Here is a 133,775-nt window from a genome sequence, read left to right on the forward strand (position 1 = left end):
GAGGAAGAGACATGAGCAACTGGTTTTGCACAAGAGTTTCCCATGAATGTGATGAAAGGGTATTATTAGACCAGACCAGCAAAACTCAATGAAATGGAAAACAAAAAGGGTATGGAGAAGTCTCCAAGGTGGAATGGAAGTGTTTATCTGAGTTTAGCAAGAAGAAAATGTACCTACTGCATAGCCAACTAGCAATAATTAGCTTGAAATTTAATTAGCTCAATAATTAGCCACAACTTGGTCTTTTTTAAGTTGAACCAGAAAACATACTATATTAAAAAAATTGCTTTCGAGTCTTTGAGAAACTTCAAGGAACAAGTTGCAAGGTAGGTCATTGTTGTCAAGTTATGGAGAGAGTCAGATATTGACTTCTTGCCTGTATCTAACGTGCTGACGAGGAACTGTGGAAGTTAATTTGAACTTTCAAGTTGAACTTTTGGTTTAGGATTGATGGAGAGTTTTGTTGGGATAGTTATAATTTAATTAGTATATAAATATAATTACAGAAAAGGGATTTTAGGTAAAATTTCTAATTGATCTTTCTTTTTTTTTTAATTTATTCTATTTTTTTAATTTATGATGTGTAAAGACGATAGTGAGAATAAATTAAATACTTGCATAAATAATTTTTTTTTTATAAACCACCTAGTATTCAGTCGTCACGGACCGTCTATTTTGGATTCTTCAACCCTTCTTTAAGTGTGCTATGAACAGATTAAACTCGAGCGTTATTCTTCTACGTTCAATTTTTATTGTTAATTGAGTTACTTCTTATATTACTTATGTAAATATATAATTATTGTGATCGAATAATATTATCATATCACTTATTTATAACTGGAGTGAAGATATAATTGATATAAATTATCATAAAAATAGAATGAACTGGCAGCATGAAAAGAAAACTGTGTTCTATAAAAAATGTTTTTGATAAGATGAGGATTGGATTTTGACATTACATGCAACTGAACCAATGAAGCAGGTGGATAGCATACAGAGTTAATGATAAACTAATTGCAGTCGCAGGCGGCGGCATTTTTATATCTTGTCCCAACTTTCCAATAATCAACATTGTCTTCTATTGACCGGAACTTAGCAATACAATGACCAAATTGTCCACACCAAAAAGGTTATTTATTGTTTCCATTCCCTCCGATTCATCTTCAGAAATTTGGGCACGTGGTTAAATTCTGAAAATATAAAAAATTAGCATGACAATTGTAGAATAAGAGAGGAGTGAAGTACTATAATTTAAGAAAAGTTTAGTATATGGGTGTAATTGGGTATGGTTGACTTGAGAACTGATCAACTCGACCTGAATTAAACATATTTTTTGTGGATTGAGTTAGGTAATTGGATCAGTTCAAATTTTTTTATTACATTCGATCATCATCGCTTCACGTATTGAGTTTGAGGATTGAATATTCGAAGAACCCGAATCAATCCAATGTTACATAATTGAGAATATTTTGACCTATATTAAGTTTGGTGAGAGTATTTAGCCCAAGATGAGAAGCTCATTACGTTTAAGTTTTAAAATTAGCTAACACATATCAGTGCTTTTATTTTTACCCTAGCAACCAAGAGAAGTCATTACTTTATTTCTCGGTCTCTCTATTACATAAACAAACCATTATGGCACCACACCTCTCTGCGAAGTCTCCTTCTAAGACGTCACTCCATTGCGTCATCTCAGTCTTCTTCGAACCCGACGAATGAATTGGGTTCCATTTTTCTTCATGCTTGACCTGTATGTGCATACAATGCTTGTGAAAACCTTGGTTGTGGAGGTGAGTTTTCGTTTGACTAAGAAATAAAATCATCTATTGAGAGGAAAGTGGAGCTTCCGCCCATGAAGACAGAGTTGAAGAACGAAGCATTGTTGTGTGCTCCATGATAGTAAACGAAATTGAGAAATGCATGAAAAAACAGAATAATTAAATTGAGAGAAAGAGGGTTGATGTGGTTGATTGACAAGAATGAAGATGGGTGAAGCATGAGATCACATAAGGGAAGGAAACTAATCCTTGTGGTTATACATATTAAATATGGTATGGTTCGTTAATAACACCCAATCACGCGATCCGAACGAACCCGTTAATTTTTTAGATAAAATTTATAATTTTTATTTGATGTTTGGGCCTATGATTGGATTAGAGGAGGCTCAGCCCAATGATTGGATCAATGTCTCTCACTCTGTTCTCTTGGTATTCCATTTCCACTCTTCCCCACCCACTCAGCACGCACCATAGGGATCTGTAGCCTCTACCGTTCTTCACTTTCCTCTCACACTCACTCACTCACTTGAATGGAAGATTGATTAACAATGGAAACCGAAGCATGAACCGTTCCTGATCCTCCTCTTCATCGTTCTCATCTCAACTTCCTCTTCTCCGACACCACCGCACTCACCGGAACCCACCCACCACCGAGGTAATTCCGCCGTTTCGTTCTGATTGTGCTTCTTTTGTGCTGGTTGAGACTCTAATTCTGTAATTGTTAGCTAATAGCTCTGTGTGTCTCTGATTGTATGCTTATTGAACTTACTATTGAGATTAATTGTTGCAGAAATTGATTTTGTTTGAATTTTATTGATTTTTTATTGTTTCACTAAGATTTGATCATACATTGATTCTTGGTTTCCTATTTATCATGTTGAATTGACTAGGAACTAAGCTGGTACTTACTTCAACTAGTTAGTTACTCACAGTAGTTAGTTTCTCTTTCAGTGTTAGATTCACAGGCAAGCTTGTTTTATGAAGATTCTAGGTGCTTCTATCAGAGAGCGAAGTCAATTGAGTGTAGTTTCAGAAGGTTGCAATTTGAGAGTTGTGAGCATTAGATTCATTTTGCCATGTGTACTCGATAAATTGGAATAATCATGTGGTAGTTATCAAAGAAAGTATGTTTAAGTATTGATCATTTTCGATATTTATCGCCTGAAATTTTTGAACTGTATTATATTCCTGAATAATCACGTGGAGTAATGTATGTTGGCCACGGTTTAAGTTGCGAGAATTGTTCGAGCATCGGATATGTGTTGGATTCTTTGAATGGCTTAATTCAATCACTTGAAATCATAAAGCATCATATATGTGAAGAATTTAGGCATACGTTGAGTCGTTTATGTCAAACAACCAATTATCCCAAAAGCTTAAGATTTTGGGTAGGGCTACTTGAATGGTTTTAGATTATTATCTCTAACAGTTCTACTGAAATGTTACTCCCGTGGAGGAATACAAAGATATGTTTACGTTGTTTCTGATTTTTTTTTTCATTGCTTGAGTGGATGTATGCGCGGGTATCCGCAAACCTATTGATGCGGGTAACCACGTGGGTATTGGGAGGACATGAGCATGGATATTTGCTCACAGTGCTGGTGGCGGGTACCTACTACCTGTGCCCGCCTCAGCCCCGTTGCCATCCCTAAAAATCAATCGCTCCATTCCTCTTGTTTTGCTTCTTATTTTCGTTTGGGGTTCACTTTTGTTACGACCAAGAATCAGAGAGGGAGAAAGAGGAAGAATATCATAGAGAATAGGGGGATAGAGAAGTGTTTCATTATCACAACTATCAACAACATAACTATTCTACAAGGCCTAAGCCTATTTATATAGGCACCCCTAATATATCATAACATATCCCTCCCCTTAAAATTTTCCTTGTCCTCAAGGAAACTCGAAAAATCCAATCAACAAAATGAACAACTAAACTAAATGATACAAGACTAAAAAAAAAAATTGACACGGGCTCCAAAACAAGGAAGAGAAAGCAAAAGTAGCAACAATTTCCCTTGTAGCCTAATAGCCTTCTAAATCTAAACCCATAAAGACATGCATCTCTAGGCCTTTGTTTTTGTGTTTCCTGCAAGAGCCACCACCAGCAGCAAGGCCCAACTCCTTTGAGCAGTTTGGGCTTGGCCCATTCCAATGGGAAAAAGGTTGTCCAACGTTTTCCCTCTCACTTGTTCCATGTCCCTATGCGAAGTCCTCTTCCAACGCTTGCACGGCTTGCACCATGCCGCAATATCAAGTTGCCCCCACCACGGAATCAGACCCACCGCCACATCTGGTGGCTTCGCCGGTGGCCTCCTCGCCATCACCATCTTGCAAGAGCCGCCGGTCAAGAAGCTTGGAACTCCACCGTGGACGAACACGTTTGGCGGCTTCGCTGGTGGCCGTGTGGCCAAGACTGGCGGAATGTCTCCGGTCAAGACGCATGGAACAAGGATCGCCGTAGCAAGGAGCGAATCTGGTGGTTTCTGCGGCGGTCTTCTCGCACCGTCGGATTCAGAATCCTCAACACGAGACCAAACGATGCCGAAGGACATGGAATCGCCGTCGTAATTGCCCAGAACGCCGCTGTGAAGCTCTGAATTCCCAATCTGTGACTCAATTGCGAACCCTAATTTTCCAATTTGGGAATGCACGAACTTGTGAATTTGGGGAAGAAAGAATCTTGATTCACGAGTTTGAAGCAGAACATCGTCAATTTGAGGAAGAACGGTGTCAGTTGGGGAAAGACTGCCGTCAAGAACCGTCGCCGGAACGATTTCGGGAAGTTCGCCGTCGATAATCATCGCCGGCTCGTCCTCCTCCTTCACCATCATCGCACATTCCGCCTCTGAGAGCGCCTCTGCGTCACGTTCTGCCTCCGCCGCGAGTCGCTCCGCCGCCGCTGCCGCTTTGGCTTCGTACCGCTCGTACGCCGCCATGTACTGCTCGTATTCGGCCATGTGCCGCTCATACGCCGCTGCCGCTTCTTCTCGCAGGCGAACTTCTTCACGTCGGCGAGCTGCTTCATGGGAACGCTTCAGGGATTCATCAAGCCTGTCGAGGGCTTTCCACCAATCTGCATCCATTTTTTCTTTTTTGATTTTCTGGTTCAGGTGCACCGGATCGGTGCTCTGATACCAATGTTACGACCAAGAATCAGAGAGGGAGAAAGAGGAAGAATATCAGAGAGAATAGGGGGATAGAGAAGTGTTTCATTATCACAACTATCAACAACATAACTATTCTACAAGGCCTAAGCCTATTTATATAGGCACCCCTAATATATCGTAACAACTTTATTGCGCTCAATTTCACTGTGCCAACAGTGTGCTACACTAACCCATAATAATCAATCCACACCATGAGATTTTACCTGGGTTTTCATTTTTCATCATAAACCAGAATCTCATCTTGGTGGATTGATGTTGCTACTTACTAGAGTAGATACACAAGTTGGAACCTTTGGTAGCAAAATATCCTGGTTGAGGGGCTTTCCTCGTTAAGTAAAATTTAGTATTGCATGGGATTAGGATTCCATTGAAATCCATTGTTTGTTTGTTTGTTTGTTTGTTTTTTCCCTTCTACTTGGTGCCCTTTTCCATGTCGGCAAATGTATTAGCATCTTGGGAAGGTGAAGTGTAAGGGGGTTTTCCCCTCAAGTTTTGAATCTAAAGTCAGTTTATTGGGGCTTTGATCATTTGATGCATTGGGTTTTTTCTGCATACATCATGGGTCCATTAGTAATCAGTTTTAGTTCTTCTTGTATGGTTGTTGGTTAGAACATTTGGAATTGGGCATGCTACTGTGTTTTTGTAGTTTCTTGTTTTTTGTCATCTCTTTTTGTCAATTATGCTCTATTGTTGATGATATTTACGTGGTTTTTTATTTGTAGGGAAATTTTAGCAGCTCAAGTATCTTTTTCTTGAGATTCATTTCCAGTTAAACTTTTGGGACTGCTGGTACTTGTTTGTTAGGACGTTTTGTCTACGATGGTTGGAAATCCTCTAGTGCATGTCTCAACACTGCCAAGTGCTTTATCTTCATCTGTGATTACTCTACGAGGAAGTTCTTTAAATTGCATACCCTGCCTTCCATTAAGGCCCCAGAGTAAAAGCAACCGAATCAGAGCTTCTTCTGCAGATGCAGGGCAGGTTGAACCTTCGTCTGCTTCAGGTTCAAAGAATCCTCTTGCAGTTGTTTTGGACATCCCTCGTACTGTCTGGAGACAAACATTACGTCCATTAAGTGATTTTGGGTTTGGTGGCAGGAGTATTTGGGAAGGTGGGGTTGGACTATTTTTAGTTTCTGGTGCAGTTTTGTTTGCACTTAGTTTGGCTTGGTTGAGGGGTTTTCAAATACGATCCAAGTTCAGGAAGTACACTACAACTTTTGAGTTTGATCAGGCTTGTGGTATATCCACTGGGACACCGGTGAGGATTAGAGGGGTAACTGTTGGCGATGTGATTCGTGTGAATCCTTCTTTGAGAAGTATTGAAGCAGTTGTTGAGGTGCCTCTTGAAAGCATTATCTTGTGATGCACATGAAACCTTGTTTCCCTTCTTATACCCTAACATTTCAGTGTTAAAATATTGCTTGGCTTTGGTATTTGTTACTTTAGATGGTGTGGTGTATTAGTAGTTTAAACTTTGGTTTTCTTCTAATTGTAGATTGAAGATGACAAAACCATCATACCACGGAATTCATTGGTTGAAGTTAACCAGTCAGGTCTTCTTATGGAAACTATAATTGACATTACTCCTCGAGATCCTATTCCAACGCCTTCAGCTGGACCTCTCGACCAAGAATGTATTAAAGAAGGTCTCATTGTGTGTGATAGAGAAAAGATTAAGGGTCAACAGGGCGTAAGTTTGGATGCATTGGTTGGGATATTTACCCGCATTGGGAGAGATGTAGAGAAAATTGGTGTTGCCAACACCTATTCGTTGGCTGAAAGAGCTGCTTCTGTTATTGAAGAAGCAAAACCACTTCTTACAAAGGTGTGATGTAATTTTCTTAAACTAGTGTGCTTGATTATGGTAATATATGCTCTACACTGAACTGTTGAATCAGGAAACTTTCTTGCCCATTCAAAATGGATGGTTAGCCAGCTTTGATTTTGTTATAGTATATCAAACTAGACCTGATTGTTTGTTAATGCCGTGTAATTCTCTGTTTGAAAGATTTGATTTGGGAAGTCTGTTTTATCATTTGCCTTTATTATCTTGATGGTAACCTATTATAGAACTTCATTGTTTTCAGCAGAGTTGTTAACCAAATAACTTAACAGATGGAACAGATGTCACCAGTTCTCTCTGGAAAGTTTAAATCCATGGTTTTGTACTTTTAAACTTTTATGGTCTGCAAGAGCATACTTTTTTTTACCATTCTCGTAAAGAATACTGGTAGTATCAAATTATTGTAAGAAACACAAATATCTTTTGAATAAATTCATATGAACTCATCCAAATTCTCTGGAACTGATTATGGATTTACACTAACTTATCACTCACCAGCGGCTAAATAATAGGGCTAGTCCATGATTGTGGACGAATAGTTAAATGATAAATAAGCTGATAATGAAATCTTGCTTAAACTCTGGTTCATCATATGTGTGTGCAAATTTATTGTTGTCATGTACTAAGTTGTATCGATTTGTTGTTTCCTTTTGCATTATTCTGTTATACATTTTCATATCCATATTTTCTCTTTTGATGTAGTGATTTTCAGATCCAAGCCATGGCTGAAGATGTTCAACCTTTGTTAGCTGAAGTCCGTGATAGTGGCCTTTTGAAGGAAGTTGAGAGTTTAACCCGAAGCCTTACACAGGCCTCTGAGGATTTGAGGTTAATTTGTAAAACTCTCATGCCCTCATTTATCTCTAGTTTGACATGCATTCATATACATAGCCTGGTAGCATTGTTAATATTAGTTTAGAGCATGGCATTAAGTTTGTCAGCATTTTTATCGACCGACTGATCGTGATTAACTGTTAACTTATCAATAATTCAGTTGTAACTTGTAGCAAAAATAATATATTTTTGAAAACACAAGTTATATGGAGAAAGAACGTTAGAAATGAGCAAAGTTATATGGAGAAAGAACGTTATCGACCGACTGATCGTGATTAACTGTTAACTTATCAATAATTCAGTTGTAACTTATAGCAAAAATAATATATTTTTGAAAACACAAGTTATATGGAGAAAGAACGTTAGAAATGAGCAAAGTGTATGAAATTTCATTCTCTGTGAGTTATTTCCTTTTTCTTAAAGTAATACAAGACATATTTATATTGAATTTCAAAATTATCATGGAAAGGTAAAGGTTGGAATTTTTGTGCTGATGCTGTTTTAGAATTGCTTGTCTTCAAAGATAATGCCATTCTTCTATTTCTATTTCTTATCCATAAGAATTTTGAAAATCAGAAGAATAATTTAAATTTCTTGAAAGATGAAATCTAATATAAATCATTCATGTTTATGCAGAGTTTTGAACTGATTTAAAAGTCCTTTTACTCTTTATTTTCACACTTAGAATATTCTTCAAGTATGATGACTAGTTTAACTCGCATATTTACACAACTAATAGAGCTCATCAAACACTGATGCAGAAGGGTGCATTCATCCGTTATGACCCCTGAGAACGCGGAACTGATCCAGAAGTCCATTTACAGTCTTATTTTTACCCTGAAGAATGTTGAGGTAGGACCCTAACTTTGATATTGCCTATAAATGAAATTAATAAGAAAAATATTCGCTAATCTATTTGATTGCTTTTGTTTTGCATTATTGCAGAATGTTAGCTCTGATATTTTGGGTTTCACCGGTGATGAAGCTACAAGAAAGAATTTGAAGTTACTTATCAAATCTCTCAGCCGGTTATTGTGAGGTCAAATTCCAATTTAATAGGATATAGTTCGATTAGGCTATTCCAATGTTTTTCAGCAACCACAACACTGAAGTGATAAAATAGCAATTTCTGACTGGTTGTTTCCAAGTGTGTTTTTCTTGGTTTTCACTGAGGTGCAGATCGTTTTTTGACTGGGGCAGCTGATTGCTATGTTCATATCCCTATTTTACTGTCGAACTTATGTGATTCATATGTGTAGCTTGGTGAATCTTGATAGTTGTCAGCTAAAATGCCCTAATAGAGTGAGTACAATACAAGCTTATAGTGTTCCTGGTGTTTCATCTATGAGGTTTCAGTTATGTGTGCAGTTTTCATGTTTCAAGTATAAAATTGATTGGAGCTGAACCATTTGGCTTTTTGATATCATAGGAAGTTGATGATCCATATTGCAGAACTTCCTTTTTTTTTACCCTTTGTTTCTTAAATGAAGTGGATAAATATAAAGCTTTGTTCCACTTGAAGTTTAGAAGGCAATAGACATTTGGAAGCCATGCGTCAGTCTTCTGTTGTGAAATGTCTTTCAGTCAATGCATGATTTCATCGAGTAATTTAGAAACGTTTTGCATTATGATTGCTAGAAATACTAGACCTTTTCATTGCTTTTGCAAAGTGCTTAATGTTTTTCCTATAAAGATGGATAATATTAGAATTGCAATTCCGGGGAGAAATCTTAGTAAACTATCAGCTTCCGCATGAAATTATATAGCTAAATTTTAAATACTAAAAAATAGAGTTGGTATTTTTGGCTTTTTTTTCTTTATGATTTCCATATGTCAACTTTTGTTTTAAAGGTATAATATTGTTTGACTTTTTTCCGTACGGACTAAATTTCATGTTAGCCACCTCTTACTAAAGCATAATACAATTAATTGAACAAATATATTATTATTTTGGTCAATGAACAAATATAATATGACAATCATTCAGCTGATAAGAGTTTTAGGTTAACGTTATGAAACTTGCACTGGTCATTGATAAGGTTAAGGAACTTGGTTATTGGCTAACTGCTACTCTGCTAGTGCTTGGACTAGAGTCATTGACATTTATGAAATTGGTATGTACTATAAATTTCCTAGTCCAAACTGAGGTTTATAAAAACTAAAAAGTATAGGGCACAAACAATATCAGAAGTCAGAACTATAAAAAATGATTTTTCGATTATACAATTTATTCTGAACATACTTTCGTATGATATAAATTAAATGCTTGGGGCGGAAAATGCTTTCTTCTGTAAGTGACGCAAAATGATTTAGATGAGGTGGGGGAAGCTGGCTTAACCCAATGCTTGGGCTTGACTTTTGGTTTTCTAAATTCTTTAGCTAAGTAGTAGTGGCGGTTGTTGAAGGTTGAGAACTCTTTGATGGCTGAGGCTATGGCCCTTGCTCTACGTTGGGCGACACCGGTCTTATTGGATCTTGGTTTCCATTATGTTGTTTTTGTGACCAATAGTTTAATTGTCCACAATGCTTGGAAGTTGGAAGTGTTCCTGTGGTCATCGCTTCTACTTGGGTTTGGTGGAGTACAAAGGCTATTTAGTTTATGATGTTATTTCGCTCAAGAATGAATTTCACATTTCCTTTTAAAAATTTTATTACTTGACTCAAATTATTTGGTGGCACCTAATGTAACATTTGCATATTGAGGATTTAAAAAGAAAATTACAGGTTAATTTAATTTTTTACACTGTAAATACATAGAAATTCAATATAAAATAAAATGAGCAGATTCCCTCCCGTTGCATATCTTAGGCTTAATTGCACATTTGCTCCCTTATCTTTCACCGTTGTGCGAAGTCCCTCCCCCATGTTTAAAATGAGCAGATTCCCTCCCCCATGTTTCAATTTGTGTTGTCGTTAGCTTTTCATCCAATTGCTAACGGAGTTGCTATTTTCACCTCTTCTTTTTACTAACTACACCCTCGATGAGAAATAAAAATAAAGGAAAAAAAGTTAAAAACAGAAAAAAAATATTTTTATAAAAGAAAAAAAAAAACTAAATTCATCTTCATCTCCTCCACCATGATCTTCATCTTCTTCTACATGGTAAAATAAAAAAACCCAGAAAAATAAAACTCAAAATCTCACGGAGCTTTTTTTCACACAAATCCAAGCTCTTCTTTTTTTCACACAAACACATGGGTTCCAGAAGCTTATGGATCGAAAGAGAGAGGGAAACAAAGAGAGGAGTGCAGATCGAAGAGGAGGAGGAATGAAGATGGTGAAAGCTCTGCAGCCATGGGCGAGACCTCGGCTCTACCTTCGTCGTGGACCTCCGCCTCATCTGCTGCCCACCGTTTTGCCGCATCACACTTCTATGGAAGCAAGGAGAGGAACAAGATTTTCGGTTTTGCTTGCTGAAGAAGATGAAATTTGGGGTGGGTAGATGGTGGTGGTGCGTGGGTTTTCTTCTTCCCCCTTTGTACTGAATCCCTTCATCATTTCTCACCTAATGTTCTTGACTTCTTGTAGAAATTGGATTTGCTTTTCAGTAGATTAAAAATATGGGTTTAAATGTCTACCATAAAAATGCAAATCTGGTGTTGGTGTGTGAGTTTGTATTCCTCACCTAACAGCGTTGATGTTGCTGTTTTGTTTTTGTTTTGATTATATATTATATCTTTTGTTTTTTTTAAGAAAAAACCGGGTTTAAATTGCTTTTATCAAGATTTAATTGGGTTTATGATTTGGGCATTTTTAGATGTTGTTGTTTGCTACTTCTTATGAAGATGAGAAGATGATAGAAGAATGATGAAGATTTTAAAGATAGAGCAAGAAGATGAGTAAATCTGGAAAAAAAAATTGTGGTTTAATTTTTTTGGGTTTGAAGAACTTTGATTTTCAGGATTTTTTTTTAAAGAAGATGAAAATGATGGAAGAAGATGAAGTTGTGTATGAATATTTCTGAATTTTCCAGAAATTGTTAATTTTTGAAGATAGAAATTAATTTTTTTTTAATTCAGTGTAGGTGGTGCAAATAGTAAAATTGAGGGGTGAAAATAGCAACCGTCGTTAGTAATTGGATAGAAAACTAACGGTGGGACCCAATTTGCACAAATTAAAACATGAGGGAGGGAATCTGTTCATTTTAAACATGAGGGAGAGACTTCGCACAACGGTGAAAGATAAGGGAGCAAATGTGCAATTAAGCCAAATAAAAATACTAGATATTTAATACTTCATCGTGTTATTTACGTGTCTCTTTGAGACAAGTACTTGCACGTTGAAAAATCAACATGTATTGATGGAAAAAGTATGAGTGCATAGTAATTCCGTTAGTTGTAGGAAACTGATGTTCTTCAGTCATCGCTCATCACTACTACATGAAGACCACGATACCAACATATGTACAAAAAAAAGAAGTTGTATTCTAGACTTCTACTATTCAAAACTCAACCAACGTGCATGAGACAATTAAGTTGTATTCTAGACATTAAATTCTAACAAATTGCATGAGACAATTTCCAGAAATTAAACATCAACTCTTAATACTTTTATTTATTCCTTTGGAGCAGCAAAATTGGTTTGTTTTCACTTATTTACATATGTTGTTAATGTAGGAAGAAAGATGTCAAGATGATATTGGACGCGAATTAACAAAAAAAAAAAAAATGAATCGCATATCAGTTTGGAAGAATTCATGAGAGCCGTATATTTCCTAGAAAGTAGGAGGAATGAAAAACAAACTCAAAAACAGTGTATGAAAGAAAATGTTTTTTTGCGTGTGAAAAGTTTTTCTTGTTTATTTCTCAACTGTAATCCCTATTTATACAAACATGTGTCAACTAACTCACTTTGCCTAATTACAATATTGACTTTTAGTCAACACAACTCACATTTTAACACCCTCCCTTAAACTGAACTTGCAACAAGCAATTCAGTTTACTCTTCTAATTTCACACACCCCCAGCTTTGTTCTCAACTTCTCAAATGACTCAATCTTCAGAGGTTTTGTCAAGATATCTGAGAGTTGCTCTTCAGTACTGCAGTGAACCAACTCAATTCTTCCATCACGAACCAAATCCCTTAGAAAATGATAGCGTACATCGATATGCTTGCTTCTACCATGCATGACAGGATTCTTTGAAAGTTTAATAGTTGAGCTATTGTCACAGTAAATGGTTGAGCATTTGCCCTGAACCTGACCAAGTGAGAAAAGAATTCTTCTAAGGCAGATACATTGACAAGCACATGAGACTGCAGCAATAAACTCAGCTTCAGTTGTTGAGAGACTAACAACTGCTTGTTTCTTTGAAGACCAAGCAATAGATCCTGAACCAAGCATGAAAACATATCATGAAGTACTCTTTCTATCATCAACATCACCAGCATAGTCACTATCAGTATAAGAGATCAATTTCATGCTACCACTTCTTCTATACTGTATTCCCATATCAACAGTTCCATTCAAATACCTCATCACCCTTTTAACAATTTGCAAATGAAGCTCTGTAGGTTTTTCCATATATCTGCTCACAAGACTAACAGAATACATCAGATCAGGTCTACTTACAGCCAAGTACATCAAGCTTCCAATCATTTGTTTGTACTGAGTAGCATCAACTTCAGAACCACCACCTCTCTTATTCAACTTGGTTTCAGGAACCACAGGATTTCTGACAGGATTGCTGTTCTTCATGCCAAATCTCTCCAGAACCTCCTTAGCATATTTACTTTGACACATGAAGATCCCTTCTGAATTCTGCAGAATCTCAACACCTAGGAAGTAACTCATCTTGCCCAAGTCACTCATATCAAATTCTCTTTCCATAGATGCCTTAAATTCACTGGTCAACAACTCACAATTTCCAGTATAGATCAGATCATCAACATACAAACTTACAATGATTTCCAGACCGTTTTCTCCTTGCTTCACATAGAGTGTATGATCTGAATCTGACCTCACAAAGCCTTGCTTCTGAAAATAGGAATCAATCCTACTATACCAGGCTCTAGGAGCTTGTCTCAGGCCATATAGAGCCTTGTGCAGTTTATAAACCTTGTGTTCAACACCTCTAACCTGGTACCCCTGAGGTTGGTCCACAAATACTGTCTCATCAATCTTCCCATGCAAAAATGCACTCTTAACATCAAGTTGAAACACATTCCAACCTCTGACAGTAGCTATAGCAAGGATAGTTCTTATGGTGTCCCACCTAGCAACTGGAGCAAACACTTCAGTGAAATCAATTCCTTGTTGCTGTGCATAACCCTTTGCTACCAATCTGGCCTTATGCTTCTCAATTTCGCCTTTTTCATTCAGTTTGGTCTTATAAACCCATTTGACACCAATGCTCTTGTCTCCCTTAGGAAGTTCAGCTAACTCCCAAGTATTGTTCCTTTCAATAGCCTGAATCTCTAACTCCATAGCCTTCCTCCAATGATCACTCTTGGCAGCTTCATCATAAGTCATTGGATCAGAATGAATTGACACGAAACTGTACTCTGCATCAGTACACACAAAATTACTGACCCCTTCATCACTCAAGTCTTCTCCAGAAACAAATTCCTTCATCCACACAGGTTGTTGAACATTTCTTCTTCCTCTTCTTTCCCTCTCCTCTTCAGTTACTCCAGGAAATGCACTCACTGAGGCTTCACCATTATCCTCTAACTCAGGGCTGATGTCATTTGTTTCTTAATGAACTTGATGCTCCACCTCATCTAGGATAGGAGCAGTAGAATCTTCATTTGTATCTACCATTTCTTCAAAAATCTCCATTTGTTCAGCTCCTGAACTCCAATCCCATCCACTAGATTCATCAAAGACGACATCTCTATTGATGATGATCTTCTTTGAAACTGGATCATAAAGTATGTAGGCCTTAGACTCCTCACTAATTCCCAGATGAATGCACTTGACACTTCTATTATCAAGCTTCCTCCTCTGACTATCAGGCACATGAGCATATGCCACACACCCAAAGACTCTAAAGAAGTTCACTGAAGGCTTCTTTCCACTCCAACACTCCTCTGGTGTTATATTCTTTACTGCTATAGTGGGGCTTCTATTCTGAATATAAACTGACCAATTTACTGCTTCTGGCCAGAATTCCCTGGGAACTTTCTTCTCAGTAAGCATGCACCTCACCATGTTCATGATAGTTCTATTCTTCCTCTCGGACACTCCATTTTGTTGTGGAGTATAGGAAGCTGTGAGTTGCCTTTTGATGCCATTCAATTCACAGAATTCAGTAAACTCTCTAGAGTTGAATTCTCCACCTCTGTCAGTCCTTAGACAACTCAGTTTTTCCCCACTTTCCTTCTCAGTCAGAAGCTTAAACTTTTTGAAACTTTCTAAAGCACCAGACTTCTCACTAAGAAGGTACACCCATGTTTTTCTACAGAAATCATCTATGAAAGTGATGAAGTACCTTTTCTGGCTATTGGAATCTGGCTTGATGGGTCCACATATATCTGAATGGATCAGTTGGAGTCTCCTTTCAGCTCTCTAGGTACTCTTCTGAGGGAATGGATCTCTGTGTTGTTTTCCCTTCAAGCATTCTTCACATGGCTTATCTAATTCTCCCAGCATGGGTAGTCCTTTAACCATAGCTTTCTGTGCCAAAATCTTCAATCCAGAGTACCCCAAATGTCCATACCTTTTGTGCCATAATTCTGACTCATCCTTGATGGTTGTGCTGAAACATGTTGGTGCTATCATAGTTGCAATCACAGCAAACATCCTATTAGATGACATTTTGGATTGTATGATAAGACCTTTATCCTTGTGATAGATTCTGCACTATCTCTTCTTAAAGGTGATGTTCAAATCCCTTTCCAGCAATTGCCCTATGCTCAAGAGATTGTTCTTCAGTTCAGGGATGAAATACACCTCTGTGAACACTTGGATTAACCCACCAATTTGAAGCTTTGCATCTCCCTTTCCTTTTACAGTCATTATGGAGTCGTCACCAAGCTTTACAGTGGTTATGAAGCTCTCATCTAAGTTGTGAAACCATTCTCTCGACCTACACATATGATTCCTGATGTTGGGCATGAACATCCTTCATGTGCTGTCTTTGCCATCAGTAGTGATTTCTTGTCAACTCCCTGAATCTTCAATGAGGCAGTATGCGATGTTTTCCCAGTTTCTGTTCTCGCCATAAGCAACAATTCCTCATGATTTTCATGTAATTCCGCATAGTTGGCACTCTCTTCCCATGTTGGACACTCGTATTGAAAATGCCCCAATTTGTGGCACTTATAGAATTCTACAGATTCTTTGTTGAAGGATCCTCTGCCTCTTCCACGACCTCGATTTCCAGTTCTTCCTCTACCCCTTTCAGATTTTCCTGAACTTGTTGCTCTCAGAGCCTGTTCTTCTTCTCTATAACCCTTCATTCGTTGTTCTTGGACCAAAAGACTGCTTTGAAGTTGATCTATGGTGATGGTGTCCACATCATTGGATTCCTCGATGGAGCACACTACATAATTGAACTTTTCAGTCAGTGATCTAAGAATCTTTTCGACAATTAGGGTTTCCTTGATCGATTCTCCTTGAATCTTCATCTTGTTCACAATGCTCAAAGTCCTTGCAAAGTAATTCACAACCGTTTCTCATTCCTTCATCCCCAAAACTTCAAATTCACGTCTTAGGGCTTGCAATTGCGCTCGCTTAACCTTGGTGGAACCTTGATTCTTCAACCGCATCGAATCCCAAATTTCCTTGGATGTATCCTTGTTCAGAATTGTCTCCAAGATGCTTCTCTCAATCGATTGGAAGAGATAGTTCTTGGCTTTGAGATCCTTCAGCTTTGCTTCCTCGTGAATCTTGATCTGTTCCGCGTTAGCATTCGGTGCCAATGCAGGAACTCCATCTGCAACGATTTGCCAATACTCCTTTGACCTGAGCAGGTTCTCCATCAAAAGCGCCCAGTGATCATAGTGACCATCAAACTTCGGCACTGTAGGCTGTGAGAAATTCGAGCTCTCTGCCATGGCTTATCTTCTTCGTTTCAAGAACTGCAGTTCTTTGGTTCAGCCCCGTGTGGAGCTCTGATACCAATTGTAAAACAAACTCAAAAACAGTGTATGAAAGAAAATGTTTTTCTGCGTGTGAAAAATTTTCCTTGTTTATTTCTCAACTATAATCCCTATTTATACAAACTTGTGTCAACTAACTCACTTTGCCTAATTACAATATTGATTTTTAGTCAACACAACTCACATTTTAACAAGGAAGGGTAACTTATTGATTCCCCCTCGTCTATATGGTGAGACAGACACCATACCCATCACTAACTAACTCGTAATGTAAATCAAGTGGGTTGGTGTAGTGGTTCAGCACTTCATCCTTTAAGCAAGTGGTTGGGGGTTCGAATCTCAACTCTTGCGAATAGAAAAAACTCTTTGGTCAGCCCCTACCGCTTAATGCGCTGACCGTGGGACAAGGGATTAGTCTCACGACTGTCGGCTGTGAGGATACCTTGGCCAAGAAAAAAAACTAGCAGGTAATGTTGATGGATGGCCGCCAACCGTATCTACATATATAATCACCCTAGAATTTATGAATGGTGCAACTTAATTGATTATAGTACTTGATGTTTAATTAATTTCTGGAAATTGTCTCATGCAATTTGATTATTGATTTGGCAACTGACAAACTGTTACTGAGTGGATTGTTATTTTTGGTTTTCACGTAGCATTGGCCGAAGAAAGGAAGCAGGGCCAGAAGTTCTTGGTAGATATAGAGGTTTGGACTGATCTCAATTCTCAAGCCACCTGGCAAATCTGACAACTTGTCTGATTCAGCTGATTATACAAAAATATAAGTCACCAACAAATTAATTTCACATTGGTTGAATTATGTGCATATTAAGATATACAATTGTGAAGATAAAATTATGGAAAGAAAAAAAACTAAGATAAGTACATATGTTCATCGTGTTTTGACTCATTGTGGTTTTCCAAGTCACTACCTTGTGGAGTCTGTAGCCCAAAAAATTGCAATCACTGTTCTCACAAATCATTCACGGATATCTGCTATTCGTGTGAAGGTTGCAAAGCCTCATGTTGCAGTTCATGGTCAACTTGATTACTTAATTAGGCATTGAGATCGTTAGACACAGAAGTGATTTGTCAGTGTAGAACTTTCAGATTTTACAGTTGCAACTTTTCTAAAAAGTGAAGGGTGAAATGAATAAACATATTACCTTGCAAGTGGGTGATTGGTTTCATTGTTAAAATCTAAGTCCAGCTAGAAAATCATCTTAAATCATAATTAAAATGCAATGTGTAATGTTTGAAATAACGTATTTTGAAGTGTGTATCATATGAACATTCATACATATTATTTTAATGAGAACTCAAACACACACTGTTACCAGATAGTTTAGTTGCTATTCTTGTTTTTACAAAATTCCACCATATGCAATTAAAGTCATTATTGATTATAATAAAAAAATTTAAATGAAAGTTGCATTAAGGCACAAAAGCGCGTAGCCAAACATGACTTATAAAATTAGGGTAGTCAAATTTTTATAACGGCAATACAACATAGCACCAGAAATTCACGGTATAGCACAGTCTCGCTTGCTCTCATTACAAGAAAGACTGTATGAGCATTTAAAGATAGTGTCGGCCCTAACGTCAAAGATAATTTTGGCTTGTTAACGACAACTCAAACGAAGCAAAGCGTAAAAAGAAAAAAAAAAACGACTTTTTTCTATAGACAAATGTTAGTTATTAGTAATGTTAGTAATTTATTCTCTCCTCAAGGTTCGGACCCTGAAGGCCTGAACCCTTCATCTTTCATTCCCCTCAACCCTTATGTCTCATAAATCTTACCACTTGAGCTAACCCTCGGAGCCCGCATGCCACCTCTCCACTAATTTTAGTGTCGGTGTGATCCACGTGCCACCTGATCTCCTCTACAGCGATGTCGCACTGCCGCCCCACTGTCGCGTCGCCACATTTCTGCGCCACCATTATCGCCCCTTGTCGTCAACCACTTTCACCCCACTTTCACCAACCGACTTAGATAGTATGCCGATTTTATTTGCGAATTTTATTTTGTTTAAGAAATTGTATGAGTTTTATTTTACTATTTTGTGATTGCCAATAAAAAATGTAATAACGGGGTATGATAAAAAAAGATGAAAATGTTTGATCAAGTGATGAAACAAAATAATAATTGTAATAAGGAAATTATATGATATGTCATAATTATTTTTACCACTACAGCACCAAATTCAAGTTGAGATCAACAATTATCCAATTCCATCGTTGTATGCTTTGAATTCGGTCATATGACTTTGTTATGTTATCACTATGATTTTCCTATTCTATGTTTCTCATTTCCCTATATGAGAAGCGGGAGATGAAGGCTGAGAATAGGAAAATCATATTAATCAAGTGGAAAAACTATATGACCAATTTTAATGGCGATCTATGATGCTTAGTGACTAATAGAAAACATTCATATATATATATATATTTTAAGGCTTAAATGTGTTTTTGGTCCCTCTAAAATTAGTTGGGTTCTTTGGTTTAGGCTCCCCTCTACATTATGTTTTTTGAAAAACACGCTTAAATGAAAAATAATACTGAGGTTTCAGACCCTGCCGTCACCTTTCATTCTTTAGAGGAATATAAACCTAAAAAACCATGATTTAGAGGGTCTAAACCAAATAATCATAATTTTAGAGGAACCTAAGACTATGATATAAATTGGTTTCAGGTCCCTTTAAAATCATGCTACGTCAGCTTCCATTAAGTGATTCAGCACTCAATGGATGAAAGGTGACGGCAGAGACCAAAAACTCAGTATTATTTTCTAAAAAGGAGTGTTTTCCAAAAAAAAAAAATTAAGGGGCCTAAGCCAAAGACCTCTGCTTTTTTTAGGGACCGAAAACATAGTGAAGCCATATTTTAATAATCAAACTACTTAAGCCAGACTTAACCACATTTCTCATCTTACTTCAGAAATATAATTTTTATACCATATTTCTCATCTTACTTCATAAATATAATTTTTATTATTTCGCTCTTCTTTTTATATTTTTCTATATTTTATTAAAATGCAATCCTAAAGTTAAACCTTTTTTTTGAAAGTAAAGTTAAACTTTATTATCAAGTGAAGCACTTAACTTTACTCAACTATTAAAAAAACCATTAGTATATATATTCCAAGTATTTTTTTTGAAAGTATATATATTCCAAGTATTTAATATAGAAAATGTCTTCTATATAAAAAAAGCAAAAAGTCGAATCCTTATGGAGTCTTGACCAGAGCACGAAGTGCCTTGATGATGGGGAAACGGTTGAGCATGGAGTATGATTGCTCAGATTCTGTTGCCCTCTCCCAAATTGCTTCTCAGATCATGGCGAGAAGGTCTTCTTAGGGTTAGAGTAGGGAAGATTTGCTTTTGGGTGTTGTTTGTCTTTGGGGGGTTTTGGGAGGTTTTTGTGAGGTTCTTTGGGCTTCCTTTCCTCTAATGGTGAGGTTTTTTTTTGCTTTGGTTGGTTAGTTGTGTTCTTATTTTTATTTTTTTGTGCCCTTTTAAGGAGGGTTTGTACATCTTTTAACTATTTCCTCATTAATATTATTTTGCTTTCGAAAAAAATAGAAAAGCAAAAAGTCTATTCTGGAGTGGCAGTAGACCCTCCCAATATAATATGTTAAAATTTTGTGGAAACTTTGGTGATTTCACCTTTCATTGGACCGAAAAATTAATCTGAACTCTACATATATAAAGATTATAATATTATATACATCAGCCTTCTGTTTTCATTAATGATTTAATTTTATATAGCTATACCCACAGTTCATGATTCATTTTAGAGTTGCTTTTCAGCCACGTATTGGGTTTAAACTTGATTCTTGGCCCCATAAAGAGGTAATTAATTTTTTGATTCAAGCCAATAGAGTAGATAAAAAAATAAATAAACATTATATAAAGAGCCAAGAGAGAGAACTAGATAAGTATTTAAATCAAAAGAAGTGTCATTTTGTGTATCCATTTTGTCTTCAATTGTCATTTGCACAAGAAGTGACATGGCTTCCTCAAAAACATCTGATTTGTACCTTGGTCTAGGGCTTTTTGTCATTCTCTTTTCTCAAGTTTTTGCCCATACACTGACCCAGGCTGATGAGGCTGCTGATCCTGGTAAGTCATTTAAATGTTAAATAATTTTATATTTTCAAAATTATTAATGTAATAATATTGTATTAAATAATTATTAATGATATATCACGTAAGAGGAGTGGTTTATGATGAGAGATAAGAGCATTAATTAGAAACTCTTAGATCAAATTTAACGGTCCAGATTTAATTTTAATTAAAAGAGTCACCACTCACCACACTGTTCCTGTTCTTCCCCTTTTCTATACCGCGCGTGTTTTCTTCTTGTTCCAGACCTTTTCCCCATGATTACCACATCGTGATTATATATATCAAAATCAAGTGATCAATTGAATCAACAATGCAGGAGAAAACGGAAATGAGTAGAGATGCTCATAGCATGAAAGCAATGATCAAAATCTTTCATTAAAAACAATTGAAATTCAAACTTCTTCTCTCAATGCTCTCACCTCTTACCATAAACCACTACTCCTACTTGATATGTCCCCTTAATGACATTAGAATAATTAACGAAAGTCAATTGTTACTTAAAAAAAATTATTATATTAATTTGACATTTAATGGTTTTTAGGACATTAGAATAATTAATAAAAGTCAATTATGATTTTTTACCATTAAAATGTATGCTGTCAAATTTTTTTTATAATGATTATAGTTATTTTTTATATAATAAAAAAAAATTGACTGTAGTATCTTACGCTCAAAATCATATCCAATATGCCACAAGAAAATTTATATCAAATAGTTGTATATAATTGATTTGGAATTTAACTCAAAAATTTTGTATTTATGTTTTCTATATACATCTGGAATATTAAAATGATTTTGGTATAGTGATTCAAAACATAACAAATTAAAAAAATAAATGAATTAAAATGTAACTATGATTATAAAAAAAAATTAAATAGATGAAATATACGTATTTAAAAAAGAAAAATGAGAGAGTAAATATGGAAATGTCTGATGTATGCCGACAAAGTACTCTAATTTCATTCGTGCATGACGCTAGATCAATACTAGTTATCTGTATATCTTAATTCAAAAAAAAATGTAGATCTTAATAACTCGTTATCATTAAGAAAATGATCTTTGTAAATTTTTTGTTCAATAACTTCATCGTTAAGAAAAATATTTTTTATAAATTTCTTGCTCATTTGAATTTTATCTTACTTTCAATTGATTAATGCAGATATTAGTCCTTATCTTTATAAAAATATTTTATATACTATTTAATAATTATAATGTTTATAATTTTTAAATGACTTTTTTTTGGATTGGGATAATTTCTCTAGCTTGGTAGTCATGGTAAAATACCTACAAATGCATTTTGGTGCTCAAATTAGTATGAGAGCACATAAAGAGAATGTCATAGTTTTAAAAGAATAATAAATTAGCAAAATCAATCATTCATGCGTAAATGAACAACCACGCATCTATTTATAGATATGGTGATCATTATACCTTGTGATCATCTTTGAATAACCTTGTGATGTCTTGTTATTCAAGCGGGTTGTGTCTGGTCGGCTATACTCGAGACAAACAAGTTGACCATCACCTTAGTCAACCCGACAAACAACTTGGTGTTCACTTAATTATGAGATACTTTAACGACTATTGGGTCATGTTGCTATTTGAGATGAGATGACATAAATATGACTAAAACTAAATATAAAATATAACATTGATAAATAGACAAAATTGTACATGTATTTATACCGCTGACAAACTAGATTTCAAAGATGCGAGATTCTTCTAAAAGATAAAATTTGACATTCTATTTATTAAATTTGATTAATGGATACGAACATCTTTTTTTTTTTTTATGGAAAGTTCAACTTCATTAGATAATAATAGAGAATACATCCACTAGAATCGCATAACTAAGTTGGGAAGGGAAATTATCCCACCAACATACATTTGGAAATTCAAATGCTAAGGAAGCTAACAAATGAGCTACTTTATTCCTGATCCTTTTAACATGAACTAGATCAAAGGAATGAAAAAAGAGAAGCAATGGCTCTGCAATCTTGCAAAATTGGCTCAATAAACTCATTCATTCTGCTGCATGAAACACGACACCACTAGCTGGGAATCCATTTCGACCACAAGTGCATCAATACCCAGCTCTTGCAACCTCAATAAAGTCCACCGAAGAGCCTTGGCCTCTGCCATAGTTGCCTCTACCTGAGCTGTAAAGTATTCAGTAGCAGCATACATGCACTCACCATGATGATCCCGGACAACCATCGCTGCTCCTTGTCCACGCCCCCCCGGACCACCCTGCATCTATGTTGACCTTCAGCATGCCCGCTACCGGAGGAGACCAACCATCCACACGATCATTGGAGTTCTCATTAACATCTGAGACGTTATCTCCCCTCTTCTCCGAAGCTGCCATGGATACGGAAATCATTGAATCCAATTGATTTGATAAAAAAAAATTACGCTATCCGTACATCAAAATTAAATTTTAAAAAATAATTATAAACCTAAAATCTAAATACATATAAATTAAAAGATGAAAATAATTTACAACAACATAATCTCACATCTTTCTTGAAATCATGAAAAAATAAAAATTAGCAAAGTGTAGAAGTGAGGGTTTTTTATTTTCCATTAAAAGAGAGAGAGAAAAAAAAAATGATAAGATTCTTCTCAGACCAATGCCCCAAGCACAGGGTGTATATATATGCCCCACTCGTCCTCTTTGATTTTCCTCACAATTCTCTCTCATAATTTTCCTTCCAGTTTCCTTCATTTTCTCGCTTCCCAAACGCCTCTCTCTCTCTCTCTCTCTCTCTTCACCTCCAATGGCTGACCAGCTCACCGACGACCAGATCGCCGAGTTCAAGGAAGCCTTCAGCCTCTTCGACAAGGATGGCGATGGTCTCTTTTCTCAGATCCCTTTTTCTCCTTTCAATTTCAATTCTCTCTTTCTCTGTATCTGTATCACTTTGTTTCTTAGATCTGTTTGGTTGTTGCAATTCGTTTGTTTTCGTTGCATGTTTCATGTTGTTGTTCCCTTTCCCCTCTATAATTTTGGTTAAGCAATGAAAATTTTGGAAGTTTTATGGGTGATCTAGGGTTTCCTTCATTGTTTGACTTTTGGAAATTTTGAAAAGTAGCTGGGATTGCTTTGATTCCTGTGGATTTTGTGATTCTTGATGAGGTTATATTTGGTGGGTGTTGTTGATTCTGGGTAAGGGTGGATCATGGATTTGGATCGTGAGATTGGAGATGAGCTTTTAAGCCTTTTGGATTTTGAGCTGGCGTTGTTTGATGCCCATGTAGGAATGGTTTTTGCTGATGTGAGATTTGTTGACGTGGATTGGGATTTACAAATGGTAGAATGTGGGATGGATCTTTGTTGAGTTTATGGTCCTGCATTTGGGTGGTAGTTTGTGTCTTTCCTGTAGAGGTTTCTATTTTTGTGACATCTGGGAATGGTTGGTAGGTTGTCGATCTGTTTGTTTCGTTCCTGTTGGGTTGATTAGTAACAAGCTTTTCGTATCTCGGATTAGAATGTTGGATTCAGGATTATTGACTTTATGTGATTCTGGTTGAAATTGAGATCAGGTTTCCAAACTGTCTTTTGTGGAGTCAGAGTTCTGCGAATTTGCCCCTTAGGACTCAGATTAGAAGTTTTAGTATTGGCAACAGAAATAGGGCAGCATTTTGTTTCTAATGAATCCTCGATGTGATTTGTATTGGACAATTTTTTGTTGTTGTGATGGACTTTGACATATAGATCTTTTGAGGGATTGGATTGTTTGGTTTTGGATTCGATTCATTCTAAATAGGGGAACTGTTAGGCTACGCGACAGAGCCGCGTGACGATACATGACGTCACAATAACGGCTGTTGGATGACGATTTCATTCTGTTTCCTTTTAATTTCAATTTCTACCGCATCTGCTTAGCTGTGTTGTCGTCGTGCGTTATCCTAGTCGTGTTTAATAGCGTAGCTCTTTCAAATATCTTTCCATTATAACATTTTGTGGTTCTGTTTCTACCATAAGCTTGTTCTGTTCTGATGACATTCCCACTACATAAATGAGCATTGCTGTGAAGAGTTCTATTGTGGAAATTATGTCTTATATGTGCTTCTAATACTATGATCCTTAATAATGTTTATCACTTCTGATGCTCTTACACTCATGCTGTCCCTGCTTTTCATTTTTCTTTGAAACTTTACTTTCTACAAGGATGTTGTGTTTAACTATTTGTCACATGTTATAGGTTGTATTACTACCAAGGAACTTGGGACTGTCATGCGGTCACTTGGGCAAAACCCAACTGAGGCTGAGCTGCAGGACATGATAAATGAGGTTGATGCTGATGGCAATGGAACCATTGATTTCCCAGAATTCCTCAACCTGATGGCCCGCAAGATGAAGGACACTGATTCAGAGGAGGAGCTTAAGGAAGCTTTCCGTGTGTTTGACAAGGATCAGAATGGTTTTATTTCTGCTGCTGAGCTCCGCCATGTCATGACAAATCTTGGTGAGAAGCTGACTGATGAAGAAGTTGATGAGATGATCCGTGAGGCTGATGTTGATGGTGATGGCCAGATCAACTACGAGGAGTTTGTCAAGGTTATGATGGCCAAGTGAGGACCATTCAACTATAACTATATTTTAAAAACATATAAAGAGAAGAGGGACAGGGCAGATAAGTTTTGATGAGAATTCTATTCCCTTTAGGACATGTTCATTTGGGGTTTCTAGTTTTTGTTGGCTGAGTGTCTATTTTCTTGTTTACTCTTTAATTGGTATTGCTCCTTAGTTTCCTACTTGTTTGTCTTGTCCCTTGTTTTAGTAGTTTGGGTTAGCTGTGTCTCACCATGCATTGTTACTTCACTTTTCATCTTTTTTGGTTATTATTATTATGAACCTAGAACAATTGGGATGCAATTTGTGTTTTCTTACATGTGGGTGACTAATGCTGTTAATATTTACTTCTTTTGCAATATTTCTGTTTCTATGATCATGTTGAACTTCTTAACTGCTTCAACGAGTGTGTAGTTAGAGATGCGATCGCAGAACTACTCTTTCTGAAATGTAATGGGCGTTTGTATGAACAATTTAATTGAGTGTTTATGCTTGGTCATCATATTAGCATTTATCACGGTTCGCGAGGTTTGCGAGTAAAGACGGTAGGTTTCTGAGTTAGTTTTAGCATATACAATGTAAATATTATGTCCGGTATGCCAGTTGTAAAAACTTGGTTGATCAGTTTTTAACGGGGTACATCATAAAGCGGCCATTATTTTTATAAGCTTAGTAAAAACTTGTTAATAAACTCTTTAAAGTCTTAAAAATGTATTCCAGATATATTACTTGCCATTGCAAATTTTTGAATTACAAAATCTAGACGATTACAAGTTCGAGCTGTATATGTAGTCTTCTGCCACTAGTGAGTGCATGTTTGGTTGTGATGTTGCAATCGCAATGGTGATTCAGATATACCTCAACGATAGTTAGAATTTGATATGTTGAGTGGATTAGAGAACTCAAATTTTATCATGTTGAGTTTAACGTTAATTCAAACACTGAATTTTGCAATGTTTGAATATCAATTTGTGTTGACGTAAATGGAATCCTTCTTAGTTGAATATCAATTGTTACCCACTTTGAGATAAAAAGTAAATGAAACTTTTCATACAGATTAGGATGAAAATCTGTTAACGTGTTTGAATGGTCTCAAAACACATTGATGATTCACCTAGTGTTTAAATGCACATTTTGGAGTTTGATTCTTTATCTAGGACGCAGGTCTCCGGAAACCTTGATCCCTTTGACAGTGCGTAATCCAAATTGTGATAAAGTTCACCTAGAGAATTTCTCGGACCGACATCTAAACACACATTTAGGGGTTTGATTGGGTTGCCGGTGTCGGTAACCTTGATCCCTTTGACGGTGCATAATGCAGTTCATGATGAAGTTCACCCAGCGTTCGTGATGAAGTTCACTCAGCGTTGGTTTGCCCAGATCTCTTGTTCACCATTCCTATCAGTGTTGGATTCTCAGATTTCTTCAAATCAATAGAACGCTCCCTGGTTTATGTGTATAGCTGTTACTTTTACCGTTCACTTTTCCTTGGTGATGAACCCGCATTCTTCAGTGTGTGGATTCGCGAGTGGACCCCCAATCTTTTTCTTTTGACACTTTTTTATTTTTATGTTCTCTTTGAATCAATGAATATATCGATTCATCCGAGTGCATATTATGGAATAGCTAACTTTTGTGTTGCTTAACATCGAAGCTTGAGTTGGAGACAGAACAGAGAGTTTGTCTATGGTGTCTGTCTATCTGTCTCTTGGCATTGTCCAGATAGAATAAAGCTGCCAATATTGATTTAAAGCATTTGGGTGGTTTAAAGTGGTCAAAAGAACATGGCTAAAAGAAAAAGATTAACGATAAAAACAGAAACTCCTGCCCAAAAATAATCAAGGAGAATAAAGTGGATAGCATCTTATATGGTCTTGTTACAAGTAAGGAAGCAAAAGGTGTAAGCATCTCATTGCTTATCATGGAGCATGGACCTACTACATGATATGAAGTGGAGCAGAAGGGATGTGATTCTTGTGTTGTGGCCACTGAGTACTAGCAAGTTGGATTCATAATGGTGAAAGGCAAATACTTAGAGATTCTTCAATTTATTAATGATGCATCTATAGTTATTAGTTACTAAGGCTTTAGCATATTATTTTGGTTTTCTCTATTTGGTTTCAAAGTATATTCCTTTTTTTGTCAACAGAAGGAGGAAGAAATCAAGTGATGAAGCTAGAAGATCCAAACTCAGCAGCAACTCTGGCGCTTCTCGAAGGTACAAGAAAGTTCCTCATGGTACGAGAGGTCGATGTTCCATCCTCTAACTGAAAATGGAGACTCATGATGTATATGAATGACTAGCTAGTAGCTAGTGAAGCTGTAGGCTTTGCATATAATAATAATAACAATAATTGCTTCACATGTTTACCCTTTTAAAATATTAAAGGCAAAATCAATAATGAGAAGAGGTTTATGCACCTCTATTGAAAGCAGGTCTTTGAGGGCGATGTACCTCCGCTCCAAGTTATACACTTTTTAGCTTTTTACTACAAAGTCCAATTAACACACATGTTTAAGAGCTTGGAGGGTTATGTACCTTCCGAATTATTACTAGTGATAACCCGATTGAGAAAAGGAGTCAAACCCAGGATGATCCGACCATAAAAGCTAATTAAGTAACCGGTGAAAGCCTAATGACCTAAGTGTCATAACTACATGTATAACCTCTTGTAACCCTCAAACCAATTGAGTTAATTCTCACCACACTTAATTCGTAATAAAACACATAATGATAGCAAGCCCCTAGAAACCCAAGAGATATGTAAAATACCTTTAAGAAGGTAAAGAAAAATTTTGGGAAAAATCATCTTCACTCTAACGCTAATCCAGGACCGGACTTTGTGTTTAAGAGTTGAGCTCGGGACCCACTGACTTAGGGAGAACAGTTTCTAACTATCATAATTATTTTTTGATCAACCAAATTTCCCTTTCTGGGATTGAATTTTGGACCTTCCTCAACTCATATGGTCCCAATTCTTACCACTTGAACTATCCTTCGAGATAACTATCAAAATTGATTTTGTAGAAAAATAAATTGTTCCAAACATGTTGTCACAGGTTAACTACTCTCAGCTCTTCGGTGATAACAAAAGCTACTACTTACTAAAATAAAAGAACAACAATGAAAAGTTCACACCTAAATTTCTCTTTCATTTCATTTCCACTAATTTTTTTCTTCATATGTTTCTCATCTTTCCTATTACATCACACATCATAACTCTCAATTCTTTCTCTTCTATTCCTATCTCTTTCCACTAGGGGGAGGATGGGTGTCACAACTACTCATTTTGCATAAAAGAAATGGGTCAACTTTTAATCTGCCTTAGTTTCAATGTTGATTTCTACTTAAAGACATTGTGCTCAAGATTGAAAATGTTGATTTTTAACGTTCATAATTGGCATATTATTTTTTTAAAACATAATCCATTAATGAAATCAATTGGCCAAATTCGCAATCACATCAGAATTAACCAAATCATCATACACTGGGGCTTGGGGGAACCTCTTCTATTCAAACATAGTTGGGAAACTTAGAAGAGTCCTTGGCTAACCGATCAGCCACAGAGTTCCCGGATCGACGAAATAGTTAATCACTATGTTTCTTTCTTTTTTTGGGTCAGCAATCAATCTGTTACATTAATTGGGCCTTGGCAAACACCCTTTTACTGGCCCAGTTAAAATAATGATTATTATATAATTAAAAAAATTAAATACACATTAAATTTATTGAAAATTACACACACTACCCTTATTGGGGAAAAGGCAAAAAAAAAAAAAAATCAAAACAGTGAGGGTTTGCTTTCACTGCAATTGGAGCTGGTTTGTTTGTGTACCGCCATTAGCGTTGAATCGAAGGTATCAACATGGCATGGTTGCAGAGAAGCTTCAACAGAGGCGCATTTCCTGTTTCAACTCAATCACCATTTTCTACCTGCTTCTCCCGATTCTTCTCCAAATCTTCATCACCGTATGTGGGTATGTCTTCCGTCCATTTGATCGATTATCGTTCTCCGTTTAATGAAATGGGAAAATGGGTTTTGATTTTCAACTGAATTGAATGGGAAATTTGAAAACTTTCAGTTTTTAGAGAATTGAAGCATGTTTAGTTGCGGATAAATAAAAAGAAGAGGAATGGGATGAATATAAGTTGCCATTTTTTGGGGAATGGTTCTGAAGTCACCTGAGCTTTATGTTCTCTCTATCTTCTAAGTTTGTTAAATTATGATTTGATGGGGAACTCTTAGATTGGGGAAAAAATTTGAATGTGATCAAATTGTAAAAGTAAGGAAATGATTAGTAGAGTAGAAAAAGTTGAAATAGGATTGTAAAAAACTGAATTAAGCACATATTGATGAGTTTTCTCTGTCCAGTACTCCAGTGTGGTTACAAATTATAGTTTTAGTATTTTTCATTCTTCAGTCACTTTAGCATGACTTTTGTCGAATTATTTGTTAGAAGTCCCACATTAACTAGAGATATGACCAAACAAGTGTTTATAAAGGGTAGAGGAACCCTAAACTCCTGAGCTAGCGTTTGGGTTGGGTTCTTGCGGCTGTGTTAAAAAGACTATTTTTAAGCTTCTAATGACTGAATCAAGTTTTCCAATGCCTCAAAATGTTTCCTCGTCTGTCTTTAGATTGCATTTTATCTTAGTCTGAAACTAATGAAGTTCTTTTTAATTGCTGCAGTGAAGGTTGGAATACCGGAGTTTCTTAATGGAATAGGCAAAGGGGTTGAATCCCATGTTGCTAAACTTGAGACTGAAATTGGTGATTTTCAGAGTCTTCTTGTCACCCGCACTCTCAAGCTCAAGAAACTTGGTATTCCTTGCAAACATGTAATGTCTACATCTTTACTAATTTATTTTGCATAAACACACTTGTAAGCAATTATGGTTCACATTCCCTTTATTTGCAGATTTCATGTTTCTTTTTCTATAGGATTAGTATAAGTATCTGTTGATTGTATGCATGGTTTTAGCTTTCACTGGAGTTTGTCTTGGTAGAAGCTTTTATATGTCATTTGCCTATTTGCCAGTTTTAATATAACATGATAATGTTGTCTTAAAAGACTTATCAACATGGGACACAACACGTTTACTATTTTTAAACGATGCTCTGCATTCTAATGGTTAGTATTTTTCAGCAGCATAATATTATTAAATTTCAAACATGCTCCACAGTCCACACACAGATGTTTTGAATTGAGGAATTAATACAGGGGAAGGGAAGCATGTTTGCAATATTAACAGTAAGAAATGAGAATAAAACAGGAGGAAGAAATTATATTTAGAGATTGTAGTGGTTTGGTGTAGTTAAAAGGTTGTGATAACATGATCCACCTACTAGCTATTATCATTTTATCTTATTTTCTCTTAAATACTAAGATAGGTTTGACAAAACTAGAACATTTAGGAAATAAAATCTCACAGGTTTACTGATACCTGAGTATATCTTTAGTGTCAAGTCCACTAGGCATTGAGAATTGGATCTTTATTGACTTTCAAGCTATCATACATTGTCATATAGGAGTGCTAAGTCAATTAACAAATCATGTAACTAAAGTAGCATACCTCATATGATGATATGATATTCATGTTTAACTCCATATATTGCTAACATGGGCAAGTAAGTTTGTCTAATACTGTAAAAAAGACTTTGTTAATGTTGTTGCCACTGACGTACTAGATTGAATTGAAGTTTGAACTAATAAAATTTGGTAACTTAATTGAACATTTTAGTAGAAAGTCTATGGACACGTAATTTTGACCCTAGTAACTCATAACTGTAAACAAGAAAAGGGGCATCATTAAAGCCGTAGTGACACAAGGTTGTATTTGTATGTTTTGTAGTTTTCTTTTGTGCTTGCTTACACTGTACACTAAATCTGCTTCTGACTCCTACAATATCTAGAGTAGACTAGAAGTGAGAGATGACTTCCTGTTTTAATCATCCTTTGCAACCAGTCCTGTCTCAGTTCTGAAACTATTTGAACTTGCTGATGGACAATGAAGTGCAAAGTGTAATTTTATTCTATTGGTGTGAATCTATCACGATGTCTCTACTGTCCTGTTATGAGATTCTAACATTTAGAAACTTCCCTACAGAGAAAGTTGATTCTAAAGCACACTCACAAGTACAGGCTAGGATTGTGGAGGCCACGTGCTGAAGCTATCAAATCCTGAGTAGTTTTCTGGAAGGCCTATTGTGGTGAGACGCGACCGCAGATGTTCAACTGCTTCAAATATTTTTCCATGGAAGTATCAATTTTTTTTGTCTCCTGATGCTGTTGACCTCTTCTCATCTCATCCAACTCAAACTAAGCTCATGTGATGCAAATGGAGTTTCATCGTTATCAGAGATTCTGGTGCATTATTTATCCCATACTAAACAAATTGTATGACTATGATAAACTAGTGGTTACTCTAATGTTCAAAAGAACTAGTTTTCTTGGTATGGTTGAGATAAAAACTGGTATTAATTATCAGTATTTGTTAGCGAGTTTTCTATTTTATGTTGTTTGAGAATTCATCTACCTGGATTAGAAATCCATTTGTACCTACCAGTGTTATTTTCTTCAGCAGTCAACATTCTGAAGAAGCTCATCAAAGTCCCCAAGTACTCTTAACTTCATCAAGGGTGAGACTATAACAAGAGGTTTGCCTAGAGAATGGAGAAGGGTGTAAATGAGACATTACCTTGAGAACCCATTGTTTGAATCCTCATTCAACACACCCTTGTCAATTATAACAAATACAATCCAGCACTGAACTTGAACATCATGCTATAGCAGTAAATTTCCAAATTTTATTTGTAAGTCAAAATGTCAAATATTGCAGCCTTTTTGGGTTCCTCAGAAAGACACCGGCAGGTGGCAGGGTTTAAATATCATCACAACAAGGCATTTGATAAAAAAAATCACTTAACATTGGTGAGATGAGAATGAGAATGAGAATTTTACAGAAGAACATATTAGTTAGTATTTAGTATTTAAAATATAAAATTAAACTATACACAATGAATGGATGAGTTAAATAATATTATATTTCAGTTTCAAAAAAAAAAGTAATATTATATTTATATACGTCTCAATGTAAATATTTCTATGTATATAATTAAATTTCTTCAATTATTTTATTGTTTAACTTTTACATTTATATATTTTAAATGATTTTTTCATTTCAATATTATGAATAAATTAATAAAACTAATATAATTATTTGTGATTTTTTTTTCTTTGATGAATGTCGCAACAAGTTCGAGAATGCTGCATGTCCCTTCCCACAACAGTTTTTCCTGAAATTCGAACTTATCCTCTCATCATTGCACGACTTAGCTTGCTTACCACTAGACCAACATCATGATAGTATTATTTGTAATTCTACCATGACTTGAAAAAAACATTTTTACATAAAAACCCTTTAAAAATTGAATTCTTAGATAAAGACGAATTACATTTTTTTGTTACCAAAAATTATACATTTTAATATAATTTTATAGGGGTTCTTAATTTTTTATAATTATTTGAAGATTAAATTTATATAATAAAGGTATACTAAATGAAAGTAATTTTTTACACTAACCTGTGAAACCCTTCCCTGAACAGTGAACACCAAAGCAAAGCAAAGTGTCCGAACCCTCCCGCTACTGTGTTGTTTCCAAAATCTGAAGAGAGAATCCAAAGCCCCACACTCAGTGTAGTTCGCAATGTCTACGCTCGAAATCGAAGCTCGAGAGTGAGTACTTTTCTTCCCACATCAACCCTGTATCTTCCCACAATCTTCAATCGCTAACAATCGTTATTGTTTTCCTCTTTTCTTCGCAGCGTAATCAAAATCGTGCTTCAATTCTGCAAAGAAAACTCCTTACACCAAACGTTTCAGACACTGCAGAGCGAGTGCCAGGTTTCTCTCAACACTGTTGACAGCATTGAAACCTTCGTTGCGGATATCAATAGTGGAAGATGGGATGCCATTTTGCCTCAAGTTTCGCAGCTCAAGCTTCCCCGGAATAAATTGGAGGATTTGTATGAGCAGGTAATGTTGTATTCGTATGTATATGTATATCGCATTCCGCTTCGTGTGATGCTTATGTTCATTGACATGGTTGCAGATTGTGTTGGAAATGATTGAGCTTCGAGAGCTGGATACCGCGCGTGCCATTTTGAGGCAGACGCAGGTGATGGGTGTCATGAAAAATGAGCAGCCGGAAAGATATTTGCGACTTGAGCATCTTTTAGTTAGGACTTATTTTGACCCAAATGAGGTTAGAATACTTTTTTGGACTTCTTTTTGTTTCTGCACTTTGCTTAAATTGTGTGACATTATTCTGCTATAGTTGCTTAAGATAAGTTTCTATATATTTGTTATTTGTAAGTGCAAAAAATTTAAATTTACTTGTTTTGGAATTAAAAGTATTTTGCCTTCAAGATACATGACATAGATGTCTGTTGTGTTCATGCTACGGTGAGAATGGTTCGAGTATAATTGACACTTTGGTAAAGCATTGTAATTTTAAATATGGGGATGGTAATCAATGCATTGCAAATGGCGTCTTTGTGAAGGTTTATCTATAATTTTTTTTATGAGGTACTTCTTATGCTTCTGCTCTGGGTGGTTGTCAAGTTTTACAGCTAATTGGATAATTTCCCTTTTTTTTAAGAGACTGATTCTTTGTTACACTGAGTAGAACAAATATGGTTTAGATAAGATTATAAGAATAAGTAGAATGCCAATCCCACAATTCTGCTCATCACACTTGTTTGTAGAAGTATATTGCCCATGTATATGTTTCCTTTTAGTCACTTGTTTCTTTTAGTTTTGGTGGTGGTAGTTGTGTTGAGTTTGCGATGGTCCAAATTTAAGAGCATCATAGCCCATCTTCGATATGATACTGGGTTCAAAATCCTACCTTCATTTTTTGTTTTTGGACCCCTAACTGCCTTCATTTCTGCCACCTACCTGCCACCCTGAATTTCTTCCTTCATTGAGGCCATCGTCTGATAGTCTCCTTCATTCTGACCACCCTAGGGCCTAAGCTGCTTTCATTGGAGCCATCAGTTCTACAAACTCCACATTCTAGATGACCAATTCTAGGTTTGGAGGCTGTCAAGATCACGCATCAACTAGAGGTGTGGACAAAATAGTCTGTACTCTGTATAAAGGATTTAACAATCCTCAGCTTACGACCTAACTTTTGGGGTTGAGTTAGGCCTAGCTTAGTCCTAACTTTAGAAAGCTTCTCCATTCAAACATACGTTTATGAGATTTAGACTTTCTTATTTTTTGAGGATTATATGCTCCTCATCCTTGCACACACACACATTTTTAGCTGCAATCACATGCCACATTTATATAAGTATAGTGTATTTTAATATTTGTTATATTTTGTTTGGAAGGATTTTAATCTGTTTCAGTCATTTTTCTTAAATTTCTTTAATAAGTACTCTTAATAGAAATAATTGGCAGCTGGCATGCTAAACCAAGAATTTGGTTTGTATTCCTTGTCCGTTCTTGGAAACATGAATATTACCGAATGAGTTATGAAACCTTACTACTAGCCATAGAACTGGGACTAATACGTGTTGAACTTCTTGTGTTTGTTCCTCTGCATGGGGTTTATGACTTGTGTCTATGTGACAGGCTTACCAAGACTCAACAAAAGAGAAGCGACGTGCATTAATAGCCCAAGGTTTTTGTCTATTACTTTTTTTGTAGTTATTATGCCTAGTGTTGATGTTGATTTTATGATTCTAGTGAGTATTTGTTTCTTGATTGGAAATGAAAAAAGTTTCTTCATTCATAATTAGAGATCCATTTTGTTATTTAAGTTTTATTTATTCTTTGTGTAAAAAAGCTGACATTTAGGCCCCGTTTGGAAAAACAGCTTAATTAAGCACTTATGGTCATAAGCGCTTATTCATAAGCTATTTTTAAAAATTTATTGAAATAAATTAAAAATAAGCTGTATATAAGCATAAGCTGTTTTTCATAAGCTATCCTGAGTAGCTTATGAAAATAAGCTGAAAATAGCTTATGACAGGTCATAAGCTGTTTGCATAAGCCCTCCCAAACACTGGCATAAGAGCTTATGCTGTCAGATAAGCTCAAATAAGCTCTTCCAAACTGGGCCTTAATAACCTACGACTTATTCTAGATCTTCTAGGAATAAATCATGGAACATCAAGCAGGCTATAGTTTCTGATAGAGAATGTGGATTTTAGATTACTATCTTACAGCATCCAATTTGTTTATGCTTGTGAGTTGTGAATGGTTTTTGATCGAGCTCAATGGTGTAGCATATGATCTATGTAGCCGACCTCACTTAGTGGGATGAGGCTTTTGTTGTTGTTGTTGTGAATGGTTCACCTTAATTTTGGCTTTGAGCTCATATTGGAGTCAACTTGTGATTTCACTGTGTTCACTGATTTGTGGATGTGCTTGATTTGATGTTTGTTGGGGGTGTTGATATAGGTCTTATTTGAGGTGTAACTGCAGGTCTGGAGGGGGGGATGTAGTTGCTGTTTGTGGCACAACCATATTTGTTGTAGAGTTTTTCGATAATTTTGTTGGAAGTTCTCTTCTATAATTTGATACTGTCCCTACATTCAGAATCAGTTTGCCCAAGGAACACGCAGAGTCTTTTATTTATTATTATTTTTTAATGTTCTAGATATTTTTTCTGGATGTTCTCTTATATAATTTGAGATTATATCCACTTTCAAAATCACTTTGCCAAAGGAACTTGCTAAGTCATTCTTATGACATTTTACTCATTTTGGAGATCCTTTGTGGATGATTTTCACATTTAGGATTGTTTCTTTATGGGATCCAGTAGTTTTCAAAATTTCTTATTTCTTCAATAAGTGGAAGGTTGCCTTTCTTTATTTGCCCCACTGTGCATCAAATGCATCCTATATGCGATCTGTTTTCCACCCAACAATGTGCCAAGGAGATGACCTTGTTTAAATAATTTGTGTCTAGGAAGTAGGAACTTTGGTGATACCAAATATTTTTTTCTTTTGTAAGTGTAGTATCCTAACAAGATTATATTTATACAATACTGTAACTACCTAAAATAACTTATTAAAATTCAGGACTCTTACTCACACTGGTTTGGAGATAAGGTATACAAAAGCGATGGTAACCTGATCACAGGCATTTAATGAACATTGATTTGCACTAAATCAAACTTGAGTCTCTAATTTCTGGTCACTAAATATGAAAAATTTAATATGCTTTACTTTTTTAACAAAACCATGACTGGAAACAGAATGACATTATTTATATACTAAATTACTAATATGATTCAAATTAATTAATTGAAAATCACATTTACCTAGTTCTAGAATACAAGTGAATGACCATAAGAAATACTAAAGTACATTAGAGTTAGACTTAACAATAACTGCCAATGGTACCTCTTAAGCGTGTGGATTTTTGTTCTCTTTTATTTTTGTATAAGTGTATGTTATTGTGCTGATCTTCGTGTTCAAACAAAAGAATGTCTGTGTTTGCATTTTCAGGTATTGCAGCTGAAGTGACTGTAGTGCCACCTTCCCGATTGATGGGTTTAATTGGTCAGGCTTTGAAGTGGCAGCAGCATCAAGGTGAGATGTTTTATCACTGTGATCATCTGCATATAGTGTCTTTGTTATTGTGTATTTTTGTACGAAAGTCATATAATTTTTTAATATTTTGGCTCATTTTTAATTTCTGCAACTTCTAGGTGCTCAGAATGTATTCAGTTTTTACATTTCAGTCATTGGGATGCATATTTCTTTCCTCTAATAATAAGCAGAGAAGAAACTTTTTTTTTCTATAGCATGGCTAAATTTGTGATGCCTGGAAATGATAAAATGCTTGGTTGCCACCATGCTACTTAGAAGAGAATTTATATCTTGATGGTGCAATGCTTTCCCTTGGGATATTTCAGGGTTACTTCCTCCTGGTACGCAGTTTGATTTGTTTCGTGGAACGGCTGCTATGAAACAAGACGTGGATGACATGTATCCAACAACTCTTTCTCACACTATAAAGGTATGCTTTCTAAATCCTTTTGAGGCATTGCTTTAGTTACATTTTTAAGGATCAATTTAAAATACCTTAATATTTGAAAGAAGTGGTTTGGCTATAAATTGCTCGAGTGAAAAAAAAAGCTGAAATTTATATACATTGAGATGATAAATTCTGCATGAATTTTGCAAAAAGAGTAAATATCCTGAATCTATTCTATTTCTACTCAATGAATCTATTCTACTTCGAAAGTGGAATAGTATTTAAGAAATTTAACTTTTGACGACAATTTTTGCAAGAAGAAATATTCAAATGGTCATTTCCTGCTGTGTCATTGATCGTCAGTCAGACAATCAAATTAATTTGACCTCCTCCTATTTATGTTGCCTATAGAGGTTGTTTTATCCTCTCCTTTCGTATCAAAGACTATCCTTTTATATAAGATCTGTTATTAATCACTGGGTACCCTTCTAATCATGTTGAAAGATACACAACATGAGTACCTTACTCTTTTCTGGTGTCTGCCTGTGTGCTTGTAGTTTGGGACAAAAAGTCATGCAGAATGTGCTTGCTTTTCACCAGATGGGCAGTTTCTCGTATCCTGTTCAGTTGATGGATTTGTTGAGGTATACATAGTTTGATTTGAGACTTTGATTATAAGCAGCTTTCTTCCTGATTTGTGGACATACTTTTCAAGGTTTGGGATTACATAAGTGGAAAGCTGAAGAAAGATCTCCAGTACCAGGCAGATGTGAGTTAGTTTTTATTTGAACTTCTTTATGTGCCAAGAATAGATGTCTTGCATGTAACGGTGAACGAATTTGGGGTATAGCTATTTTGCTGACATCATTCCTGTAAAATTTTGTTAAGCTTTTCAGTTTCTGAACACTTCTTTGCCCTGTCACCTTTGCATTTATAGATGCACTCAAAGCTGTAGAATTGATACTGTTGATTTCTGTTGTCCAATTGGGAGTTATTTCAACTTTGGTCACAAAATGTACTTTTTTGCTTGAACATTAAGTATGCTGGTAGTTCATATGTAATATATCAAATATTTACACAGATTACACGATTTACTTGAAAGATAGTCTTTTCTTTCATGAATCATGATGAGAAGTCATGTTTTGGTGATCTCTCTTCTTTCTGGTGTTAGTATGTGTATGAACACATCTGCTTAACTTTTTGTTGTATCTTAAAACTATCAATATGAACATGGTTACCTCTGGGAGCTAGCTAGTTGTACACTAAGATAATTTATCTCTGTCCCTTATGAAAGGAAAGTTAAATTTACCATAAGTCTAGTCTTTTTTTTGCCTTGGAGATTTTCTGATTCTAAGAACTTGCAGGAGGTATTTATGATGCATGATGATGCTGTACTTTGTGTGGACTTTAGCAGAGATTCAGAGATGCTGGCATCTGGATCACAAGATGGAAAAATTAAAGTGAGTATTACATCTGGATCACATTGCAATGCAATCTTAACCTTACGCTAGCAAGCCTGCATAGGCTATACTTCTAAATTCTAGGTTAGAGTCGTGGTCTATAGTATAAATAGGCCCATGTACACAGAATTCATCATGAACGATAACAGGGTTCCATTTTTCAGACTCCACCCCCAACCCTCTCCTCTTATGATTAAAAAAATTAAAAACAAAAGTATAAATTGGGTGAATATTCAGGTGTATCATTACATGGTAATCAGTTATTATTATATTGTTGTTGCTTACTTGATTTATTTGATTCAGCTGACATGAAGCTTGTGCTCTATTCTTATGGAAAAACTTTAGGTGTCATTCCAGTGAAGTCTTCTCTAAATTGTCTAGAAAAAGAATTGTTTGGTATTGCATTTTAAATTGACATGGACATTAGGCTTTTACTCGAGTGAAAATGGTTTCTACATGGCTTCGAGCTCATTATTTTATTGATTTTTTAATGCTTCTCTTCTGGTAAATTGTGTGTAAAATTTCTCAAACTTGATGGTTTGGAAAGCAAGTTTTCAAATGCCCCATCCCAGTATACAATATTGTAATGCTTGTGGTTGTTTTGCATTAGTTGATAAATTGATAAAATATGGTTGACTAATCTATGAAAAATTAAAATAACAATAGCACTAATAAGTACAGAGACTATATTCATTACAGCAATGTTAATTGTACCTAAAGCAGAATTAACACTGTTATTTGTGTTCAATACTATATCTGGTCCTACTTTGTCATATCAAATTGTATCTTGTGGTAAGTTGTTCCTTGAATATTGAATATTTGCTGGCTGCAGGTCTTGATAGTGTTGCGATTGTTATTGTAAAAAGTGTTTATGTTTTCACCTTAATTGTTGATGTGAAACTTTAAACTGTATTATTCACATTTCATTTTAGGTATGGCGTATTAGGACTGGTCAATGCTTGCGGCGTCTTGAACGTGCACATTCCCAAGGTGTTACAAGTCTTTCCTTTTCTCGTGATGGGAGCCAGTTATTAAGTACTTCATTTGACAGCACAGCAAGGTTTTGTTTATTTATTTTTACTTATTTTGTGTCTTTGATATAAAAAATAATTTCCAGGGTCTTATTTTTCACCTTACACTTCCAACTTCTTAAAAGTTTTTGTAATATGTCATCTTTCTGTTTTTGGGCTTATGACGTGGACTTGAAGTTTCCTCCATAGCTGGGAGGTTTTTGCTTTTATTACTTCTGTTATTACTTTTCAATTCACCTAAAAATACAATTTCCCTCTGCCTGATAGGGTTTATTTCTGTAAGAAAACCATAATATAATCCAAGTCAAATTCAAAACATAGCATCACAAGTTCATAAGCCTCATAACATAACATAATGAGCTTTAGATAGTAGTTTAACTAGGGATTCTACTGGAACTGCAAGTGAAGTTACACACTTCTGTGAGATTCTTTATATAGAGCTCATCTCCTTGTTCTAATCTTAATGCATTGGCTTTGCAGTATATTACCCTTATTAATTGTTTAGCAACTTCTGAATGTGACGGTGCTTCTGTGTAATATAGAATCCATGGCCTTAAGTCCGGAAAGATGTTGAAAGAGTTTCGCGGCCATACCTCTTACGTGAATGATGCAACTTTCACCAACGATGGGAGCCGTGTTATTACGGCATCAAGTGATTGTACAGTCAAGGTGAGTTGGTTGGCAATATACATGAAGCAAGTGCTTTGGTTTGTTGCTAATAAGAAATGTATTATTTCCTCCTTACTGTAGGTCTGGGATGTGAAGACTACAGACTGCATACAAACTTTTAAGCCACCTCCTCCTTTAAGGGTGTGTCTTTAAACAACTACTGTTGTGGGTTTTTTTCCATTCAGTTTCGCGATATCATCTCCCCTGCAAATTAATTTATTTTGCTTACTTTCTTGTTTCTTTGGACTGTTAGGGAGGTGATGCTTCTGTTAACTCTGTGTACATTTTCCCCAAGAATGCTGATCACATTGTTGTTTGTAACAAAACGTCATCAATATATATCATGACACTTCAAGGCCAGGTATACATTCAAGTGTGGGTGACTGGAAGTCATTTTGTTTATGCGTAGTTCCACTTCCACCATGTCTCAATATTAGTGTTAAGGCTGTTGTGCCATTGTTCGTCTTAATGATTTATGTATATTTTGACTTTTGACAAGGAAAAATATATTCTGTGCATTCATGTTGGTAAAATGTTAACATTTACTTTGAGACACACAGATTGGATTAGAGAACTTCATGTCTTACTTTGTTTTCATTTATTTTGATAATGAACGTTTTTTCTTAGGATATATAACCTATATGTTTCTGCATTTTGAGGATAAGTGAATGTATAACTTCTGTCTGAGGTGTATCTGCAATTATCATCACTATTCCGAGCATGGTTTTCTCTGTTAATTGGTGTAGGTTGTCAAGAGTTTCTCATCTGGTAAAAGAGAGGGTGGAGACTTCGTTGCAGCCTGTATTTCACCTAAAGGGGAATGGATTTACTGTGTTGGTGAAGACAGGTATGAAATTGTCCCTTCATGCAATCTGGTAGATAAAGATGTTGATAGTTGAAACTACCTTATCAGAGACTTTATAAAACAACAATAACCAAGCCTTGGCAAATAGGTGGAGTTTACTCAATCATGCCTATTGACAGGCCATTTAAATCCAAATCCTTGTTAATGGTTACCTGTAGTTTGCTTTGGTCTGCCTCTATCTCTACTTGTTGGATATGAATTATTCTCCATTTGAGATCTTTTACACATGTTCAAATCCCTTGAGAATGAATCATCTTTATCACAATAGTTGCTACACCACTGCTCTCTTTAATATGTTCATTCCTAATTCTACGTATTCATCATAAAATCTTCCTTATGAGTTCTATGGCTGGTATCTTCCTTCATTCCCTTGTGAATCTCTATGATGGACCCATAAGACTTGATTTTTCTCCAATTTTCCCTTCTAAAATAAAATTAGTAGGACTCTTACTAAACTTATGTTAAACATACGAGCATAGCCTAATTATGCAGCAATTTCTGAGTTCCATGGGGTTTTCCAGATCAGCATTTTTTTAAAAATGATCGTTCTAAATCTTCCAGATAATTGTCATATTCTTTGTTCTTAATGGGATCTACAAATTAAATGCAGGAATATGTACTGCTTCAGCTATCAGTCTGGCAAATTGGAGCATCTGATGAAGGTATGTTTTTTGAGTTGGCCCGAGTCTAAACGTCCCTCAAATTGGTCTTACTGTCCACAAACATTGTCATACTGTTTTCATATATGTAATTTTATTTGATCCAAATTAGTGTACCTTTCTTTAATGCTTATATCTGCCGCCTTTATCTTTGAGTTGAATTAAAGGGGGGATTCCATTAACGTTTGTAAATACTGAACTTAAAGTGGAATAACATGCCTCTCATGGTGTAATTTTATCCATTCAAGCTCATTAACTGCCTTTTCGGTTGATATGTCATGCATTCTGTGTTCATTAACCTTTGTTTACTATGGTTCAATGGCCATGTATTAACTTGGTGTTCTGGATTTCATTTTCTTGTATGCTATGGTATCTTCCACCTCTACAAAGGATGTTGTTATCTTCTTGATATATAACTAACTATGGATTTAACAACAATCTCTCTGTTTAATGGCAGGTCCATGAGAAGGAAATTATTGGTGTCACTCATCATCCTCATAGGAATCTTGTTGCAACTTATAGTGAAGACGGCACAATGAAATTGTGGAAACCTTGATTCTGTATTTCTATCAACTAGTTTGTGCATTTAGAAAACCTTAGATTCATGTTCTGATGTTCATCTCCTTGAGAAGCTCCTTTCTCTAAGTAATGATTGGAGTAAGCAATATCCAATGCGCAAAGAATATGTTTATTGACTAGGGAGCCCATTTACCATGTTGTAGCAAATAGGAGTAATTTATGCGATTGTTTCTATATGGCCTGAAAATCACTTCAAACGTTACCCTGAATTGCTCCTTTTTATTCTTGATTCTCTTTCAAGTAGACTTAGAATCTATAAATTTAGTTTTCATTGCTTTGATTTGTTGCAAATATTAGTTTTATATTTATAGTTTTTGTTATGCTCATTTTTGTTTGGGAAAAAAAGAGTTATGCTCATTAAAGTCACTGGTGAGCATGTTGAATTTAATATAATTACTCATTTAAAGAGAAATGATGACAAAAACATGGCACTTTGAGTTAATTTGTCAATCTGTCAATTGGTACTCGTGTATAGTTTTATACTAGTTTTGAAAGAGTTTAATATGTTGAATTTAAAACAAATTAAATCTGTCAACACGAGCATGTTGAATTTAAAACTTAACACGAGTTCTACATTCTGAGTACCGTTGCACCCGCATTAAATAAATTTTTAATTTAGATAAATATAATTTTATGAATTAAAATATGTTACTTTCCTATTAATATAACAAAAATATGAAAAATGATAACAAATTTAAAAGCAACATCATTTCAAAAAAATAAATAAATTAAAAGCAACATATTTTTTACATTAGTTAAGATATTCAAAGTTGTGATTGTTTTAAAATTATTACTCCCTCCGTTCCTAATTATAAGACCTAGTTTCAAAATTTTCATGTTCCTAAATATAAGACCTCTTACAATAATCTAGCAAAAGGTTTTGTATTCTTCCATATTTACCCCTCACATTAATTGTATGTTTTCAATTCTAAAGTTACCACCTACCATTAATTACTACTAATCCAACTAACTAAGACTTTTGATATAAATGCAATGATTATTAGTGAGAGAAAATGACAAAGGGTAAATAAGGAAGAATGTATGCATTTTTAAAAAACTAATACAATAATTAGTCATATTAAGTGTTTTCTTAATAAGCGCAATTTTTTGGAATAGGTATTATATTTATATTTAGGAACGGAGGGAGTATTACACTAATGTATAAATAACGTAATGTTAAATATTTATAAATATAAGCATGTTCTTTTGTGTAATAGTAAAAATTCAACTTGTTAAACAAGGAGTTTTGGCCACGTTGGTTGCTATGTAGCTGGTGGTGGATTATAATTCATCTTAGTTGCAGTGTTATCAGACTCGGACCGGTGATCGACTCGGTCGAGGCACTGGGTCAATGAGTCAATGGTTCAACCACTGGGTCATTGGTTTGATTGCTTGACTCGGTTTATATTAAAAAATTATAATAATTTAAAATATAACCTTAGTATATCATATATATAAAATAATATGCATTCTTCTAAACAAGAAGTAAGGTGGTGTAGTGGAAATTTGGATTAGCTTTCCTCCTTTAGGTCCTGTATTCAAGTCCTAGCCATGACAATTTTTTTAAATAACTCTCAATTGAATATCATTTGACCAAATAATTAACATTAAATGTAAATTAATTACAGTTTGACCATTAAAAACAGTTTCGACAAAAAAAAAATCAGAAAAAAAAAAAAGACTGACCGGTCCAAAAAAAACCGGCCGAGTCGCCGGTTTATTACCTGAACCGGCCGGTCCAAACCGGTTCATACCGGTTCAATTACATGCCCGATCCATTTAATGGCTCGGACCGGTCAAGGGTCCGGTTCCCGGTTCAACCGGTCGAACCGGCCGGTCCGGTCCGAGTTTTATAACTATGCTTAGTTGAGTTGAATTCCTTGAAATATACTCCCTCCGTTCCTAAATATAAGACTTATTCCAAAAAATTGCGCTTATTAAGAAAACACTTAATATGACTAATTAGTGTATTTGTTTTTTAAAAATGCATACATTCTTCCCTATTTACCCTTTGTTATTTTCTCTCACTAATAATCATTGCATTCATAGTTAGTTGGAATAGTAGTAATTAATGGTAGGTGGTAATTTTGGAATTGAAAATATATAATTAATGTGAGGGGTGAATATGAAATAGTACAAAACATTTTGCTAGATTTTTGTAAGAGGTCTTATATTTAGGAACATGAAAATTTTGAAACTAGATCTTATAATTAGGAAGAGAGGGAGTATATGCAGGTACATGAAGTGGTTATAGGGGCGACAACTTGAATTTGTTTGGACCAGGGCAAATTTATGACTCATGTTGCTTTATGTAGGATGTTGATGTGGAGATGAAATTAGAATTCGCGTATATTGAATTGAATAGTATCTGAAAAAAATTATTAAAGTGATTCATCTCACCTGGAGCGAATTAAGAAAAAAAAAGGAAGAGAGAATGTGTGAAATATTGCAGCCCTTTAATGACTTAGGGAGAGAAGATAAGACATGATGCATGGTGCGTGAAATGAATTGAACCATGTCATAAAGCTATCATATCTATATCTTTGTGATAATTAGAAGTCATGCATACATATATTCCCTTTATTCGTAATTATGACATGGTGGTTTACGTCAAAAAATGAAAGAATTAAATGATGATCCCTTCATGGCATGGTTTATATATATATCTCATGTGTTAGCATGACTTGAATATCACAACGATGACACAAACTTCAAACGCACTCCAAATGGAGCAAAATTCTCTCCATTCTGAAACAGAGGCCAGAGAACTGTTTGAAAGCTGGTGTAAGGAATATGACAAAACATACTCTTCAGAAGAAGAGAAACACTTCAGGTTCAATATCTTCAAGGAAAAACTTGCATATATCACTCGCGAAAACCAGAAGGTGGTGGGTTTCCGCCTTGGCCTCAACGCTTTTTCTGACGAAACCGCTGATGAAAGGAGCCTCAGATGTATGCGTATCCCTGTCCTCGAGAAAGGTTTCGTCAATCATGTTTTAGAATGTGTCAATTCCAACTGTTCCAAGTGTTCTAAAATGGAGGAAGCCGGAATCGAAGACAAAGAATTAGAAAGGTATGTAATGCTTGAATTTGAAAGCTGGTTGAAGGAATATCCTAAAACATACCATTCCGAAGAAGAGAAAATCTACCGGTTCGGTATCTTCAGGAAAAATCTTGCATTGAGGCGAAACACTGCCTTTATGTATCAAATGGCGTTTGAGCACGAGTTTGCACAATTCAGCTACAAGAGTTATGCTGATCGAACCTTCCCCGAAATGAAACGCCTAGCTGAACAGAATATATGGTAATTATATATGTTACATGTTGGTTAGTGTTAGTATAGTGTTAAATCAAATTAAATACCCCTATTATGTATGTTAGTCATGTATTTTACTGTGACTACGTTAGTCCTTATTTTTCACCAACATTAACAACTTAAGTTAAGTTAAGGGATGCTCTTTTAGTTTCAATCTGTGTGTGTGGAATTGTGAATTGGCAACTGATAATACTAATGCTTTAGAGCCTTGTTAGACTTTCTGGAAAATGGGCGGCTACCCATACATCATATCATACATGGTCTTGGATTGGCATTTTCTATACACACACATATATAATTTATTCATTATTTAATGTCATAATTTTTTGTGATACCATATTCTACTTCATTTCAATATCACACTACTCATTTGTTGATAATGTTGCTGGTTACCCGGCAACATGGATTTATAATGTGCAGAGTTGCTTTACCCAGAGAAAGCTTTCTTACGTACTGATATGAAAAGTAATGATTTTCAACACAAAATTGCAATCATATTTGCACCAATATAAGAATTTAGTTAAAGATCAGTTGGCAATAAAGTAGGCAAAACACAATAAGGGGATTTTCAGTTGTGTTTCATACTTGTGTAACTTCTACGTACAAATTTAGACTCTTGAACAAACCTTTCTCTAATCGAAAGATTAGCTAGGTTGACTAGATTCACAACTATAGGATCACAAATATGTTTACTGAGTTCAGTTAAAACACTAATTAAACTCTTTAATTGCTTTGTTGAGATATGCAGTATAATTTGTTTTCTTCTACATTTGTAAACTAGCATAATGGATTTCTCAAATAAGGATAACTTGAGTTTTCCAAATAAAACTTTGCTTTCCGTACTAAGTTTACTAATAATGTAAAGTTAACTTGCTCACCCCAATTCATTTAAGATACATCTTATCCTTCATAAGATTACTAAGATTTTACTAGGATGATTATATATGCATTGTTCATACAACAATAACAGTAACAAAGTGCAAAAGGCAAACAAAGTGCAAATTATGTTATGTTTTTATGGGTTGAGAAGGGATTTGGAATCCCTCATGTGCTACAACGTAAAATTTTCTTATACCGTCAACCAATTAGATTTTAAGGATGTGTCACGTTAATTAATGAAGTTAAACAAAAAAAAAAGGATATTCTCACATATGTGAAATTTGTTGGTTAACTGTGCATAGAAATTAAACTTTTAGTACAATTTTAATGAAATATGAGCCCTTAATGTATATATCGAGAGGAAAAATTAAAATTGTCAAAAAAATAATATTGACCATAAGATTTTATTAAAAAAGTAATGAAAGGTCCAGATCATGTGAGATTAACACATGAGGGGATCTAAATCCTTTATCCTCATGTTTCTCATTATTGCTAGACACGTCTTTTCCTCTTGGTAATGGTTATTCTCACCCGTATCATCTAATCCACCCCCTAAAGTGTGAAAGTACAAAATACCCCTTAAAAACCACCACCCCCCACATTTCAAATCCCTAATCCCTCACCCCCACCCACACATTTTACTTTCCCTTTCCCTTTCACTTTGTTCTTCTTCCTCTTCTTCATTCCCTTTCATCAACACTTCCAACGTTCACCACCGGTGCCATCGCCACCGCCACCTACTCTTGACATCATCGCACCTAGGGCCTTCACTCGCCGCGTCAACCGCTGTGCATGTTTGCTTGATCAATTTCACGGTCAGTTTCGCCTTTTCTCAAGTTATGATTTTTTTTTCGCACTTTAAACTCACTTTTAGGTGCGTAGGCATTGAAATTTACCGTGTAATGTTATTCTGCACGCACTTTGAAGTGCGATGTTAGCGCAGTTTAAAGTGTGTGTGCAGACTAAAATAGTCTGAAATACATCTTGTTTTTGATACAGATTCCGAGGACAAAGAACTTGAATGTGAGGCGTAATGTAGGTGATGAGGATCAATCAGATGTTGTTGCCCCCGCACGTATTCGTCCCACGAGGTCGGCTCGCAAAAGACGAGGATAGGAAGCAAACTGTGTACGTGGGGTGGTGATTAGGGAGCCTCAACCTGAGGAGGTCCCAAATGTTGTGCAAGAGCCTAATGATGATGATGAGACTGAGGAGGAGGGGGAGTCAGAGGAGGAGGAATTCGAGGAAGAGAATGATGTTTACTTCAAAGGTGGCCCTTATGACTTGAAGCTCCTAAAAAGTTATAAAACTCATGTTGCCAATCAACTATAGAAGCATAACATGGCCCTAGAGGAGTAGCATTGCCGGGAATTGATCTAATTTTTTTACCATGACAGAGATCTACAGGATGCACTGGTGTAATTTAAGTGATCGTATTGAGCAGACAGTTTGAAACGTCAGTCTTGAGTCTCTACTGACATCCAATTATCCCCACGTTGATGCTGCCATGTTAACAGAGCCTTTGCTCGCTAATCATGGCTTCTGAAGGTTGCACAGAACAAGGAAAATGACTTTACGGTTCAAGCTGCTAGAGCATTCTTGTTGTGGTTGGTGGGGATGACTCTATCCTGTGACAAGAGCAACAATAAGGTGGATGTTTCTTACTTGCAACTGTTCTGAGATCTTTCCGACGTTGGCAATTATGCATGGGGAGCAGCTGAATTAGCGTATCTCTATGATCACCGGAAGGATGCTAGCAGGGGCAACATCAACACTTGTGAGGGTACCTGACTCTATTTCAGGTTTGACACAATTTGAATTTGGTACCTTTGATTTTTCACTTATTTTTGTGCATTTTTAACTTAACTACTACAACTTTATGTAATTGTGAATATTGTATATAGTTTGTCTTTTTGTTTTTAATTTCATCTATCTTGTTATTCTCACATCTCTTTGAGTAAGGAGAGATGATAAAGCATGTATTGGATGGTGATATCTTGACACACAATATGCTCTTGCAACAACATCTAGAGGAGATTGAAAGGATACTAACTAATCTTCCTAAGCAGCTCATGGAAATGCAAATGTCATCCTTCAATCAAAAGGTAATGAGATGTAAATTGTGTTTTGGAACTCATCCTACTAGTATGTGTGCTTCACGGGAAGAGCAGATGGATTACATATGGAGGCAAGAACCAGAACCTTTCATTTGGCTACCACCATCACACCAAACCATATCAACCACCAGAACAAGATAGAATTGTAAAGTTGGAGGGTACCTTGATTCAGTTCATGAAAGTATTAATGATAAATCAAAAGAATATTGTGGCTTCCATCAAGAACTCGGAGATTCAGGTGGAGAAGTTGGCTGAACAAATGACTGAACAACAACAAAGTAAATTAACAGCCAATGATGAAGAGGTTGATAGTGATAAAATTGAGCAAAGTGAGATGGTTGTTGGAAAAGAAAAAGAGGAAGAAGTAGAGGATGAGGTAAGATCCAAAGTTTCCGTTGAACACCAAAACACAAGTACGAATTCTGTGTTGAATATGTTCATTTTGTGTTTGGTGATATGTTGGATAAACATGACACTTCACCTAAATCTTTAAGTGCTTTCAGGGAAAAATTGCAAAAAAAATCAAGTCACATATTTGTATATAATAACCAATTTATATGTGAATTTGATGTAATTACAAGAATTGAAAGTGAATTAGGGTGAAACAGTGCGAAATTGAATAAAACTAGGGTAAAACTGGGGCGTTACAAATTACTAGTAGATGCAAGGAGTGAACTGCTCACACAAAAGGTAACACCGCAGTTGACTTCGATTTCACATAGGTTAACTAACGCAATGTGAGAAAACATGATGTGTCAAGAGGAACGATTGATAACAATAGAGAATATAATATTTTCATATTTTTCATTTTAACAAATTATTTCATTTTAATTGATTTCTTACGTGGATAGAAGATATAATTTTGTCCATGGTATTGCGACCTTTAACAAAACTAGCTTGTTTAGGAGAAGTAAAATTTGGTAACACTCCACTTGCCCTCTTTGCCAATTAATTAGTCACAACCTTTTGATAGCTACGGATAACACTCTGATTAAAATATATAATGTTTCTATTTTTCAACTTCAACCATATTGATTTAGACGGTTGGGCCCAAAATGATTCATTTTGGGTAAAAAATTATTTCATAATCATTCTACAATATCTTCATAGCTTCCATCAGATCAGGATTATACCCAGTTTCAAAAAAAAAAAAGATAAGGATTATACCCTTGAGCAAGTTTGATTTGTGTCACATCTAACCTAAGCCTCTCAAGGATTTTGCCTCTATACCTAAAAATATTTCCAAAGACATGCTTAATCCACTACTTTAGATGACAAGTAAATCTATCCACATTAGCATTCCAAGAATCATGTGGTCTCCAATTATTCTTAACCTGACTTGGAAAATCTAGGTGATCCAACCGTGATGCTAGGAATTTGAAAGGTTTAAGCTTTATGTGATCCTTATAACCCAATCTAATCCATAAACCAGAGTGATCAGAGATAGCTTCAGATAAGAAATAATCTCCACCAAATAGCTATACAGTGAACCTCCATGAGCACTGCACAACAAAGCTAGATAATCAGATCCCATGACTAGGCACCAATGGACTGTCAACACAGGAGCAAATTCAATTAATTAAATTAACCACACTTCTGATGCAAACAATAGGTTCTGAAATCCATTCATAGAAGGAAAAATGGAATCCTTTAGCCCTCCCTTTAAGCCACATTCAATATGCGAGCTCCAGCAAACTCGAACCTTCTTGAATTGTCCCCTCATTAAAAAGCAATTTGTTCCGATGATTCCAAATTGTCACCTTCTTTAGTGGCTCCCTTTGAGCCACATCGGTGCTCGATGTTGAGCGAGCCACTAACAAATTCTCCCGGTTGCTCAATTGCCTCCTCCACTTAAAGGACCAAGTCCATAAGCCTTCCATAGTTTTCATGTAGTAAAGAGTACACTTTTGGGTCCAATATCCGCTAGTTCACAATGATTGAGGCAATTTTTAATTGAATCTCCTCCAAGTTTTCAACATTAAAAGAAAAATAATATATTAAAGTTCCCTACAACGCTCTAGGGATCATGAATGTTTTTTTTATTGGCATAGGGATCATGAATGTACTCCTTAAAAGCTCAAAACCGCTCTCATCATTCAATGCAAATCTCTTTTGATGGTGAGTGTAAATTATGTAGTACTCCCTCCGTCCCTAATTATAAGCTAACATTGAGACTTTTTTTGTGTCACTAAATATAAGCTAACCTTGCAAAAGTTAATATTTCTTTCCATATTCACCCTTGCATTTATTGGTAGTGGAGCACCACCATTAGTAGTACAATGATGAAAAAGTGTTATCATAAATAGGGGTAAACATAGAAAGTTGTACATTTTTTTTGAAAACCAATGTATCAATTAAGGCTTTCTTAATAAGTGTGATTTTTACAACTTTAGCTTATAATTAGAGACGGAGGGAGTATAAATTGAACTAAATGTGAAAATAAATTGTATATCATTGAATTGGACATTGGATGATCTCCTTTAAAGTCGTATTGATCCTCCACAAAATTAAGTAATTATAAGTGATTAAAACTTCTCTTATATCTCACACTCCGTTTCACAGCCAACGATGAGACATATTGTAGAGCCATTTTTTATAAGTGATTACAGATGAGATCTAACCATAGACATAAACATACACTACAATGTAATTCACACTAATCAATACAGATATCCAAATCCAAATTAATAGATTGCTTAAATAATTAAGTTGACTTACATATACACTCTATTTAAATAATGAATTAGCTCAATTTTATTAAAAGCAAAAATAACAATTGATTAAAACCAACAAAAATTAATAAAAAGTAGTTCTTACATTCCTTATGCTTGGACAAAATCAATTGCATAATTTTTTATGCAACCACATGAATGGTAGAGTCGTGTCCTCAACTTTGATGCCGCCTTTGAAGCAAAGGTATATTAACTCCTATTGTTGCCTAAACACAAATCCTCTGCCTGGTCATAAATCATAATGGCCCACGACGGCAAATTAAATGCAGCATTCATACTTTAAACATTTTTTGATAAGCCAAATATATTAAGGAAGTACTAGGTGTGCTTTAAACCAAAATGTACAAGAGAAAGGAACAATAGAGAGAAGAGGGTGAGGATATAACCAGCAAAATTAAAACTAAGCTAAATTCCCCTGTACACAGTAATCCTAACATACCAATCTACTCTTAGCAAGGGTCAAAAATCATCAAGGAACTATGCAGTAGTGGTAGTAGAATCGAGCCTGGAACCATACTCTAAACATTAAACAACATTCCTCACCCAAAGAATGTAAACTTCGGCACCAGCTATTGGCTTAAGTCAATTTCAACACTATACGAGCAAATCTTCATCGAGAGTGAATTGACATACGTGCGTCAATTTTCAACATTGTTTTTTCTAATAAGGGACCCAATCAGTTGACGGATGTGTAAATTGTAAAAGAGCAATTAATTATAAAAATATGTTCAAAATAACTTATATCATATAACTCATAAGCTTACGTACCCAAATGTTTGTATAAGAACTTAGTCTACAATATAAACCTAAATAAACTCTTACAAACTCATATTAAAGACGTATTTGAGTAAATAGTTTAATAAAGTGTGTATAGCCTCATAAGCACTTATTTAATTATAAGTAAGTAATTTAATCCTCGCTTCTCTTGTATTTCACCCTCCTCTTATGATTGGGTAGCACGGGTACTTATTGATGCCGCAAATTCCTTGTTGATCTCCGGTGTTCCTCCGTATGTAGATTAAGCCTCCAGCTCCCCATGTATCACCCCAGGAATTCTGGACACACCAGTAGTCCCCGTCCTTGTTGGAGCCAAATCCAACAATTGTTACCGAATGGTAAGACAACTCTTCCCCAAGTGTGGGCTTATGCGTATAAATGCCCTGTAAGATACTAAGATTAGTCACTTATAGTCACTTAAAAATACAATGAATGAATTTAATATTTCACAAACCTTCTTGTAATCATGAAAGTGGCCACAAATTTGGAGTGTCACACAAATAGGTTGTCTTCTAACGGCCAGCGCAAGCTCATATTCATTGTTGTGTGGGACTAGCCCAACCATCAATGTAGACCACCATTTTCCTACTTTTCCAGTAGTTGTTTCTTTTTTCAAACTGCATTGTAAAAAAATGAATTACCGAAATTGACTTCTTGGATGGAAAATTAACATCAATGACAGTAAAATAAAATAGTAAATATTTTGTAAGCTTAAAATTGATGATATCGACGGTGAACTAATAAATAACATAATATTTATAATAATAAGAAAATTTATTAATAGAGTATACAGATATATCATAGGTTTAAAAGAGCTATGCAACAGCAATAGGAACTTTGAATGCTGAAGATGTAGATGAAGAACAACAAGAGGTAGAGAAAATATCAAAGGAGAAAATATGAGAGTGTGGCTTCATTTAGTCGAAAATAATATTGTTTTTTCAAATTGTAATTTAAGTAAAAGAAAATCCCAAACCAGCTTTTACAACTAAAAAAAAGTTCACAACAATTAATAAAATAAGCAAAGTGCAAGGATTACTTACATCACCCTTTCGAACCTGTTGATAGGCAATGTAGGGATAATGAGCATCAAGTCCCACACCAAACCTTTGAATATAATTTAGTGCATCTCCTACCGAGCCATGTTCACACCCATCACTTTCAAAATCATAATCCACAAGTTCTTGAGGAGAAAGTGTAAGGAGGGAATGGGTAGCAATGTAATGGGCAGCCTCCACTGCCGTGATTGATGAGAAAGCCCAGCAACTCCCTAAAATAAATTAAAATGGGTGAGTGTAAGAAATTTTTGTAAGAAAAAAAAAATTAGCTAGACAAATTTAGTTACCACAAATCTTCTGATTTTTAATACTAGTAAGAGCTCCTTCACGCCTCCAATCTACCTCTAAGGGTAGTGAAAACTGAAATAAAAATGTTAAATGTTATTGTAAGAGAAATTAAAGTGTAAACACAAAACTCTAATAAAATGTCTACATTGAATGAGTGTTTAAAAAATTAAAAAATATACCTGAGCTTTGACATGGAGAAGACTACGGGGAAGCTTCACGCTAAGCTGAAATGGTGAATGACACCCTCCATTGGCCCTAACCCTAGGGGTGAAACCAATGAACATAGAAGCTTGAAAAGAACTCATGATCAATGGAATGATGGAAGGTTCTGGAGGTGTAGAAAGGTTTTGTTTTCTTTTGATAAAGGCAGAAGGTTTAGTTAATTTGCTTGGACTCACTCTTTTACTTTATTAACTTTACATTGGGTAGTATATATACATATAACTTTGTTGATAAAAAAAAAAAAAAACTTTACATTAGGACACCATTCACCAACTCTCTGAACCTAAGGCTAAAAGTGATCAAAAAGCTAAGATGGTGACATTTCTTTTATCTATTTCTTGACCAAAATAATAATAATAATCTCTTTAGTAAAAGTACTATAAAAGCATAAAACTATAAAAGGATAACACAAATACATTGGGATTAACTCTAACTTCAACTTCCAACATTATTAACCCTATGTCGCCAACTGTAAAAGCATAAAACTATATGTTGGTGATGATGCACATGGTGAGAGACGATTCCCAGAAGGCTTGATTGAGATGTTCAAAGGCAATAATGTTACTTACACACATCTTTTTGATGTAGAAGAGGTGAAATGATGAGAGAGATAGGAAAAAAAGAAAAAGTAAAAGAAAGAAAGTATTACATGTGATAGATGATGAGAGGAGAGAGATAGAAACAAAAATAGGTAAAAATGAAGTATTTAAAAAATGAGTTGTGTATGTAACTATATATCATTGTTGGTGCAAATGCTGAAGAACAAATTTTCATGGATAAATTTTTTTAATTAACCTTCTATTATTAGCTTTCTAAGCATATCTTAATATTTTTTTTCTGCTTGTTGAATATTTGATGGTTGAGTTTTATATGAATCCAGATATTCACGAGATTCAAAGTCAAGTCAATAAGTATGGGAGGTAATATTTTCTAACCATGCTGTTATCTCTCTTCAGGTTTGGAGCTGGAAATTAAATGTTGTGTTACACTACACATCAAATGTCTTTTACTTAGCTAGTTGTTTAAAAAATATGTTGACTTTTTAACAAATAATACAGTCATGTGTTCAAAAGAATGTGTTACTACTTGCTAGCATTTCTCTAAATGAATGAACATCATGTGCTATTGGAGTTTATATTTTTTTTTATAAGCTATATTTATTTATTGTAATATAATTAAGGTGGCTTTTGATACAATGAGATTAACTTCTCAGCAGAATGCAAGGGGATGAGTTTAACCAGGGGGTTGGGTTTAACCCCCTGACATTAGTTGTCTAGGTTGGAAGCAATTTTGCGTCAATACAAATTTGTTAGTGGAAACTTCGTGGCTTTGTACATCTAAGAGAAGCCACTCAGAGGTTTGGTGTTAGAAATATGTGATGGTTAATCTGTTGTCCTTTAACAAAAAGGATGTGAATTAATGCTAATTTATGTACAGTATTTTTCTTGTTTTTATGTGCCGCACATGATGTAATTTTTTCTGCAATTTTTTTTTTAAATGGCAAAATAATATATATATATATATATTTTATAAGCTATGATTTATTAAGATCTAGCACAAAGGGTACTAATACCCAATTACACAAGGAGTAAACAGTAGAGAACAGTGGGATTACAATTGTAATTGCAATAGCCTTAGTCAGACTAAGGAATTGACTTAAAGGAAAACTAAGAAAATAAGAGAACCAATCCAGAACATCTCATGATGCTTCAGAGGTAGAAATTCTAACTGAACCAAAGCTCCCACGTTAGCCTTCTGAACAAAAAAGATATATATATATATATATATACTAATAAGAACAAAATAGAACATAGCAGCACCAGGAGTGCTTGGAGTACAAGAGTAGACAAGTGTTTAACAGGCCCACATGTACACAATGAATATTCTACATTGAGCAGAAAAAATCCCACTAATTAGCACCCAGCAGCGAGACTACATATAATATGCTTGTGGCTGCGATATTGCATATATAAATGATCTAACACCTTATAGATATAAATATATCATCGTCAATTTGGTTTTTTACTTTTAAATTGCCTTTTATTTCAATTACATATGTGAAATGCTGGTTCGAAATTAAAACTATGTCGAAGCATTATTCTGCACATGTTTTATTAGACTACTTACAATAGACTTGTTGAAGTGTTGCAATGGAGTGTTGAAAGGGTGTTGAAAGTGAGGTGGATTGTTGTAGGTTGAAAATATTAAAGTGTTGAATGGGGAGGGAGTGAGGACCACTTTAAACACTTGGCAAAATCTTATTAGTTGTTGTGATTTTTAGATTTTTATTTCATTCTAATTATTTTGGGTCAATTATTTCATAATAAATTAATTTTTTTTCACCAAAATTCATAATTTTTTTTATCTATAAATAGAGACTTGGTTTATTTGATTTGAACACAGAAAAAAATGAAAAGTTTTCCTCTAATTTTTCTATTTAGTGAGTAAAAATTGAATGTGTGTTGATTTATTACATGAAAGAGAGAGAAAATAATGTGGAATGTAAAAAATGAAAAATGAGGATGTTGAGAAAGAGAACTTAGTCTTATGATATTTGGTTTGATACGAGTGCAGAGCAACCCAGTCTGGGGATTTGACAAGAAATGCCATTTCATGGATAAGCTAGTTTGGGAAGTATCTCAGCATTACAAATAATTTGATATGATGCCTATAATATTGGACATGGTACGTTTCTAGGTATTATACAAAATACAATTTCCATTATAATGTGGATATTAAGTTATCTACCCTGATTTCTTTTTAATTTTTTATGAGAAAACTGCTATGATCCGAGTGATAATAAAAGTAAAAAATTTATGTTCAAATATAAGTTGCTGTGATTTTGCCAAACATGTTTGTAGAAACTCAGTTTATACACCCCAAACTGGGGCTTGGGAAACGTAAACTATGATCTGAACATAAACTTAACTTAATAGTTGTATGTTTTGCTACTTAGTTGATCGCATGTTGCGGGCCCTGGTTGGGACGGAGGACCTCGTCACGTCTTATGTAGCCATTGCGGCGTTTTGCGCATGGGATCATAGTGCGACAGGGGAGGGATTAGGTTCATGACAAGGAAGGGTCTGTAATTTACAAAAATGCCCATGTTAAGTGAGTACTTTTAGGGGATCTTCTGGAATTTCCACATGAAAATAACCCTAAATGAGTACGTTTAGGGGCTTTTCTGGTATTTCCATGTGAAAGAAACCCTAAATGAAAGCACCCCTTCTACCTTTACGTCTTCTTTTCTTCTCTATGTCCGACCTCCAGCGACCACCGTTTCGCTTCCATCTCTCTGAAGCGCAAACCATCGTCACCTACAATATATAAATTATAACAATAATTTAAATTTATAATTTAGTATAGTAACAAGACACAATAGTAATTTAAAGTCTTAAACTACATACTTAGAACATATAATACGCAGCATAATTTATTGTTTGGTTCATATCTTTTTTTACTTTTTTGTTTTATACTTTTAATAAATTTTTTTGATGAAATGATTTTTCACTAACAGTGTTGTGCCTAGTCGTGAGAGTGGGTTTCGTGTGTTTTAGCAGCTCTCTTGCGTAATACACTAGCTAGGAGACTAATCTTCTAACTTAAGATTCAAAGTTCTATTTCACTATACATGTTATGTGTGGTTTTGTTTTGTCCTCACTTCTTATGTTTTTGGGCCTATTTCATTTTTGGGTTGTATTAAATGAGTGGGAATGTGAATCACATTAGGATTTTGTGTCCTGGAAAAAATAGTTGTAAAATCAGGATAAGATGTACTGCCAGATTCATATCTTGATGTTCCCAACCAAGACTATGGTTGATCTGACTTTAAAAAATGTCTGCTGACTCTTGGGGAGTTAAAGAAATAAGGTTGCTCTTATTGTTTCTTACTTTTTTTACATATATAACTTTTGAATTTAGTCTTGAGGACTGATTGTATTTGTTTAAATATATAGCTTTTGAATTTTTCTTCCCAACTTCTGGTATCACAACTTCTAAGGGATCGATCATCCAATCTGTGAATTTATTTCCAATACAAAATAGAGATGTTCTTGTGTTGTATCGTTATCTTGTGCCATTTTCTAACTCTTTTTGTGTTGAGTTGTGCCTAGAGTTGGACAAAATCCACATTAGAATTAAGAAGTTTAATGGTGTCCAAATAATGCTTGTGACAGCTTGACATTGTCAATGATATTTCACAATGTGTGGCTTTTGTAGGGTGATCAAGCTCTTTTTCTCCAGCAAAAGTATTTCTTCCAACAATCCACAAGAGAACAAGGTGGGTGGAACTATAAAAAATGTCAAATGTGCTGAATTGAAAAGAGGTGGTCTCGTGGTGGAACCAGAAAAAATAAATCATATTATTTAATGACATGTTTCAAGATGCAGTTCAAACTTTATAGATGGTAGAATAAATCCAGTAAGAAACATTTCTATGATGATTTGGATGCAATCCCTGATGTGAAAACAGTTTTTGATAGCTTGCTTTTTTTAAGTCATTTCCTTATTTTTCTTCAAATTATTATTTATATTACTCTGATTTGAGTTTTATTCCCTGCTGCTGTTAAGTCTTTGATGATTTGAAGTCTGGACCTGATTTTGAAATTCCAATTTCAAAGGAGAGTGGCTTAGCTGAAGGTACGACCGTGTTTCGCTTTATTTTGAGTTTTCTATATATAAGTACTGGCTAAATGGCTCATATTATCCCCATTCTCACTACTAAAAAAACGTGAATTAGCGAGGGATTTTAGCGACGGAACAAAATCCCTCGCTGTTAGCGACGGAATTTGACGGAATTAGCGACGGATTCATGTTTTTGGAATAAAAATGCTGTTTTAAAATTTTGCGACGGAATTAGCGACGGATTTTCAACCTCTTTGTAGTTCCGTCGCTAATTCCCTCGCTAATAATCTTCTATATTTTATCCAGGAAATTAGCGACGGATTTTTACCGTCGCTGATATCCACCCGTCGCTAATTCCCTCGCTGTTTTACCGACGGATCATAACTGTCATATTTCTGTCGCAAAAGCTTTTGGTTTTGTTATTTTAAAATGAAAAATTGGCCCTCCCCAAGGTTCGAACCTTGGACTTCCTTGTCGAATGAAGGGGCTTGGCCATTTCAACTACGTACCCATTTTTTTTTTTACATAGTATGTGAAATAAATTTATTAGTAGTTTAAACGTTTTCTAGTCCAACCACTTAAATAAGACTGAATCTATTCACACACTCATACATACAGTCATACTCTCACAAAAACCCTAAAGTCTCGATTTTCTCAGAAATTTCCTCTCACGCTCATGGCCGCCGCCATCACTCGTGGTGGAGGTGGAAGTGGAGGAGGTGGTAGTGGAGGTGGAAGCGGAGGATGTGGTTCCCGTGGCGGAGGAGGTGGTTCGCGTGGAGGAGGGTTTGTACCCCGCAGCGGAGCAGGCGCAGGCGTAGGAGCAGGTGAAGAATCTTCCTCTCAGGAGCACGGGAGGAATGGTTCAAGTTCAAGCATGGCTGGTGGATGCAAGAGTTTGCTACTGTCTCTAATTCTTGCCATCTTTGTCACAAGCATACTCTCAAGTCTCAACATTGTGTAGTTTTAGTGTTGAATAAATATGTTCCCACTCAATACTCATAGTAGTTATAGTCTAATCCATAATATTGAGTTATGGGTTTGAAATTTTCTGAATTTACTTCTTGTTCCTTGTCTCTGGTTATTTCTTCAGATTTCTGTTTTATGTTTCTGATTTGATTGTAATTCTTTTGCTGGTTTCAAGTACTTTTGGTTCTCCTTGCTTGCAATTGGTGAGTATTTTCTTGTGGTTGATATAGTGAATGGTAGGTGTTTGATTTAATGGGCAAATGAAAATATACTAATGGTAGTTTCTTATGGTAGTTTCATTGGATCTAAGCCTTGTATGTGTATGTCCCTGCTGATGTGCTTTTGTTGTGGTGGGTAGGACCACTGCAAGATTTACTCTCTTTAATTTCATGAATAGACTAATTGTGGTTTGAGCTTCTCTTTATCTATGGTAATGGGTTATATTTTCTAAACTTTGTTACTCTAGCCTTTGTTGTGTTCTGTTTATATATGTGAGGTGTTTTGGGTTTATACCTTGTCTAATGAGGGAAATCTTAGTGGACTAGTTCAGTATACTTATGTTAAGCTCTTAGTTATACTCTTTTGTGTTGAGTAATAGCATTCAGACTTCCAGCTTACTCTTTCATGGTCTATTTCCAATTCAAACTTACTCTTTCATGTAAATCACTTCTGTACAATTCAAACTCAAGAAATAGCATTTAGAAATTTTTCTTCCAACTTACTCTTCCATGGTCTATTTCCAAATGTGTTGGATGAATATGATTCTTCTTTGTTGTTTAAGTAATATGATTAACTGTTTTTATGCTTCTTATAGATGTTGTTGAACCAACATATACCACTGTAATCATCTCTTACTAAGTATTTAATTTTGGACTTTATGGCAATTGCAGATCTTCCATTTCTTCCACTTTATTTTGTTCCTCAATTTCTTTATTTGTTTCTTTATTTTGTTTCACTAACTAAGCCGTTCAAATATTTCTCTCGTTGTTCTTTCTATTCTCACTTGCTCTTTTTGTTCAATTTCAAAACTTTTTCGATTCAAGCTGTGATTGTGATCTGATCTAACTCTTTTTCTTTCAAAGTTTGTATCTTTGTGAGTCAATATTTGATTTTTTTTTAGTTATGACATTTGGATTTGAACTTTATGTGTTTCCATTTGTGAAAGGTTTTGAACTCTTTGAATCTGTGATGTTGTTCCTGACAAAAGAGTCTATAAATGCTATGACCTATACCTGGTTAATATGTTATATACATAGGTAAGTGTCAGAATAGATGGTAAGACTTCATTTATTATTTGTTCTATAGCACTAGTATGTTCCTTTTATAGCACTGTTAAATTGTGTCTGTAAACTTTGAATAATGTGTATGTGCTGGATGTCATAAGTGGGTTTGATTTCTTCTAAAAAAAAAACCAATTCCCCCTTTTTCATTACATTTTAGCTTAATTTCTTTGGCTCCTGTATGTTTACTGCTCCATGTTGTAATTCAACTGAGACATTGGTCTTAACTCTTAACTGATAAATCCAAGTACAGTTTTTTGTAATTCCTTGTGCAGACTCTAGGGTATGCCCCTCTAACATATCAGGATTCCAACCTGGAGAAGTATTCATGATACGTAACATCGCCAATCTTGTACCTGTGATGAAGGTATTTGCATAATTGCTTCTGGTTATTTTTCCTTATAACTATAACTAAGTGGCGTTCAAACTATTCTTATTTGTTATTTCCCTTCTCATCATTTTTCTCTTCTGTTGGAGGGCAGAATGGATCATTAGAGTGTAATGTTGCTCTTGAGTTTGCAGTAACTACTCTTGAGGTAGGTACTTATTTATAAAGCTTTTATCATACTTAGATTGATAGTGTGTTTGGATCAAGTTCTCTTTCCCCGGAATAAAGACATTTGTTTCTTAGTATGTGCCCAAATAAAAGCATTAGCCAAAAATTTCAGAAAATGCAATCTCAGCACCTCAAATTACTTACTCTTTAAAAAAGAGCAAGAAAGTGTTCTCATAATCTCTCTCTATCCATATTATACTGTTTCAGCACCTTGAGAAACTTTTTGTTTCCCAGTCCCATAAAAAATTATTGTTATCCCAAGAGAAAAGGAAAATGTATTGTCATTCATTTATCTTTGTGGATGTAGTGCTTCTGTTTTTTTAGGCTTAATATCATAAAATGACTTCCACTCTTTGAATGAAGGTGAATAAGGTGCTTCAGTTGGGCTGGTCTGCTTCAAATTTTTATTTTGGGGTCAGATGTTAATTCTTCAGGTATCATCTTTGTAACATGCCATAAGTTTATAATGCATGTTTTTGCAATTTACTTGCTCATTGATGAATGCTTTGATTTAAGCTTGAATATGCTTGTAAATTGAGGATTCATTTACTGAACTGCTACTTATTGGTTGTTTATTGTGTTTGTGTTAGAAACATGGATGTGCCTGAAAATAAGAAATTGATGGATAATAGATTATACTGTGATACGCACGTGACAGAAGAATTTCATATAGGAATTCATGAATTAGCGAGGGAACCATTCCGTCGCTAAATTAGCGAGGGATTTAGCGACGGAATAGAAATAAAAAGGTCATGTTGTTAGCGACGGAATGTGATCCTTTAGCGACGGCTTGTACCATCGCAAATAGCGACGGAATAAGAACTAATACGACAAATGATATAGCGACTGTATATTTCCGTCGCTATTAGCGACGGATATCATATTCCGTCGTTAATTTTTTAGCTACGCCCTTTTGCACGGCGGATGCAGGTCCGTCGCTAATTCCGTCGCTAAATGTTTAGCGACGGATTTTGCCCGTCGCTAAATAGCTTTTTTTTTAGTAGTGTCTCCTTATGCTTGATCTTGAGAAAGAAGGAGCAATCTCTACCTTCTGAATGTGCTTATTTGCTTCATTGATTTGAATTTTGTTACTGTTCTTACTCATTGTTTCTTGTGTTTTCTTATTTTGTCTTTGTTGAGATTTGACTCATTATATTTTGGGCTAAAATCTTTAGTTTATTAGGATTTGATTTAATGTGAACTGTAAAAGGTTTTAAGGGATTGTTATAGGATTTATTAGGATTTTATTGTAAAATAGAGATCAATAGAATCCAGTATCCACTATAAATAGGATAACAATGTAACCCTAAAAGTTATACTTGGTACCACATGCTTCATGCCACAAGTAATACAAAAGAGCTATAGCTACTCTATAGCTGCAGAGGTAGGCAATTTGGTCGAACTGCGTGACCAAAGATGCTGTGTGATTTATCTGTGATTTCTCGTTCTACTACTTCGTGCAACCGAGGTGATTGAATCCCCTACAAGTGTATCAGAGCCGATGGTTTGTGGGATCATGGTAACGGCTCCTTGTGTCGAAAGTCTTTCTAGCAGTTTGGTTAGACTACGGGTTTCGTTGGCAGCGAACGACGGTGCAAGGTGGATAGCTTCGGCAAACGGAAGGACCATGGGTGATGTGGTTGAGGGACTCACACTTGAGGGGGAGATTGTTGGAATGAAGTGTTAGAGTCAAGTCCCACATCGGAGAAGCCAAGGTAAGAGGGAGAGTTTTTAAGGAGATAGACCCATAAACCTAATGCCTTAAGGTTTTGGGTTAAGATGTGGTGTCCAAGATCTCCTTATTATCTCTCCTCGGCCTTGACCCATGGGTCCTCCCCGTGACTCTCCCCAACAAGTGGTATCAGAGCCGATGGTTAGGTGATCATGGTGATGGCTCCTTGTGTCGAAAGTCTTCCTAGCAATGGTGGCTAGGCGGCGTGTCCCGTTGATGGAGATCCAACTACGGTGCAAGTAATTGGAGGTTTGCGCTTGAGATGGACTCACACTTGAGGGGGAGATTGTTGGGATGTCAAGTGTGAGTAAAGAAGTCCCACATTTGATGGTTAGAGGAGAGATGAGCACTTTATAAGTAAGAGGACCCATACACCCATTATCTTAAGGTTTTGGGTGAAAGATGTGGTGTCCAATCCACTTTGGTGTGCTCATGTAAGCCCAATGTGATAATCCTCCGATTTATCCTCTTGCGGCCCTACAAGTGGTATTAGAGTTGATGGTTCGTGAGACCATGGTAATGGCTGGACAACTTCCGCAGAGGGGCCGATGGTTAGTAACCATGGTAACGGCCGGGTAACTTCTGCGGAGGGGCCGATGGTTAGTAACCATAGTAACGGCTGATATCTTCTGCTGCGAAGGGAGGTCAACAAGGTTTGCAGAAGTCGTTGTGAGAGGAGAAACCGACGGATCTGAAAGACACTGAACAAGGTTGAGATCTGTATACTTTTAAGAGGCGATGGCCACGCCAGGGAAGGAGAAGTGGATGGATGCCAAGGTGGAGGAGTGAAGCAACAGGGTGTTGAGCAAGATGGAGTTCAATCCCAAAAATCAGAATCATGAAACTAAAGCAGATCTTCATAGAGGAGTTCAGAATTCGCCAAGGTGGAGATTGTTGAGATTTGGCTCATTATATTTTGGGCTAAAATCTTTAGTTTATTAGGATTTGATTTAATGTGGATTATAAAAGGTTTTAAGGAATTGTTATAGGATTTATTAGGATTTTATTGTAAAATAGAGATCAATAGAATCCACTATAAATAGGATAACAATGTAACCCTAAAAGTTGTACTTGTACCACATGCTTCATGCTACAAGTAATACAAAAGAGCTATAGCTACTTTATAACCGCAAAGGTAGGCAATTTGGCCGAACTGCGTGACCAAAGATGCTGTGTGATTTATCTGTGATTTGTCGCTCTACTACTTCGTGCAACCGAGGTGATTGAATCCCCTCTAGTCTTCCATTATCTTATTTGTTACTTGGGTTGTGTGATTGGGTCAGGTGCTTATTGGATTTGATCCCAACTAAAAAAAGCAAGTGCAATGGGATGAATAACAATTAGTTGTGGATGGTGCTAATGGTTTAGGTGGAGATTGCTCAGGAATGGAATGCACAAGAACCATTTGAGATTTAATTTCTTGCAATTAGCATTCTTTTTACTTAGTTAGTATTGACTATGCTGTTTTCTTTTCCCATCAATAATTGAAAACATTTTCATGTAATATTTGTTATGTGGAAAAATTCCAGAGATTGAAATAAATGTAGAGAAGGAAAATGTTATGTGGTCTGAGGAAGAAATGTAAAAGTTAAATAGGTTGATTTTGGTTGGAAAAAAAAACTATGGAGCATGGAAGGCCTTTACCGTGAGTATATAAAGAGGGTGGTGAAGCTATTCATCTTCCTATTAATATCCATTCAATGAGTAATTTATCACAGGCATGTGAGAGGACACATGGGTATGTAGACATGAAATCTTTTAATATAATACATCTACTAATTTCAATTGAATATCATATAAAATCTTATCATATCATATAAAAATTAATTTTATTTTGATGATTTAGTTGTGTTACGAAGCATGTTTTTGAAATTGATTAAAATTATTTTATTTTTATGATTTTTGTGTGTTATGAAGCATGTTTTTAAAATTGATCAAATCAATTGTTGATTAAAATATTAGATTAGAGATACTTTAAGTTTGGAATCAATTAGAAAACAATTTTAAAATCTTGATCCATATAAAATTTTTTTACTACTAATCCATTTCAACTAAAATCTTGGTATAAGAATTGAGCATGATCTATGTTTACTTTCTCATTATTAGTAGAAAGTATGATTTGCATTTGAGGTGTCAACGACTAGTGCGTTTTCCCTTCTTCTTTGTAACAACATTTTAAAAGAAGGTTGGTATGGTGTCAATCAAGTTTCTTCTACGAACTATCGACCTTGCTATTTGCCAATAACATCGCTGCCATCATGTAGTGTGTCTCGAACAACCTAATTTTCTTAACCCTCTCCTCTTTGTCTTTTCCATTCAGAATCAATTTTTCATATCTGGTAGAGCAAAGGATGCCGTAATAGAAAATCAGATTTTGGAAGCACTATATAGGTGTAATTTGCAAGCTCACAAAGAGGAAAAAGAATTTGAATTTCTAATTGTGATGCAACTGTGAGGGATTAACTTAACACGATGGTAATATAGAACAATTTCTATAGCAAACACTCCAAGTTGCACAATGCACAATCATGAAGTTGTATATTGGATAGAATTTATCACTATTATTAAGCAATTGTCCATGTTCTATAAAGCAATTTCTATGACTCGTATTGCTTTATGTAGGATGTTGATGTGGAGATGAAATTAGAATTCGCGTAAATTGAATTGAATTATGTTCTGAAAAAAATTATTAAAGTGATTCATCTCACCTGGAGCGAATTAAGAAAAAAAGGAAGAGAGAATGTGTGAATTATCTTTGTGATAATTAGAAGTCATGCATACATATATTCCCTTTATTCGTAATTATGACATGGTGGTTTACGTCAAAAAATGAAAGAATTAAATGATGATCCCTTCATGGCATGGTTTATATATATATATATATATATATAAATATCATGTGTTAGCATGACTTGAATATCACAAAGATGACACAAACTTCAAACGCACTCCACATGGGGCAAAATTCTCTCCATTCTGAAACAGAGGCCAGAGAACTGTTTGAAAGCTGGTGTAAGAAATATGACAAAATATACTCTTCAGAAGAAGAGAAACACTTCAGGTTCAATATCTTCAAGGAAACTCTTGCATATATCACTCGCTAAAACCAGAAGGCTATAGACAACTAGATGTATCCCTGCCTTGGCCTCAACGCTTTTGCTGATGAAACCGTTGATGAAAGGAGCCTCAAATTTATGCATATCCATCCCTGTCCTCGAGAAAGGTTTCGTCAATCATGTTTTAGAATGTGTCAATTCCAACTGTTCCAAGTGTTCTAAAATGGAGAAAGCTGGAATCGAAGACAAAGAATTTGAAAGGTATGTAATGCTTGAATTTGAAAGCTGGTTGAAGAAATATCCTAAAACATACCATTCCGAAGAAGAGAAAATCTACCGGTTCGGTATCTTCAGGAAAAACCTTGCATTGAGGCGAAACACTGCCTTTATGTATCAAATGGCGTTTGAGCACCAGTTTGCCCAATTCAGCTCCAATAGTTATGCTGATCTAACCTTCCCTGAAATGAAACGCCTAGCCGAACAGAATATATGGTAATTATGTTACATGTTGGTTAGTGTTAGTATAGTGTTAAATCAAATTAAATACCCCTATTATGTATGTTAGTCATGTATTTTACTGTGACTACGTTAGTCCTTATTTTCACCAACATTAACAACTTAAGTTAAGTTAAGGGATGCTCTTTTAGTTTCAATCTGTGTGTGTGGAATTGTGAATTGGCAACTGATAATACTAATGCTTTAGAGCCTTGTTAGACTTTCTGGAAAATGGGCGGCTACCCATACATCATATCATACATGGTCTTGGATTGGCATTTTCTATACACACACATATATAATTTATTCATTATTTAATGTCATAATTTTTTGTGATGCCATTTTCTACTTCATTTCAATATCACACTACTCATTTGTTGATAATGTTGCTGGTTACCCGGCAACATGGATTTATAATGTGCAGAGTTGCTTTACCCAGAGAAAGCTTTCTTACGTACTGATATGAAAAGTAATGATTTTCAACACAAAATTGCAATCATATTTGCACCAATATAAGAATTTAGTTAAAGATCAGTTGGCAATAAAGTAGGCAAAACACAATAAGGGGATTTTGAGTTGTGTTCCATACTTGTGTAACTTCTACAAATTTAAACTCTTGAACAAACCTTTCTCTAATCACAAGATTAGCTAGGTTGACTAGATTCACAACCAGCTTAACAAATATGTTAAGCGAGTTCAGTTAAAACACTACGGATAACACTCTGATATCCAGTACAATTTGTTTTCTTCTACATTTGTAAACTAGCATAATGGATTTCTCAAATAAGGATAACTTGAGTTTTCAAATAAAACTTTGCTTTCCGTACTTAGTTTACTAATAATGTAAAATTAACTTGTTCACCCCAATTCATTTAAGATACATCTTATCCTTCATAAGATTTTACTAGGATGATTGTATATGCATTGTTTATACAACAATAACAGTAACAATGTTGTCCACGGCGAATGGTTGGGTGTTGTTTCTGTTAGCTTCCACCACTATCAGTTTGTGATTTTGTACACTACTAAAAAAAAGCAAATTAGCGAGGGACAAAATCCGTCGCTAAATAAGGAAAATTCTGTCGGTAAATTTTTAGCGACGGAACTGCATCCGCCGTGCAAAGTGGCGTCGGTAAATATTTAACGAGGGATTCTTCAATCCGTCACTAATAGCGACGGAAATATTCCGTCGCTAATTTATTTAATTCCGTCGCTATATCATTTGCAGTATTAGTTCTTATTCCGTCGCTATTTGCGACGGTACAAACCGTCGCTAAAGGATCACATTCCGTCGCTAACTACCTGACTTTTTTATTCCCATTCCGTCGCTAAATCCCTCGCTAATTTAGCGACGGATTGGTTCCCTCGCTAATTCATGAATTCCTATATGAAATTCTTCTGCGTATCACAGTATAATCTATTATCCATCAATTTCTTATTTTCAAGCACATCCATGTTTCTAACACAAATACAATAAACAACCAATAAGTAGCAGTTCAGTAAATGAATCCTCAATTTACAAACATATTCAAGCTTAAATCAAAGCATTCATCAATAAGCAAGTAAATTGCAAAAACATGCATTATAAATTTATGGCAAGTATAGGTAAGCTTGAAGACTAGCAGGCTCAGAGTCAAGCATTATTTTGTTTGATAGATGAAAACTTATTTGTTTATTATAAATAGCTACACACTTGAACGTGTTACAAAGATGATACCTGAAGAATTAACATCTGACCCCAAAATAAAAATTTGAAGCAGACCAGCCCAACTGAAGCACCTTATTCACCTGCATTCAAAGAGTGGAAGTCATTTTATGATATTAAGCCTAAAAAAACAGACGCACTACTACATCCACAAAGATAAATGAGCAGCATTACACTCTGATGATCCATTCTGCCCTCCAAGAGAAGAGAAAAATGATAAGGGAAATAACAAATAAGAATAGTTTGAATGCCACTTAGTTATAGTTATAAGGAAAAATAACCAGAAGCAATTATGCAAATACCTTCATCACAGGTACAAGATTGGCGATGTTACGTATCATGAATACTTCTCAAGGTTGGAATCCTGATATGTTGGAGGGGCATACCCTGGCCTAGAGTCTGCACAAGCAATTACTAAAAACTGTACTTGGATTTATCAGTTAAGAGTTAAGACCAATGTCTTAGTTGAATTACAACATGGAGCAGTAAACATACATGAGCCAAAGAAATTAAGCTAAAATGTAATGAAAATGGGGGAATAGTTATGTAACAAATAATTGAATGGACAACACAAATCCTCTTGTTATCAGCACCTTTGGATGTTGAGCTTTAGCAAGAGCTTGAAAATGCTCCAACTCTTTTCTGTCTAAAAGAAAAATAGCTTATTAAGATACTAGACTAAAAACAAGTAACTGATTTTTGCAAGCTGAAAGGTTTTTAAAGAGGATGAAAAGATGCTTCATTTACTGTACAATTTTCACTAGAAAGAGGTAAGAGCTTTCCTCACTTGAAAAGAATAATCATGCTAGTTATATTATTTATGGGGCCCAAGCATAAAAAAATGGTATAGTTCAAATGTTTCATAAAAAGGAGCCAAGGACAACACCCATGGGCTAACAACTTTGCATTTTTTATTCAAAGGGATATTCTGAGTATCCATTCTAATATTCAGCAAAAAAAAAGGAATACAACATTCCAATTTGGCATCAAGTATATACTTCAAGAAGCAATATGTGAGCATTTAATTTCAAGATGCATATGCCTGACGACCTTTTCTTACTCAGCATAATTTTAAACTTAGGAAAATCAGCACATGAACCAGGAATTTATCAACTTCTTCACAGTAAATCATTTCATCATTATTAATTTACTGTCACCAAGTAATAGTAATTCTTTGACTTTTCATGAATAAAATGAAACATCCCGTAAAAAAAAATGATGGTACAGGAAATAGAAGACAATATATATAATAAAACAAAACTTATAATAATAATAATAGTTTAAAAAAAAAAATCTAAAACTAACCTAACACTAGAAACCCACGCAGCCCACTCCTATATACATTGTAAAAGAAAGAGAAAACCGTGTCCTGCTCTCTCTTTCAATTTCGTTTTCCTTGCCTTTGCATAGTGGGTAGCGAATTTCTTCCTCTCAATTTATTCATCATTCTTCTTGTCTTTTTCCTCCAAAAAAAAAAAAACCACACAAAATCCTACCATTGATTACATGCTGTTGAAGGACATTTGGGCTTTCACGTGGAAGAGTTTTGGGACAATTATTGAGAGTTAGGGCTTGTGATTTGAGAAAGGAGAAGAGTATCCAGCACTTCAAATTGTGGATTTGATTTCTTGGAGGTATATCCACACTCTATAAATTTACAGGAAATTATTATAGCATATGTTAGACTTGAGTAGAATTATTTTAGGATTTTGGGTACTAATTGAGAATTTTGTGGTTGCTCACGGGTAGTAGGACATGAGATAATTTATGCTGAAGGTTGGGATTAAATTTTGGTGTTCAGATTCGTTGGCTAGTGGTTTGTTCGGTTGCCGTGGAGCTGTTGGAAGCAGTTCAGTTGATTCGCCTTTGTTGTGAGTGGTTTTCAACTGCTATGACATATTTTTAACAGTCTTATAACTGATTTAATTACTTTATTATATTTGAAGGAAATGTTTTCCGTGACTATTATTGATAATGAAATACCCTATATATACAACTTACCTAGTTGACTAACAATAAATATTAAACCCTAATTACAGGCGTAATTACAAAGAGAATAAATAATATCCTATTCTATCACACCCCCGCAGTCGAAGCGGGAGGTTCACCGACGCTGAGACTGGAACGAAAATCATCAAAAAGAAGCCGAGGTAGGCCCTTGGTAAAAATGTCCGCAATCTGATGACGGGAAGGAACATGAAGGACGCGAGCCTGGCCACGCGCGACCTTTTCCCGAACAAAGTGGATATCCATCTCAATATGTTTGGTACGCTGATGGTGCACTGGATTCCCAGAGAGGTAGATGGCACTAACATTGTCACAGTGGACCAATGTTGCCTGAGAGAGAGGAAAATGAAGCTCCAGAAGTAAATTGCGGATCCAGCAGGACTCGGAGACAACATTAGCAACACCGCGATATTCAGCTTCAGCACTAGAGCGAGAGAGAGTGGGTTGCCGCTTGGAGGACCAAGATATGAGGTTGTCACCGAGGAAAACACAGTAACCAGAAGTGGAGCGTCTGGTGTCAGGACAGCCCCCCAGTCAGCATCAGTGTAAGAAACAAGCTTTTCAACCGGGGAGGGATACAAATGTAGCCCATAAGTCAATGTGCCACGAACATAGCGGAGAACCCGCTTGAGGGCAAGCATGTGCTCGGTGTGGGGTGCATGCATATGTAAGCAAACCTGCTGAACAGCATAGGAAATGTCAGGACGAGTAAATGTGAGGTACTGTAGGGCACCAGCAAGGCTCCGATATAGGGAGGCATCCTCACAAGGAGTCCCAGAGGAAGAACTGAGCTTCTGCTTGGTGTCAACCGGTGTAGCAGAAGGGTTGCATGAGGCCATGCCGGCGCGAGCAATAATCTCAGTAGCATAAGTGCTCTGACTGAGGAAAAGGCCACCTGCATGTCTAGTGACAGCGATGCCAAGAAAGTAACTCAGAGGACCGAGATCCTTCATAGCAAACTCGGATGCAAGAAGTGCCATAAAGGATTTGCGGAGATCATGCGATGATGCAACCAGGATGATGTCATCAACATAGAGAAGTATGTAGGCAATATCAGAACCCTGCCGGAAGATGAAAAGAGAATGATCTGAAGTGCTGTGCCGGAATCCAATAGAGGAAACATAATCAGCAAATCGCTGATACCAAGCACGAGGCGCCTGTTTCAGACCATAAAGGGACTTCTTCAGACGGCAGACATAGTCCGGGTGGTGAGGGTCGCGGAAACCCAAAGGCTGATGCATGTAGACAGTCTCATGGAGATCACCATGCAGGAAAGCATTCTGGACATCCAACTGATGTATGGGCCAGGATCTGGAGAGAGCAATGCTGAGAACTGTCCGGATGGTAGCCGGTTTCACCACGGGGCTGAATGTCTCATCACAATCCACACCTGCAATCTGAGACCTGCCATCACCTACAAGACGAGCCTTATACCGCTCAAACAAACCATTAGACTGCTTTTTATGGCGAAAAATCCACATGCAACGAATAACATTAACATCACAAGGACGGGGAACCAACTCCCACGTATTATTTCTAATAAGAGCATTAAATTCAGACTGCATAGCGGACTTCCAATTTGGATCGGATAAGGCTTGTTTTGGGTTACGAGGCAAGGGTGAGATGGACGGGTCATCAATAGAGACCGAAAGACTAAAAGGCTTTTTAGGTTTGGAAATGCCGTGCATGCTACGGGTAGTCATGGTCCGTACGGGTGGTGCAGGAGGGACCGGAGGCAAGGGCAAAGGTGAGGGAGAAGCGGTAGGGGAGACGGGAGCCGATAAGGGAGGCGAAGAGTCAGTGGGACTCGACGGCTAGACCGGAGGGTCAGGTGGGCGGGAGGATACGGTTTGCCAATGGTGGATCAAGGAAGGAGGGAGGTCCTCGGTGAAGCACTCATAAGAAGGGGCAGGAGTCAAGGATAGGTCAGCAAAGGGAAATCGGGTTTCATCAAAAATGACATGCCGCGATATTAAAATTTTTCTGTGTGACAAATCATAACATTTATAACCTCTGTGATTCATCGGATACCCTAGAAAAACACACGGAGTCGATCGTGGTTGCAATTTGTTTATTGTAGCGGAAGGAAATAGAGGAAAACATAGACAACCAAAGACACGTAAGTGGGAGTAGGAAGGGTCGCGATGATACAACAGCTGAGTAGGAGAATCATTCTGAAGAGTCTTGCGTGGCAAAATGTTCAGAAGATATGTTGCCATTTGAAGGGCATGATGCCAAAATGAAGGAGGAACTGACGAATGAGCGAGGAGGGTGCGGATCATGTTGTTAATGGTGCGAATTTTCCGTTCTGCTTTGCCGTTTTGAGAAGAAGTGTGAGGGCAAGATAAGAGAAAAATAAGGCCATTAGCATCACAATACCGATGAAAGGATTCATTGTCATATTCACGTCCATTATCACATTGAAGACATTTAATATTTGCTGAAAATTGTGTTTTAATAAGTGTAGCAAGAGTAGTAAACATTTCATAAACCTGAGATTTCCTGCTAATCGGAAACGTCCATAAAAAATCAGTGTGATCATCCAAAAACAAAACGTAATAACGATGACCAGCAGTACTTAAAACAGGAGACGTCCATAAATCACTATGCAAAATATCAAATGGTCTCAAAGTAATAGTTTCAGATGAACGAAAAGGCAACCGGACATGTTTGCCTAAAACACAAGAGTCACAAACAGAACTAGAACGCGAAGGTTCACAAAAAATAAGTTTATTATTCCTAAGATGGTTTAAAGCTGAGGAAGCTGGATGACCAAGTCGATTGTGCCAGACACTAGAAGCAAGACCAGCAAAGGGAGAGGAACGAGTGACTGGGTAGAGGTCGCCGAGGCTGTTACATCTCAGGAGAGGCATCCCCGTCTTGAAGTCAGACACCGAGAATCCAAATGGATCAAAAGAAACAGAAACATTATTGTCAGTAGTGAGTTGTCGCACAGAAATTAAGTTTTTAATAATTCGCGGAGTGTGCAAGACATGATTGAGTGCTAAAGGTTTGTGAGGGGTAGGAATAGAAGTGTATCCTGAACCCTGAATTGGAATGCCCTGACCACTACCAACTATCAGTTTCTGATTTAAATGACTTAAATTAGAATAAGACGTGAGAGTACCTTGAGATGCCGCAGTATGGGACGAGGCGCCGGTGTTCATGTACCACGTGGTGTCTGGAGGAGTCAAGGACATGGTGTGCATGGCAGCAGCGATATCAGTGGGTGCTGGAGAAGCAGTAGCGGTGTAGGCCTGAGGACGCGGACCTAAAACGCCGGGTTGCTGCGGAACACCCATGGGATGCGACCACTGAGATGTGGGGTAAGGACAAGGAGGCATGCCCCAAGGGGAAGGAGCCCAACCAGGGGGAGAAGCCCAACCCCATGGATTCCAGGATGCCTGCGGTGGTGGGCGCCAGGGTGGAGGATATGCAGCAGAGGAACCAGAGGAGCCAGATGATCCAGGATAACGGGAGCCACCTTTCTTCCTAGGTTTACCAGAACCACCCTGATAATTGCGATTTTGCCCTGACCCATAACGATGGTTGGAGTGGCCCTGATCGCTGCGGTTGGTGGTGCGCTGCTGAGAGGCGTCAACGGAGGCCTGTGGACGGGAAGCAGAGGTGTGCAAAGCAGTCTGAGAGGTCGGACCTGACATCCTGGCGAGACCAGATTCCTCTAGAATCAACATGGAGCGGACCTTGAGGAAAGGAGGCAAAGGCTCGCTCTGACGGATCAGGGTGGCAACACCACGAAAAGGCTCAGTGAGACCAGAGACCAACTGGAGAACAAGACGATGGTCACTGACTGGGGCGCCAACATTCCTCAACTAATCAGAGATATGTTTCAGACGCTGGCAGTAGGCCGAAACACTAGGAAAATCCTCCATGCGAGTGGAGATGAAATCCTGGTCGAGAGCCACAGCACGCGAATTCTGATTGTCCTCAAACATAGAAGCGATACGGTTCCAAGTAGCCATAGCAGTAGAACCTTTCTCCATAACAGTGGAGAGAAGGTCAAAGGAGATGGTGGAATAAATCCACTGTTTGACAGTGGAGTCAAGAGTGGCCCACCGGGCATAGGAAGCATCGGTGCGCGCAGGAGGCTCCATGTCAGCTTGAGGAATGATGTGGTGGAGCACCTGAGTGGCGTGAGCATGAGTCTCAAACAATTCAGCCCACATAGCATAATGATCCTTGTCTATCTCGAGTTTGAAAGGAATGTTGTTTTTGATATTTGTGACAGCAAGGGCCGGATGAAAAGCTGGCTTGGCAGAAGAGGACGGCGACTCTGTGGGCGTAGGGATCATAGTGGTGTCGCCGGTTGGAGAGCCATTGGTGGAGTCGGAGGTAGCCATAGAAACTGCAAAAACAGAAGAGTAAAATAAAAGGAATTTAAACCTTTTTTTTTTTTTTTTTTTTTTTGAAGTTTCTGGCTGGAGCGGTTCGACCGGGTGCGGGTTAGCCGGTCCTGTTTGGAGAAAAAAAAAAAAAAAAAAAAAAAAACGGTAACAGAGAAACGGGTCGTGTGACCCAAAACACCCAAATCGGGTTCGTGGGGCTGCAGCCGGGTCTGCTGAAGAGAGACGGCGAGGACGACGATTTGCTCCTTGTTGAGAAGGGCGGCAACGTCGGAGAGGGCCGGCGGTGGCAAGGCGGTGAGCACGGTGGTGTGCGGCGAGTGCTTGCGAGGGACCTCTGGTGTAGCACGCAACACGATCGGGTCGGTTGGGAACGGACGTGATCGGAGGCGCGAGGGGCTACGACGCGGCGGAAGCACGCGTGTGGTGATGGGGCGGCGCAAGGGAGGCGCGACGGCAAGAAGAGCAGCGGCGGCGGTTGTACCGCTAGGGTGCTGGGGCGGCTGCTGTTGGAAGAATTAAAAAACAAGGAAAAAAAGGAAAAATAGGAAAATTTAGAATTAGGTCAGAAAGGAGGATCTGAACCTGCTCAATGATACCATGAAGGAAATGTTTTCCGTGACTATTATTGATAATGAAATACCCTATATATACAACTTACCTAGTTGACTAACAATAAATATTAAACCCTAATTACAGGCGTAATTACAAAGAGAATAAATAATATCCTATTCTATCAATATTGTCTATTTATCTAAATTGGGGAAACATGTTTTTATATGTTTGACTATCATTCTTGAACTCTGAAAGCTGATTTTATGAAGTTTATTTGATTCTGATTATGAACTGACATGAGAAAATAATTTATATTGCTTTGATTTTGGAAATTATGTGAAACTGAGATTGTGAACTTGGAAAGTTGATTATGAGACTTTTGACGAGACTTGAACTGGTTTGAGAAAACGATTTTGGGGATCCTTGATAGAACCCCGTAGCCGTTAACGGAGGTAACGGCTTAGGTGCACCTAGCTAGTTTGATTCCGGGAGGAGAGGGCTATCCGTTAGATGGAGCCGCCAGTGCACGGAAAGGGCTATCAACGAGATGAAGCTTCCCCCGATGAGATTGATGAGATATGACATGATTCCGGGTGGAGAGGGCTATCCGTTAGATGGAGCCGCCTCTTGGGTAAGTTGATCCTTAAGAGGAAAGGGCTATCAACGAGATGTAGCTTCCCCCGATGACACGATGTGACTTGAGAAAGGAAAGGGCTATCCGCTAGATGGAGCCGCCCCTATCGGAGAGGCCATCCCTTAGGAGGATAGGGCTATCAGCGAGATGGAGCCGCCTCATGGTTCTACATGTGTGACCCTATTAAAGTTATTTCTGGTTTTATGTTTTTCATATCTGGACATGATTTTAACTGTATTTATTTGAAATGGTTATTTATGAATTTATGATTTTTTGTCAAGTTCATTGTGGAAATGATTTAAACTGGTATTACTGAGAGCGAAAAACTCGTGCCTAGTTTGTTTCCCCTTCCTGTTCATGGTGGTTGTTGACTGCTCACTAAGTCTTTGTGACTTACCCCATTCATTCTTTTTGCCCCACAGATTCTCAGGCCACTAAGTAGCAGGCTCATGTCAGAATCAAGTCGATCGATTATTTTATTAGTATGCCTCCTTGGGCTGGTGGCTCAATTGGTGTCTTCTATTAGATTCTAGTTATCTGCAGCTATAGGGAGTCTTAGGTGGATTGGTTCTGAATCATTATTTATTATTTTACTTCAGAAATTGTACCGTAGTGATGAAATTGGAAATTGTGTTTTTATGGAATTCTGGTTATGATGAAAACCGACTGACAGGTTTATTGTTTTGAAAATGTTGATTTTGTAAAGGAGGTTCTGTTGAAATATTATAAAATATAAAGAAACATGCATGTATAATTTTGGAAAATAGTTTGGAATATGATTTGGTGAGATTGAGGCTTGCCAGACTAGGGTGTTAGTCTGTGCGCCGGTCACGACTTAGGATTTTGGGTCGTGACATAAAAATTATATTTAGATAAAATTACATGGTTCAAAAAAAAAAAAGAACACTCAAGAGGGGGGAATGTGATGAAAGAAGAGAATACATTTCACGGGAAATCTTCAATACTTGGTAAGATTTATAGAATTCAAAAGCATTCAGAAATGAAATGTTGTTTTATGGTACATATTCACATTGAGGAGAAATCATGATGATAAAATAGAAACATTAACTCATAAGGTTTTACAGCATATTTTCCCAAATATATAATTAGTGCTATTATTGAGATTTTCTCTTCTTTTCAAGCTGAGCAAAAGCAGATCCAATAAAGAATGAACATAATAGATAGTTGATTGCTTTATGATCAGCTACGTTTTCTCCAACGAAAGGCCAAGGATTTAACTAAAAAGACAGCAATTTCAAAGATTCAATCTTCTGATTAAGACTGTCTAATATACTATTTATGAATCGTGTAATTTTGGTATAGCAATTTCAGAAGCAAACACACAATTTAGCTTTCAAGGCATACAAACCATGAAAAAATCTAAGGTTGAGTTTCTACTTACCAGATTTGCCTTGTTCAGAGGACCTGCTCAGAGTTTCTCCTTCTTGAGCACAAGCTTCACTTAGACTCCCAAGCCGAACTTCATAGTTATCATCTAGAAGTATATTGCTTAATTGAATATCTCTACAACAATAAAAAAATGCACACCATTTAGCTTGAACCTTTGTCATGCCTTTTATCATCTAGACAAGTTGATCATGTGGTAGTTGTCAACATTCATTTCATCCCATATGTCAAAAGTTAAGAAAATAAACCAAACTCGTAGTTCATTGTGACACCATATGCATTTCCTATGCTTGCATCTCTATCAATAGATTGACTATGCCTTTCACCCTGTTTTATCCTTGCCTTGGTGAACTTTTATGAAATTTATGTTCTCTGCAGCTACACTTTATAAATTTATGTTCTATTTTGACATAATCGTAGCTTAAATCACAGCCCCATGCTTATGCCCTAATTGGTTCCCATCCTACAGAACAACAATAGAAGAAGAATTTCAATTACCTTAGAAACTTTCGTTTTCGCAGACCGACGATCGAGGATGAGGGTTCACGAGTGGTGGTTTGCGAGCGGAGGGAAGGACAACGATGGAGAAGGAGAGGGCGGAGTCAGACACGCGAAGGGAAGGACAACGGTGGAGAAGGAGAGGGCGGCGATCATGTGAGAGTCGAAGGACAACGGTGGGAAGGTGTTAGCGTTTTTTGAGAGACCATGAGTGAATGGATTGGTTAAGTCAAAGTGTTTGGAAATCTTTTAACCTAGTAGTGTTTGAATATTTAAATATATTTATTTCAAGGCATATTACAAAAGATGTCATCTAGACCCAGGTTCGAATCTGGGAGAAAAATTATTCATTTTTTAAAAAACAATATATTTAGCGACGGAATTGCTATTAGACTTCCGTCTTACAAAATTTACCGAGGGATTTAGCGACGGGAGGTCATTATCGACGGTACAAATCCGTCGCTAATTTGCAATATAAAATATTAAAATAGAATTAGCGACGGAATAACAGCGAGGGGAATATTCCGTCGCTAAATTTTAAAACAGTATGTATGTTTCCAAAACGTGGATCCGTCGGTGATTCTGTCGCTATTAGCGACGGATTTTATTCCCTCGCTAAAATCCGTCGGTAAATCACGTTTTTTTAGTAATGAGTGGACAAAGAAAATTGCAGTTAATTGGTGAAAATTGAAAATTAAGATGAAGCACTTTGGTGTTAACATTTATGATGATGCAAACTATGGAATTTTAAGTGCATTCTTGAAATCATTTTATCTAATCAAAGTAGTAACACTTTTTTGTGTGAAAATTTATCATAATCAAATATATTGTAAGTTAAGGAATGCTAGGCTTTTATATAAGAGTGAGTGTGAAGGAACATTAGCATAAATTTTAATTAAGATTAAAAGTGAACGGAACTGTTCTTATGAATTGAAATAAGCTTATTCACATTGCATTCTAATTATATCTAAACACACACTATTTTGATTAAATTAATTACTTCTTTCAAGATTAGTGTTAATGAAAGGACTTTACTAGCGAAGTTAAGGACTAAGGAGTGAGGTGACATTTGAATCCTCCCTTCCCGCACTTAAAACAACTCATCCCAAGGCCATTCGATCCAGACCCGCTATAATCGAGCTCATTTTTGTAAACGGCAGGTCGAGCGGGTGAACAGATTTAGTTTTATGTGGTCTATATTCTCCTTCATTTTTCATGCAATAATTTTGAACCTTAAAAATTTAAAATCAGTGGGAGAGGGACCTGCAAAAAATCTTGGGACAGAGGATTCATTTTCATCATCATCTAGCTAACATCATCTTATAAATTCAAATGTCAACTTTTGTATGAAAGATGACATGCCTAATTTCCAATATGCGAAAGTTGAATAAGTCCCTGGTACCATGATAATGCTGGGGGCACGTATCTATCATCATATAACAATCGGCGCGCACTCTGCTGTTTCACATACTTACTGGCATCTCACTGATAACTTGTTCATTCTGCTTTTTTCTTGTGCTTTGATGTTAGACAACTAACAGATAGAGAATCCCACCCACAAGCATTGTGATTGTGACTGATTCTACTTCTACCTTCCAATAATTCTATCGATTTTTGTGGCATTATTTCTGTTCACCATATGCATATAGGCTATATATAGCATTCTCCACTCTTTATATATTCAATTTAAAACTCACTACTTTTAAAGTAGGATTTACATTTTTAATTGAGGTAACATGAATTTCAATTAATTAAAAAATGTGTCGGAAAGAAATCGTTAAAGTGAGCATTATTGTTAGCATTTTTTTATACAATGACACACAAATAGGTACCCGACAAAACAAAACAAAACAAAAAATGTTTACGAGAGAGAAAGAGACAAAAGGAAAGAGATAATGAAAAATCACTATCAATATGTGTTATGTGTCATAGAGATTTTGTACTTACTAAAATGGCCAAGTTGAGAGAAGCCATGGAAGTGGTACTAGCAATTCTGATCCTGTAGGTCTTGTTTGGCTCCACATGAAGAATCTCTGGTGCACATTCTTCACCACCCTTTAACTGGCATTGGAGCAAGGAAGTGTTCACAAATTTAGCTGCAAGGGAGCAATTGAGTTGTCCACGTCCATTGATGAGCAAACTCTGAAAAGGTTACAAAAAAAGTGCTTTTCCTAATTAGCTTCCATCCTTTTTCAGTCAAAATAAAGCTACAAAACGCGTTGGCCAATTGCTCGAATTAACAAACAAAAATCGATTTGGATTAGTTAATTACTTGTCAGTGAATATTATTAAAACTGGAAAGTGAGGGTGGGTCACAGGAGAGTGCACTGATATGTTGTCCTAGTATAAAAATGAAAATTCTCAATACCACTTTGTGGAGATGGACCACGTGCACAAGTTTTCTCTTTGTTACTTTTCGATATTAAGGTATGGTTTCGATCTGGAGTCTATATCTTTACACAACCATAATATTCCAATTTTCTATTTATATTTCCATGTTCACATGGCATGAGGAAGGTAATTAGAAAGTGAATATTTGAGTTGTTTGATTGGATGTAACCTTAAATAAATTTCAAATTATCTGATATTTTTAATACATTATGTGTGAATAACATTATTGGAAAAAAATAAAGATATAATCAAAGGTGGTTCAGGTTGTTGGTTGTGATGACTTACATTACTTATTTGGTTAGATTGTGGTTTAATTTATGTTTTATTTCAAAGACACTTATAGGGATGTTGTACATTTTTTTTCTTCACTAGGTTTTTATTTCAATGAGTTTTTCTTTGGAAGATTTTAACGAGACACATTCATAAGTATGTGGTCTTTGGGGTGCTTTGTTGATTGAGAACTGCGATTTAATACGAACATCAGTATGCGCGAAGCATCCGAATGCTCACCTTGCATATCAAAGCATTGGTTAATTGTGGAAAATAAAATGATTAAGCAACGGATTTTTAATTGCCACAAAACAAGGAAATTGTGTGATGTGTAATTCTCACATTTCGTTTTGCAATAAACAACATTTTTCTTTGTTAATTTGTTCTATTTGTGAGAGAGTTGTTCTCATGAAACTTACCTATCGAATAATATATATCTTTTACTGTCGAATTCTTTTTGGTATTTTCTTCAGATTTTAGCAAAAAAATAGTAAGAAATAAGCTCATTTTCTTTGGATTTTCCATTAAAATTATTAAACTGGTAAATCATTAGAAAGAAAGTGCTCAATTTTTCCTACATATTTTAAATTCACGTGAAAATTGTGAATTTAAAATATGTAGGAAAAATTATAATAAGTTTCTAAAAATAATTGTAGAAAATATCTATAGGAAATAAGCAAATTTTTAGTAGTATATTCTGTTTAATTTCTTTGTGACTCCTAATTAATTAACAGATAGTTTTATGGTATAACATGCTAAAAATTTGGGCTACTCGATCATTAATCATATTTTACACCTTATATTCAATACATGCTATTTGCATGTATTGTGAATTGTGGAAAATAAAATGATTAAGCAACCGAAATTTAATTGCCACAAAACAAGGAAACCGTGTGCGGTGTAATTCTTACATTTTGTTTCGTAATAAACAACATTTTTCTTTATTGATTTGTTCTATTTGTGAAAGAGTTGTTCTCATAAAACTTACCTATTTAATATTATATATCTTTTGCTATCAAATTCTTTTTGGTATTTCCTTCGATCATATTTTCAATCATATTCTTGGAGAAAAGTCCATTAAAATTGTGAATCATATTTTCTTTTCATGGTGTACAAAGTGTTTATATATAAGATTTGAGGGGGGGGGGGGTGAATCATGAATCAAGTTATTACCTGAGGTTCACCGATCCATTTGAGTGGCTTGGAAGAGGCCAACCTCTTGTTCATGGGAACTTGTGTGCCACAAATTCAGGATGGGCCTAAGGGTAAAGTCACCCAAGTAAGGACTTTAGGCCTCCAAAAGAATTTTTTTACTAAATAAAAAAGGCCTCAATTTTTTTTAACTAAGTAAAAAATAATGCCTTAAAAAACCAAGCATTAATACTAAGTTAAAAAGGTCCCAAAAAAAGATCTCACTTTAAAGTTTTGCTTTAGACTTCAATTATTGTTGGGCGGCCCTGCACAAATCACTGAGTAAGGTTGAACTCACCATCAAAGTGAAATAGTTCATTTTGCCTCTTTAGTAAATCTACTATCAGAGAACCATACAACCCTGCTGCTCTTTGCATACCATAGTGTCCAATTGTCCATGATAGAAATATGTACCAGGCTGCACCATATAATTAAAAACTCATCATATGAATATATTAATTAACGTATAGAACACACAAATAATTTGACACACAAAAATAGAATCCGCGGCCAGAGATGCCACTTGAGCTCAAGACAAGCAAGATGGGGTGATATCAATCATACTCATGACTCAAAGTAGAATCCTATAGTATATGCAAATGGAAAAAAAAAAATTAAAAAAGAGGAGTGAAAATGAAATAATGCACTTAGCTTACTCTATCAACAGTGAACCTGTAATGAAAAGTCTCTCCTGGGTTTATAGCACACTGTGAGATCGCAGCAGTTCCATCTGCCCAAGGTGTTCCAAGCTGCAAATACAATAATTCAACAACTAAATTTTGGTCTTTATGTAAGAACTTTGAACAATAAACGCCATTAATTTATAGAACATATATAGATATTTTGAAAAATTTTACGGTCACCATATTAAAATCTGATATACTCAAGAATCATATTTTTACTATTAACATTTAATTAGGTAGTACATATTATTTATAATATGTTTCGTATGTGCTTGAGTTCATTTGTAGAATATGTGAACCAGATCTTTCTTGATGCATAGTGACAAAATCGTAATGCATGCATGTTTGAATTAACTGATTTCTTTTCAAAATCAATTCTAGGACTCTAGAAAAAATTTCACATAAACTTTTTCAAATTGAATTTTGATTAAGAATATTACCTGATTCCATGCTAATGAATAACAGTTCCCTCTGTGTGGAGCTTGTTGGTGAGTGCAATGTCAAGGGTGTCACCAACTTCAGCTTTGATAGTTGGGCCTGGAAACTGGCCGTTGATTCCCATCACAACATGCTCCAAGCAATCTGGTTTCTTGAACATGTACTCCACATCAAACTTGTAGTGCCTCACCTTTGCCCCAACCACTACTGATGACTGAAACAACCCCATCCATAGAAGGCACCAAACAAAAAGAGCTTTGAATAAGCTCATTGTATAAAATCACTTTTTGCTTCTAGAAACGCCTTAACTGAGCGATTCAAGAAGCAATAGTGGAGCGAGTATACCAAAGTTGTATCCGGAGTATGGCACCATTGCAGAAGGGGCACATATATATATACTAGGATTTTAACCCGTCTCCGTGCAATGCACGGACAAGCAATTCTTCAATTTATCATATTTATTCAATCAATTTATATAACTACATCTATTTAAATCACATATCAATTATTGTAACCTTTACTAATCACAACACAAAATATGGCTTAACCGAAACATATACATCAACGACTAATTATAAACATTAATATAACAAAGGTAGTATTTTCATTTATCTTTGTCAAAATAACTTGAGCACAATTACAATGTTAAAGTTTCTGTTGTAAATATACGAAGCCTCAAAATGAAAATGATGAAAATCTCTTCACAACAGGTATGGTCAACAATATACATATATTCAGAAAAAAATTACAGTGTCAAATACACATTAAAAAAACACCAAAAGTACTAATTTTCTTATTGTACAAATTGACTCAAGCAATTGACCTACTTACACAAGAAAATTGTCTCACGCTAGTCATGTAAATAAATGATGATCAAGTGAAAAAATTATTTTAATCTACTTCCAAGTATGATTACCTCTAAGAGCATTTAGGTGTGGTTACATGAAAATCATGATTACTATTACTTTTGTACTACTAATGAGTACATATATATACGTACTGTACTGATAAGTCAAATAAGTAAATATCTTACCCGGATGCACAAAGAAGATATTAGAAAATAAAATCTGTCAAATACCTACTTGTCACATGATAGAAGATATACAAAGAGATAGAGATGACTGTCTCTTCTCCATGTTCGACAATTAGCAGCAACAATGACGCTGACGCGAAGCCTAACTGCTGGACAAAGTGAGACGAACACAAATTTGTCCATTGTTGAACAGGAAACGAAACAAAGCTCAGATCACAAACAGTGGAAGGCTGAAAGGGAAGGAGAGAAAGTGAATCCAAACTAAAAGGGAGAGAATAAGAAAATTAATTTTATTATGACAAATTCACGTCTCTAGGAAAAGAAAAACAAAGATCATCGACCTGCACTAACATTTGACAAAAAAGTAAATTTCCTCATTCAAAAAAAAATATTAGGCCGCCCAGAGTTTCAGAAAATTAATTGGTCCATAAAGCTAATTTCTAGTTAACAAAAAAAAATTAACATACTTACCCAAAAAAAAAATAACATAACATAAGTTTCATAAAAAACTCTACCCAATTAGGACAAATGAAAAAAATATGCCCCACTCAATCCACATGAAATAAGTGGACCATCACAACATTCAAGTAAAACAACTATCTTACATTTTTTTCGAAATATCCTAGTTATCAAATAATGTTAATACATAATTTATCCACAAGCTTTAAACCCTGTACCATTCACACTTAACCCTTCCGATCCCCTACGACAAATTAGTCTGATCACTTCGGCTAACATTTGAAGATAAACCTAACTTTCACTTCATATTGAATTCCAAAGCTAAATAATATCAACTCTAAAATACTATGACATAATAAGAAATATATTCCAATCTTCAAAGTAAATCTAAAATATACTCTTAATAGATCTATTTGTAACAATGTTTCATCCACAAGCTTCGAACCATGTACCATTCACACTTAACCATTTCGACCCCCTACGTCAAATTAGTCATATCATTTCAGCTAACATTCCCAAAGAACCCTAACTTTCACTTCAAATTTGAACACCAAAGCTAAATAATATCGACTCTAATACTAAGACATATAATAGGAAATATATTCCAATCTTCAAAATGAATCAAAAATAACCTTAAAAATAATAGTTAAATTATTTCAATCTAATAAGTTCAAATGATAGCCTAACTTTACAAATAACTTACTCACATCCACAAGTTTCGAACCTTGTCCCCTTCACACTTAACCCTTCCCATCCCTTACGCGAAATTAGTCCTATCACTTCGTCTAACATTCCCAAAAAACCCTTTCACTTCAAATTTTAACTTCAAAGCTAAATAATATCAAATAAAAAATACTAAGACATATAATAGGAAAAATATTACAATCTTCAAAGTGAATAAAAAATATCCTTAAAAATAATAGTTAAACTATTTAAATCTAATAAGTTCAAATGATAGCCTAGTTTTACAAATAACTTACTCACATCCACAAGCTTCAAATCCTGTCCCCTGTCCCCTTCACACTTAACCTTCTCATCCCATACGCGAAATTAGTCATATCACTTAGGCTAACATTCACAAAAAACCCTAACCTTCACTTCAAATTTGAACTCCAAAGCTAAATAATATCAACTCTAAAATAATAAGATATATAATAGGAAATATATTCCAATCTTCAAAGTGAATAAAAAATATACTTTAAAATAATAGTTGAACTATTTGAATCTAATAAGTTCAATTGATAGTCTAACTTTACAAATAACTTACTCACATCCACATGCCTACAAAGAAAAGAAAAGTTACGTACAAATAAGTTCTTAACATTTTCTTTTGTATTATGAAAATTTTGTTTACTAAAAAATTCTACAAGACATTAAAATGTTAAGATAACTGGAACCAAAAAATGATACCTAAAGAGATACCTAAAGAGTTTGAATTTTAAAAAATAAGTATATCCTACTTTATTGCAAGGACAATTGTTTTTCTTGAAAAATCATCTATTCAATTAAAAATTAAGGATGCAATGCCCTAAACAACATAATCACATACAGTAAGACATAGACAACTATAATTACAAAGACTATTTACACAAACTATTGTTAATACAAAGTATTCTTCAATACTGGATAATAATGGAACCCAATAATGACTAATCCCAATTGTTAATGAGAGTAAATTTTCTCAACATTTACAACAAAGATGCCCAGCAGTATATCTGTCACCTTCAAGGGTAAAAAATTGGCTTAAATACTCTGTAGGTCCCTGAAATTGTACCCCGTATCAAAATAAGTCCTTGAAAATTTTTTTCCCGATTCCGGGTCCCTAGAAAAATTTGTTTGATCAAAATAAGTCCCTACGCCGGAGAAGACAGTGGTTGCCTCCTCATTGTTTCCACAAGCCATGAAATAACATGTTTAAAACACTCCTAGACCTTCATATATCTGATCTGGGCGAAGAAATCGCAAGAAACAAAGCTAAAACGAAGAAACCGAGAAGCTCCATAAATTCCGGCGAGAAGAAATCAACTTGCGACTGGCCTTTTCTCTTCAACTGTGACGACCCAGCCCACGAGACCACCACCACTGAGTTCCTGAGGACGAGACGAAGCCGGCCCAACACCCTGGTCGTAGCGCCTCCATGACCGCCGTCGTCAACCACCGTCTTCTCCGGCGTAGGGACTTATTCTGATTAAAAAAACAATTCCAGGGATCCGGAATCGGAAAAAAAATTTTCAGGGACTTATTTTGATACGGGGTACAATTTCAGGGACCCCTAGAGTATTTAAGCCTAAAAAATTTGAAAATACAACTTGGTAAATACTAACATGATTTACTCAAGGAGCTAACAACCAAAATATATAAACAACATAATTCTTATACACATATAATCCATTCTTAGCTCCTCCAAAACAGCCTACAACAGAGAAAGAAAAGAAGTTAGAGCAAGAACAATAGCAAGGACACACAATAACAGTATTTATAGACAACTTAAAATGAGAAACAATTAGATTTCAATTAAATTGAAATGAATGCCATAATAATAATATCTAGCAGTAAAATACAATTTGAGTAAAAAACAAAGCATGTTGATGAAGCTCCTCTTGTTCTTAGTTGTTCTCACTTCTTGTTCTGTAAGCCATTTTGCCCATAGTTTAGTAAATCTTGTTTGCTTGGTTCCTGAAACATTGAGTTCAAAATCATCATGAGAAAAAGCACACAGCAACCTGTTTACCCCTTGCTGCTAGAATTAATGTTTGAAGCATTCCTACCTTGGTCCATCGAAAATGAATTGATATCTGATGTTGTTCTTAAGACATGCAGGTCCTGGATTATGGAGATGTTATGTTGTTGAAAAGATTATTCAAACTTCTAGGCCATTGACATGGAAGTAGTTTGAAAAATGAAAATTAACTATGGCATAAGTACTAAATTGACAACTATATCCACCCACTATATTCCAAACATGCCATGACTTAGCATGTGTAAATAACAACACAAGATGAGTGTAGGGCATAGAAACTTACGGAATGAATACAAGTTACTTAGGATCACCCTCATTGCTTTCCAAGTGATCCTGTTTTTTTTAGTAAATCACAAATACATTTCACTAAATAACAAACGGTCAAACATATTGCTAGCATCCCTCAATATCATAGCTAACATAAGATATAAATTCAATTGACATTCTGTACATAATTGATCAAATCTTTTGCAGAATAAATACCCTATCAAAAGAGGGACAAAATCAGCTACAAAATGCGTTTTAGCTAACAAAAGGTTGCAACTTACACGCAGCAATTGACTCCAGAATCCATGTGTGACCAATGACTTGGGAACCAATATTGGCAGGTAGATCTTCTGCCTCATTTAGTCTCTGCCAAAGAGTTGAATCTTCATACCCCAATTTCTTCCTTGTGGCGGATCAAGATTGTAAACAATAAACAAATTTGAAGCCACTTTAAATTCATGTCTTTTAGCTTCCAATTTATCCTTGCTTCTCAAAACTGCACCTCTTCCCACTTCAACTAAATCTTCAAGATCTTCCTTATAACTCAGCACATAATCACCCGAAAAGTAAAACTTTAAGCAACTGAATAGCTTTGGCTTATTGGCCAGAGCGCTAAGTCTGCCAGTGTTTGGGCCACCGTTACACCCTTGGTTTCCAAGTGATTCTGTTAAAGCCAATGTGACCAAAGAGGATAAATTACTACAGGTTAAAGACCAAAACTGCAGAAACAATGAATCTTAAATATTGATATCTAGCAACTGAAGCTGAATAAATTACCCCAGAAGAATTCAAACGGTCTTCCCAAGCTTTGAAAACTGACCTAACACTTCCTGGTGTTGCCTCATTCAAAGCAGATACCTGAAAGAGAGTACAGAAACATGTCTTTGATGAGCTAGCATTCTTAGAGGCCAAAAAAAATTTAACTTTTCTTAATTGATACTTGACAAAATATAATAATCTATAATATTTTTGCATAAATAACGAATTGATCTGGAAGTTGAAGGAAAAAACATGATATAAGACCAAATAGAAGAGAAACATACACAGAGCCAAAGCTGGGAGATATTCACGAATAGATTAGAGTGAGAAGAACTTTGGTTCAAACCAATCTTGTTTCACCTAGATATAGTATGTTTATATATAGAAATCTTCATCTAACATGTAAGTTAATGCACCACTGATTCATAGGTCTATCATTTAATAGAAATTAAGCAAAATTTCAATTTCTGTCAATTGAATAAGTATAGGCTACCAAATCTAAGGGATAGTATAATGTTAATATCAATATCAACTTGATTTACATAAATTCTGCCTTTGTTTGCAAGAAACACTACTCAGATATAGACTCATCACTTTAATGCTAACACAATACATTATAACTAACTTACATATGGATCTGATTTTTGCAACAGTAGCATTCTTTGAAATGTTCCACAAGGATAGAAGAATGTCTTCATACCTGCAGATCAAATATATATATTTGATAAGAATGTCTTCATACCTGCATATCAAACATGTCTTCATAACTGAAGTAATGTTTGCATTATCTTAAAGCTACAACATTGCTCCCAAGCACCATAAACATGTCTCTTCTATTAAAAGATTTGAAAAGTGCATTGTAAACACAAATTAAAACATATGAAAATAGTGATAGACAAATTTATAAGAAAAAAAAACACTATTACAATCAACTTTCAATGGGTGCACCTGAAGACTGGATACAATATCGGAATCATTATGGTACTCAGGAGTCAGGACACCCTAGTGATACAAAGGCAAACTTCCACTGGCCAAATAAGAAATACAATAAAGCAGTTATAAATCAATTCAAGTATTCTAATTCAATATTTTTCCAATGAAACCATCATAGCAAATAATATAACTAAACATATTTATTTTATCTAACAAATGGAAACACAGGTAAAAGAGGAAATACCTTGCCAAACTCTTCCCCAGGTTTCAGGAACCTGATGTCTTTGCTCTTCAAATTCAGATTGAGTTTCACATTCGTGTATAACAAAGAAATTTCATAGTCCTGCACAAACATATAATTCACATAAATGTTACTAAAAAAACATGCTAAAAGTGAAGCACAACGAAGATAATAAAAAGACTTGGTCACTACTGAAACTGTGCATCACAGAAACAAACATTTTCTCATATGATAGAGCAGATCCAAAATAATAAAAAAAAAAACACTTATTGACCATCATCATGTAAAGCTCCAAGCAGGTTTGAAAGTTGAGATGACCTGAATGCAGTAGAGAAAACGTTAATGGCTCCAATCAAGACAAGATTAATTTTCCATGCATCGCACGGAGGCGGATTTACACCAACTGCTCGTCCGTGCATCGCACGGAGACGGGTTACATTATGTGTTAAGAAGAATGCTAAATTAAAGAGAGAAAATGTAGCCATAATTGAATGACATACAACCTTTGGAGGAGAAGCCTTGTGAATGGGAGAGTACCACAAAGATTGAGAGTTGTGAGAATATTTATAGGCAACTTGATCTGAAGAGAACATCTTCTGTAAATTCTTTCCAGTTTTAATAATCAAAAGAATTCTTGAAATCAAATCACCCAGACTTTACACTGTAAATCCTTGTAGTATTAATATATTACTATAGTAGAGAACTACCAAGTACTATCAACTTTCAACTATGGTATCAATCAGCAAACTGCTAGTCATTATCCATTATGCATCACGGCTGATGATTTAAAACAAAAGGGGATGTTATGTGAATGGATGTTAGTGATGATTTAAGCTGTGTTTATTAGTATAGAAATTATAACAGTTACTCATGAGTTAAGCCGTGTTTGAAATTTTATTAGCTTCTATAGGGGCTTTTAGATATTATTTTTCGATTGTAACAACATTTGTTATAAATCACTCATTACTTATGCAGATTTTTTAGGTGGGAAACGATATTTGCATCTTATCATCTAGTGATGGAACAATTCATATTTGGAATAGTCAAACAGGGAAGCAAATATCAGTTTTTGCCGAGTCCCAAACAGAATCTGGCCATCCTACAAACCATTAACCCCTCTTTGCCAAAAATTAACAGTGACCATGCAAATGTTCTTAATTTGAATACACTATCAAGTGGAATACTGTCTAGTGCTTTTGGCTCAAGCCTTTATACTTGTATACATCTATTAGACTCTAGTGAAACTCTTGTAAAACAGAGAAAAAAAAATTCACATTTTTAGTGGTTATACATACAAATACATACAAATCAAAAGGCAGATGAAACCAATGGTTTACCTCTAACAAAGTACCAGCAGCAGAAAAACATGGAACAGCAAGAAGGGAAGTGTCTTCCCAGAATACAAGAAGACAGGCCGCATTGTGCTCACCAAAACTGCCAACTGCATCAAACGTAGCATCCAAAGGAAATCAAGCAAACTACAATCACTAATATATGACAAAGGGGATCAAGCAAACTACAATCACATATTGAAATAACCAAAATCCATTCAAAAAAATAAAGAATCAGACGCAGTTGAGGGAAATCAGAAATTGAGGAACTAACGCAGTTGAGGGATGGGAAGAAACACCAAAGAATGGCAGTATTTATAGAGAAATTGAAAAGCAGTACAATTGCGTACCTGCTGCACTTGTACTGAACTGACATGATCTTGGCTTCTGAATCTGGTTCTTCTTCGTCAGCTTATGATCATCCCCAAATGTAAACAGTGAAATTTTGTCCTTCTACTTCCCCATCTTCAACCTAAACCCTATCTAGGATGATGATGATTTTCGGTCATCTTCTCTTCTCCTTCTCCATGCTCTGAACTTCAATCCACTTCTCCACCTAATCCTAACCTAACCATATCTACAGCAACCGGTGAGGTCATTGAAAAGATGAAACGAACGGAAGCAATAGAGGAAAACTGAAAACTCTGTTCCCTTGTATTGTATCCCATCGTTCTGCATTTTGGGCAGCTAACGTGGATAAGAAAGCACCACAAATCTCAGCCAAATACAAAAGCCATCAAATGAATGGCTCAGATTAAAGAGGAAAATTGACTCATCTTTAAATAAACGGTCCAGATGCAAACTTCTCTTAGGAATAGTGATTTCAAGGGATTGTTTTAAGTAGTAGTAGATAGATATATATATATATATACTAACTAATAGCTTTGAGAATATATTAATAAAAGGAATAAGTACTAAAATAAGAATTATGATATATAACCTTAGAAATATTGATGGAGCAAATAATTATAAAAGAAAAGAAATAATGAGGGAGTAAATATAAAAAACAAAAAACCACTAAGAGGAGTCGAACCTTGGACAACCAAGCCAAATGAATACTCTGATCCTTCCATTTCAAAATAACTGTCAACTTAGAGAGAAAAAGTTTGTTTCACAATAACTGTTCACTTAGAATTTCAATGCAATATTAATTGATGTTTTTCCATATAATGCCTCTATGAGAATAATAAATGATGAGAGATAAAAGTACACTTTAAAGGGTAAGATGAAAAAACAAGTGATATATTTTAAAAATTTAACGATATTAATTGCATTTCTTAATATGTGTATCTTATCTTTGTGGACAATTATTTTGAAATGGATCGAGTATGTTAATACCACTGAACCACATTAATTTCATTTTGTTTCCTGAAGCATTTAATATATAACCATTATAAATTCGCGAAATTTATTGCGAATTCAATGGGTTTGTCATAATTTTTTGAGTACGTGCATGTAGAGATTCTCTACATTTCACAAAAAATCTTGCGAATTCAAAGTAATCCACATTAGATCCTACATGTCTGAAACTACCTCTTTCGCTAAATAATTTTTTTTCACCCCTTTTTGCTAATTAAATTTATCTTTAACATTATTCAAAAAAAAATCCTTCAATTTAAACCCTGACTTATGTAACAAAAATAAAACCCTGACTTAAAAATGTAATGACTTGCTGCAAGCTCGCCAAAATGGGCCAAAGTTCCTTACTCTTGTTATCTTGTAAAAAAAAAGGGCCTAGTAGCTCATATTGGGCATTTAAAGTTTCTTTCTTATTTTAAATATTAGATTCTATGTGACCAAAAAAAATATTTGATTCAATAAAAAGGTTCTTATTGGACAGGTTCAATAAATAAGAACCTTGGTAGGTACCCCTTGCCTGTCCTCCTAGAGGTACAGAGCATTCATTAGCGTCAACTAGCAAGCATTTGTAATTTATTTCATCTCTACTGGCTTTGCTCTTGTTGACTGCTGTTAGTTTCTTAGCCTTGGGGCTATGTCGTTATGTACAGTTTGGAGTCACAAAGCTATTTTAACACCATTGCTGGGTTAATGACAGAACATTAACCATTGTCAAAAAAAAATTATTAGAATGTCCGATGAGTGATGAGACTTTCTCCAAGAGAATAAAAGTCATTTCTAAAGTTATTCAAACACACAGATTGGATATGTGTCTAAGGCAATGTTAATTGACTCTAATACTAATTCATAAGAAGAATTTTGTTTAGTTTTTTATTTTCTTGAAGTGAGTTTTAACATTTGATTGCGATGAATATCCAAACACAAGTTCATATCATGACTTTTTTAACATAGAATTTTGTGAAATCTTGAAAGAAAAAAATTTGAATCGGACACGACTTGGACATACAAAGTAATGAGAAAATGGTTAATCCATCAAAACTTTTTTTATAAATACATCCGATTGATTTCCATCACATAAGTCTTTTTTAAATTAAAAAATAAATGTAATCGCTTTATCGCTTACTCATATTTCATATGTGTACTTGAATGTTGTGTGAAATAGTAATGATACACAAACACTTAAATGGTGCAAACCACTTTTGGACATCCCACTTTTGTGATGATTTTTAACTATCTAGTACATTTTGACGCTGTTCCACAAAATGAGTCTGTAATAATGGTTTGCACAGTTTGGATTGGATGTTCACCAATTTTTTTATCCAATGTCCATTAATCTGAAAAGTAATTAAGTTCCCTATGCTATGAACGATATTGGTTTCTCACCACAAACTTTACTTTCTTTATTCTTTATCTTCTCACACTCACTCCTCACACCCTCACTGTCCTAATTACTCAAACGCCATGCACTTCCTTCCTTCCTTCTCCCTGATTGAGTCTACATGTGCAGAGCTACCAACGTCAACTTGGATTCATTGCCAAACCCTCCTTGACTGATTGGTGAGAGTTCAAATTTTGCTGGTATTTAAAATTTCTCAACCTTTTTTTACAGTAAAATATATCAATAGGATTTTTTTATTATAAGCAAGAAAAAAATATATATCAATAGATTAAGGAGCAAAACAGCTCAAAGAGTTTGAAGACAAAATGTAGTCACAATAAAAACTATTCCTCTTGCCGCTGCGAGTGGTCTCGCCAAGCGGTAAATTGTTGTCACGAAATGTTACTTGGATTTGCCCCGTGGTTAATGGTTGAGGTGAACAACCACTACTTCGTACTTGTTGTTAAAACATTATGCAATATGTTTTTCATAAAAACTAGAATAGTTACAAAATCTATTAGAATTACTTACACAGAATCATGTAGGGGACAAAAATGGCATGCGTGGACCAAAATCGAAAATGTAACAAATATAAAATGCACTTTTGCATTATTGGTTTGGCAACAACCACTCAAAACAGAGAATATCCTTAAAACTGGCACATTCTGCATCTCTCTCTGTTCTTTCAGCCCAGTGACCCTGAAATTTTTTCTCACAGGACTTCAGGTTCACTCTCTGGTTAGTGTTCATTGGCTACTCATTTTCATTTTCTATTTTTTTATTGTCAATTTCTGCTGATATTTTCTTGAAATTAACAGCATACTAGATAAAGAGAGAGTAAAAACCAGGAGAGAAACTGGCCATGGGTTGGAGATGTAGCTGTGTGGCCTTAGTTGCTGTAGTATTGGTTCTGCCATTCCTAGCTTATTCTGGTTCTGTTATCAAGAACCTTCCTGGTTATGATGGTGATCTTCCATTCAAGCTTGAAACTGGGTGAGTTCATATTTCATAATCATAATTACATACATGACTTTTTGTTTTGTTCCATGCTCAGAATCAAAAGTAACTTCACTTGTTTTGACTTTCCAATTTTGAATAGATTTCTATAATCATTTTTACAAAATTGGCCACAAAAGCTTATTTTGAAAAGATATACCTACAGAATGAGGTAAATGATTTCACAAAAAGTTAAGAAGTCTCAATTTTAGCTTACTAAATTCAAAGTTTAGTAGAAAAAACATAATTATATAAACCCTTAGGACAAAAATTTAGTAGTGCTACTTTGTTTATAATCGGTTGAAAATAGTAATGATAATATGCAAAGCATTTCAATCAATTTTAAATTTCAATACGTAGGACAATTTTTGTCTCCGGTTTACGGTTTAACTAGTAAAGGCATGATTTACCTATGTAGCTCCAGAATATCTAATAGTATTAATAATAGGTCAAATTATAGTTAAGATTAATAGTTCTTACTTCTCACTATATACATCACATACTTGTGTCAAGTATATTAACTTTCAGTTAATTATTATCATTGCATAGATATATAGGAGTTGGAGAAGAAGAAGAGGTGCATTTGTTTTACTATTTTGTGGAGTCTCAAAGAAATCCCTTCATTGATCCAATTTTACTTTGGTTCGTTGGAGGTCCAGGATGCTCTGGCCTTTCTGCATTCTTTTTCGAAAATGGTAAATCAACTTTTGATTAAATTTACTTATATTTGATGAAATGACTACCATGCTACTTTTTATATCACATTTACACAATAATTAACAGATAAAATCATTTTCTTGGTCAATGCAGATGGTGTTCTTGAAACAAATACTGTTAGAAAAACAAATACTCTTACTCTAGAAGATAATTTTTAGCCAATAAATATCAAAAAAATAAAGGTTTCTGCATTAAGTTCTGATCTTGATTGATTATTTGTTAGTTAACCGCTTGTAGGGCCTCTAACAATGGATCGCAACTACACTGGGGACCTTCCAAATCTTAAATTGAACCCGTATTCGTGGAATCATATGTTGAATATGATATACATAGATATCCCAGTGGGCACTGGATTTTCCTACTCAGACACACAAGAAGGCTACTATAGCAGTGACATACTGTGGGTGGAGCATACATATACATTTTTACAAAAGGTGAGCCACTTTTGTACTTTGGTTTCTAATGTTTATGATTTTATAGTCCCTATTATGAATGTAAGGTTTTACACTACTATCCAACCCAATATTGCAGAATCAATCATGAATGTAATTTTTCCTCTGTTGCAATGACTTTCACTTTCAATGCAGTGGTTTATTGATCATCCAAAGTTTAGTTCAAATCCATTTTACATCGGTGGTGGCTCATATGCAGGACTAACTACTGGTCCTCTAGTTCAAAAAGTATATGAAGGTAAGTCCTGAAAAATAAACAACACCAAATTCATGGCCGGAATTTGACATTAGCCTAAATGTTTCTTGTTTTGGATTTCTTCAATGCTTCCTCGAAGTGAAGGTTACATAGCTAGAAGCGCGCCACGCATCAACATCAAAGTACAAAAGAACACAACACCTTTTGTTGGCAGTATTTATGTTTTGCCAATTTTTATTTTAAATAACTTTATATAACTAATATATTATCTCATTTATCATCAGGGGTATGTGATTGCAAGCCCAGCTGTTGATACGGTTCAATTAGTAAACACGAGAGTTCTATATGCATACCATATGAGTCTTATACCAAAAGAACTCTATCAGGTTATTTTTGTCAAGAATAATTGGCTTGATGCCTTCTCTGATTCTATTCTCTTCTATATACAATACAATTACATTTACAAGCAATAATGACTAATTAACCCTAATTCCTAATTTGCACAACCTAAATTAGGAAGTCTAATTCTGTACATTCAAATAGGAATATTCTTGATTCTATTTCCTAATTTCTCAAACATAAAATAGGAAACAATCATTAATTGCAGATATCCTCATTGACATCCCCCCTCAAATTGATGCGGTTTGTCAAGAAGCATCAATTTGCTAAGAAGAAACTGGTGACGGGCACGAGGAACCGCTTTAGTGAAGATATCTGCAAGCTGAAGCTGCGAGGAGACATGAGGAAGAGAGATAACATGATCATCAAGAGCCTCACGAATGGAGTGACAATCCACTTCAATATGCTTAGTGCGCTCATGAAAAACTGGATTAGTAGCAATCTGAATAGCGCTTGTGTTGTCAGCATGGAGAGGCGTAGCATTGATTTGAGGGAATCCGAGTTCAGCCAATAAACCACGAAGCCAAGTTATTTCAGAGCAAGCAGTGGACATAGCTCGATATTCAGACTCAGTGGATGACTTGGAAACGCGGGCTTGCTTTTTGCTCTTCCAAGAAATTAAGGCCGGACCAAGGAACATGCACCAACCGGACACCGACCTTCGTGTATCAGCACAACCTGCCCAATCAGCATCACTATAGGCAAGCAAAGTAAGAGATGTACTGGCCGGAAAAAATAATCCTCGATAAGACGTTCCTTTCAAATAGCGAATGATGCGACGAACAGCAGCCAAGTGAAGATGACGAGGAGTGTGCATGAATTGACTAACTTGTTGTACTGCAAAGGAAATATCTGGACGTGTAATAGTCAAATAGTTAAGACTTCCCACCAATTGACGATACAATAAAGGATCAGGCAAAAGATCACCCTCATCACGATGATATTTGACATTAACTTCAAGAGGAGTATCCACAGGGACAGCAGATTGAAGACCAGCCAAAGAAACTAAGTCCTTAGTATACTTGTGCTGATTGAGAAAAATACCTTTGGAGTCAGAATGAACCTCAAGCCCCAAGAAATAGTGAAGATACCCAAGATCCTTCATGTGAAAGGAAGCTTGAAGCTGCTGTTTAAGTAGTTGTATGGACGCTTGATCAGAGCCAGTAATGATCATGTCATCAACATAAATGAGAAGAAGAACAATACCAGCGGACGTGTGATGAATGAATAAGGAGGAATCATATTGGCTCTGAGAAAAAGAGAATCCAAGAAGGGTAGACCGAAATTTCTCAAACCATGCCCGAGGAGCCTGCCGCAAGCCATATAAAGAACGCTTGAGTTTGCACACGCCTTCAGAGGAAGAAAACAAGCCTGGAGGAGGTTTCATAAAAATATCTTCTGCTAAATCACCATGAAGAAATGCATTCTTCACATCCATTTGATATAGGGACCAACCGTTAGAGGCAGCAATAGAAAGGATTGTGCGGACAGTGGTCATCTTTGCCACAGGTGCAAAGGTCTCATCATAATCCACCCCGTATTCTTGTTTGTTACCCAAAGCAACCAACCGGGCCTTATAACGATTGAGAGAACCATCAGAATTTAACTTCACAGAGTACACCCATTTGCAACCAATGGGTTTAACACCAAGAGGGCAAGGGACTATGTCCCAAGTGAAATTCTCCTGAAGTGCTTGTAGCTCATCTTGCATGGCCTTTACCCAACGCATGTCCTTAACAGCCTGCGAATAACATGTGGGAATAGGTATACTAGATAAAGTAGCAGTAAGAGAAGTAGGCTCCCATCCATACCTATCAGGTGTTCGATGCAGGCGAGTGGATCGACGCAGGGTAACTGGTGTTGGTTCAGGCGGAAGATCAGCATCGGGAGGGGGCAAAGTAGGAGGTCGTCTAGTATACACCTGTCCAGGTTTAAAACGTTCTATAGGACGAGGAACATCAGCAAAGGTATGAAGAGGAACAAAACTGTTAGAATCAGAAGGAAAACATGGAAAATAATATTGATAATCAAAGAAAACCACATTTCTAGAAATGCGCATGCGTTGAGCAATGACATAACACAAAAATCCCTTTTGATTAGGAGAATAACCCATAAAGGCACACTGCACAGATTGCGCGCCGAGTTTATGACGCTCTAGAGGTGGCAAGTGCACAAAGCAGACACACCCAAACGTGTGAAGGTCATCATAACTTGGCTGTGTGTTGTAGAGACGAAAGAAAGGAGAATCAAAAGCCAAAACCTGTGATGGGAGGCGGTTGATCAAGTATACAGCCGCAGACAAAGCTTCAACCCAGAATTGAGAAGGAACAGAGGCTTGAAGCAGTAATGTTCGGGTAACATCAAGCAAGTGCCGATTTTTGCGTTCTGCAACGCCATTTTGCTGCGGCGTATATGGACAAGAACGTTGTGAAAGAATCCCCTTCTGCCGCAAGTACTCTTGAAAGTTGTGAGAAATATATTCCCCACCAGAATCAGTACGCAAAACCTTGATACCTGTGTCAAACTGAGTCTCTATATATGCCAAAAACTGTTTAAACATACAAAAGACATCAGATTTAGAGCGGAGAAAATAGATCCATGTAAACCGGCTATAGTCATCAATAAAGGTTACAAAGTATTTATACTTTGCATGAGACAAGACCGGTGACATACCCCAAACATCACTATGAATAAGATCAAAACATTTAGTGGCACGATGAGCTATAGAGGGAAAGGGAAGAGTCTTGCTTTTAGCAAGTTTGCACACAGAACAATCAAATGCAGAATTAGGAATAACAATTTTACTACTCAACAATCCAGATTTCAATAAATGAGCTAAAACAACTGAGTTTGGGTGACCTAATTTTCTATGCCAGTCCTCATACTTATTTGGGACACCATTACAAGCAAAAGACAAAATATTCGACAGAGAAAACTGGAGAGGAAATAGTCTGCCCACTTTAGGCCCCCTTGCGATCACTTTCCCCGACGCCTGATCCTGCACAGAACAACCATCACGAGAGAAATTAACATTACAATTGTTATCGACCAATTGTCCAACGGAAATCAAATTGGAAACAAGCCCTGGGGAAACAAACACATCTCGAAAGGAGGAATTGATGTCTCCAACAGCAGAAATAGAAAGAGTATTACCATCAGCAATTTGGATATTTTGGGTGCCATGATAAGTGTGAACATTGTGCAATTTTTCAAGGGAACCAGTCATGTGGTTAGAGGCCCCAGAATCAACAAACCAAGGTTGAGATGTAGGTTTGGACTTACCTTGAAGGCCCAAGGCAGAAAGAGCTGCGAGTACCATTTGTTGTACGGCCTCGGGAGTCAAGGAAGCAGCACTAGAAGTTGTAGGAGCAGAAGTCTGGTCCAGAGAAGTTGTAGTGGCGTGTAAGGCATGCAACGGCTTCCGCGGGGGTCGAGTTGGGCAATCTGCGAGGATGTGACCCTGTTGCTTACAATAGTTGCAAAATTTCTTACTGCAATTCCGAGCAAGATGACCAAATTGCTTGCAAGAAAAGCATTGAACTTGGCGCATATCACGACCTTTGCCTTTACTTTGGGCAGCGTAGGCAACAGAGACAGGATCAGCAACAAAGTCATCACGGGATAAGGTCAGAAGACGCTGCTCTTCTCGAAGTAATTCTGCAAGACACACGTCCAAGGAAGGGGCTGGATTCCTGTTCAGCAAAGCAGCACGCACAGCTTCAAATTCAGGTCGAAGCTTCATGAGAAATTGGTCCCGTTGGCTAATCTGATAAACTTTTTGGACAGCAGTGAGTGAATCTTTAGAAACATCAGCGTGTAAGATAGCTGAATGATCAGCCCAAAGAGTAAGGAACCCGGAGTAATAGTCCTGAATAGAGAGATTTCCCTGACGATAGTTAGCAATGTCGAGCTCCAACTGGAACCGTTTGGCAACATTGTCCTGATTGTAAATACGCTTCAGATAGTCCCACATATCTTTAGCAGTAGAGAAAGCACGTAAGTTGTTGATCATGTGAGGTTCAACAGAAGCCAGAATCCAGGTTATAACTTGGGCGTCCTTTGTTTGCCACGCCGCCAATGCTGTTTTCTCTGCCGGAGCAGTGGACTGAGCTACATGATCGTCCCAAAGGCCTTTCCCTTTCACGAACATTTGGAACTGAAACTCCCAAGCGCCATAATTTTTGCCCGTAAAGCGGACACAGAAGTTTTCAAAAGTCTTTTCGGAAGCCATGAGGAGCAAAGCAAACTGACCAGAAACAAGATAGCACAAAAAAAACAGCAACGTTCCAGAAACAGAACAGCAAGAAAAGAAACAGAGCAGCGAACCAGGAATAAAAGCAACGAACCAGGATGGGCTACAGCAGCACAACACGAACCAGAATCAGAGCAACGAACCAGAGAGCCAAGATGAACCACGAAAGAGGCACGATGTTGATACGGATAGAAGAAGCAAGAGCGTGTCGCTCTTAGCACACAAGGAAACGGCACAAGAGAAGTGAGAAGACTCGTGATACCATGTCAAGAATAATTGGCTTGATGCCTTCTCTGATTCTATTCTCTTCTATATACAATACAATTACATTTACAAGCAATAATGACTAATTAACCCTAATTTCTAATTTGCACAACCTAAATTAGGAAGTCTAATTCTGTACATTCAAATAGGAATATTCTTGATTCTATTTCCTAATTTCTCAAACATAAAATAGGAAACAATCATTAATTGCAGATATCCTCATTGACAATTTTGTCATTCTCTGTTCAGTGATTCTACTTTTTACATATCATTTTCTTCAATTCTTTGCAATGCAAATGAAACTCAAAACGATTTCCGCAGTCGATGAAAGAAAATTGTAATGGTGATTATGTAAATATTGATCCTGAAAACACAAAGTGTGTCTCAGATTATGAAGCTTATTCCGAGGTTAGTACAAAACTGTACTTTTAGTTTTTTATTATTGGGGTTAGTTATTAGAGATTTGAGTTCTGCATAACATGAAAAGTATTGAAGTTCAAACAAACGTTGATTTGCAGTTAGTTCGTTATATAAACCTGCAACAGATCTTGGAACCTCTCTGTCCTACTACGCCTGGTGTGAACCAAGTAATTCGACAACCAGTTCAAGATCATCCAGAATTTTTTTGTAGAGTTAAGAATCTCTCTCTCTCTCTCTAACTCTCCATCATTCTCAAGTTCAAAGTAAGTAGCAAAGCTAACTTGAAGTTTTATCTACTGTCTTTTAGAGTTATGATCACATCCTCATTGACATTTGGGCAAATGATGAAAAAGTGTGGAAGGCCCTTCAAGTAAAGGAGGTAATGATGCACTGGATCAGTAATTTATATTCATTGTTGTTGATTAAGCTAACTATTTAAGCAATTAAGTGATTCAACAATGTTATCTAAATAGGGGATTAAGGAGGAGTTCTTGAGATGCAACAAGACTTTGGCATACACTACAACTCTGAGTAACGTCGTAGAATCTTATCGGAATCTCACTAAAGCTAACCTCCAAGCTCTCGTTTACTGGTGACTTCCTACACACTCTTTTGTTTTATGGATAAGCCAACTTCTGACACAATATACTTTTTTTAGCGACTAATTTACCCATTTAGCGACTGATTTGGCGGCCGCTGTTCAGCTGTTTTCTTGTAGTGTTGAAATGTAACAACTTTTGGTTGATGATTTCAGTTCTGATCTTGACATGTCCGTACCACAACTGGGTACTCAACATTGGATCAAGTCATTGAACATGAGCATAAGTGACAAATGGCGTGCATGGTTTGTGGAGGGTCAAGTAGCCGGGTAATTATGCTCTAATTCTTTCAGATCCTATCCCTTTTAGTAAAACTAAAATGCTAAGTATGTAGTTTGGATAATTGTGTCATTTTGTTTATTACATAGTCCTTAAAATATTTACACAGATTCACAGAAGTCTACAAAATGAAAGAAGACCACTACTTTACATATGTGGCAGTGAAGGTAATTAGTATAATCCTTAAATTAGGAAGGCTATTTTAAGCTATTTATATCAACTCAGTTTTGGTAATATCTAATTAACAATTTTGTTTCCATGTAAATAAAGTAAGTAAACTTAATTTTCCTTTTTTCTCTTCAATGTAATGCAGGGTGCTGGACATGTGGCCCAGACATTTAAGCCCAAGGAAGTTTATCATGTGATTAAAAGTTGGTTTTCGTTTTCTCTTATATAAGATTATGCTTCGGTTGTTGAATAAAAAAGATTATGCTCCGATTAGATGGAATAATTTATTGTATTCTTCTGTGAACAAAACATTCAAGTTCATTTCTGCCACAAGTGTCTTTCAAATAGTTATTTATTTAAATGTACGAGTTCTGAAACGCTGAATGGTGAGATAATTAGCCTTAGCCCATTTTTATGTTTCAGATACATTAGCAAACTTCTGAGATTTGCACTTCCTTATTCTAACCTTTGTTTGCATCTCAATCACTTGTATTTTCATTTTTCTGCTTGGGCCAAATCAATAATTATCTCATGCATTAAAGTTATTTTAAATTTTAAACTTGTAAGGAGTATAGTTGAACTCTAAGTTAGTAAGAGTCTGTTGTGATAGTTAAATCAGAGTTATGTGGTTGTTGTGATTCTGTTAAGAGGGAGTTAATCTCACTCAGTTTGTGTACACTATATAAGTCAGTCACAATTGTTGTAATAGTTAGGGACTTAGGGATTCATTTTGCTGAATAGTTCTTCATCACTCCCTCTGATTTTACATTCTTCTTCCCTGGAAACTAATACCTTTCATGGTATCTGAGCTCTCTGATCCATGATCCATGCTTGCAAACATTGTATCGATCTAGCTCAGTGAAGAAAACTTTCTGTCATGCATGGCAACATCAAGTGTTGGCGGCAGTGAAAGGCTTCAAGCTTCAAAGCCACTTCAAGAAAGATAAAGTTCCAGAAAATTATGCAACAAAAATAGAAGAAGAAATTGAAGATAACTTCACTGCAGTCTGCAGAATATGAGCGTTGGGAGCAACAAGATTCACTTCTACTCCCACGGCTTCTTGCCTTGACGTCAAGCTCTCTCTCAAATAGGATGGTTGGATGCAAATTTTCCAATCAGGTTTGGGCAAAACTTGAATCATTTTTTGCTTCACAAACCACTGCCAAGATTAAACAATTGAAGAATCAGTTAAGAAACACAAAGAAAGATGGACCAGCTTCTGCTTATTTGCTTGAAATCAAGAAAACTGTCGATGTTTTAGCTGCAGTTGAATCTTCTATTCTGAATCTTCACATGTTGACGCAATTTTAGCTGGACTCAATGAAGAGTACGATCCACTTGTTATAGCTGTTCCTTCACGGGAAGATGAATTTACTGTTGATGAATTAGAAGCATTACTCATGGCACAAGAAGAAAGGATTGAGAAGCATAAGAAATTTGAGGTTTCAGGTTCAACTGTTCAAGCAAATTTTGCTCAAGGTTTTCAGCAAAACTTGGCAGATATGGCCTATGGGGGTTATCAAGGTAACTTTCGCGGACATAGAGGTCCTAGATATGGACACCGAGGAAGATTTTCAGGCAGAGGAGGTAGATATGCTGATAATTGGCCAAACTGTCAACTTTGGAAAGCTTGGCCATCTTGCTTGGGAATGATATCACAGATTTAATCTGCCAAATCCATCTATAATGGTCAAGATATAGTACAATTGGGCAATGGTACAGGTAAACCTATTATGCACTTCAGCAGTACTTCAGTTCCTTCCCATACCTCTATTCCGCTGGTCTTAAATAGTCTGCTCCATGCTCCTGGTGTGTGTAAGAATTTTCTACATGTTTCACAATTTTGGGCATTAATTGTTGAATCTATGGAAACCAAGGAGATTCTTCTCCAAGGAACTCTTAGAAATGGCCTTTATGCTTTTGAATTTGATAGTCTTCTCTACACTGCTCTACCAAGTTCAGTCACAGATACCTCTTTTTATGCTGCTTTCTTTTCAAACAAATGTACTCAGGATGATTCTGTTTTTAAATTGTGGCTTGCTCATCTAGGAGATGCTTCACCAAATGTGGTTAGCCATGTACTCAAAGTACCACTGATGGAAAACCTGCTGCAGGCTCAGAAAGGAGTGATAATTTATCTGCTGAATCACACAAATCCCTATCAGAAGACCTTCTTGCAGACTCATCTCAAGCTAGTTTGGCTACAATTAATGCTGAAATAGAAGTTTAACATGATTTCCCTGTGAAAGAGAAATCCCAGATGAGAGCACATAAAAGCATGTTGTTTAGCAATTGAGAATTAGCCTTCTCGATCTATTTCCCGTGTCAAGTTCGGGTTCCCCAACACACAAAGAACTGGGTTTTTCAACAACAGATGAAGCAAAACCCCATGCTTATGTCGACACTGAACAACACCATAAGCCGCCGACTCTAACGGGCACCGCACATCACCGACGGCAGCCACCACACACTATCTTCAACTTTGTGGTGTCAGTGTTTGTACTATAGGCTCTGCTTGATAACACATATCTACAATCATGAAGTGTGGACTTGAATCAAGTATCAAGTCATATGCAAGAGTGACTTCCTCAACAACACAAAGGGGTGTTAAACATGACAAAGTACAAGCTCACATGGCAACATTTTTTTTGAAATTCTTAACACCATTGGTGTTAAATATGACAGCAAGGAACCTTATTAACTCATATGATAACATTTTGGGGTGGTTGTTCATTTTAAAGATGCTTCCACCATTTGTTTGGTAATTGTCAAGTTTTAATGCCATAGGGTACCTATAATAAAATTTTAGATATTTTTCTGTAAAACTAAAAACAAAACATTTCAGTATGAGTTAAGCTCATTGCTCAATTTTCCATTGAAAAACAAAATCACATTACACAATAATGAAATTACAAAGTACAAGATCATAACAGATCTAATGTTTACTTTGGTGAACACTATTGTACATAAAAAAGAAATCTTCATGCTTCTAGGTGGGTGCAACCATTCTTTGATCTGTTTCTTTGAGATATTGTTCCAAAAATAGTCAGCCTTGTAGGTTTTTTTTTTTTTTGAGTCAGCCTTGTAGCTATTCACTCGAGACTTTCTGGAAAATTACCTAACCATAGATGGTCTTGGATTGACATGTTCTATATACACATATAATATATTCATTCTTTAATGTCATAATATTTTGTTATGGCTGACGTTAGAAACCGATTATTGTATATCTTTATTAGTGATTAAGTATGTGACCTGTGTGTATTGGTAACTCAATTCTATGTTTAAGCACTATCTGTTCTGAGTGCTATTTTGGTTCTGGTTTTACTGCTGATGTTTTGTGCGGTTCTGGTGCAATGGCAGCAAAGAGTTGGAGCTGTTTGGGATCTGGTTTTCCTTGCTCTGGCTGTACAGTTCTGTTGTGTGTTTTGACAGCAAACACTCATTTGATTGTCACCTTGGTTTCAATTGTGCATAACACTCATTTGTTTCTTGCCTTGTTTACTTTGTGTTTTCCTGAATGATTTTCTTGTTTGCTGTCTGACAAGTTTTTAGTTTCAGGCACACTAGTTGTTCAATGAAATATGATAAATGTGCGAAAGCAAGAATCATGAAGGTGAAAGAGCAACCCGTTTTAGGCTGAGTAGCACCTTATTGAATCGCACATCCAATATTTTGTTCATTGTGAGAGGTCCATTTGAAAAATCTGGGAATGTTTGCAGGTTAGGTCCCTCACTTAACCCTAATTATTGATCGGACCACAATTTTGGAGACCATAACCCAACCATAGATCCGAAACAACTTGATAATATATGGGTTTAACTAAGACCTGGCGATGTAAGATGGGTTCAGGTTTAACTTGGATGGCCCCTCGCTTCTTATTGACTATTTGTAAATACTGTACATATTAGTTACCCTGGACCCTGGTTAGTTTACCTTTGGTTCCTTGGTTAACTTTACCACAGTTAGTTAGTTAGGTTGTTAAGCTTGTTAAGCTGATTAGTTAGGTAGTTAGTGTTAGTTGTTCAGCTATAGTATAAAGCTCCTCACTACTGTGTAATTCATCATTAATTCAATTCAGTTGTTCAGTTTTCAATTGCTCTCTTCTTCTTCTACCTTCCGCATCTAAGAGAGCTCTGCTGCGCACTCCCATGGCGGTTCCAACCCCAACCCCTTACCCTTTCACCGTGCAAGATGCACAGGTAGCCTCACATGCTCTCTACATTCACCCTAACGAAAGCCCTTCAACTGTTCTCGTCTCTCCACCATTATCAGAGGGGAACTATCATAACTGGGCTCGTGCAATGAAGATGAGTCTGATGACCAAAAACAAGCTAGGGTTCGTCGATGGCTCAATCGGAGAACCACCGCAAGATCACCCTGTTCTTCCCTTCTGGCAGCGATGCAATATGATGGTGTTAAGCTGGCTCATCAAATCGATGAATGTGGAGATTGCTCAATCCATTCTCTGGCGAGATAGAGCTGTAGACGTGTGGAAAGAACTCAGAGAACGATTCTCACAAGCAGATCTGTTTCGGATTTCTGAATTGCAAGAAGAAATCTTCAGCCTCAAACAAGGTGATTCTTCTGTTTCCAAATTTTACACCAATATGAAGACTCTTTGGGATGAATTAGATATCCTCAATCCCTTGCCTGTTTGCACATGTAACCCTGTTTGTGCGTGTGGTGCGATCAAGAAGATCGCTGATGAAAGAAACAAGAACCAAGTGGTTCGGTTTCTTCGAGGATTGAATGATCAATTCTCAGGTGTTAGGTCTCAATTGATGCTTCTGGACAATTTACCCAATGTCAATAGGGTTTTTGCTTTGATAGCTCAACAAGAGCGTCAATTCTCCTGTGAGAATGTTTCTGGGTCAAGGGCTTTGTTAGCTTCTGGTACTGAATCTAGAGGAGTCCAAGGTCAGGGTCAATCTTGTGGTCCATCGGGTTATGGAGGAGGAAACAAGTACAACTCCAAGAAATGTTCCTATTGTGGAAAGATGGGTCATACGGTTGAAGAATGCTACAAGAAGCATGGTTTTCCTCCAGGTTTTAAGTTCAAGAATCCAAAGTACAAGTCAGCTAACTTGGTCCAGACAAGTGAAGATAATCAAGATGGTGATGAGGATCATCAGGATAAGCATGTGGCTGGGAAATCTGGAAATGCTTCTGGAACAGCTTCTTTTGGGCTTACAGCAGATCAATATCACCATCTCATGGCACTACTCCCAGCTCAAGATCAGAAGGATTCCAGGACACCAAGTGTGAACTCTTGTGTGCAAGAGATTCCAACTCATAATGGTATATTTCTTAATCCTATTTGGGTCTTGGACACAGGAGCCACATACCACATTTGCAATGATCTCAAATTTTTCAGTTCTTACAGGCAGGTTGCACCTGTAAAAGTTTCCCTTCCTAATGGTGTTATCGTTCCTGCCACTGTCAAAGGAACCATCAAAATCACATCCTCATTTGTTTTGCATAATGTGTTGTTCTTGCCTAGTTTCCAATTCAATCTAGTTTCAGTTCATAAACTAGTCAAATGTTTGAAGTTCAAGCTAACTTTTGAAGATGATGATTGTATTATACAGGATTACAGTGCTTACAAGAGGATTGGCACAGCTAGAGCAGTCAAGGGCCTCTATCTTCTCATGAAAGGCAATCCAAAATCCACTACATCAGTTACTTGTAACTCTGTTTCCCCTGCCTGCAATTCAGTTTCTGTTTCTGGTTCTGATTCCCCTGTTGTAGATACAAACTTGGCTTGTAATTTCATTCCTAGTATGCACAATCTGTGGCATTTTAGACTAGGACATCCTTCCTTTGTAAAAGAGCAATCTATTAGAGATATATTTCCTTACATTGTTTGTAATAAAGAGCAAGTTTGTGACATTTGTCCTCTTGCAAAGCAAAGAAAATTGAGCTTCCCTTTGAGTACATCATTTTCTTCATTTGCTTTTCAGTTAATACATGTTGATATTTGGGGTCCTGTTTCTACAGTATCATTGAATGGTTTTACTTATTTTCTTACTATAGTAGATGATTATACTAGGCACACTTGGATTTATCTCCTTAAATCCAAGGCAGAGGTAAGACCTCTTATTCAGGATTTTTGTGCTCTAGTAGAAAATCAATTTGCTAAACAAGTAAAAACCATAAGAAGTGATAATGGAAAAGAATTCGACCTACCTCAGTTTTATGCCTCTAAAGGGATATCACACCAAACTAGTTGTGTGGAAACCCCTCAACAAAACTCTATTGTTGAGAGGAAACACCAACACATCTTAAATGTAGCTAGGGCTTTGCTTTTCCAAGCTAACCTTCCAACTTTGTTTTGGTCCTATGCTATATCCCATGCTGTCTTTCTCATCAATAGGTTGCCAACACCAATACTTGATCATAAATGTCCTTATCAACTTTTGTATGAATAGATACCTGACTTGTCACACCTTAAAGTCTTTGGCTCTCTTTGTTTTGTTTCTACTCTCACAAGTCATCGAACCAAGTTTGATCCTAGGGCCAAGAAGTGTCTTTTCCTTGGGTATAAAGCTGGTACAAAAGGGTTCATAGTTTATGCCCTAGGTACTAGAGCTATCTCTATATCTAGGAATGTTGTTTTCCATGAAAATGTGTTTCCTTACAAAGTTCCTACTTTATCTACTGACAAAACAGATAACCAAGCTTTGCCTTTACCCAATTTATTATCCAATGAACCTTTTGATTATTCTCCTATTGTTCCACTTGTGACACCTACTGTTTCACCTGCAACACCTACCATTTCAGCTCCCAATTTTCAGGACAAACCTAATATCCAACAGCCATCACAAAGGACCAGAAGACCACCATCTTATCTACAAGATTACAATTGTAACTTGGCTGTTTCTAGTGTTGTGCCAGACTCTTCAAGTACAGGTAATCCTTACCCACTTTCTAGTGTGCTTTCTTATAAGCATTTGGATCCACAATATCATGCTTTTGTTATGAATATCACCACTTCTGTTGAACCAACTCGATACTCTGAGGCTGTTAAGCATGAGTGTTGGAGGAAGGCTATGGATCAAGAGCTTGAAGCACTGGAGAGAAATCATACCTGGATACTAGTGGATAAACCTCAAGACAAGATCCCCATTGGCTGTAAATGGGTCTATAAGATCAAGCATAAGCAAGATGGCTCTATTGAAAGATACAAGGCTCGGTTGGTTGTGAAGGGCTATACTCAGGTTGAAGGGATAGATTTCATGGACACTTTTTCCCCAGTTGCAAAGATGACTACACTCAGGGTTCTGGTTGCACTAGCATCTTCTCAGAATTGGTTCTTACATCAACTTGATGTAGACAATGCTTTTCTTCATGCTACATTAGATGAAGAAATTTACATGACACTTCCACAAGGTTTGCCATGTTCCAAGCCAAATCAAGTATGCTTGTTGCAAAAATCCCTATATGGTCTCAAGCAAGCCAGTAGACAATGGTTTACTACTCTTAGCCATGCCATTTCACAACTGGGCTTCAAGCAAAGTGCTGCAGATCACACTCTCTATGTCAAGAAGACCTCTACCTCATTCACAGCCTTACTTCTCTATGTTGATGATGTGCTTTTGACAGGAAATGATATGTCTGAGATCAACTCTGTCAAACAATCTCTTCATGCTCAGTTCAAGATCAAGGATATAGGAGAAGCTAAGTTCTTCCTAGGATTGGAGATTGCTAGATCAGCTGCTGGCATAGTGCTTAATCAGAGGAAATACACTTTGGAGCTCATTTCTGATTCAGGTCTTCTGGGATGCAAACCAGCTTCTACTCCCATGGATAATTCTTAGAAACTTGGTGCTGCTTCAGGCACACCTCTAGAAGACATCAGTTCCTATAGAAGACTGATTGGTAGGCTTCTCTATCTAACCACTACAAGGCCAGACATAGCCTTTGTAGTGAATCAGCTCAGTCAATTTCTGTCTTCCCCAACAGATCTTCATGAGGCAGCAGCTCATCGGGTTCTTAGATATCTCAAAGGTAGCCCAGGATGTGGTTTGTTTTATCCAGCTAGCTCCTCTTCTGTATTGACTGCTTTCAGTGTCTCTGATTGGGCAGGATGTGTGGATACCCGCAGATCCATCACTGGTTATTGTGTGTTCCTTGGCAGTGTTTTGGTCTCTTGGAAATCAAAGAAGCAGACGACTACTTCACGATCATCTTGTGAGGCAGAGTATCGTGCCATGGCTGCAACAGTTTGTGAACTACAATGGCTTGATTATCTCCTCTGTGACCTGCGAGTTTCACATCCTACTCCTATTTCTATGTATTGTGACAACCAGTCAGCAATGCATATTGCTCACAATCCTAGTTATCACGAGCGTACCAAGCATATTGAACTTGACTGCCACATAGTTCGTGAAAAACTCCAGCAAGGTCTTGTTCATCTACTGCCAGTACGTTCATCTCTACAGCTAGCTGACATCCTCACAAAGCCGTTGACACCTGCCCCATTTAGAAGTATATTCTCCAAACTGGGAATGTATAATATACATTCTTCAGTTTGAGGGGGACTATTGACTATTTGTAAATATTGTACATATTAGTTACCCTGGACCCTGGTTAGTTTACCTTTGGTTCCTTGGTTAACTTTACCACAGTTAGTTAGTTAGGTTGTTAAGCTTGTTAAGCTGATTAGTTAGGTAGTTAGTGTTAGTTGTTCAGCTATAGTATAAAGCTCCTCACTACTGTGTAATTCATCATTAATTCAATTCAGTTGTTCAGTTTTCAATTGCTCTCTTCTTCTTCTACCTTCCGCATCAAGATTTGTTACTTCTTCATCTTTCCAAGCAAAAGTTTATATATAAGACCTAGAAGGAGCTTTGGTGTTTTTTTTTTTTTTATGTTGGTGGTTGTGTTTATTTGTTTCTTCCGAAAGTAGTTAGCAGGTCTTAGAGGTTAATGTTTTATCAATTTATTGTTTGATAGATATTTGTCGGATCAACTTCTTTCTTTGTATGGATGTACTAGTATTTTTTTACCCGTGCATTGCACGGGGCCTTCTATTTTATTTTGTATTGTGTTTTTTCATGGTTTTTTAAAATTCTTTATTTGTATGAAAAGGTGAAAAAATAATTTTTTTTATAAATAAGTTTTTTTGTCGAAGTGTTATTTTATGTTTTTTTTTGTCGTAGGTTTTTTTATGAGTGTATTTATTTTTTAATTTGTGTTGTTTGTCCTTGTTTATCTAATTGATACTTTTGATTTATTCTTTTGATATAACAATTTTATTGTACTTTACGGATAGAAGTAGTATTTTTTTGTAAGATATTATTTAATATTAAGTTTTTTCTTTTTGAAGTTCATAACTCATACGAAATAAATAATAATAAATTTATTTAAAATAATTTGAAGTTAACAGTATAAGTCCATATTAAATTACCACTACAAACCTTGATTTCTTCAGAGATGATCAATTACATGGAAATGATGTCAACTATATTAAATTGTACAAAGTCATATTTTGCAGTAGGAGTAGTGTCACTTGTGACCTCTTCAGTTTTTGAGATGCTCATTCAAGTAATCTTATATTTGTGCTTTGTGACTCTATATTTTATAGCAGATGCTTGAACCATAAAATGTTGAATCGCATAAACTTTTCATACATAAAGTGTGTCACTAAACTGTAGCATTTGAAAAACTACAATTTTAAAAATTCACTTAATTATGGTAACAATAAATAGTTTGGTTTAGGTACCATGAAAGTGGGGAAAACAAAGAAATTTAATACATTTTCAACGATAAAGAGCAGTTCAATACTATTAACAATTTGAGATTTTTTGAAATCTCTTATTTTCCACACATGAAGTACACAAACTGTTTGAGTCATCCTACAAAATAAAAAGTTGAGAAAATTAAAAAGAAAATAATTTTTTAGGTGTTTCAATTTGACATAATGAAATTAAGTTGAAGATCATCATGAAATAAAAACCATGTTAGAACACACGTAAATATTATAGGCTAGTCCATCAATAGTTAGTCGTTGGATATATCATATATGTGTACCTTAACAAATGTCTTGAAGCGTGAGCCTTTGAAAAGTAAAAGGCAAATACCTCAACAAAGCTTATATGAAGTGCATATGTTAAATGAATATTGACACTTATTACTTTATATAGTTGTAGAAAAAAGGGTTAGAGATAGTCTTTTTTCTTTTGGTAAGATCTTATTTAGTATTAAGCATAAATTTTTGAATTTCATAACTCATATAAAATAAATAATAACAATTTTTTTAAGTAATTTTCAATTAATAGTAGAAGTTATTTCCTAAAAAAATTAATAGTAGAAGTCTATAAAATGACATTGATGAATGAAGTTCAAGAGGAAGAGATAGGAGTTTTTTTTTATTGAGTGACCTTTAACTTTCAAGATTTATTATTAATATTAATTATTAGTTGATTAATACTTCAACAAACTTAAACTAATAATATGTGTCTTATGAAATTCATAACTTATATCATATTTAATATTAATTTTGACCTATGACATTCCATAACTCATATAAATTAAATAATAATAAATTTATTTAACATAATTTTGAGCTTAATAGTAGAAAGTTATATACTTACATTGATTGAGGAAATCCAAGAGGAATATCAAACGGTTGAGATTAAAAGTCTGTTGAATATCGAAAGGTTCTTAAAAATCACATATGAAATAATATGTATAATTACTTAAAAGCTCATAGATAAAAATAAATATATGAAACATTGTTTATTGATAGACTATTTTACCCTCGAGGTTGCAAAACTTCTCCTTTATATTATATATAAAATAAATATAAATATAAATAAATAAATATAAATATAAATAACTTTTCGAATTTCATAAGTCATATGAAATAAATAAAATGATATAAATTGAGTTAAACTTAAGGTAGACGATGAAGATGACAACACCACACCAAGTTGTAAAATAAAATAAAGGTGACTCTCATTTAGTCGATTAAGTTCATAATGAAACAATAAAGATTACGAAAAATGCAAGAAACTTAGGGCCTGTTTGGTTTGAGAAAACATTTTCTGTTTTCATTTTCTAATCTCAATTTCCAAAAACAATTTTCATTTTCAATTTCCAAAATTCAAGAAAACATGTTTGGTTAATTTTCCATTTTTCATTTTCTGAAAATGAAAACACCAGAATTGTGTTTGATTCAACTATTTTCAATAATTTTAATGAAGCATTTTTTAATGATAAATGTATAGCTATAATTTATTTTGGTACAGAAATGTATAGCTATATATTTATTTGCTAAAAATATATGAACAATAAATTTATATTGGAAGAATGGAAAACAACATTGAAAAAACCTGAAAGAAAAAACAAATTGAAACTAAATGAATAAAATGTAAAAGGAGAAAAAAAGCTTCATTGTACCACATTAGAAGAAAAGATTGTCATTTGGTCAACTAAGTTCATAATAAATTAATCAAAATAAAAAAAAACAAGAAACTTACATTGGTTGAAGATTAAATTGTCAAAAAATGGAAGCAAACATCATAAAATTGTTCAAGAAAAATAATGAAACACAATTAGAGAAATAACCAAGAAGATGACTTTAGCGGTTTATGTAGAAAAAATATTTTTGAAACGAAATAGAAGTTATGAACATATCATAATAATATTGATAATCAATAGCAAAGAACAAAAACATGCATAAATTACAAAAGTAAAATAAAATGTGTAACTTTCATCTATTGAATAAATGATAACAAAATGCATATTGCGAATAAAGACTAAATCTTACAGGAGTGGGGAATGAAGAATGAGAAAAAATAAGACTGTTTGGGAAGAGTCGTAGCATGAGAATAAAATCTGAAGAAGAAATGATGGCGAAATCAGAACAAATAAATCAAATGGGATAAATAAGGCGAAGAAAGAAGGGCACTTACCGGATGGAAGATGATGATGAAGTAAAACTCAATGCTTGAGAATGAAAAGTGATTAAGAAGAAGTGACCGGTGGAGAGGAAAAAGATGCAAAAGAAAATTTTCTAACCTGATGGAAGATATTCTTGTGCTGAAATGATGCTGTTAGAGAATCTAAATTAGAGAGATTTCCTGCACATGAATGGAGATGTTGAATATCAAAATGAGAGAGATAAAAATAAGTTGAAAGAGGAATGGAAAGATGTTTTATACATGGGAGAAGAAGGAAGAGACTCTTGGTGATTTTGTAACGATATTTCATGATCATGAGTTACAAAAGCAACAAATAAAACGGCCAAGAATATGAAAAGGTTGTACAAAAATTTTCATAAGAAAAGAATCAACATTTAGGATGAGAAGAAATGAATGGTCAAGATTGATTTCATATTGAATTACTCACAAATTTACCTATTTGACCATGGAAAGTTTTCCACCCATATACATTAAAATATTAAATTACAATTTTACCCTCAAGGTTGCAAAAACTCTCCCTTTAGATAGATAGATAGATAGATAGATAAATAGATAGATAGATCCCTTTTTGGGCTGAGCTCGGTATTAATGAATCAATATCAATCAATATATATTAGAAAAGAAAAACTTCTATCAGACTGATTCAGTGACGTGTCATTCTCATAAAAAAAAAAATCATGTGTCATTCCATTAGCTTATCTTCTGTTGTGTTATTTTTTTGAAACCGAATTTTAAAAGATTTGCCCTAATTATCTAAGATTTACCTAGATTACTCCATACTAAATTTATTTCCAAAACAAATCTTGAAACTGTTTTCATTATCTCTTTAAATTAGGAAAAGTCTCAAGCCTAATTTACTGCATATTTACATGAATCTCCTTATTTCTCCTTTTATTCTTTCTCATGATCTACAATATTAAAATAAAATATGTAGTGTTGAGATTATAATCCATTAAGATTTTAAAAGATTTTCCCTAATCATCTAAGATATTGCATCAGTATGTTGACACGTGTTCCCTAAACACATATTGAGAACAACTTTAAAAAAAATTAAAATATAAATAAATTAGAATTTAAAAAATAATAACTGAAAACGAACTCGCATAATCACGCTCATGATTAATTGATGTATCAAATACAATAGACATATTCACCGTGCAACGCACGAGAAAAAAAAAACACTAATACTTATTGAAAAAATGAAGTTAACATGAGAACTAAAATTATAATAATAATATTCTTTTCTCTAATTCTATTTTATCTATTTTCCAAGGTATCTATCTAATAACATTAGCCTCAAATTTCTCACAGTTATGGTCTCATTTCTTATTTTACCAATCAAATTAAGTGGTGTAGTTAATTTTTAAATAATATGACGCAGTTTAACCAATCAAATTAAGTCATGTAGTTATTTTAAATAATATGACACAATTTAGAATAGAATATTAGAATATTTATTCTTTATTTATTATTATTATGTAATTACGCATGTAATCTAGCTTAGATTTATTTTCTTTATTATGATATAATTACGCATGTAATTTTGCTTAGATTTATTCCCTAGATAACTATTATTAGCCTAGAAGGAAATGTCTAAACTCTAAATAGCCCGGGTGTTGTAACAGGAAAAGCATGATCACTTGATCAGTTGGTTTGGATGAAGCCAAACTGGTACAAACACACAAAATTTGGCTCCAATTTTCAACATACTTTTTGTGATGATGGATTACACGTTACACCCACATAAACCTTGCCATAAAAGTGTTCCTTTTGGCCATCTCAAAACGCAAACCTGATTCCAAATCCTCCATATACTAGCATTGATTATGCAAATCAACCTATATCAATTTTGAATGCATATGTTAGAGGTTTTTCATCGCTGAGACCTTGGTGTTGAGAATGGAGGTTAAGAACAGAATATTCCTGTGCTTATTAATAATCATCACTATGAAGTGTTACATAACAGAAGGCAGAGACCCTGTGTTGCACAGGGTTGGTGGAGGAAGGTACACTTGAGCACCAAATGTTAACTTCACAGAGTGGGCAAGTCATGAACACTTCTATAATGGTGATTGGCTATGTAAGCTCCTTCAATTTTCACTTTTGTATTATTAATATTGACTATGAGCATTTATTTATCTTGTTTGTTAACCAATTTTCTTTTATGGACACAGATTTTGGTTTTGACAAGCACATCTACAATGTTCTGGAGGTGAATCAAAAAGACTATGAGAATTGTATTGACACAAACTTCATAAACAACATTACAAGAGGAGGAAGAGATGTTTTCCAGCTATTAGAAACAAGAACCTATTATTTTCTCAGTGGCAGAGGCTTTTGCTTTCAAGGAATGAAGGTTGCAATAAATGTTGAACAATCACTGCCACCACCACCACCATTACCTAACAAGGCCTTTCCATCAAGTAGAATGGACCATACTAAACTATTTGTGCTTTTCTTCACAGCTTTGTTGATTTGGACCTTCATATAGCAATTACATTAGATATGAGTTTCAGATATTAGATTCTCAATTTTATTTTCTTGTCTTACTATTAGCATTTTTTTCATGTGTTTTAGATTAAGTTTGTGAAGTTGTATTCCTTTTCATATATATGAGTCCAATCTATGGAGTGATTTGGCGAATATTACGGTTCATAATGTTAAAATGAAAAAGAATTTATTACAGTAGTTTTTGTTGATTCAATTTATTGTCTTGTTTGGTATACTTGATGCTTACAAGAAGCAATTTGAGACAACATAGAGAAAATCTCAGAAAGAGACCAAAACAAGGAAAACGTTAAATCATGATTCATGGTTCATCAAACTTAAAACATGAATTTATAATGTGCAGAGTTGCTTTACCCAGAGAAAGCTTTGGAGTTTGGACACAATTACACAAAGTTGCAACTATATTTGCACTTCTATATAAGAATTTAATTAAAGATCAGTTGGCAATAAAGTAGGCAAACACGCAATAAGGGAATTGAATTGTGTTTCATACTTGTGTAACTTCTTCTACAAAACTAGACTCTTGAATAAACCTTTCTCTAATCACAAAGATTAGCTAGGTTGAGTAGATTACTAGGTTCACAAATATGTTAAGCGAGTTCAGTTAAAAAACAACTTAAATTCTTAAATTGCTTTGTTGAGATATCCAGTACAAATTGATTTCTTCTAAACTTGAGATTTCAAATAAAACTTTGCTCTTAGTACTAAGTTTACTAAATATGTAAAGCAATGAGATAAAAAGCGAGAGTTTAACTTGTTCACCCCAATTCATTTAAGATACATCTAGTCTTTCATAAGATTACTAAGATTTTACTAGCTAAGATCAATATATGCATTGTTTACACAACAATAACAGTAACAAAGTGCAAAAGGCAAACAAAGTGCAAATTTTAAATTATGCAAGTACTTATGGATTGAGAAAATATGCAAGCATTAATGGGTGTGACTTACGATTGCAGCACTCTTAAGAAGTACTCACTTAGCTTTATCCTCATGTTTCTCGTTATTGTTAGACGCATCTTTTCCTTTTCACTCTTAAACTTCATGCGATTCTTTTCTTGTAGGTTTGATCGATCCAAAATTATCAATGATCTTGCTTCTTGAAAAGCAAAAGTCGAGAGAATTGTAGAAAAATTATGTCTCTTATATCTTCATCCAATTATCATCATGAAGGAGCCTTGGTACATTACAAAATTCATAGTATATGTCCGATCATATTCTACATTTACTTGAGTGATTTAGTTTGATCACATTTTTTGGTAACCCAAGTTCTGGTTATGCTTGATTTTAGACCCCCAATTTTTTTTTACCAGATTTAGTCCTTAAACTTTTAAATTATTGCAAATCTAGTCCATTGTCATTATTGTTCTACTTTTAAATTTTAGACCCCCAATTCTCAAACTTTTTACAATTTTTTTTTACATCGGAAAGATAAATTACATCTTCCAGAGATTGATCCCCGGACCTTCCTCTCCCCAACCTTTAATGTCCCCAGCTCTTACCACTTGAACTATCCTTCGAGGACAGATATTTACAAATTGGAGAAACTTAATCATTATAGACGCTATTCCCATCAAAATCGACAACTCAAAATATTAAATTTTCATTCAAAAACTAAAAAAAAAACACAATTTTCTACCCTTTTAAAACCTAATTAATCTTATTTAATTTCCTTCACATTCAACAAATTTCACAACATTTTCTTATTTTTTAACTTTTAAAATCGTGTCTTATATCAAACAAAAATGATTGGTGTCTTTTTTCTATTTCCTTATGGAACACAAAAAACAAAAATGTTTGGTGGACCACTTTTTAGTGGCAAACACCTCAGACACCTACCGCCACAAAATACGTTTTTTTTTTTCTTTATGTTTTCCACTTTGTGATAGTTTTAACCCACCACAAAAGTGGGTGTTCAAACACTCACTGTAGTTTACGCAGCACCACTATATATCAAACCCAACATAAATCCTAAATATATTTTAAAGGAAATGAATATTTAACAATTTTATACATATGAGAATTGAGACATGGGCCAAATTTATTTAATTGTAAAAGTAGAGGGACTTAATTAGTAAAAAAAACTAGGGATCAAAATCACACATATTCTAAAATAAGAGGACAACAAATCCAATTAAGTCTAGTTTCTATTACCATCTCTAGAATATCATCAATGGAGTAACATATGAGATAATTCTAGATTCACCGTTGGATTACCATTGAAAGTAGAAAGTAAAAAAATTGACTTGACTTGCCAAGCTCTCGGCATGAGAAGATTTTAAATCTCATATTAACTACAAATATGATTAATAAACTACTTATAAATGAGAGGATAATCCTTAATTGTAAGCTACGCTTTAGAATAGACTTAAATTCACTACAAATTTTGATATTATATTTTTCTTTGTTACCAAAATGGTAGAAAGGACCGGGATCTCTTTGGCGAAAGTTACTCGATCACCAACTGAAATTTTATTGGACGTATGGAGATTTAAACCCTGGACCCATGGGAGGTGAGAGTTAAACCTGAAATATGTGATCTACTATCAATTCATATGAACACAGCAAATTTTACATCAATAGATGTTCATATGCTTTCTTTCTAGTTCCTTCTGTATTCCGAAGTGAATATTGAATTATGATGCTAAGGGCCTACCTAAGCAGTGTAAAGTTGTGCTTCTTCTCTAATTCTCTTTGCCTTTCTCTGAGTATAAATGATAAGAAATGAAATACAAGGCATGCATGTTTTGTGCTTTCATATTGACTTATAGGGTACTATTGAATCACCATGATGTCCAAGGCAGTTTCAAGTAACAACAATGTGCAGCAAGGCAAGACCTTGCTTCAGAACCCATTTGAATTCAATGATGAACAGATCCTAGAGAGTGTTTACAGAACCCATTTCCATTGTGTTGACAAGTTCGATGTGGGATCTCTTTACTGTGTTGCCTCAAAAGTTATCAATCACTCAATTGAAATCACAGACACCATGATTGCTAAGGTACACTTTACAACCTCCTATATATAAATCAGACATAATGATTTTTCACTTATATTGACATAACATGATTTTCTGAACAGGCTGGCCAACTCAGTGATCAGTTTAGAGAGGAAACGTCTTTTACTTCACAACAATTGTCTGCCAAATTGAAGCGCATTGCTTGCCAGGTTATTGTTAATTTCTATTGTTTGTTATATATCTTGAAATGTAATTGAACAACTCATGGAAAATAAGGGATATAATGTTATTTATTTTTTAACAGCAACACCTCATTTGTTCCAACAAGGAGTAACCGATACACAAAACAGAGTTTAAAAAAAATTCTGAGGTTAAAATAAGCACATCCAGACTGCAACCTTTGTAAAAAAAAATGCAAATAAATAGGATTATTGGACCAACAAATATAAGAGGTATTGGGAGCCATGACACCTGTATTTATTAACCAATTCTAAGACACTACCTTAACCTTTTACAAAAGAAACGGAATAAGCAACTACAGCTGTCCAAAAACATCCGGCCCAGCCCAAACCCGCCAAAATTAACTTTTTTGTGTGCAATCTGGGTGAGCTGAATTGGTTCACGGTTGGTACGGTTCAAAAAATTGGTTTTCTGGATTAACAACGGTCGGTTTCATATTGAGCTCAAGCCCAACTAAACCAACTGCTCTTTAAAATCTTAACGTATTGAATTTATGAGTGACACGCTGTCTAGCCACCATATTGTGAGGAAAACTTTCAATATATGGATTCATCACTATGGTCGAACTAACCATCAACTCTAAGACCACTTGTGGGGAACTAAAGGGAATTTAAAAACAGAAGCACAATTAGGAAAAGAATATTATGTAATAAACTCCTAAACTAAAGAAAACTTCAACCGTTGTCAAAATCAATAACAAGAGAATAAACTCTAGAAAAATTAAAACAAGAATACAATCAACATACAAGTATATAATCTCCACCATTGAAAACAACCATATCAGATTTTGGATGCTACTGGACATCTTAAAAATAAGAATATATATAGACTATGATTTTTTGAGCGACATGCGATTTAGTGGCGGTATACAATCGCTGCAAATGTTAGTGATAATTGAAAACCACCACAAAACTGTGTGCCCAAAAGAGCTTGAGAAAATGCGTGTACACTTATTATTTCCGTAAAAACAAATGTTGAGTGTCTTCATTCCACGAATATCATGTTTGTCACTCTACATGATGATGTTCTTCCTCCTCTATATTTTATTGAACTTAATTATTATCTAATAAGCACAATAAATAGTCCACTAAAACCGAACCACAGTTGCCCTTAGTTAGTTACTTTTTTAAACAAAATTTAAACTTAAAAAAATATATTAAATGTCAATCGGCAAAGAACCAATACATCAGAGTCCACCAAAGGAACAACGACAACAGAAACCTCTTCTACTCATACTATATCATCATAAGTTTCTGCGTTCCTAACTAAAAAATCTGCAATTAAATTACCAAAACGTCCAACAAAAGCATAATCAAAACAAAAAGTAAAGAGCCATAATCTCTAAGAAAAGTAGGCAAGTAAGAACTCTCCTCCTCCCTCTTTTTCCATGCTTAAAAAACTATAGGCAATCCATCTCAAAACAAACACAACGAAACTCAAATCAATAGCCAATTGCATCATCCACCTCAAGCTTCTTGATCATGCAGAGTTGAATTTGATCTTCATCCTCATGTATTTGGGGTTGAGCACCTCTTGTATTCCCTATTAATATAATTTGGTTTACTTAAAAAAACTATCATATGTGACTTTTCTAAAATCTGCTTCAAAGCATGTGCTTTCTTTCTATAATTCAGACTCCCCCCAGAAAGGAAAATTGGTCTTGACTCTAGAGACACAAAGCCATCTTTGAAGTGCTTTTAACACCTTGGTATCAAATTCTTTAAAGATGTCCTCTTTACAGTACTTCCAGTGTTCCATGTCATCCAATCTCCACTCTCCAGCCACCAAAAATTAGGGTTTCTTCAATGTCCTGCAATTGACATTCAACCAGCTTTATGCACTCTACCATCAAATTGTATCCCCAGAGAGTTTCATATCTCCCAAATCCTTGATGCTTGTTCATCCAGGTTCTGCTAATCGTAATTTTCCCTGTTAGATGCAATCACACGATTACAGCTTCTGATGCCTTCTTCATCTTCAATCCCATCACCAATAGCACCTGTGTTAGAACTTTTTCTTCTGATGTCCCTATTTGGAAATTCTTTTATACTTGGTTCTTAAGTTATGATAAATTATGTGTGTAAACTTTTGTGAGTAGCTTTTGAGATAAGTTGAACCAAACATGCTAATATAGACTGGACCATTCTGTGTTGTGAATGCAAGTTTGAGTTTTGTGTAGAGGAATTTGCATTCTGGCATATGGCAACCTCATAAGAACCACATACATTTACTACTATCCTCACTTTCATCCTTATAAGATGGCTTATGGCAACACCACAAGAAAACCATTGTTTCACCAGATAAATTTTTTTCTAATAAGAGTATTTTCCTTCATGTATTTTTCCATAGGTCTTCATTCTAAAAAATTGTTAAGACCTCTGTAGGTCATAGGGAAAAGATTCTGAAATACATTATCCCCCTCTGATAGAAAATATCCTTGTAAACTATCAGAAGACTAAAATGTCTTTATATTTGGTGGTTGATAAAACAGCCACCTTCAACCACCTGCTACCTTCCTTCAGCAATGCAGACTTGATACTATTATTATCTCTAGGTACACTCCATTTCTTTCCAACCAGCCTCCACCTCTCCTTAATCCTTATCCTCTCATTTTGAAATTTCACATGGCTTGTCATGTTGAATTTTATCTTCTCATGTGTGGAGAGAGATACAAAATTTTACATGATATTGTTATGTGACATGAGAGCATCCAAATCCCCTATTTATGAAACGATCTCTTTCCGATACTCTGTTACTGAAATGATCTCCTTGTTAGGCCTTCTGTTCTTAAACATGAGAAGGGACCTTTAAGCTTAATTCCAGGAGACATGTGTATTTCTTTCTAGCCTTCCTTCATTGAACCAAATCGAACAAATCCTAACTTTGATTTTCTACATTCTCTTTTCTGCTTCGGCGCATTAGCTTCCTCGTCTTCACAAGCATTAGGGAAAATCTAAATGAGTTTAATCTGATCAACCTCATCATGAAAACCATAAAAAATATCATAGAAGGTCTTCCATCTTTTCTTCTCCATTTTTGTCTCTCCATAGCCTGAGTTCTTTTCCTCTTATGTCTATCTTCATAATTCCTTTGGACTCCTGACATGGTGCCCAGAAGCTCCTAAAACCAGCAGAATAATGGTTTGTTCCTAATAGTCCCCTCAACCTATGACACTTAATTCATTCGTTATAAAAAAATTGTACATATTTATTCCTATATATCCTAACTTTGTTATATCTTTTCCTCTCTCTTATGTGCATCATTAATTTATTGATATTGCTGTGGCAGATGATATGCACGGCCCGCGGTGATCATTACGCGCATCACACGACAATGTTGATCCTTGAACAGCTGAAATCCTATTCCTGGGATGCAAAGGCACTAATAGTTCAAGCAGCTTTTGCACTGGAGTATGGCAAATTTTTGTTCCTTCCCCAGATCCCAAAATACCCTGTTGAAAGGTCACTGGCAGAGTTGAATGGGCTTCTATTGATCCACCAAAACACTCAGCATCTTATTTACTTCAGCAGTGTGGTGAAGAAGGTAATGCAAGTGATTGAGTGCATCACTGAGTGGAAGAGGCTAACTAGTGCGGGCTATGACATCAAGGATGTCCCTGCCTTGTCAGACACTTTGCATGAGATCCCTGTTGTTGTGTACTGGGCAATCTTCACCTTTGTCACCTGTACAGGTCAACTTGATGACTTTACCACTGATAATAAGTAAGGCTTAGATTTTATAAATTTATTTGTTTACCTTTGTTTTCCATTAAAAAGAATAATCATGATTCTTCATCAAAAATATGTTTTTGACCAAATTAGTCCTCCTCAATAATTGAAATTAATAACTGTAATTGCTTTGATTCAGGGGTCAAAGGCATGAATTATCCAAAAACTTTGAGAACAAGCTTGACATTATTCTAAGAAGTTTTAAGGAACATCTGGAAGAGTGTAGCAAACAGATAGGTTCGTGTGTTTAATGCTTCCCTTCAATGTTAATGTAATTTATAAGCTAATGAAGATGCTGAATAGAAATCCTCTTATAAGAGATTGTGTTTGTTTGTGCTAATTGCAGGAGCAATAGAAGATTACACCAGGCGCAGGAACATTGTCATTCATACAGGTAAAGATATTGTGAAGGTTTTGAAAGCACTCATTGTCTCTGGTGATAACCGGGAATCAAGACAGCTTGTGCATAATGGCCTCACAGGAGAACAGGTATCCAATGGGGAAGTTTATAGTAGTGCTACCACCATTACTACTACTACTAGTTCTTCATGTTGGGAATCTTCTGCACAATAGAGAAACTTATTTTCCTATATGGCTATGATATATAGCTAATCCCAATTCCTTTGCATATTATCAGTGCTCTTATCAGCATATTAATAGTATGTTTGGTTCTACCGTGGGAAGTTCCATAATCACTTATGGCAGAAGTTACAATGCTTTGAATTGTGTGTCACCATGAATCCAAACACGCTTTAATAAAATATGGCCACTGAGTAATAATTTACTTAGAGGGATTTTAATTTGTTGTCTTGTCTATATAATCTTGCCCCTTAATAAAATATGGCCACTAAGTAATAATTTACACACCTCTCTTAGTTTCAAGAATTGTTTATATTTTTTTGAAGTATTTTGTTAAAAGAATGAGATTTGAGACCTTGACATGATTTGAGCTTGATTAGTTTTGTGCTAAAGTCTCTAAGGAATTGCAGGATACCTACATGCATATTAGCTATATATAAGACTAATTTCTTACCAATTTTATTTTTACTCCAACAGGTTAGAATTGAAGAGTTTAAGAAGAAGCATGTCTTGTTATTCATTTCTGGCCTGGAAAACATTGAAGATGAGACTCAGCTTTTACGATCAATATTTGAAAAACTGAAGGACAATCCAAAAGAAGTAGAGGGTTATAGGAAGGATGATTTCAAGATTTTGTGGATCCCCATTGTGGATGAGTGGAATGATAGATATAAGAAAATGTTAGAATCTCATTTGCAGCGCACTAAGATTGGATGGTATGTGGTCAAAGATTTCCATTTCCCAACTGGCATCAAGCTGATCAGAGAGGTGTTCAACTACAAGGACAGGGCAGTTATTCCATTGATAAGTCCAGAAGGTAAGGTGGAAAACATTGACACAAAGAACATTATATCTGTTTGGGGGATCGACGGGTTTCCTTTCAGAACCTCTGATCACACCAGACTCACTCAGCAATGGAACTGGTTTTGGGCTGAAATGACCAAGCTCAATCCAAAAATAGGGGACTTGGTAAGTATAAGTGCTTAAATTAATTCATGCCCTCTATGCACATATGTGTATATTTTTTGAATTTGAAATGATCTTATCATATGAATTTATTTTACCTATTTCTCTCTTCATTGACATCTACAGATTTTGATAAGCCTCACATAGAGATAGAGACTTAAATTAAACACAACTTGATCAGAAATTTCAACAAGAAAGTGATCACTCAAACATGCTTAGAAATGTTTTAAATTCATCGAATTTTATGATAATGATGCGATTCATTGGTGATGGTTTTAACTTGGTTGGACTCTGGCATCATTATCATAAATGAATTTTATAAAATAGATCATGTATGGATTGAATTGTTTTAATCAATTTTAATAGATCATAAATGGGTTAATGGATTATACTTGATCCATCCAGAAAAATATGATTTAAAATTTATCCAATCCATCCATTTCCGACCCCTAGACTTTGCCTACGAAACTACAGCAATAGCAATTGCACCAGTGTACCTAAGTTGTGGTTTGTTATGCTTTTTTGTACTTGTATATGTATACATAAAATTTAACATTGGAATGATTTATGTTATGCATATATGATTTGCAAAATCTCACTCAAAATGTAACCACAATGTTCCAAAATATCAGATTGAGGAGGATTGTTACCTCTTTATCTATGGAGGCACAGACAGCAAGTGGATGCAAGAAATCACTTCAGCTGTGGAGACAATGAAGAGGCAGATTGAAACAGTTCTGCAACTAGACATCACAATAGAGCCATATCCACTAGGAAAGGACGACCCCAAGGTCGTCCCGCGCTTCTGGATTGCCATCGATAGCTTGTTTGCGAGCAGGAAACAGAAGAAGGGTGGTGATCAAGGGGTGCAGGACTTTGCAACCAGAGAGATAAAGAGATTGCTGTTCCTGAAGCAAGATCCGAAGGGATGGGTCATTCTGAGCAGAGGGTCTAATGTGAAGCTTCTTGGTCAAGGCGAGGCCATGTACCACACTGTTAAAGACTTTGAGATATGGCATGGGAAGTTGCACCAAGATGTAAGCTTTGATGTTGCATTCAAAGAGTACTATGAGGGAATCAAAGCTAAAAAAATTGGTCAGAAATGTGAACACAGTGAAATTGCTGACTATCCCACTGATATCCTTGCTCGTATAAATTGTCCCAACATGGATTGTGGGCGTTCAATGGAGGTAACTTCTGTCAATTACAGGTGCTGTCATGGTCATGAACCATGACATGTTATTTCAATCAGGTACTTGCACTCATGGGACTTCAAATTTGGTTTAATTTTATGCATTTGTGTTTGCTATTTATGTGTATCTCAAGACAAATACATATTTATGGTATTCAGCTACTAGTTTGCCATTGTGGGCAGTACTAGTAAATAATGAATTGGTTTGAATATAATTGTTTTCTGCACTACTATGCTTGCTTTCCTTGGGAAGAATCATAATAGGCTTCCCCTGCATAGAAGAGCTTATGTTTGCCCAAGCAACAAAAGCTGCCACATTAAAGAATCAAATTTTTATGTTAGCTCCTTTGGTTTATGTCCTTTTAATGAATTGTAACAGTTTAAAAATAAAATTATTGGGATTTTTATCAACTTTATTTGATGTTATTATAAAATACTACAAGTGATAGGTGTAAGTGGTACATGTTTGATGTTTCTTGAGTCTTTTGTTTGAAAAAATACTCAACGAGAGATAGTCCCCAACCAAATGTGAATATTTCTTGTTTGATCAAGCGCTTGGTCCACACTGGACCCAACAATCCCCCCAACATCTGTCAGCTCCCCGCTGCACAGAAATGTCTTCCATGAGATTCGAACCCGCATCCATGCTCTAATACCACTTGTTAGATCTCAAGTGCTTTCCATTTTGCCAAAAGCAATTGGTGTCAGTGAGGGCACAACTTTATTTTCTTATAGAGTAGTAGCCATGCGCCACGGTTCGAACGTTCTCCGCAGGTAGGACTCTGGTCCCATCTTGGACCCAACATTTCTACCTCTAACAGAATTGTCTCTCGTGAATGATACTTATGGTCAAACATAACAAGTAGCGTATTAGGTTTTATGTCCAAAAAAAGTTAGGTCAAAAGTATATATCATTTGTATACCAACGGTTTCCAACATGAAAAGACTTATAGCTGAAAGTCTGAGACTATCATGGACTTGGAGTTTCGTCGTGTCGTTATTGAGAGTGACTTCATGTAGGTTGTTTGTTTAGTGTTTTCCGTGCAGATTCCTTACCAGTTGTCATCCTTTTCCAGGATGCTTGAGCATATTCTTAATGGATGTGACATGCATGGGGAACATAAATTGATTACTCAATCAAGGCATTGTTTAATGTACATATGAAAATACGACTTGTACCTATACATAGGTATTATTAATCGTTACTATAATACTAGAATATTGAACGATTGCGGTTAAACTATTGAAAAAACTAAACTACCCCTAAAATCCAACTCCATTCTCTCGCTCTCCTACTAGCAACATTGCCCTCCCCGCTTCTTCTTCTTCCACTTGCCACCGTATCTCCACAAACACAAATTCGGAAGGCAGAGAAATGGAATGTGGATATGGTGGTTGAGAGCTTGGATCAGCGAATTGGTGGTGTTATTTTATGTTTAATTACACTTTTAGTTTCTCGGTTCTATCTATGATTGATTTTAATCCCCTATTTTTAATAACTTGTTTTTAATCCTTGCATTTTGAATCAAGTCCCTTCATTAAAACACCAAATAACAGGGTTCGATGCCAGTGGAGAGTTTGGCGAATTCCCCTTGTGGACATTGTACCCTTGCTGCGCCAGGATGTGTTAGCTTAGTCTTTCGTCCTTTTTAAGCTTCCGATGTAACAAAAAAATGTGTTTTTTGTAAAAGACATGTAAGCAAGTAAATTAACTTCATATCAAATTATTGGAACATTTTATTATTGAATAAGTTAATTAATTTTTGGGTTAAGTCAGGGATCCCTCATCAATTGCCTCAGTGGAATCCTTCTCTCCCTAGGGTTGTCAAAGTTTGCCAAATTAAAGCATGGAGTCTTGTGAGTCATGTTGCCACTGCAATTTCTCTGTTGCAATATTAGAGAAAATGTAGGACTACAATCAAGCAATTAAATATAGGAGACCAAAATCACTCATAGATAAAATTAGAGGGACCGAAAGTGCAATTAAGTTAAAATTAAACTGCTATTAGATGAAAACTAGGTTACGTGAACTGCATCTGCATGTAAACTGCATACTGCATCATCGTGTTCTCAAGTTTTACCAGCGAGTCGGCGAAATCAGAGCTTCCTCTGTCTCGAAGCTTCTCATCACAATGGTTCGTGCAATCTTCTCTTCTTCTCTTCCATTTTTCCATTAACATGCTTAAAGTTGTAGTAATAAAGCTACTATATCTGTTTCACACTCTTGCAATGTGTTTGAATATCGTAGGATGATGGTGCAAATGTGTTGGCATGTACTGATAAATCGGATCTTCCTCTCGCTCAATTGTGTGATGCGATCAAAGATGTTGAGAATCAAGGGCATTCTGACCGATGGGGCCCTAAGCTTGCCAGATGGGTAACATTGCACCGTAATTCTCCACCTCCTAATTTTTAGTAATCTATGCTGGTTTTGTAGATATCTTTATGCAAAATGTCCCTTTTTGAGGGATTTTACTATCAGCTTCTGTTGTCACATAATATTTGAAAGTCAATTAATAATATATATATATATATATATATATATATATGCAAGTTAGGCTTCTATTCATTTGATGTTTTAAGTTGTATGTATTATAATGTTGATTGTTGAGGATGCATAGTGGCCTTTGTTCTTCCTGTGTTTTGTCTGATTTCTTTTCAATGTTGGATAGACTATGCTATTATTTCCCTTAGAAATGCACATTTTGTGATCTTTTATTTTACTTAATTTAACCACCTATTATTGCCAACTTCAGCAAAGTTTCAAGAGAAGCCTTCCTCTATGGATTTGGTCCTTTTATATTGGCAGACACCTTTTAACCCTGGGGAAGTACTTCTTCAAGAAATTCTTAGAGTCTTAAAACCAGGTGGCACACTTCATGTTTACAAGTCATCTGAGGCTCGTCCGAGTGCAGTTGATAAGGTAATAACAGCCTAGATTGTGCCTGAATGAACTTATTTTGTTGTACATGGTCTGATTTTTCTTACCATTGTCCTTACATATGATATCTGATTTTAAGTGCAAGTTATCGTGGACAGGGTTTACAGATATACGATCAACTCTCCCATCAGACAGCCTATCTGCTGGGGTAAGTTTCATTTCTGGTCTCCATCTTTATTCATTGTTTTTTTTTTCTTCAATCAATCCTTTCATCATTTTGTATTCATGTTGTTCAATTTGAACCTACAGTGGGTCCTGTGGCTGAACCATTGTTCTTGACCAAAATTGGCCTCTTTATTCATTCATTTTCTTACCAGTGTAACCTAATATGTTCTATATTACATAGGTCAAAGCTAAAAAGCCTTCAAAGGAAATTGGTCCATCTTCAACATTAAAGAAGGAGGTGAAGAATTCACCTAAAGTGAAAATTGATGCTGATTCCGATCTGATAGATGAAGATAGTCTTTTGACCGAAGAAGATCTAAAGAAACCCCAGCTGCCACCTGGTAAAGAGGACTTTTCTATTTCTGTTCTCAATCAGTATTCTTGTAATATTCGGCTTTTAGCTAACTTGTTTATGCAGTAGGTGATTGTGAAATTGGAAGTTCTAAAAAAGCATGCAAAAATTGCAGTTGTGGGAGGGCTGAAGAAGAGGAAAACGTATTGAAGTTGGGATTGACAGCAGAACAGATTAATAATCCTCAATCGGCCTGTGTTAGTGTATGTAATTTTTTCCTTTTGCAATACATAGTTCATTTATGCTTTCTACATCTTTATTGTTCATTAAGAACTCATTTTGCTGTAATGTAATTAAGGTTAAAAGTTGTAACTCCTAAGAAATTTAGATTTGTATAGTATTTTCTTCCTTTGTTCGTACAAGTAGTTTCCTTGTCAAGTTTCACAGCATGACAACGGTTTGGTTAGATAGCTCCACCTTTATACTTTAGTTCAGATGCTTTATAGAAATGTAGGAACGAGTGAACGAATCCTCCTTCGTTAATGTCATATAATTAATTTTCGTGAAACAAAAGAGCTAGCACTGCATCCTGAATCCTTTCCCTCTTTTTTTTTTTTTGTTCGGTTTCATATAACACAGTAATAGGATTTAGAGGCTTAAGATGGAAGAAATGCTCACGTCTGCTGCTGCCATTTCTTTCAATTTACATATAGAAGCTTGGCTGAGTTTGCAATTTTTACATGAGTGAGTTTTCTGAATCCATGTAACCAACCTCACCTAGTTGGAAAAGACTCTTGTTGTTTTATATAGAACCAACTTTATTATTCTGTCTATTAAACCTTGATTGTCATTGTCATCAAGCCTTTTCTCACTAGGTAGGTTTGACTTCATGAATCAATAATGAAACATTAATTTCAATTAACCATTCAATAATAATGTAACGTGAATTCTAACATTGGTTTAAATTGTAGTCAGCGTGACATGGACAACGAGAACATAGAACCATCAAGCAGATTTCAGGATATGCTCTTTGAGAATAGCTATTAAGCTTTATTGTGTTATCTTATAATGCTATTTCAGAATTTTTCCTTTGCTCTCAAAAGTCTCTTTTGGGCTGCAGTGTGGGCTAGGGGACGCTTTCAGGTGCAGTACCTGCCCTTACAAGGGACTTCCTGCCTTCAAATTGGGCGAGAAGGTACTTTTTCTGCCATCCCTCTCTTGAGCTATTTGGAGCCTCTGGTATGTCCTACTCCTATAGCAGTTGTCGCATAAGTCATTCTTTTTGTTGTTGTGCAGGTAGCAGTTTCTGGGAACTTCCTTGCTGCAGACATATAACGGATAAAGTAGAAGCACACTTTGTCATGAGAAGGGTGACATAAAATTTTAGATGTGTGGGATTGTTATTAGTTATGTTTATACTAGCAGAAGTCACTTTTTCTGACTTCAAAAGGCTCATTGATGCCTTTTGAAGTCACTTATGAGCCTTTTGAAGTCACTTATGAGAGAAAGATTCATGTTTTCCAGCTATTATAGAGGGTTTATGCCATTGTCTATTCTTCCTTATCTAGTTGTTTGCTTAAAAAATAACCTTTTCTCTCTATGATAAGCTTGTAAGCAAAATGTTTTCAGTCATGTAATGCATTTTACTGATCATTCTGTGGGGGAAAGAAGACAGTGTATGGTGGGCTTCTGAATTTGGCTCCTATAGGGTAAGAGTAAAGTTATCATACCATTAATAGTGATTACTTAATTAAAAAAGTTAATAAAAACAATGTAATCAATCCTGAGATGAGCTAGCGTGTATTAAATCTTCAATTCTGGCATGCTGTACTAATTCCAGGATGGACTAAATTTATAAAGTTAAACTAGACTCAACAATTATTGTTAGGTCATTTCAATAATTTTATGATTCTCCCTTTCCTTTGTAAACTTCTCTGCATCTTTCCCTTGTAATTCTCGAAATCTATTACTTTGCCCTGTGCTGCCATAGCAGTTTCTCTTTTGGTTTGATGTTACCATCAATTCGGATAGTTCCTTGTTTTAGAGGTGAAATAACTTTTTTTTAATTGCTCTCACAATTTTGAGTCGGATAAGATCACTATGAGCGGTACAACTCACTCTACCATGTATTTTAGCGTAAATTGACTTATGACTTGAGATAACATATGAGACAAGTGGTGATGAGCATATCTAAACATGATTAAATTTGAGCAATTAAAATTATAGGGAGCAAACTCAAGTATTCTCAAAACTATAGAGATAAAAAAAATTAAGTTTTTTTAAGTCAGGCCTTGATGGTGTTGTGAAAGAAAGGAAAAAACAGTGGGAGGTGCTGCCCAAACTTACCTAACGCATATTATTCAATATTAACTCTCTATGACTAAAAGACACAACCAATGTCCAATGGTACCAATTTCCAAATCAGTGAAATGGAACTCTGTTCACTGAACTGTGTAATCAATGCATCGTTTCATTACTTGGGAAGGTTAGCAGTGAGCACGAGTGCATGACGAGTCATGCTTTTAAAATGATGAATCAAGCATTAATACCTGACTCGATTAAATGTAACTCAGTTCCTACTGCTGTTAACTATCTCTGTTATGCTGTTCATCATCAACCCACACCTTTGCAGTAGATTCTTACTGAACGGATACTACTCCTTAAATAATTAGAAATGGAAGATTAGTACAATGGGAAAGAAGAAATGAGAAAACTAAAAAGAGGAGGTTAAAAACTGAATGAAGGATAGTAGTTGACACATGAAATCATTATGTTAAGTGGGGGACTAAAACACTTGATTATGAATAACGAGTGAGCAAAACCAAAAAAATAAAAATAATTAAGTGTGTAAAGAATAAATAAAAAACTTTTATATTGGGCCAGTCCAAATGACCACGAGGCTTAATGTTGTTCCAAGCAATCGAATGTTTCACAACTGAGTGAACACAATATTGGTCAATCAAGACAACTAAAACATGATTCATCTTATCTATAACTAGCCGAGTGGTAGAAAATCGGTAGTCCGACACATTTATTGAATAATTGCAAGGTTACCATGTGACTATTATTTTGAAAGTTGTTAACGAGAATCATTAAAGTTCCAATGACTCAATTGCGACTCTCACCATGTTTATATAAACACATGTTTGATTGTTAATTTATATTGACATCACTCATTTTTTTGCTAACACATTGATCGTCTATGAATTTTGAGTTTTTTTCTCTTCACTCTCATACTGACTTGAGGGTCAAAATATCTTTGTAGGTATCTTTCCTATTATGTCTACCTACATTATATTGTTGAAAGATCCATTCAGTACCGTGCACCAAGTCCGGTGATTATGAGCAACCTACTTCTCATCAAGAAGAATACTATCTAAATACATGCACTATAATAAAAATTAAGCACTTTTTTCTTTACATGAAGATACTGTATTGATCAAGACTAGGAGAGAACTCCAAAATACCCAAAATACATGGTGTGTTTTCTTCCAACCAAACCTCATTAGGGTGGTGATCAAATTAATTTGCTTTTCAGTTTAAATGAGTAAAGAAAATTACAGAGAAACATCTCCTAAACTGAATTAAATCAGCAGCAATCATGCCAGCCTAGATATGAGGGGATAGGGATCGATGTTTGGTATCTGTAAACATCTCTGCAACTTCAAAGGCAGTCAGTCGCATTCAGGTTGCACCTGGCTGGAAAATAAATAGCTCATGTGCAAATTACGTACACACCAAACCTATTATAGGATTTTGTGGCAGCTGCTAAAATTAACACCACCTTGTCTGATGATAAAAACCTGCTCTCCATTTACTGTCTTCTGGACCATCTACATCAACATTCAACTATCATCTTACAATGTTGTCACTATACACTAACTTCTACAATAAAATGCTCTCCTATTCTATCCACGTTAAAAAATTATTTTTATTTGACCAAAATATTATATATATTAAAATTGTTTTATATATATATATATATATATATATATATATATTAGTAGTTAAAAAGTTATGACATATGTGCTGCTACAGTTTTTTATCTCTGCAAATGTATGTTTGTACTAACTCAAATATCATTTAGCATGACTAGCTTTTTGAATATTCATATATCATAAATTTTTGGGTTCAGAATATATTTTATATAGGC

General features: G+C 35.6%; 13 protein-coding genes, 3 long non-coding RNA genes and 1 pseudogene across 46 annotated transcripts in view; 10 read left to right on the forward strand and 7 right to left on the reverse strand.

The window, feature by feature from the left end:
* The window catches only part of LOC130726187 (probable serine/threonine-protein kinase PBL2), a 2,959-nt gene extending 2,730 nt beyond the window's left edge, over positions 1-229 (reverse strand). The window contains exon 1 of the mRNA XM_057577415.1: positions 1-229. This exon is cut by the window's left edge and continues 11 nt beyond it. Coding sequence (XP_057433398.1) covers positions 1-44 — 44 coding nt within the window. The 5' untranslated portion in view covers positions 45-229.
* A 1,954-nt stretch (positions 230-2,183) lies between these two features.
* LOC130726186 (protein TRIGALACTOSYLDIACYLGLYCEROL 2, chloroplastic) lies at positions 2,184-9,029 on the forward strand. 2 transcript variants are annotated; one of them, XM_057577413.1, is made up of 6 exons: positions 2,184-2,433; positions 5,668-6,283; positions 6,443-6,772; positions 7,503-7,618; positions 8,386-8,476; positions 8,570-9,029. In XM_057577413.1, the coding sequence occupies exons 2-6, from the start codon at positions 5,765-5,767 to the stop codon at positions 8,660-8,662; spliced, it is 1,149 nt and encodes a 382-aa protein (XP_057433396.1). In that variant the 5' UTR covers positions 2,184-2,433; positions 5,668-5,764; the 3' UTR covers positions 8,663-9,029. The 2 variants fall into 2 exon arrangements, with proteins under 2 accessions (XP_057433396.1, XP_057433397.1); XM_057577414.1 differs by lacking the exons at positions 8,386-8,476; positions 8,570-9,029 and having other exon boundaries at positions 7,493-7,618.
* An 11,602-nt stretch (positions 9,030-20,631) lies between these two features.
* On the forward strand, positions 20,632-25,694 carry LOC130722468 (calmodulin-1). Of its 2 annotated transcripts, none has more exons than XM_057573197.1 (2): positions 20,632-20,790; positions 25,005-25,694. In XM_057573197.1, exons 1-2 carry the CDS (start codon positions 20,679-20,681, stop codon positions 25,376-25,378), a joined length of 486 nt encoding a protein of 161 aa, XP_057429180.1. In that variant the 5' UTR covers positions 20,632-20,678; the 3' UTR covers positions 25,379-25,694. The 2 variants fall into 2 exon arrangements, with proteins under 2 accessions (XP_057429180.1, XP_057429181.1); XM_057573198.1 differs by lacking the exon at positions 20,632-20,790 and adding an exon at positions 23,471-23,652.
* A 3,440-nt stretch (positions 25,695-29,134) lies between these two features.
* On the forward strand, positions 29,135-31,965 carry LOC130726716 (uncharacterized). Its single transcript, XM_057578012.1, has 3 exons — positions 29,135-29,353; positions 30,067-30,215; positions 31,485-31,965. The coding sequence occupies exons 1-3, from the start codon at positions 29,242-29,244 to the stop codon at positions 31,560-31,562; spliced, it is 339 nt and encodes a 112-aa protein (XP_057433995.1). The 5' UTR covers positions 29,135-29,241; the 3' UTR covers positions 31,563-31,965.
* A 1,001-nt stretch (positions 31,966-32,966) lies between these two features.
* Positions 32,967-42,916, forward strand: LOC130723963 (suppressor of mec-8 and unc-52 protein homolog 1). Its single transcript, XM_057575113.1, has 16 exons — positions 32,967-33,113; positions 33,203-33,413; positions 33,490-33,642; positions 35,019-35,067; positions 36,902-36,985; positions 37,312-37,415; positions 37,931-38,017; positions 38,089-38,142; positions 38,738-38,833; positions 39,766-39,893; positions 40,407-40,533; positions 40,615-40,674; positions 40,787-40,894; positions 41,280-41,380; positions 42,009-42,060; positions 42,515-42,916. Exons 1-16 carry the CDS (start codon positions 33,085-33,087, stop codon positions 42,611-42,613), a joined length of 1,542 nt encoding a protein of 513 aa, XP_057431096.1. The 5' UTR covers positions 32,967-33,084; the 3' UTR covers positions 42,614-42,916.
* Positions 42,917-52,612: 9,696 nt separating this feature from the next.
* LOC130725464 (ervatamin-B-like) lies at positions 52,613-54,108 on the reverse strand. The gene is made up of 4 exons (XM_057576689.1): positions 53,983-54,108; positions 53,803-53,875; positions 53,501-53,727; positions 52,613-52,840 (listed from the first exon to the last, which is right to left on the reverse strand). Exons 1-4 carry the CDS (start codon positions 54,106-54,108, stop codon positions 52,613-52,615), a joined length of 654 nt encoding a protein of 217 aa, XP_057432672.1.
* A 5,288-nt stretch (positions 54,109-59,396) lies between these two features.
* LOC130726004 (beta carbonic anhydrase 6, mitochondrial-like) lies at positions 59,397-61,909 on the forward strand. Its single transcript, XM_057577206.1, has 4 exons — positions 59,397-59,544; positions 61,173-61,264; positions 61,380-61,433; positions 61,817-61,909. The coding sequence occupies exons 1-4, from the start codon at positions 59,526-59,528 to the stop codon at positions 61,877-61,879; spliced, it is 228 nt and encodes a 75-aa protein (XP_057433189.1). The 5' UTR covers positions 59,397-59,525; the 3' UTR covers positions 61,880-61,909.
* A 4,132-nt stretch (positions 61,910-66,041) lies between these two features.
* On the reverse strand, positions 66,042-70,070 carry LOC130724570 (uncharacterized). Its single transcript, XR_009014572.1, has 3 exons — positions 68,744-70,070; positions 66,555-68,524; positions 66,042-66,474 (listed from the first exon to the last, which is right to left on the reverse strand). It is a non-coding gene; the product is annotated as an uncharacterized LOC130724570 (long non-coding RNA).
* A 4,211-nt stretch (positions 70,071-74,281) lies between these two features.
* LOC130725465 (uncharacterized) lies at positions 74,282-76,452 on the reverse strand. Its single transcript, XM_057576691.1, has 3 exons — positions 76,399-76,452; positions 74,985-75,318; positions 74,282-74,814 (listed from the first exon to the last, which is right to left on the reverse strand). Exons 1-3 carry the CDS (start codon positions 76,450-76,452, stop codon positions 74,282-74,284), a joined length of 921 nt encoding a protein of 306 aa, XP_057432674.1.
* A 472-nt stretch (positions 76,453-76,924) lies between these two features.
* LOC130724569 (uncharacterized) lies at positions 76,925-83,389 on the reverse strand. Of its 3 annotated transcripts, none has more exons than XR_009014570.1 (5): positions 82,882-83,389; positions 82,415-82,507; positions 81,741-82,176; positions 79,854-80,048; positions 76,925-77,525 (listed from the first exon to the last, which is right to left on the reverse strand). It is a non-coding gene; the product is annotated as an uncharacterized LOC130724569 (long non-coding RNA). The 3 variants fall into 3 exon arrangements; XR_009014571.1 differs by having other exon boundaries at positions 81,741-81,826; positions 82,057-82,507; XR_009014569.1 differs by having other exon boundaries at positions 81,741-82,507.
* Positions 83,390-85,929: 2,540 nt separating this feature from the next.
* Positions 85,930-91,132, reverse strand: LOC130722221 (uncharacterized). 24 transcript variants are annotated; one of them, XR_009013822.1, is made up of 9 exons: positions 90,993-91,132; positions 90,649-90,752; positions 89,815-89,891; positions 89,586-89,629; positions 89,315-89,413; positions 89,086-89,164; positions 88,767-88,837; positions 88,156-88,236; positions 85,930-88,042 (listed from the first exon to the last, which is right to left on the reverse strand). It is a non-coding gene; the product is annotated as an uncharacterized LOC130722221 (long non-coding RNA). The 24 variants fall into 24 exon arrangements; XR_009013823.1 differs by lacking the exon at positions 89,815-89,891; XR_009013815.1 differs by having other exon boundaries at positions 89,315-89,629.
* Positions 91,133-93,974: 2,842 nt separating this feature from the next.
* LOC130723149 (serine carboxypeptidase-like 13) lies at positions 93,975-102,454 on the forward strand. The gene is made up of 14 exons (XM_057574106.1): positions 93,975-94,117; positions 94,198-94,372; positions 94,925-95,070; positions 95,330-95,526; positions 95,680-95,782; positions 95,867-95,922; positions 96,025-96,126; positions 100,977-101,063; positions 101,174-101,287; positions 101,383-101,454; positions 101,549-101,667; positions 101,830-101,943; positions 102,063-102,120; positions 102,267-102,454. The coding sequence occupies exons 2-14, from the start codon at positions 94,242-94,244 to the stop codon at positions 102,348-102,350; spliced, it is 1,383 nt and encodes a 460-aa protein (XP_057430089.1). The 5' UTR covers positions 93,975-94,117; positions 94,198-94,241; the 3' UTR covers positions 102,351-102,454.
* LOC130723151 (uncharacterized) lies at positions 98,964-100,571 on the reverse strand. Its single transcript, XM_057574108.1, has 2 exons — positions 99,422-100,571; positions 98,964-99,137 (listed from the first exon to the last, which is right to left on the reverse strand). The coding sequence occupies exons 1-2, from the start codon at positions 100,368-100,370 to the stop codon at positions 99,100-99,102; spliced, it is 987 nt and encodes a 328-aa protein (XP_057430091.1). The 5' UTR covers positions 100,371-100,571; the 3' UTR covers positions 98,964-99,099.
* A 257-nt stretch (positions 102,455-102,711) lies between the features above and the next one.
* On the forward strand, positions 102,712-108,111 carry LOC130723150 (uncharacterized). Its single transcript, XM_057574107.1, has 2 exons — positions 102,712-107,423; positions 107,714-108,111. The coding sequence occupies exons 1-2, from the start codon at positions 106,274-106,276 to the stop codon at positions 107,746-107,748; spliced, it is 1,185 nt and encodes a 394-aa protein (XP_057430090.1). The 5' UTR covers positions 102,712-106,273; the 3' UTR covers positions 107,749-108,111.
* Positions 108,112-115,720: 7,609 nt separating this feature from the next.
* Positions 115,721-116,594, forward strand: LOC130726398 (early nodulin-like protein 20; annotated as a pseudogene).
* A 2,709-nt stretch (positions 116,595-119,303) lies between these two features.
* LOC130722879 (protein SIEVE ELEMENT OCCLUSION B-like) lies at positions 119,304-126,454 on the forward strand. 4 transcript variants are annotated; one of them, XM_057573735.1, is made up of 7 exons: positions 119,304-119,561; positions 119,642-119,728; positions 123,048-123,481; positions 123,627-123,724; positions 123,834-123,976; positions 124,544-125,035; positions 125,665-126,454. In XM_057573735.1, exons 1-7 carry the CDS (start codon positions 119,349-119,351, stop codon positions 126,265-126,267), a joined length of 2,070 nt encoding a protein of 689 aa, XP_057429718.1. In that variant the 5' UTR covers positions 119,304-119,348; the 3' UTR covers positions 126,268-126,454. The 4 variants fall into 4 exon arrangements, with proteins under 4 accessions (XP_057429718.1, XP_057429719.1, XP_057429720.1 ...); XM_057573736.1 differs by lacking the exons at positions 119,304-119,561; positions 119,642-119,728 and adding an exon at positions 121,353-122,899; XM_057573737.1 differs by lacking the exons at positions 119,304-119,561; positions 119,642-119,728 and adding an exon at positions 121,353-121,762.
* Positions 126,455-128,233: 1,779 nt separating this feature from the next.
* Positions 128,234-131,303, forward strand: LOC130725466 (anamorsin homolog). The gene is made up of 8 exons (XM_057576692.1): positions 128,234-128,359; positions 128,473-128,601; positions 129,034-129,147; positions 129,245-129,313; positions 129,512-129,671; positions 129,752-129,885; positions 130,743-130,817; positions 130,919-131,303. The coding sequence occupies exons 1-8, from the start codon at positions 128,234-128,236 to the stop codon at positions 130,955-130,957; spliced, it is 846 nt and encodes a 281-aa protein (XP_057432675.1). The 3' UTR covers positions 130,958-131,303.
* Positions 131,304-133,775: the final 2,472 nt, after the last annotated feature.

The sequence above is a fragment of the Lotus japonicus genome, chromosome 6 (genome assembly GCF_012489685.1).
Source record: "Lotus japonicus ecotype B-129 chromosome 6, LjGifu_v1.2".
NCBI classification, from domain to species: Eukaryota; Viridiplantae; Streptophyta; class Magnoliopsida; order Fabales; family Fabaceae; genus Lotus; species Lotus japonicus.

Excerpts from the sequence above, each read along its gene's own strand:
- LOC130726186 (XM_057577413.1), top strand. The coding sequence starts at position 5,765 with ATGGTTGGAAATCCTCTAGTGCATGTCTCAACACTGCCAAGTGCTTTA. Across the intron at positions 6,284-6,442 it reads GTATTGAAGCAGTTGTTGAG|ATTGAAGATGACAAAACCAT; the intron begins GTGCCTCTTGAA and ends TTCTAATTGTAG. Across the intron at positions 6,773-7,502 it reads CAAAACCACTTCTTACAAAG|ATCCAAGCCATGGCTGAAGA; the intron begins GTGTGATGTAAT and ends AGTGATTTTCAG.
- LOC130722468 (XM_057573197.1), top strand. The coding sequence starts at position 20,679 with ATGGCTTCCTCAAAAACATCTGATTTGTACCTTGGTCTAGGGCTTTTT. Across the intron at positions 20,791-25,004 it reads TGATGAGGCTGCTGATCCTG|GTTGTATTACTACCAAGGAA; the intron begins GTAAGTCATTTA and ends CACATGTTATAG.
- LOC130726716 (XM_057578012.1), top strand. The coding sequence starts at position 29,242 with ATGGCATGGTTGCAGAGAAGCTTCAACAGAGGCGCATTTCCTGTTTCA. Across the intron at positions 29,354-30,066 it reads ATCTTCATCACCGTATGTGG|TGAAGGTTGGAATACCGGAG; the intron begins GTATGTCTTCCG and ends TAATTGCTGCAG. Across the intron at positions 30,216-31,484 it reads TTGGTATTCCTTGCAAACAT|AGAAAGTTGATTCTAAAGCA; the intron begins GTAATGTCTACA and ends ACTTCCCTACAG.
- LOC130723963 (XM_057575113.1), top strand. The coding sequence starts at position 33,085 with ATGTCTACGCTCGAAATCGAAGCTCGAGA. Across the intron at positions 33,414-33,489 it reads TGGAGGATTTGTATGAGCAG|ATTGTGTTGGAAATGATTGA; the intron begins GTAATGTTGTAT and ends ACATGGTTGCAG. Across the intron at positions 38,018-38,088 it reads CAGTTGATGGATTTGTTGAG|GTTTGGGATTACATAAGTGG; the intron begins GTATACATAGTT and ends ATACTTTTCAAG.
- LOC130725464 (XM_057576689.1), bottom strand. The coding sequence starts at position 54,108 with ATGAGTTCTTTTCAAGCTTCTATGTTCATTGGTTTCACCCCTAGGGTT. Across the intron at positions 53,876-53,982 it reads TTCTCCATGTCAAAGCTCAG|TTTTCACTACCCTTAGAGGT; the intron begins GTATATTTTTTA and ends TTTTTATTTCAG. Across the intron at positions 53,728-53,802 it reads TAAAAATCAGAAGATTTGTG|GGAGTTGCTGGGCTTTCTCA; the intron begins GTAACTAAATTT and ends AATTTATTTTAG.
- LOC130726004 (XM_057577206.1), top strand. Across the intron at positions 61,265-61,379 it reads ATCTTGTACCTGTGATGAAG|AATGGATCATTAGAGTGTAA; the intron begins GTATTTGCATAA and ends GTTGGAGGGCAG. Across the intron at positions 61,434-61,816 it reads TTGCAGTAACTACTCTTGAG|GTGAATAAGGTGCTTCAGTT; the intron begins GTAGGTACTTAT and ends CTTTGAATGAAG.
- LOC130725465 (XM_057576691.1), bottom strand. The coding sequence starts at position 76,452 with ATGAGCCTGCTACTTAGTGGCCTGAGAATCTGTGGGGCAAAAAGAATG. Across the intron at positions 75,319-76,398 it reads GGGCAAAAAGAATGAATGGG|CAGCCGCCCCAGCACCCTAG; the intron begins GTAAGTCACAAA and ends TTCTTCCAACAG. Across the intron at positions 74,815-74,984 it reads ACCCGATTTGGGTGTTTTGG|TTTCTATGGCTACCTCCGAC; the intron begins GTCACACGACCC and ends CTGTTTTTGCAG.
- LOC130723149 (XM_057574106.1), top strand. The coding sequence starts at position 94,242 with ATGGGTTGGAGATGTAGCTGTGTGGCCTTAGTTGCTGTAGTATTGGTT. Across the intron at positions 95,783-95,866 it reads AGTTCAAAAAGTATATGAAG|TGCTTCCTCGAAGTGAAGGT; the intron begins GTAAGTCCTGAA and ends GGATTTCTTCAA. Across the intron at positions 95,923-96,024 it reads CGCCACGCATCAACATCAAA|GGGTATGTGATTGCAAGCCC; the intron begins GTACAAAAGAAC and ends ATTTATCATCAG.
- LOC130723151 (XM_057574108.1), bottom strand. The coding sequence starts at position 100,370 with ATGGCTTCCGAAAAGACTTTTGAAAACTTCTGTGTCCGCTTTACGGGC. Across the intron at positions 99,138-99,421 it reads TTCTGCCTTGGGCCTTCAAG|GATCAGGCGTCGGGGAAAGT; the intron begins GTAAGTCCAAAC and ends TGTTCTGTGCAG.
- LOC130723150 (XM_057574107.1), top strand. The coding sequence starts at position 106,274 with ATGGCGGTTCCAACCCCAACCCCTTACCCTTTCACCGTGCAAGATGCA. Across the intron at positions 107,424-107,713 it reads AGAGATTCCAACTCATAATG|GATTACAGTGCTTACAAGAG; the intron begins GTATATTTCTTA and ends TGTATTATACAG.
- LOC130722879 (XM_057573735.1), top strand. The coding sequence starts at position 119,349 with ATGATGTCCAAGGCAGTTTCAAGTAACAACAATGTGCAGCAAGGCAAG. Across the intron at positions 119,562-119,641 it reads CAGACACCATGATTGCTAAG|GCTGGCCAACTCAGTGATCA; the intron begins GTACACTTTACA and ends TTTTCTGAACAG. Across the intron at positions 123,977-124,543 it reads ATGGCCTCACAGGAGAACAG|GTTAGAATTGAAGAGTTTAA; the intron begins GTATCCAATGGG and ends TTACTCCAACAG.
- LOC130725466 (XM_057576692.1), top strand. The coding sequence starts at position 128,234 with ATGAAAACTAGGTTACGTGAACTGCATCTGCATGTAAACTGCATACTG. Across the intron at positions 129,148-129,244 it reads GTCCGAGTGCAGTTGATAAG|TGCAAGTTATCGTGGACAGG; the intron begins GTAATAACAGCC and ends TCTGATTTTAAG. Across the intron at positions 129,672-129,751 it reads GAAACCCCAGCTGCCACCTG|GTGATTGTGAAATTGGAAGT; the intron begins GTAAAGAGGACT and ends TTTATGCAGTAG.